Below are 144,179 nucleotides of genomic sequence, written 5' to 3' on the forward strand. Positions count from 1 at the left end.
CGGGGTTTATCCCAATATCCACCTTCCGTACCTACTGCCATACAAGCGTTACTCACTCAGCAGGGCCAGGGTTTATCCCAATATCCACCTTCCGTACCTACTGCCATATAAGCGTTACTCAGCAGGGCCAGGGTTTATCCCAATATCCACCTTCCGTACCTACTGCCATATAAGCGTTACTCAGCAGGGCCAGGGTTTATCCCAATATCCACCTTCCGTACCTACTGCCATATAAGCGTTACTCAGCAGGGCCGGGGTTTATCCCAATATCCACCTTCCGTACCTACTGCCATATAAGCGTTACTCAGCAGGGCCAGGGTTTATCCCAATATCCACCTTCCGTACCTACTGCCATATAAGCGTTACTCAGCAGGGCCCGGGTTTATCCCAATATCCACCTTCCGTACCTACTGCCATATAAGCGTTACTCAGCATTGCCAGGGTTTATCCCAATATCCACCTTCCGTACCTACTGCCATATAAGCGTTACTCAGCAGGGCCAGGGTTTATCCCAATAACCACCTTCCGTACCTACTGCCATATAAGCGTTACTCAGCGGGGCCAGGGTTTATCCCAGTATCCACCTTCCGTACCTACTGCCATATAAGCGTTACTCAGCAGGGCCAGGGTTTATCCCAATAACCACCTTCCGTACCTACTGCCATATAAGCGTTACTCAGCGGGGCCGGGGTTTATCCCAATATCCACCTTCCGTACCTACTGCCATATAAGCGTTACTCAGCAGGGCCAGGGTTTATCCCAATATCCACCTTCCGTACCTACTGCCATATAAGCGTTACTCAGCAGGGCCAGGGTTTATCCCAATATCCACCTTCCGTACCTACTGCCATACAAGCGTTACTCACTCAGCAGGGCCAGGGTTTATCCCAATATCCACCTTCCGTACCTACTGCCATATAAGCGTTACTCAGCAGGGCCAGGGTTTATCCCAATATCCACCTTCCGTACTGTACCTACTGCCATATAAGCGTTACTCAGCAGGGCCGGGGTTTATCCCAATATCCACCTTCCGTACCTACTGCCATATAAGCGTTACTCAGCAGGGCCGGGGTTTATCCCAATATCCACCTTCCGTACCTACTGCCATATAAGCGTTACTCAGCAGGGCCAGGGTTTATCCCAATATCCACCTTCCGTACCTACTGCCATATAAGCGTTACTCAGCAGGGCCGGGGTTTATCCCAATATCCACCTTCCGTACCTACTGCCATATAAGCGTTACTCAGCAGGGCCAGGGTTTATCCCAATATCCACCTTCCGTACCTACTGCCATATAAGCGTTACTCAGCAGGGCCAGGGTTTATCCCAATATCCACCTTCCGTACCTACTGCCATATAAGCGTTACTCAGCAGGGCCAGGGTTTATCCCAATATCCACCTTCCGTACCTACTGCCATATAAGCGTTACTCAGCAGGGCCGGGGTTTATCCCAATATCCACCTTCCGTACCTACTGCCATATAAGCGTTACTCAGCAGGGCCAGGGTTTATCCCAATATCCACCTTCCGTACTTACTGCCATATAAGCGTTACTCAGCATTGCCAGGGTTTATCCCAATAACCACCTTCCGTACCTACTGCCATATAAGCGTTACTCAGCGGGGCCAGGGTTTATCCCAGTATCCACCTTCCGTACCTACTGCCATATAAGCGTTACTCAGCAGGGCCAGGGTTTATCCCAATAACCACCTTCCGTACCTACTGCCATATAAGCGTTACTCAGCAGGGCCAGGGTTTATCCCAATATCCACCTTCCGTACCTACTGCCATATAAGCGTTACTCAGCAGGGCCAGGGTTTATCCCAATATCCACCTTCCGTACCTACTGCCATACAAGCGTTACTCACTCAGCAGGGCCAGGGTTTATCCCAATATCCACCTTCCGTACCTACTGCCATATAAGCGTTACTCAGCAGGGCCAGGGTTTATCCCAATATCCACCTTCCGTACCTACTGCCATATAAGCGTTACTCAGCAGGGCCAGGGTTTATCCCAATATCCACCTTCCGTACCTACTGCCATATAAGCGTTACTCAGCAGGGCCAGGGTTTATCCCAATATCCACCTTCCGTACCTACTGCCATATAAGCGTTACTCAGCAGGGCCAGGGTTTATCCCAATATCCACCTTCCGTACCTACTGCCATATAAGCGTTACTCAGCAGGGCCAGGGTTTATCCCAATAACCACCTTCCGTACCTACTGCCATATAAGCGTTACTCAGCAGGGCCGGGGTTTATCCCAATATCCACCTTCCGTACCTACTGCCATATAAGCGTTACTCAGCAGGGCCAGGGTTTATCCCAATATCCACCTTCCGTACCTACTGCCATATAAGCGTTACTCAGCAGGGCCAGGGTTTATCCCAATAACCACCTTCCGTACCTACTGCCATATAAGCGTTACTCAGCAGGGCCAGGGTTTATCCCAATATCCACCTTCCGTACCTACTGCCATATAAGCGTTACTCAGCAGGGCCCGGGTTTATCCCAATATCCACCTTCCGTACCTACTGCCATATAAGCGTTACTCAGCAGGGCCAGGGTTTATCCCAATATCCACCTTCCGTACCTACTGCCATACAAGCGTTACTCACTCAGCAGGGCCAGGGTTTATCCCAATATCCACCTTCCGTACCTACTGCCATATAAGCGTTACTCAGCAGGGCCAGGGTTTATCCCAATATCCACCTTCCGTACCTACTGCCATATAAGCGTTACTCAGCAGGGCCGGGGTTTATCCCAATATCCACCTTCCGTACCTACTGCCATATAAGCGTTACTCAGCAGGGCCAGGGTTTATCCCAATATCCACCTTCCGTACCTACTGCCATATAAGCGTTACTCAGCAGGGCCAGGGTTTATCCCAATATCCACCTTCCATACCTACTGCCATATAAGCGTTACTCAGCAGGGCCGGGGTTTATCCCAATATCCACCTTCCGTACCTACTGCCATATAAGCGTTACTCAGCAGGGCCAGGGTTTATCCCAATATCCACCTTCCGTACCTACTGCCATATAAGCGTTACTCAGCAGGGCCAGGGTTTATCCCAATATCCACCTTCCGTACCTACTGCCATATAAGCGTTACTCAGCAGGGCCAGGGTTTATCCCAATATCCACCTTCCGTACCTACTGCCATATAAGCGTTACTCAGCAGGGCCGGGGTTTATCCCAATATCCACCTTCCGTACCTACTGCCATATAAGCGTTACTCAGCAGGGCCAGGGTTTATCCCAATATCCACCTTCCGTACTTACTGCCATATAAGCGTTACTCAGCATTGCCAGGGTTTATCCCAATATCCACCTTCCGTACCTACTGCCATATAAGCGTTACTCAGCAGGGCCAGGGTTTATCCCAATAACCACCTTCCGTACCTACTGCCATATAAGCGTTACTCAGCGGGGCCAGGGTTTATCCCAGTATCCACCTTCCGTACCTACTGCCATATAAGCGTTACTCAGCAGGGCCAGGGTTTATCCCAATAACCACCTTCCGTACCTACTGCCATATAAGCGTTACTCAGCAGGGCCAGGGTTTATCCCAATATCCACCTTCCGTACCTACTGCCATATAAGCGTTACTCAGCAGGGCCAGGGTTTATCCCAATATCCACCTTCCGTACCTACTGCCATACAAGCGTTACTCACTCAGCAGGGCCAGGGTTTATCCCAATATCCACCTTCCGTACCTACTGCCATATAAGCGTTACTCAGCAGGGCCAGGGTTTATCCCAATATCCACCTTCCGTACCTACTGCCATATAAGCGTTACTCAGCAGGGCCAGGGTTTATCCCAATATCCACCTTCCGTACCTACTGCCATATAAGCGTTACTCAGCAGGGCCAGGGTTTATCCCAATATCCACCTTCCGTACCTACTGCCATATAAGCGTTACTCAGCAGGGCCAGGGTTTATCCCAATATCCACCTTCCGTACCTACTGCCATATAAGCGTTACTCAGCAGGGCCAGGGTTTATCCCAATAACCACCTTCCGTACCTACTGCCATATAAGCGTTACTCAGCAGGGCCGGGGTTTATCCCAATATCCACCTTCCGTACCTACTGCCATATAAGCGTTACTCAGCAGGGCCAGGGTTTATCCCAATATCCACCTTCCGTACCTACTGCCATATAAGCGTTACTCAGCAGGGCCAGGGTTTATCCCAATAACCACCTTCCGCACCTACTGCCATATAAGCGTTACTCAGCAGGGCCAGGGCTTATCCCAATATCCACCTTCTGTACCTACTGCCATATAAGCGTTACTCAGCAGGGCCAGGGTTTATCCCAGTATCCACCTTCCGTACCTACTGCCATATAAGCGTTACTCAGCAGGGCCAGGGTTTATCCCAATATCCACCTTCCGTACCTACTGCCATACAAGCGTTACTCACTCAGCAGGGCCAGGGTTTATCCCAATATCCACCTTCCGTACCTACTGCCATATAAGCGTTACTCAGCAGGGCCGGGGTTTATCCCAATATCCACCTTCCGTACCCACTGCCATATAAGCGTTACTCAGCAGGGCCAGGGTTTATCCCAGTATCCACCTTCCGTACCTACTGCCATATAAGCGTTACTCAGCAGGGCCGGGGTTTATCCCAATATCCACCTTCCGTACCTACTGCCATATAAGCGTTACTCAGCAGGGCCAGGGTTTATCCCAATATCCACCTTCCGTACCTACTGCCATATAAGCGTTACTCAGCAGGGCCAGGGTTTATCCCAATATCCACCTTCCGTACCTACTGCCATATAAGCGTTACTCAGCAGGGCTGGGGTTTATCCCAATAACCACCTTCCGTACCTACTGCCATATAAGCGTTACTCAGCAGGGCCAGGGTTTATCCCAATATCCACCTTCCGTACCTACTGCCATATAAGCGTTACTCAGCAGGGCCAGGGTTTATCCCAATATCCACCTTCCGTACCTACTGCCATATAAGCGTTACTCAGCAGGGCCAGGGTTTATCCCAATATCCACCTTCCGTACCTACTGCCATATAAGCGTTACTCACTCAGCAGGGCCAGGGTTTATCCCAATATCCACCTTCCGTACCTACTGCCATATAAGCGTTACTCAGCAGGGCCGGGGTTTATCCCAATATCCACCTTCCGTACCTACTGCCATATAAGCGTTACTCAGCAGGGCCGGGGTTTATCCCAATAACCACCTTCCGTACCTACTGCCATATAAGCGTTACTCAGCAGGGCCGGGGTTTATCCCAATATCCACCTTCCGTACCTACTGCCATATAAGCGTTACTCAGCAGGGCCAGGGTTTATCCCAATATCCACCTTCCGTACCTACTGCCATATAAGCGTTACTCAGCAGGGCCAGGGTTTATCCCAATATCCACCTTCCGTACTTACTGCCATATAAGCGTTACTCAGCAGGGCCAGGGTTTATCCCAATATCCACCTTCCGTACCTACTGCCATATAAGCGTTACTCAGCAGGGCCAGGGTTTATCCCAATATCCACCTTCCGTACCTACTGCCATATAAGCGTTACTCAGCAGGGCCGGGGTTTATCCCAATATCCACCTTCCGTACCTACTGCCATATAAGCGTTACTTCGCAGGGCCGGGGTTTATCCCAATATCCACCTTCTGTACCTACTGCCATATAAGCGTTACTCAGCAGGGCCAGGGTTTATCCCAATATCCACCTTCCGTACCTACTGCCATATAAGCGTTACTCAGCAGGGCCAGGGTTTATCCCAATATCCACCTTCCGTACCTACTGCCATATAAGCGTTACTCAGCAGGGCCGGGGTTTATCCCAATATCCACCTTCCGTACCTACTGCCATATAAGCGGTACTCAGCAGGGCCGGGGTTTATCCCAATATCCACCTTCCGTACCTACTGCCATATAAGCGTTACTCAGCGGGGCCAGGGTTTATCCCAATATCCACCTTCCGTACCTACTGCCATATAAGCGTTACTCAGCAGGGCCAGGGTTTATCCCAATATCCACCTTCCGTACCTACTGCCATATAAGCGTTACTCAGCAGGGCCAGGGTTTATCCCAATATCCACCTTCCGTACCTACTGCCATATAAGCGTTACTCAGCAGGGCCAGGGCTTATCCCAATATCCACCTTCCGTACCTACTGCCATATAAGCGTTACTCAGCAGGGCCAGGGTTTATCCCAATATCCACCTTCCGTACCTACTGCCATATAAGCGTTACTCAGCAGGGCCAGGGTTTATCCCAATATCCACCTTCCGTACCTACTGCCATATAAGCGTTACTCAGCGGGGCCAGGGTTTATCCCAATATCCACCTTCCGTACCTACTGCCATATAAGCGTTACTCAGCAGGGCCAGGGTTTATCCCAATATCCACCTTCCGTACTTACTGCCATATAAGCGTTACTCAGCAGGGCCAGGGTTTATCCCAATATCCACCTTCCGTACCTACTGCCATATAAGCGTTACTCAGCAGGGCCAGGGCTTATCCCAGTATCCACCTTCCGTACCTACTGCCATATAAGCGTTACTCAGTGGGGCCAGGGTTTATCCCAATATCCACCTTCCTTACCTACTGCCATATAAGCGTTACTCAGCAGGGCCAGGGTTTATCCCAATAACCACCTTCCGTACCAACTGCCATATAAGCGTTACTCAGCAGGGCCAGGGTTTATCCCAATAACCACCTTCTGTACCTACTGCCATATAAGCGTTACTCAGCGGGGCCGGGGTTTATCCCAATATCCACCTTCCGTACCTACTGCCATATAAGCGTTACTCAGCGGGGCCGGGGTTTATCCCAATATCCACCTTCCGTACCTACTGCCATATAAGCGTTACTCAGCAGGGCCAGGGTTTATCCCAATATCCACCTTCCGTACCTACTGCCATATAAGCGTTACTCAGCAGGGCCAGGGTTTATCCCAGTATCCACCTTCCGTACCTACTGCCATATAAGCATTACTCAGCAGGGCCAGGGTTTATCCCAATATCCACCTTCCGTACCTACTGCCATATAAGCGTTACTCAGCAGGGCCAGGGTTTATCCCAGTATCCACCTTCCGTACCTACTGCCATATAAGCGTTACTCAGCAGGGCCCGGGTTTATCCCAATATCCACCTTCCGTACCTACTACCATATAAGCGTTACTCAGCAGGGCCAGGGTTTATCCCAATATCCACCTTCCGTACCTACTGCCATACAAGCGTTACTCAGCAGGGCCAGGGTTTATCCCAGTATCCACCTTCCGTACCTACTGCCATATAAGCGTTACTCAGCAGGGCCAGGGTTTATCCCAATATCCACCTTCCGTACCTACTGCCATATAAGCGTTACTCAGCAGGGCCAGGGTTTATCCCAATATCCACCTTCCGTACCTACTGCCATATAAGCGTTACTCAGCAGGGCCAGGGTTTATCCCAATATCCACCTTCCGTACCTACTGCCATATAAGCGTTACTCAGCAGGGCCAGGGTTTATCCCAATAACCACCTTCCGTACCTACTGCCATATAAGCGTTACTCAGCAGGGCCAGGGTTTATCCCAGTATCCACCTTCCGTACCTACTGCCATATAAGCGTTACTCAGCAGGGCCAGGGTTTATCCCAATATCCACCTTCCGTACCTACTGCCATATAAGCGTTACTCAGCGGGGCCAGGGTTTATCCCAGTATCCACCTTCCGTACCTACTGCCATATAAGCGTTACTCAGCAGGGCCAGGGTTTATCCCAATAACCACCTTCCGTACCTACTGCCATATAAGCGTTACTCAGCAGGGCCAGGGTTTATCCCAATATCCACCTTCCGTACCTACTGCCATATAAGCGTTACTCAGCAGGGCCAGGGTTTATCCCAATATCCACCTTCCGTACCTACTGCCATATAAGCGTTACTCAGCAGGGCCGGGGTTTATCCCAATATCCACCTTCCGTACCTACTGCCATATAAGCGTTACTCAGCAGGGCCAGGGTTTATCCCAATATCCACCTTCCGTACCTACTGCCATATAAGCGTTACTCAGCAGGGCCAGGGTTTATCCCAATATCCACCTTCCGTACCTACTGCCATATAAGCGTTACTCAGCAGGGCCAGGGTTTATCCCAATATCCACCTTCCGTACCTACTGCCATATAAGCGTTACTCAGCAGGGCCAGGGTTTATCCCAATAACCACCTTCCGTACCTACTGCCATATAAGCGTTACTCAGCAGGGCCAGGGTTTATCCCAATATCCACCTTCCGTACCTACTGCCATATAAGCGTTACTCAGCAGGGCCGGGGTTTATCCCAATATCCACCTTCCGTAATTACTGCCATATAAGCGTTACTCAGCAGGGCCAGGGTTTATCCCAATGTCCACCTTCCGTACTTACTGCCATATAAGCGTTACTCAGCATTGCCAGGGTTTATCCCAATATCCACCTTCCGTACCTACTGCCATATAAGCGTTACTCAGCAGGGCCAGGGTTTATCCCAATAACCACCTTCCGTACCTACTGCCATATAAGCGTTACTCAGCGGGGCCAGGGTTTATCCCAGTATCCACCTTCCGTACCTACTGCCATATAAGCGTTACTCAGCAGGGCCAGGGTTTATCCCAATAACCACCTTCCGTACCTACTGCCATATAAGCGTTACTCAGCAGGGCCAGGGTTTATCCCAATATCCACCTTCCGTACCTACTGCCATATAAGCGTTACTCAGCAGGGCCAGGGTTTATCCCAATATCCACCTTCCGTACCTACTGCCATATAAGCGTTACTCAGCAGGGCCAGGGTTTATCCCAATATCCACCTTCCGTACCTACTGCCATATAAGCGTTACTCAGCAGGGCCAGGGTTTATCCCAATAACCACCTTCCGTACCTACTGCCATATAAGCGTTACTCAGCAGGGCCGGGGTTTATCCCAATATCCACCTTCCGTACCTACTGCCATATAAGCGTTACTCAGCAGGGCCAGGGTTTATCCCAATATCCACCTTCCGTACCTACTGCCATATAAGCGTTACTCAGCAGGGCCAGGGTTTATCCCAATAACCACCTTCCGCACCTACTGCCATATAAGCGTTACTCAGCAGGGCCAGGGCTTATCCCAATATCCACCTTCTGTACCTACTGCCATATAAGCGTTACTCAGCAGGGCCAGGGTTTATCCCAGTATCCACCTTCCGTACCTACTGCCATATAAGCGTTACTCAGCAGGGCCAGGGTTTATCCCAATATCCACCTTCCGTACCTACTGCCATACAAGCGTTACTCACTCAGCAGGGCCAGGGTTTATCCCAATATCCACCTTCCGTACCTACTGCCATATAAGCGTTACTCAGCGGGGCCAGGGTTTATCCCAGTATCCACCTTCCGTACCTACTGCCATATAAGCGTTACTCAGCAGGGCCAGGGTTTATCCCAGTATCCACCTTCCGTACCTACTGCCATATAAGCGTTACTCAGCAGGGCCGGGGTTTATCCCAATATCCACCTTCCGTACCTACTGCCATATAAGCGTTACTCAGCAGGGCCAGGGTTTATCCCAATATCCACCTTCCGTACCTACTGCCATATAAGCGTTACTCAGCAGGGCCAGGGTTTATCCCAATATCCACCTTCCGTACCTACTGCCATATAAGCGTTACTCAGCAGGGCTGGGGTTTATCCCAATAACCACCTTCCGTACCTACTGCCATATAAGCGTTACTCAGCAGGGCCAGGGTTTATCCCAATATCCACCTTCCGTACCTACTGCCATATAAGCGTTACTCAGCAGGGCCAGGGTTTATCCCAATATCCACCTTCCGTACCTACTGCCATATAAGCGTTACTCAGCAGGGCCAGGGTTTATCCCAATATCCACCTTCCGTACCTACTGCCATATAAGCGTTACTCAGCAGGGCCAGGGTTTATCCCAGTATCCACCTTCCGTACCTACTGCCATATAAGCGTTACTCAGCGGGGCCAGGGATTATCCCAATATCCACCTTCCGTACCCACTGCCATATAAGCGTTACTCAGCAGGGCCAGGGTTTATCCCAGTATCCACCTTCCGTACCTACTGCCATATAAGCGTTACTCAGCAGGGCCGGGGTTTATCCCAATATCCACCTTCCGTACCTACTGCCATATAAGCGTTACTCAGCAGGGCCAGGGTTTATCCCAATATCCACCTTCCGTACCTACTGCCATATAAGCGTTACTCAGCAGGGCCAGGGTTTATCCCAATATCCACCTTCCGTACCTACTGCCATATAAGCGTTACTCAGCAGGGCTGGGGTTTATCCCAATATCCACCTTCCGTACCTACTGCCATATAAGCGTTACTCAGCAGGGCCAGGGTTTATCCCAATATCCACCTTCCGTACCTACTGCCATATAAGCGTTACTCAGCAGGGCCAGGGTTTATCCCAATATCCACCTTCCGTACCTACTGCCATATAAGCGTTACTCACTCAGCAGGGCCAGGGTTTATCCCAATATCCACCTTCCGTACCTACTGCCATATAAGCGTTACTCAGCAGGGCCAGGGTTTATCCCAATATCCACCTTCCGTACCTACTGCCATATAAGCGTTACTCAGCGGGGCCAGGGTTTATCCCAATATCCACCTTCCGTACCTACTGCCATGTAAGCGTTACTCAGCAGGGCCAGGGTTTATCCCAATATCCACCTTCCGTACCTACTGCCATATAAGCGTTACTCAGCAGGGCCAGGGTTTATCCCAATAACCACCTTCCGTACCTACTGCCATATAAGCGTTACTCAGCAGGGCCAGGGTTTATCCCAATATCCACCTTCCGTACCTACTGCCATACAAGCGTTACTCACTCAGCAGGGCCAGGGTTTATCCCAATATCCACCTTCCGTACCTACTGCCATATAAGCGTTACTCAGCAGGGCCAGGGTTTATCCCAATAACCACCTTCCGTACCTACTGCCATATAAGCGTTACTCAGCAGGGCCAGGGTTTATCCCAATATCCACCTTCCGTACCTACTGCCATATAAGCGTTACTCAGCGGGGCCAGGGTTTATCCCAATATCCACCTTCCGTACCTACTGCCATGTAAGCGTTACTCAGCAGGGCCAGGGTTTATCCCAATATCCACCTTCCGTACCTACTGCCATATAAGCGTTACTCAGCAGGGCCAGGGTTTATCCCAATAACCACCTTCCGTACCTACTGCCATATAAGCGTTACTCAGCAGGGCCGGGGTTTATCCCAATAACCACCTTCCGTACCTACTGCCATATAAGCGTTACTCAGCAGGGCCAGGGTTTATCCCAATATCCACCTTCCGTACCTACTGCCATATAAGCGTTACTCAGCAGGGCCAGGGTTTATCCCAATATCCACCTTCTGTACCTACTGCCATATAAGCGTTACTCAGCAGGGCCAGGGTTTATCCCAATATCCACCTTCCGTACTTACTGCCATATAAGCGTTACTCAGCAGGGCCAGGGTTTATCCCAATATCCACCTTCCGTACCTACTGCCATATAAGCGTTACTCAGCAGGGCCAGGGTTTATCCCAATATCCACCTTCCGTACCTACTGCCATATAAGCGTTACTCAGCAGGGCCGGGGTTTATCCCAATATCCACCTTCCGTACCTACTGCCATATAAGCGTTACTTCGCAGGGCCGGGGTTTATCCCAATATCCACCTTCTGTACCTACTGCCATATAAGCGTTACTCAGCAGGGCCAGGGTTTATCCCAATATCCACCTTCCGTACCTACTGCCATATAAGCGTTACTCAGCAGGGCCAGGGTTTATCCCAATATCCACCTTCCGTACCTACTGCCATATAAGCGTTACTCAGCAGGGCCGGGGTTTATCCCAATATCCACCTTCCGTACCTACTGCCATATAAGCGTTACTCAGCAGGGCCGGGGTTTATCCCAATATCCACCTTCCGTACCTACTGCCATATAAGCGTTACTCAGCGGGGCCAGGGTTTATCCCAATATCCACCTTCCGTACCTACTGCCATATAAGCGTTACTCAGCAGGGCCAGGGTTTATCCCAATATCCACCTTCCGTACCTACTGCCATATAAGCGTTACTCAGCAGGGCCAGGGTTTATCCCAATATCCACCTTCCGTACCTACTGCCATATAAGCGTTACTCAGCAGGGCCAGGGCTTATCCCAATATCCACCTTCCGTACCTACTGCCATATAAGCGTTACTCAGCAGGGCCAGGGTTTATCCCAATATCCACCTTCCGTACCTACTGCCATATAAGCGTTACTCAGCAGGGCCAGGGTTTATCCCAATATCCACCTTCCGTACCTACTGCCATATAAGCGTTACTCAGCGGGGCCAGGGTTTATCCCAATATCCACCTTCCGTACCTACTGCCATATAAGCGTTACTCAGCAGGGCCAGGGTTTATCCCAATATCCACCTTCCGTACTTACTGCCATATAAGCGTTACTCAGCAGGGCCAGGGTTTATCCCAATATCCACCTTCCGTACCTACTGCCATATAAGCGTTACTCAGCAGGGCCAGGGCTTATCCCAGTATCCACCTTCCGTACCTACTGCCATATAAGCGTTACTCAGCGGGGCCAGGGTTTATCCCAATATCCACCTTCCTTACCTACTGCCATATAAGCGTTACTCAGCAGGGCCAGGGTTTATCCCAATATCCACCTTCCATACCTACTGCCATATAAGCGTTACTCAGCAGGGCCAGGGTTTATCCCAATAACCACCTTCCGTACCAACTGCCATATAAGCGTTACTCAGCAGGGCCAGGGTTTATCCCAATAACCACCTTCTGTACCTACTGCCATATAAGCGTTACTCAGCGGGGCCGGGGTTTATCCCAATATCCACCTTCCGTACCTACTGCCATATAAGCGTTACTCAGCGGGGCCGGGGTTTATCCCAATATCCACCTTCCGTACCTACTGCCATATAAGCGTTACTCAGCAGGGCCAGGGTTTATCCCAATATCCACCTTCCGTACCTACTGCCATATAAGCGTTACTCAGCAGGGCCAGGGTTTATCCCAGTATCCACCTTCCGTACCTACTGCCATATAAGCGTTACTCAGCAGGGCCAGGGTTTATCCCAATATCCACCTTCCGTACCTACTGCCATATAAGCGTTACTCAGCAGGGCCAGGGTTTATCCCAGTATCCACCTTCCGTACCTACTGCCATATAAGCGTTACTCAGCAGGGCCAGGGTTTATCCCAATATCCACCTTCCGTACCTACTACCATATAAGCGTTACTCAGCAGGGCCAGGGTTTATCCCAATATCCACCTTCCGTACCTACTGCCATACAAGCGTTACTCAGCAGGGCCAGGGTTTATCCCAGTATCCACCTTCCGTACCTACTGCCATATAAGCGTTACTCAGCAGGGCCAGGGTTTATCCCAATATCCACCTTCCGTACCTACTGCCATATAAGCGTTACTCAGCAGGGCCAGGGTTTATCCCAATATCCACCTTCCGTACCTACTGCCATATAAGCGTTACTCAGCAGGGCCAGGGTTTATCCCAATATCCACCTTCCGTACCTACTGCCATATAAGCGTTACTCAGCAGGGCCAGGGTTTATCCCAATAACCACCTTCCGTACCTACTGCCATATAAGCGTTACTCAGCAGGGCCAGGGTTTATCCCAGTATCCACCTTCCGTACCTACTGCCATATAAGCGTTACTCAGCAGGGCCAGGGTTTATCCCAATATCCACCTTCCGTACCTACTGCCATATAAGCGTTACTCAGCGGGGCCAGGGTTTATCCCAGTATCCACCTTCCGTACCTACTGCCATATAAGCGTTACTCAGCAGGGCCAGGGTTTATCCCAATAACCACCTTCCGTACCTACTGCCATATAAGCGTTACTCAGCAGGGCCAGGGTTTATCCCAATATCCACCTTCCGTACCTACTGCCATATAAGCGTTACTCAGCAGGGCCAGGGTTTATCCCAATATCCACCTTCCGTACCTACTGCCATATAAGCGTTACTCAGCAGGGCCGGGGTTTAACCCAATATCCACCTTCCGTACCTACTGCCATATAAGCGTTACTCAGCAGGGCCAGGGTTTATCCCAATATCCACCTTCCGTACCTACTGCCATATAAGCGTTACTCAGCAGGGCCAGGGTTTATCCCAATATCCACCTTCCGTACCTACTGCCATATAAGCGTTACTCAGCAGGGCCAGGGTTTATCCCAATATCCACCTTCCGTACCTACTGCCATATAAGCGTTACTCAGCAGGGCCAGGGTTTATCCCAATAACCACCTTCCGTACCTACTGCCATATAAGCGTTACTCAGCAGGGCCAGGGTTTATCCCAATATCCACCTTCCGTACCTACTGCCATATAAGCGTTACTCAGCAGGGCCGGGGTTTATCCCAATATCCACCTTCCGTACCTACTGCCATATAAGCGTTACTCAGCAGGGCCAGGGTTTATCCCAATATCCACCTTCCGTACTTACTGCCATATAAGCGTTACTCAGCATTGCCAGGGTTTATCCCAATATCCACCTTCCGTACCTACTGCCATATAAGCGTTACTCAGCAGGGCCAGGGTTTATCCCAATAACCACCTTCCGTACCTACTGCCATATAAGCGTTACTCAGCGGGGCCAGGGTTTATCCCAGTATCCACCTTCCGTACCTACTGCCATATAAGCGTTACTCAGCAGGGCCAGGGTTTATCCCAATAACCACCTTCCGTACCTACTGCCATATAAGCGTTACTCAGCAGGGCCAGGGTTTATCCCAATATCCACCTTCCGTACCTACTGCCATATAAGCGTTACTCAGCAGGGCCAGGGTTTATCCCAATATACACCTTCCGTACCTACTGCCATACAAGCGTTACTCACTCAGCAGGGCCAGGGTTTATCCCAATATCCACCTTCCGTACCTACTGCCATATAAGCGTTACTCAGCAGGGCCAGGGTTTATCCCAATATCCACCTTCCGTACCTACTGCCATATAAGCGTTACTCAGCAGGGCCAGGGTTTATCCCAATATCCACCTTCCGTACCTACTGCCATATAAGCGTTACTCAGCAGGGCCAGGGTTTATCCCAATATCCACCTTCCGTACCTACTGCCATATAAGCGTTACTCAGCAGGGCCAGGGTTTATCCCAATATCCACCTTCCGTACCTACTGCCATATAAGCGTTACTCAGCAGGGCCAGGGTTTATCCCAATAACCACCTTCCGTACCTACTGCCATATAAGCGTTACTCAGCAGGGCCGGGGTTTATCCCAATATCCACCTTCCGTACCTACTGCCATATAAGCGTTACTCAGCAGGGCCAGGGTTTATCCCAATATCCACCTTCCGTACCTACTGCCATATAAGCGTTACTCAGCAGGGCCAGGGCTTATCCCAATATCCACCTTCTGTACCTACTGCCATATAAGCGTTACTCAGCAGGGCCAGGGTTTATCCCAGTATCCACCTTCCGTACCTACTGCCATATAAGCGTTACTCAGCAGGGCCAGGGTTTATCCCAATATCCACCTTCCGTACCTACTGCCATACAAGCGTTACTCACTCAGCAGGGCCAGGGTTTATCCCAATATCCACCTTCCGTACCTACTGCCATATAAGCGTTACTCAGCAGGGCCGGGGTTTATCCCAATATCCACCTTCCGTACCCACTGCCATATAAGCGTTACTCAGCAGGGCCAGGGTTTATCCCAGTATCCACCTTCCGTACCTACTGCCATATAAGCGTTACTCAGCAGGGCCGGGGTTTATCCCAATATCCACCTTCCGTACTTACTGCCATATAAGCGTTACTCAGCAGGGCCAGGGTTTATCCCAATATCCACCTTCCGTACCTACTGCCATATAAGCGTTACTCAGCAGGGCCAGGGTTTATCCCAATATCCACCTTCCGTACCTACTGCCATATAAGCGTTACTCAGCAGGGCCGGGGTTTATCCCAATAACCACCTTCCGTACCTACTGCCATATAAGCGTTACTCAGCAGGGCCAGGGTTTATCCCAATATCCACCTTCCGTACCTACTGCCATATAAGCGTTACTCAGCAGGGCCAGGGTTTATCCCAATATCCACCTTCCGTACCTACTGCCATATAAGCGTTACTCAGCAGGGCCAGGGTTTATCCCAATATCCACCTTCCGTACCTACTGCCATATAAGCGTTACTCACTCAGCAGGGCCAGGGTTTATCCCAATATCCACCTTCCGTACCTACTGCCATATAAGCGTTACTCAGCAGGGCCAGGGTTTATCCCAATATCCACCTTCCGTACCTACTGCCATATAAGCGTTACTCAGCAGGGCCGGGGTTTATCCCAATAACCACCTTCCGTACCTACTGCCATATAAGCGTTACTCAGCAGGGCCGGGGTTTATCCCAATATCCACCTTCCGTACCTACTGCCATATAAGCGTTACTCAGCAGGGCCAGGGTTTATCCCAATATCCACCTTCCGTACCTACTGCCATATAAGCGTTACTCAGCAGGGCCAGGGTTTATCCCAATATCCACCTTCCGTACCTACTGCCATATAAGCGTTACTCAGCAGGGCCAGGGTTTATCCCAATATCCACCTCCGTACCTACTGCCATATAAGCGTTACTCAGCAGGGCCAGGGTTTATCCCAATATCCACCTTCCGTACTTACTGCCATATAAGCGTTACTCAGCAGGGCCAGGGTTTATCCCAATATCCACCTTCCGTACCTACTGCCATATAAGCGTTACTCAGCAGGGCCAGGGTTTATCCCAATATCCACCTTCCGTACCTACTGCCATATAAGCGTTACTCAGCAGGGCCGGGGTTTATCCCAATATCCACCTTCCGTACCTACTGCCATATAAGCGTTACTTCGCAGGGCCGGGGTTTATCCCAATATCCACCTTCCGTACCTACTGCCATATAAGCGTTACTCAGCAGGGCCAGGGTTTATCCCAATATCCACCTTCCGTACCTACTGCCATATAAGCGTTATTCAGCAGGGCCAGGGTTTATCCCAATATCCACCTTCCGTACCTACTGCCATATAAGCGTTACTCAGCAGGGCCGGGGTTTATCCCAATATCCACCTTCCGTACCTACTGCCATATAAGCGTTACTCAGCAGGGCCAGGGTTTATCCCAATATCCACCTTCCGTACCTACTGCCATATAAGCGTTACTCAGCGGGGCCAGGGTTTATCCCAATATCCACCTTCCGTACCTACTGCCATATAAGCGTTACTCAGCAGGGCCAGGGTTTATCCCAATATCCACCTTCCGTACCTACTGCCATATAAGCGTTACTCAGCAGGGCCAGGGTTTATCCCAATATCCACCTTCCGTACCTACTGCCATATAAGCGTTACTCAGCAGGGCCAGGGCTTATCCCAATATCCACCTTCCGTACCTACTGCCATATAAGCGTTACTCAGCAGGGCCAGGGTTTATCCCAATATCCACCTTCCGTACCTACTGCCATATAAGCGTTACTCAGCAGGGCCAGGGTTTATCCCAATATCCACCTTCCGTACCTACTGCCATATAAGCGTTACTCAGCGGGGCCAGGGTTTATCCCAATATCCACCTTCCGTACCTACTGCCATATAAGCGTTACTCAGCAGGGCCAGGGTTTATCCCAATATCCACCTTCCGTACCTACTGCCATATAAGCGTTACTCACTCAGCAGGGCCAGGGTTTATCCCAATATCCACCTTCCGTACCTACTGCCATATAAGCGTTACTCAGCAGGGCCAGGGTTTATCCCAATATCCACCTTCCGTACCTACTGCCATATAAGCGTTACTCAGCAGGGCCGGGGTTTATCCCAATAACCACCTTCCGTACCTACTGCCATATAAGCGTTACTCAGCAGGGCCGGGGTTTATCCCAATATCCACCTTCCGTACCTACTGCCATATAAGCGTTACTCAGCAGGGCCAGGGTTTATCCCAATATCCACCTTCCGTACCTACTGCCATATAAGCGTTACTCAGCAGGGCCGGGGTTTATCCCAATATCCACCTTCCGTACCTACTGCCATATAAGCGTTACTTCGCAGGGCCGGGGTTTATCCCAATATCCACCTTCCGTACCTACTGCCATATAAGCGTTACTCAGCAGGGCCAGGGTTTATCCCAATATCCACCTTCCGTACCTACTGCCATATAAGCGTTACTCAGCAGGGCCAGGGTTTATCCCAATATCCACCTTCCGTACCTACTGCCATATAAGCGTTACTCAGCAGGGCCGGGGTTTATCCCAATATCCACCTTCCGTACCTACTGCCATATAAGCGTTACTCAGCAGGGCCGGGGTTTATCCCAATATCCACCTTCCGTACCTACTGCCATATAAGCGTTACTCAGCGGGGCCAGGGTTTATCCCAATATCCACCTTCCGTACCTACTGCCATATAAGCGTTACTCAGCAGGGCCAGGGTTTATCCCAATATCCACCTTCCGTATCTACTGCCATATAAGCGTTACTCAGCAGGGCCAGGGTTTATCCCAATATCCACCTTCCGTACCTACTGCCATATAAGCGTTACTCAGCAGGGCCAGGGCTTATCCCAATATCCACCTTCCGTACCTACTGCCATATAAGCGTTACTCAGCAGGGCCAGGGTTTATCCCAATATCCACCTTCCGTACCTACTGCCATATAAGCGTTACTCAGCAGGGCCAGGGTTTATCCCAATATCCACCTTCCGTACCTACTGCCATATAAGCGTTACTCAGCGGGGCCAGGGTTTATCCCAATATCCACCTTCCGTACCTACTGCCATATAAGCGTTACTCAGCAGGGCCAGGGTTTATCCCAATATCCACCTTCCGTACTTACTGCCATATAAGCGTTACTCAGCAGGGCCAGGGTTTATCCCAATATCCACCTTCCGTACCTACTGCCATATAAGCGTTACTCAGCAGGGCCAGGGCTTATCCCAGTATCCACCTTCCGTACCTACTGCCATATAAGCGTTACTCAGCGGGGCCAGGGTTTATCCCAATATCCACCTTCCTTACCTACTGCCATATAAGCGTTACTCAGCAGGGCCAGGGTTTATCCCAATAACCACCTTCCGTACCAACTGCCATATAAGCGTTACTCAGCGGGGCCAGGGTTTATCCCAATAACCACCTTCTGTACCTACTGCCATATAAGCGTTACTCAGCGGGGCCGGGGTTTATCCCAATATCCACCTTCCGTACCTACTGCCATATAAGCGTTACTCAGCGGGTCCGGGGTTTATCCCAATATCCACCTTCCGTACCTACTGCCATATAAGCGTTACTCAGCAGGGCCAGGGTTTATCCCAATATCCACCTTCCGTACCTACTGCCATATAAGCGTTACTCAGCAGGGCCAGGGTTTATCCCAGTATCCACCTTCCGTACCTACTGCCATATAAGCGTTACTTAGCAGGGCCAGGGTTTATCCCAATATCCACCTTCCGTACCTACTGCCATATAAGCGTTACTCAGCAGGGCCAGGGTTTATCCCAGTATCCACCTTCCGTACCTACTGCCATATAAGCGTTACTCAGCAGGGCCAGGGTTTATCCCAATATCCACCTTCCGTACCTACTACCATATAAGCGTTACTCAGCAGGGCCAGGGTTTATCCCAATATCCACCTTCCGTACCTACTGCCATATAAGCGTTACTCAGCAGGGCCAGGGTTTATCCCAATATCCACCTTCCGTACCTACTGCCATATAAGCGTTACTCAGCAGGGCCAGGGTTTATCCCAATATCCACCTTCCGTACCTACTGCCATATAAGCGTTACTCAGCAGGGCCAGGGTTTATCCCAATAACCACCTTCCGTACCTACTGCCATATAAGCGTTACTCAGCAGGGCCAGGGTTTATCCCAGTATCCACCTTCCGTACCTACTGCCATATAAGCGTTACTCAGCAGGGCCAGGGTTTATCCCAATATCCACCTTCCGTACCTACTGCCATATAAGCGTTACTCAGCGGGGCCAGGGTTTATCCCAATATCCACCTTCCGTACCTACTGCCATATAAGCGTTACTCAGCGGGGCCAGGGTTTATCCCAATATCCACCTTCCGTACCTACTGCCATATAAGCGTTACTCAGCAGGGCCAGGGTTTATCCCAATATCCACCTTCCGTACCTACTGCCATATAAGCGTTACTCAGCAGGGCCAGGGTTTATCCCAATATCCACCTTCCGTACTGAAAATAAGTGCCCTTTGTATTCTCCAACGTCTTAGCGTGAAAATACACCGTCTGCCAACTCAAGGACGACTCCAACCTCCGGAGGATTTAACCCCACTCTTATAGCGCTGATGACCTGGGAAAACAAAATGGTGGACGAGCTCGGGAGAAAGCAGTAATTGAGTCAGACAACCACCAAGGAAGCTTTGTCAGAAAACTGTTCTCTCTCATTTATTGAAGGGTTACAGCCAGTTTATATAGCAAACTTGGGCATAGAAAAACACAGATATGAGAACATACTTCCCCTTTTACTTCACAATCTGTCTATCTCAGCAAAATGACAGTTAGACAGTTTATGGTCTGAGAAAGGGGCACATTTCCTAGTTAGGAGGCCGTTAAGGAAATGGCAGTATGTTGTGAAATGCATTGTTGTGTAACTTATGCCCAGTACGGCTGAAGACAAGTTCCTGTTTTCTACAGGGCAAAATAAGTCTGAATGAGTCTGAACAAACATAGTTCAGCTAAAGATAAGTAGGTGACAGGTCAAGTCACATTCTCAGACCTGCCTGCACAGCACAATTACATATGGCATATGGCATGTGATTAGTTCCTGAGACTTAAACGTTAGTACAGAATAGTTATAGAAAAATGGTTATCCAGCAATCAAAATGGAGTCCCCCCTTATATGCACATTTACAATCCCCCCTTTTGTCATCATAAAATGACAATTAACCTCTAGGATACGGGGGTCTCGTGTTGGATTTGAATGTTATCATAATCCATCAAAGGTATCTGGACTCTAGTGGCAGTAGGTCCAGAGTTACGTATCATATTTGAGAAGCTGTGAATGGGGGCATTAACGTCCAGTGATGCATATGTGTGATCAATGGACTTACCAAAAGGCATAATCATTTTACATAAAGATAAGCACATAAATTTGCAGCATGAAAAAATAATAACTAATACTACGATTATACTAGTGATTACTATCAGTCCCATAAATGGGTCATGCTCTAAGCCCTCAGATGGAGTATATCTGACGGGATTTGCAGTAGTTAGGTTACCAGACACAGTAATCTGTTCTGGAGCGTTACCGTTTGTTTCAGCTCAAGCAGCAGAATTAATAGCATTGACCGAAGCATGTAAAGCATCATCTCAGAATACGGTAACCATTTACACAGACTCTCGCTATGCATACGGCGTCGTACACGATTTTGGAGTAATTTGGAAAAATCGTGGTTTTGTAAGTGCTGATGGTAAGGGAATATCACATGCTACATTGGTAGAGCAGTTACTGGAAGCCATGTTGCTACCCAGTAAACTAGCAATTGTTAAATGTAAAGGACATGCTGGTGGAGAGACAGATGAGGCCAAAGGTAATGAGTTGGCCGATTTTCATGCAAAAGAGGCTGCACGATCACAAATTATGTTTCCTGCATACCACACCACTGTTGACACACAGCTCAATATGGTAATGACATGCCATCTCCCAGACTACGATCTTAAAATGTTACAAGAACTTGCAGAAGAAAAAGATGTAGAGCTATGGGAGGGAAAAGGTTTGAGCAAGGATGAGAATGGGATTTGGACTAAGGACACAGTGATAGGTTTTCCTAAAATAGCCAGCCCTATTCTAATCTCACATTTCCATGGAATTGGGCATAAAGGAAAGAAAGCTACAGGTGATCAGATTAAGGAATTGTTCCTAGTTAGAGACATTGATCAGGTAGTTGAGACACAACTAGCTAGATGTCTACCATGCATCAGAAATAACACACAAGGAACACGACCCGCAAAACATGAACATCTACCGCCACCTAGTGGCCCAATGGAGCAAATACAGATTGATTTCACACAGATGCCAACAGCTGCGGGAAAGCTGAAATACCTACTGGTAATGGTAGATCAATTCAGCAAATGGGTTGAGGCATTTCCTACATCGAACGAAAATGCAAAGACTGTTGTAAAAATACTTTGCAAGGAAATCATCCCCCGATGGGGATGTCCTCTTCAAATAAATAGTGATCGAGGAACACATTTCACATCCCAGGTGACTCAAGGAGTTGCTAAGACTCTCGCTATAGATTGGAAGTTTCACATACCTTACCACCCACAGTCTTCAGGTCAGGTAGAGAGGACCAATCGCACGATCAAGGATAAACTGCGTAAGGGAACAAATGGTACCTTTTCAAGATGGCCAGATGTCCTTCCCGCAGTCCTTGCAGAAATTAGGATGACCCCGAATAGTACTACCAAATTGTCACCTTTTGAAATTTTAATGGGGAGACCGTTTCCAACTCCCTGGGCTCATGGTACGTATTGCCCAAAGGAAGTTGGAGACCTAGAGCAAATTCAAGAGAATTATGTTCATCACTTGATACAGAAATTGAATGGCATCTATGGTGATGTTTCTTCTTCTCTTCCGCTCCCTTCAGATAAGCCGACACATCGTTTCCAGCCCGGAGACAAAGTCGTGGTCAAGCGCCTACCCGCCAAAGGAGGGACAACAGAACCGCCCTACGGTCTTCCAACCACGATCCTCGCAGTTACTCGTACAGCTGTGCTGACTGAAGATTCGTCTACATGGATTCACGCATCACGTATCAAGTCAACGAAGGAGTAGAGCCAGAAGTTGAGATTCGTCAAATACCAGAGACACGATTTCAGAAGAATCGGCGCAGATGCATACGCGTTTGTCTACTCTTGAACGTATTGACAATAATAATATGCGCTTTTTGCGCCCTCTACGGTAATAGACTTAGGGTAACGAGTACCACTATAACCTGCCCTAACCACAGTCCACCTGAAAGTTATGTTTTCTCTGGAGAAGGTGAACTCTCTTCTCTCATCTCCAAAGAACAAGATGAAAGCGAAACCCATGTACCACAGGTCCAGTTTAACTCTCACAATTTGCCAGGAAAACATTACACACGCTCCAAACGCATGGCTTCATTTCTAACGGAAGTCAAAACTAACATTTGGAAGCATTTGGCTGTTGAGGTACTGAATATGTCACATTTCTGTTTAACCGACATGACCAGCACAACTGACATACTCACAAGCTGTTTAATAGCAGTACCCACACCAGTAGAGATTTTGTTAAAAGTGTTTAGCATAAGCAATAACGATAGTTTAGCGGAACATCATGATGTGCGACAGCATTTTTCTGTTTATGAATATTGTCGTGACTGTCCCCAGTGTATTGGTGAGAAATGGCTTAACATGACACAAATTAAGACCCAGAATATAACACAGGGTGACATATGTTATCAAATGACATGTAATCCTGAAAAGATAGGTAAATGTAAGCAAGTAAAATTGACGCCCTCAGTTTCCACCAACATGACCAGAATATTGTGTAGTCGAACTGATGACAAATGCACTAGCGTCAATAACACTATGAGTTGCAATCACACAGTAAGCACACCAAGCCATCTTTATCCTGTTAAACTTCCCGTTGGATGGTTGTTCTCTTGTGGTAATACTACCTATACTTACATACCAGGAAACATCACAGGGGGGCCATGTGCTCTCACCAGGTTAGGGTTAATGATGTTTTCTGTAGAACCTGGCTTACATCAAACCAAAGTTAAGCGATCCACTATTTCACTTACTGAAAATTGCGATCCACATGTAAATTTATTATCAACCACTGAAATTGTAAGTCTAGCAGCTTCCCTTGTTGGAGTTCCTGGATTGGCTGTGTATACAGCAAGAACTCTCGCCAAACTGGCATGCACTGTAGCCAAGGGGTTAAATCACACTTCCCAGGCCCTAGAAGAACTAATGATAGATTTACAAGATACACGCAAAGCAATTTTGGAAAATCGCGCCGCAATAGATTATCTTTTGCTTAAACATGAGCACGGATGTCAAGATTTTCAGGGAATGTGTTGTTTCAATCTCTCTGATCACTCCAAATCATTGCAGAGTCATGTCGCTGACATCAAAACTCTTGTCACAGACATTACTGAGAGAATTGATCAGTTTGATTGGACTTTTGGGTTAGGTGCATGGATTGGAGAATTGGGAAGGAAACTTCTTATGGGACTGATAGTAATCACTAGTATAATCGTAGTATTAGTTATTATTTTTTCATGCTGCAAATTTATGTGCTTATCTTTATGTAAAATGATTATGCCTTTTGGTAAGTCCATTGATCACACATATGCATCACTGGACGTTAATGCCCCCATTCACAGCTTCTCAAATATGATACGTAACTCTGGACCTACTGCCACTAGAGTCCAGATACCTTTGATGGATTATGATAACATTCAAATCCAACACGAGACCCCCGTATCCTAGAGGTTAATTGTCATTTTATGATGACAAAAGGGGGGATTGTAAATGTGCATATAAGGGGGGACTCCATTTTGATTGCTGGATAACCATTTTTCTATAACTATTCTGTACTAACGTTTAAGTCTCAGGAACTAATCACATGCCATATGCCATATGTAATTGTGCTGTGCAGGCAGGTCTGAGAATGTGACTTGACCTGTCACCTACTTATCTTTAGCTGAACTATGTTTGTTCAGACTCATTCAGACTTATTTTGCCCTGTTTTCTACAGGGCAAAATAAGTCTGAATGAGTCTGAACAAACATAGTTCAGCTAAAGATAAGTAGGTGACAGGTCAAGTCACATTCTCAGACCTGCCTGCACAGCACAATTACATATGGCATATGGCATGTGATTAGTTCCTGAGACTTAAACGTTAGTACAGAATAGTTATAGAAAAATGGTTATCCAGCAATCAAAATGGAGTCCCCCCTTATATGCACATTTACAATCCCCCCTTTTGTCATCATAAAATGACAATTAACCTCTAGGATACGGGGGTCTCGTGTTGGATTTGAATGTTATCATAATCCATCAAAGGTATCTGGACTCTAGTGGCAGTAGGTCCAGAGTTACGTATCATATTTGAGAAGCTGTGAATGGGGGCATTAACGTCCAGTGATGCATATGTGTGATCAATGGACTTACCAAAAGGCATAATCATTTTACATAAAGATAAGCACATAAATTTGCAGCATGAAAAAATAATAACTAATACTACGATTATACTAGTGATTACTATCAGTCCCATAAGAAGTTTCCTTCCCAATTCTCCAATCCATGCACCTAACCCAAAAGTCCAATCAAACTGATCAATTCTCTCAGTAATGTCTGTGACAAGAGTTTTGATGTCAGCGACATGACTCTGCAATGATTTGGAGTGATCAGAGAGATTGAAACAACACATTCCCTGAAAATCTTGACATCCGTGCTCATGTTTAAGCAAAAGATAATCTATTGCGGCGCGATTTTCCAAAATTGCTTTGCGTGTATCTTGTAAATCTATCATTAGTTCTTCTAGGGCCTGGGAAGTGTGATTTAACCCCTTGGCTACAGTGCATGCCAGTTTGGCGAGAGTTCTTGCTGTATACACAGCCAATCCAGGAACTCCAACAAGGGAAGCTGCTAGACTTACAATTTCAGTGGTTGATAATAAATTTACATGTGGATCGCAATTTTCAGTAAGTGAAATAGTGGATCGCTTAACTTTGGTTTGATGTAAGCCAGGTTCTACAGAAAACATCATTAACCCTAACCTGGTGAGAGCACATGGCCCCCCTGTGATGTTTCCTGGTATGTAAGTATAGGTAGTATTACCACAAGAGAACAACCATCCAACGGGAAGTTTAACAGGATAAAGATGGCTTGGTGTGCTTACTGTGTGATTGCAACTCATAGTGTTATTGACGCTAGTGCATTTGTCATCAGTTCGACTACACAATATTCTGGTCATGTTGGTGGAAACTGAGGGCGTCAATTTTACTTGCTTACATTTACCTATCTTTTCAGGATTACATGTCATTTGATAACATATGTCACCCTGTGTTATATTCTGGGTCTTAATTTGTGTCATGTTAAGCCATTTCTCACCAATACACTGGGGACAGTCACGACAATATTCATAAACAGAAAAATGCTGTCGCACATCATGATGTTCCGCTAAACTATCGTTATTGCTTATGCTAAACACTTTTAACAAAATCTCTACTGGTGTGGGTACTGCTATTAAACAGCTTGTGAGTATGTCAGTTGTGCTGGTCATGTCGGTTAAACAGAAATGTGACATATTCAGTACCTCAACAGCCAAATGCTTCCAAATGTTAGTTTTGACTTCCGTTAGAAATGAAGCCATGCGTTTGGAGCGTGTGTAATGTTTTCCTGGCAAATTGTGAGAGTTAAACTGGACCTGTGGTACATGGGTTTCGCTTTCATCTTGTTCTTTGGAGATGAGAGAAGAGAGTTCACCTTCTCCAGAGAAAACATAACTTTCAGGTGGACTGTGGTTAGGGCAGGTTATAGTGGTACTCGTTACCCTAAGTCTATTACCGTAGAGGGCGCAAAAAGCGCATATTATTATTGTCAATACGTTCAAGAGTAGACAAACGCGTATGCATCTGCGCCGATTCTTCTGAAATCGTGTCTCTGGTATTTGACGAATCTCAACTTCTGGCTCTACTCCTTCGTTGACTTGATACGTGATGCGTGAATCCATGTAGACGAATCTTCAGTCAGCACAGCTGTACGAGTAACTGCGAGGATCGTGGTTGGAAGACCGTAGGGCGGTTCTGTTGTCCCTCCTTTGGCGGGTAGGCGCTTGACCACGACTTTGTCTCCGGGCTGGAAACGATGTGTCGGCTTATCTGAAGGGAGCGGAAGAGAAGAAGAAACATCACCATAGATGCCATTCAATTTCTGTATCAAGTGATGAACATAATTCTCTTGAATTTGCTCTAGGTCTCCAACTTCCTTTGGGCAATACGTACCATGAGCCCAGGGAGTTGGAAACGGTCTCCCCATTAAAATTTCAAAAGGTGACAATTTGGTAGTACTATTCGGGGTCATCCTAATTTCTGCAAGGACTGCGGGAAGGACATCTGGCCATCTTGAAAAGGTACCATTTGTTCCCTTACGCAGTTTATCCTTGATCGTGCGATTGGTCCTCTCTACCTGACCTGAAGACTGTGGGTGGTAAGGTATGTGAAACTTCCAATCTATAGCGAGAGTCTTAGCAACTCCTTGAGTCACCTGGGATGTGAAATGTGTTCCTCGATCACTATTTATTTGAAGAGGACATCCCCATCGGGGGATGATTTCCTTGCAAAGTATTTTTACAACAGTCTTTGCATTTTCGTTCGATGTAGGAAATGCCTCAACCCATTTGCTGAATTGATCTACCATTACCAGTAGGTATTTCAGCTTTCCCGCAGCTGTTGGCATCTGTGTGAAATCAATCTGTATTTGCTCCATTGGGCCACTAGGTGGCGGTAGATGTTCATGTTTTGCGGGTCGTGTTCCTTGTGTGTTATTTCTGATGCATGGTAGACATCTAGCTAGTTGTGTCTCAACTACCTGATCAATGTCTCTAACTAGGAACAATTCCTTAATCTGATCACCTGTAGCTTTCTTTCCTTTATGCCCAATTCCATGGAAATGTGAGATTAGAATAGGGCTGGCTATTTTAGGAAAACCTATCACTGTGTCCTTAGTCCAAATCCCATTCTCATCCTTGCTCAAACCTTTTCCCTCCCATAGCTCTACATCTTTTTCTTCTGCAAGTTCTTGTAACATTTTAAGATCGTAGTCTGGGAGATGGCATGTCATTACCATATTGAGCTGTGTGTCAACAGTGGTGTGGTATGCAGGAAACATAATTTGTGATCGTGCAGCCTCTTTTGCATGAAAATCGGCCAACTCATTACCTTTGGCCTCATCTGTCTCTCCACCAGCATGTCCTTTACATTTAACAATTGCTAGTTTACTGGGTAGCAACATGGCTTCCAGTAACTGCTCTACCAATGTAGCATGTGATATTCCCTTACCATCAGCACTTACAAAACCACGATTTTTCCAAATTACTCCAAAATCGTGTACGACGCCGTATGCATAGCGAGAGTCTGTGTAAATGGTTACCGTATTCTGAGATGATGCTTTACATGCTTCGGTCAATGCTATTAATTCTGCTGCTTGAGCTGAAACAAACGGTAACGCTCCAGAACAGATTACTGTGTCTGGTAACCTAACTACTGCAAATCCCGTCAGATATACTCCATCTGAGGGCTTAGAGCATGACCCATCTACAAACAATACATCTCCCTCCTTAAGGGGCGTACTTTCTAAGTCGCTCCTTACTGATGTCGTGTTGTGTATGTTTTGTAGGCAGTCATGATCTTCATTGCCTATGTCAGAGTTGTGTAGTAACAGTTTAGACAGAATTTGAGCAGGACCAGTGTGTGGTGGGTGATATTTGACAGTGAGGTTTGAGGTAGATGTGAGGATAGTTTCATACCCTGTTCTACGCTGTGCGGTCATGTGCTGCGTAGTGAGGTTCTTGAGAACATGTAGGACCTGGTGTGATGTATGCAAGGTTAGTTTGTGTGACAGCACAATAGTTTGTACTGCTTCTACCAAAATAGCGCATGCAGCTACTTGTCTTAAACACGCTGGGAACCCTTGCACAATCTCCTGCAGTTTCTTAGAATAGAATGCCACCGGTCTATAGCCTGAGCCATGTTCTTGTGCTAGTACGCCAACAACCGTGGTACCTGTCTCGCTGCAAAACAAATGGAAAGGCAGGTTATAGTTCGGCAAGCCCAGAGCGGGGCTAGAACACAATGCAGTCTTAAGTTCAGTGAATGCAGCGATATTCTCTGGCGTCCATTGCAGTGGGTCTGGCATATGCATCAATGTCAATTGTCTCAAGATGTTATCCCAATGGGAACAGTTCGGTATCCATTGGCGGCAATAGGTAATCATCCCCAGAAAAGACAACATAGCAGCTTTCGTCTTGGGTTTGGGGAGAGTGGCAATTACCTTGACTCGATCTGGCGAAAGGAGTCTCTGTCCTGGCTGTAGTATGAAGCCTAAATATTTGACAGTTTGTTGCACCAACTGTATCTTGTGTGGTGAGACCTTATGACCTGTAGCAGCGAGATGCTCCATCAGACTATGCGTATCCAGAGTGCACGCTTCCTCAGTCTGACTGCAGAGTAGTAAATCATCCACATACTGCAGCAAAACAGAGTCACCGGGCGGACACCAGTCAGCAAGAGTCATGCGCACTATCAGGCTGTAAGCCGTGGCGGAATCGCAATATCCCTGTGGTAAACGAGACCACCTAAATTGTTCACCTTTGTAGGTAAACGCAAACAAAGATCTTGTGTTAGGGTGTACCGGAATGGAAAAGTAAGCTGAGTTCAAGTCTATTACCGTGAAATAGATCGCTGTTGCTGGTATGGCTGTAATGATCGCTGTAACATCTGGTACTATAGGCGCTAATGGTTGCACTAATTGATTAACTGCGCGCAAATCTTGTGTAAAACGCCACTGCGAACTGTTAGGTTTCGGTACTGGGTTAACTGGTGTGTTGTATGGTGAGACAGTTGGTTCTATCACTCCCTTTGTGAGTAACTCCTTAATGATCGGTTCGATACCTGCTTCCTTCTCTGCAGATAATGGGTACTGTTTAATGTAAACCGGACTTACTCCTGGCTTTAGTGTGGCCTCATATGGTGTACATGAGATGAGACCTGGGTCAGTGTGAGAAGTAGCCCATACCCGTGGGTCAATGTCCTGTAATGATAAAGGTATGTCAGTAGAAAAAAGATTCCATTCTATATCCCATATCTCGTCAATAGGTAAATACTTGTCCTGTAATACAAGCTGCTGTCCTTGAGCCCATATGAAGGCTCCTTTGTCTGATGCAATGTAGACAGTCGTTGGTGTGATCCATACACCTTCAATGCGAGCAGACACATCTGAGTGTGCTTCAGGGTCATGCATCTCTGCTTCTGGATCATAGACAATACATGAAACAGGATTAGCAAATGTCATGCGTGTGTAAGGCATATCACCATGGATGGCAAAATCTGACAATTTGGTCAGTTGTTCAACTAATCTGTCTGGCATTGTTAACCCTCGAACTTTGAGTCTGCCAGTATCATGCTGAAAAAGAGAAAGATCATAATCATTGGGGGAGAGATGTGGAGAACTTACAATAATCCCCCCCTTGTCATCAATGCTTATGTCAATTTGCATTTTGGCCATGAGATCACGTCCTAATAAATTCACTGGACATTGTGGAATAACCCTGAAAGGGTGTTTCCAGTGTTTGTCAGACCTAGGATTTAATTGAACTGACAAAATGGGAGTGTTGTAACATTTAGTGAGAGTACCCTCAATACCCATAGAGGACTCGTCTGCTTGCTTCATTGGGCCCTTGTAAGAGTGTTTATTAAGACAAGAACGCGTTGCACCTGTGTCTACAAGAAAATCAGTTAATCTGCCATTGACATACAATGATAGTAATGGTATATCTAACCATCCATTAGACACAGAAGCTTGTGGGCAGACGAGGGTTTCCGTCCTCGGGCATCCCTATTGGCTATAAGGCATCTCTTGGTTCCATGCAACATTATATTGAGGGCTGGAAACATTTTGGCCCTGATAATTGTGACTTTGTTGGGGCCTCTGAGTGTTTTGCTGTATGTTTCTGCTGCTATTCTGCTGGTATTGTGGTTGGCCCTGCTGACCATAGCCTTGATGCTGCCTGTGATTTCCCTGACTTTGATAATCCTGCTGCTGATAATTTTGTTGTTGGTTGTTACCCTGAGAAGGGGCCCAACATTCCTGTCTCCAGTGTCCCTGTTTCCCACAGTTAAAACAAGTGCCTGGTCTGCGCTGATTATTCCCTTGGGCTCCCCTACCCTTTCCTCTATTGTGACCTCCCCTGCCCCTGTAATGATTTCCTCTAGCATTCTGCACTGAGCCATCGTGAGCATGCATAACAGTTTCAGGCGGGGGAGGGGGTGGGGGCAACGGTGTACGATCTGGGAAAGCTCCTGCACCATCCTTAATGGCCAGGTCACCCATTATCTTATCGGGCGTCATTGTCTGCCAACCAGTCACAGTCATGTAAACAATCTGTCTATGTGTGTCGCATAAACCATTAAGTAAAGATTGTACATACAAAATATTCATCTCGTCATCTGTTGCCTTAGGGTATTGCATACCTGCAGTATTAACCCATTCGTTCTTAAATCTGCGGCAAAAATCAGTAACTGACTCATCATCTTTCTGCTTAAGAGTCATAATCAGACCTACATTTTTCCTGGATCTGCCTTGCTCAAAAAAGTATTTCTCCAATAGTTCCCACATTTTGGCAATAACACCTGGATTATCCCAAACAAATTCACCTTCTGCTGGTGCACGGTCAGCAGAACTCAATAAACTGAAGCTACCCCTCTTACCGGGTGCATCAAACTTCTTACTCAAGTATATGTCAGCCTTAGACCAATCAATGTCAATGTGTCCTGTCAAACAATCTAGGCAAAATCTAATGTCACCTCCTGTAAATTGATACCCTTGACTTTTCTTTTTAAGGTATTTAATTGCACCACTTGGATTTTTAAAAGGATCCGGGCAGCCTTTAGCCCATGATTCCATTAATGTGGTGTCTACAGAGTGAATTAAGATATCATTTCCTAAAGTCATAAACGGCAATGCTAACTCAACCCCTGCTTCAGCACAATCCTGTTTGTCAGCTTGTTGTGTCGTTTGTAATGCCTGTCGTGTTCTATGTGATATGGGGGAATCCTGTCTCGGAGTATTATACCTTCTGATTTCATCAGCGAGTTTAATTGAATCAGCTAAAGTGTCAGCTAACAATGATTCGTATTCGCGCTTCTGAGCGGTGCGAATTAAATCTTTCCTAGAAACATTTCTCGGTGTGAAAACAGATGATTGCGGTGTAGCTAGGACAGGTTTGACATTACTATGTGCGGGAGTTAATTTTGCAGCACGTGAATCATTGAACACGTCTTTGAATTCCTTGAATTCCTCAGTCAGTACCCTTACAGAAGCACAGAATTCCTTAACTCTATCACTGCTGACCCCTGCAGCTGACTCAGACGTCACAGAAGCTGCTGAAACAGTGTTTTCTTTAAGTTTACTTAAAGGCAATCGGCTAGTGGGTGATGGTATGTCGGAATGAGATGAATCCGAACCAGAATCTTCCCCTTCACTCTCCCCGGAGACAGGGGGTGAACCATGAGAAGAAAGTCTTGTGGGGCTTACGACAGTGGCAAGCTGTCTTTTTGGGCTTTTTTTAGAGGACGACTTATGATGCTCATATTCAGAGCGGTGTACCACCTCTGATTCTGCATCGTTTCTCAACTCCACATAGGTGGATTGAGAGGGCTGTGGGCAAATGTCATTACTCTCCTCCCTTCGTACGGGTGTAGGAGGTTTGTGGTGGCTTGCAGCGTAGTGTGATAACACTGCCAACATGTTAGGATCAAAACTTGGAAATAGTGGCACAGGTGTGATAGGACTATACGGGGGTACTTGTAACATCACACAAGGCGGCGGTGGTGGGGGCAAAACATCAGGAGGTAATAACTCCTGTGGGGGTGCATTAGGGGCTTGGGAATACATTGTAGTGAGATTATCGGGCGGTGGTGGCCAAATTGGCTCATCACATTTTGGGGCTTTGTTTCGTCTCGCCTCATCAATGTGAGGTGCAACTTTTACCCAAATGCGGCCACATAATGCCATATAATGCATGTCCCACTCGGGATCAGGCTGAAACCATAGCCATTCAGGATCTCCACCCAAACATAATCCTTTTATCATTGTCATATGATATGCGGCAAAACTACCTTCCCTCGGGAAAGGGTTGGAAGACTGCATTCTTTCAGACCACCCAGCCATATTATCCACAAAAGGAACAGTGTAAAAATCTGACGTACATGCACTGACAAAATCTTTAGGAGTTTCTATGTCAGGGTTATATTCTCTGTTAATGATAAGTGTAACAGTCGGCTTCCTGCTGGGAGTTGTGCAAGCTATGTCAACAGATACATTGCTATTATTACAATCATTGTTTCCCCTAGGGCCACGTTTGGAGTTGGAAATTCCCATCATTCAGGCAATGCAAATCGTACTTGATTTACAAAACAAAAAATCAAGGTCGGTTTGCACTGTAAAAAGGTATGGGCAACACAGCGTAATATCATGCACTTATATACTTAGCACTTATACACTTAGCACTTATATACTTAGCACTTATACACTTAGTACTTATATACTTAGCACTTATACACTTAGCACTTTATATGTCTTATATATCTTATCTTATATATATAACGACATGCCCATGCACAATAATACAGAAAAAAGAAAAAATCCCTTAAAAATCCCTTACAATCCTCCTCCCCCCTTAAAAAAAAAATACACTTTTCCCACAGACACTATAAGAGTTTTTCAAGCAGATACCCAACTATATCGCTTGTTCCTATCTCTCAACAGGGACTATAACCCTGTGTATATACTTCTGTCAAGGATTCATATAATCCTGACTTCACTTCGAGCCTTTACTCAAGTGTTTCTATGGTTTTCCTTAACCTTGGATCATCCGGTGCAGCGGTAACTCTAAAAACTTCTAAACCTTAAAACCTTATGGGCTCTTTGGGCAAGAAGACACAGACGGATAATATACAGATAAAATATATATCTTGTACGCTTACCCCGAATGTGGCTTCTTTCCCAACTTCCGACACCATGAAAATAAGTGCCCTTTGTATTCTCCAACGTCTTAGCGTGAAAATACACCGTCTGCCAACTCAAGGACGACTCCAACCTCCGGAGGATTTAACCCCACTCTTATAGCGCTGATGACCTGGGAAAACAAAATGGTGGACGAGCTCGGGAGAAAGCAGTAATTGAGTCAGACAACCACCAAGGAAGCTTTGTCAGAAAACTGTTCTCTCTCATTTATTGAAGGGTTACAGCCAGTTTATATAGCAAACTTGGGCATAGAAAAACACAGATATGAGAACATACTTCCCCTTTTACTTCACAATCTGTCTATCTCAGCAAAATGACAGTTAGACAGTTTATGGTCTGAGAAAGGGGCACATTTCCTAGTTAGGAGGCCGTTAAGGAAATGGCAGTATGTTGTGAAATGCATTGTTGTGTAACTTATGCCCAGTACGGCTGAAGACAAGTTCCTGTTTTCTACAGGGCAAAATAAGTCTGAATGAGTCTGAACAAACATAGTTCAGCTAAAGATAAGTAGGTGACAGGTCAAGTCACATTCTCAGACCTGCCTGCACAGCACAATTACATATGGCATATGGCATGTGATTAGTTCCTGAGACTTAAACGTTAGTACAGAATAGTTATAGAAAAATGGTTATCCAGCAATCAAAATGGAGTCCCCCCTTATATGCACATTTACACGTACCTACTGCCATATAAGCGTTACTCAGCAGGGCCAGGGTTTATCCCAATATCCACCTTCCGTACCTACTGCCATATAAGCGTTACTCAGCAGGGCCAGGGTTTATCCCAATATCCACCTTCCGTACCTACTGCCATATAAGCGTTACTCAGCAGGGCCAGGGTTTATCCCAATAACCACCTTCCGTACCTACTGCCATATAAGCGTTACTCAGCAGGGCCAGGGTTTATCCCAGTATCCACCTTCCGTACCTACTGCCATATAAGCGTTACTCAGCAGGGCCAGGGTTTATCCCAATATCCACCTTCCGTACCTACTGCCATATAAGCGTTACTCAGCAGGGCCAGGGTTTATCCCAATATCCACCTTCCGTACCTACTGCCATATAAGCGTTACTCAGCAGGGCCAGGGTTTATCCCAGTATCCACCTTCCGTACCTACTGCCATATAAGCGTTACTTAGCAGGGCCAGGGTTTATCCCAATATCCACCTTCCGTACCTACTGCCATATAAGCGTTACTCAGCAGGGCCGGGGTTTATCCCAATATCCACCTTCCGTTGGCGTACCTGCTACCAACAGGTGGATTTGTGTGTTTGTTCAATACGCTAGTGTCCCATTTATTTTATCGTCTAAGCACCTATTAAATCTGCTATTTTCACTTTATTCACCTTACTTTCGTGTGTCAGGGACTTACCTACTAATTTTACTATTTTGAATCTTTTGCTTCTGTATCTTCACAGTTCATTAGATATAAATTGATTTACTTCTGTGGCAAGCGAGTGCATGATAAAGGGGCTTCTCCTCTTTACCTTTTCCCCTCCTCTAAGTGGAAAGGCTTAAATGATCTGTATCGTATATCATTTCCCTAGGGCACCCACCATGTTATATATACGGAGGCTGAGCGGGTTTCTCCCCCCTACACTACAAGTGGTGTGTATCTATGTGGGCTTCTTTTTGGGAGCCCTCTAGTCTTCTGTATGTTGTTTTGTGGAGCTCGTATAAGACAGAATCCAGTTGTGGCAGCACGCCTGTGTTTGTACATGTGCAGCCGTCACTTACCTTAGACAATCATATTATGCTGTAGTTGGTTCGCAGAGGATGTAAGTGGTTTGGTATGAAAAGGGATACCGCCGGTGAGTGGTGGTAGCGATCCCACAGATACTTTCTCTGGGTACTCATGTCTCCGTGACCCTGCTTGTATCTATCCTCGCACTCGGGTATAGCAATAGCTTCTGCTCTCTTTCGCCACCTCTTTTAAATGTCGTCCACTTGGGCCTTGGACAGCTGGAACCACGGCTGTCTTCTTCTCCAATCTGGGGAACAGGTCCCCTCTTCTCTCTCCTCGTGGGTCTGACTCACAGCTCGCCCCTCCCCTTGTATCTCCTGGGAACAGGTCCTCTCTGCCCTCTCCTCGTGGGTCTGACTCACGGCTCGCCCCTCCCTGCCTGTGTATCTCCTGGGAACAGGTCCTCTCTGCTCTCTCCTCGTGGGTCTGACTCTCAGCTCGCCCCTCCCTGCCTGTGTATCTCCTTGGAACAGGTCCTCTGCTCTCTCCTCGTGGGTCTGACTCACAGCTCGCCCCTCCCTGTGTATCTCCTGGGAACAGGTCCTCTCTGCTCTCTCCTCGTGGGTCTGACTCACAGCTCGCCCCTCCCCTTGTATCTCCTGGGAACAGGTCCTCTCTGCTCTCTCCTCGTGGGTCTGACTCACAGCTCGCCCCTCCCTGCCTGTGTATCTCCTGGGAACAGGTCCTCTCTGCTCTCTCCTCGTGGGTCTGACTCACGGCTCGCCCCTCCCTGCCTGTGTGTCTCCTGGGAACAGGTCCTTTCTGCTCTCTCCTCGTGGGTCTGACCTGCTGCTCGCCCCTTCCTATGTGTCTCCTGGGAGCTGGTCCTCTCTGCTCTCTCCCAATGGGTCTGAATCACAGCTCGCCCCTCCCTGCCTGTCAATCTGCCTGGGAACAGGTCCTCTCTGCCCTCTCCTCGTGGGTCTGACTCGCTGCTCGCCCCTCCCCGTGTATCTCCTGGGAACAGGTCCTCTCTGCTCTTTCCTCGTGTGTCTGACTCACGGCTCGCCCCTCCCTGCCTGTGTGTCTCCTGGGAACAGGACCTCTCTGCTCTCTCTCCCCCTGGGAACAGGTCCTCTCTGCTCTCTCCTCGTGGGTCTGACTCTCAGCTCGCCCCTCCCTGCCTGTGTATCTCCTTGGAACAGGTCCTCTGCTCTCTCCTCGTGGGTCTGACTCACAGCTCGCCCCTCCCCGTGTATCTCCTGGGAACAGGTCCTCTCTGCTCTCTCCTCGTGGGTCTGACTCTCAGCTCGCCCCTCCCTGCCTGTGTGTCTCCTGGGAACAGGACCTCTCTGCTCTCTCCCCCTGGGAACAGGTCCTCTCTGCTCTCTCCTCGTGGGTCTGACTCTCAGCTCGCCCCTCCCTGCCTGTGTATCTCCTTGGAACAGGTCCTCTGCTCTCTCCTCGTGGGTCAGACTCACAGCTCGCCCCTCCCCGTGTATCTCCTGGGGACAGGTCCTCTCTGCTCTCTCCTTGTGGGTCTGACTCACGGCTCGCCCCTCTCTGTGTATCTCCTGGGAACGGGTCCTCTCTGCTCTCTCCTCGTGGGTCTGACTCACGGCTCGCCCCTCCCTGCCTGTGTGTCTCCTGGGAACAGGTCCTCTCTGCTCTCTGTCCTCGTGGGTCTGACTCACAGCTCGCCCCTTCCTGTGTATCTCCTGGGAACAGGTCCTCTCTGCTCTCTCCTCGTGGGTCTGACTCACGGCTCGCCCCTCCCCGTGTGTCTCCTGGGAACAGGTCCTCTCTGCTCTCTCCTCGTGGGTCTGACTCACAGCTCGCCCCTCCCCTTGTATCTCCTGGGAACAGGTCCTCTCTGCTCTCTCCTCGTGGGTCTGACTCACAGCTCGCCCCTCCCTGCCTGTGTATCTCCTGGGAACAGGTCCTCTCTGCTCTCTCCTCGTGGGTCTGACTCACGGCTCGCCCCTCCCTGCCTGTGTGTCTCCTGGGAACAGGTCCTTTCTGCTCTCTCCTCGTGGGTCTGACCTGCTGCTCGCCCCTTCCTATGTGTCTCCTGGGAGCTGGTCCTCTCTGCTCTCTCCCAATGGGTCTGAATCACAGCTCGCCCCTCCCTGCCTGTCAATCTGCCTGGGAACAGGTCCTCTCTGCCCTCTCCTCGTGGGTCTGACTCGCTGCTCGCCCCTCCCCGTGTATCTCCTGGGAACAGGTCCTCTCTGCTCTTTCCTCGTGTGTCTGACTCACGGCTCGCCCCTCCCTGCCTGTGTGTCTCCTGGGAACAGGACCTCTCTGCTCTCTCTCCCCCTGGGAACAGGTCCTCTCTGCTCTCTCCTCGTGGGTCTGACTCTCAGCTCGCCCCTCCCTGCCTGTGTATCTCCTTGGAACAGGTCCTCTGCTCTCTCCTCGTGGGTCTGACTCACAGCTCGCCCCTCCCCGTGTATCTCCTGGGAACAGGTCCTCTCTGCTCTCTCCTCGTGGGTCTGACTCTCAGCTCGCCCCTCCCTGCCTGTGTGTCACCTGGGAACAGGACCTCTCTGCTCTCTCCCCCTGGGAACAGGTCCTCTCTGCTCTCTCCTCGTGGGTCTGACTCTCAGCTCGCCCCTCCCTGCCTGTGTATCTCCTTGGAACAGGTCCTCTGCTCTCTCCTCGTGGGTCAGACTCACAGCTCGCCCCTCCCCGTGTATCTCCTGGGGACAGGTCCTCTCTGCTCTCTCCTTGTGGGTCTGACTCACGGCTCGCCCCTCTCTGTGTATCTCCTGGGAACGGGTCCTCTCTGCTCTCTCCTCGTGGGTCTGACTCACGGCTCGCCCCTCCCTGCCTGTGTGTCTCCTGGGAACAGGTCCTCTCTGCTCTCTGTCCTCGTGGGTCTGACTCACAGCTCGCCCCTTCCTGTGTATCTCCTGGGAACAGGTCCTCTCTGCTCTCTCCTCGTGGGTCTGACTCACGGCTCGCCCCTCCCCGTGTGTCTCCTGGGAACAGGTCCTCTCTGCTCTCCCTCCTCGTGGGTCTGACCTGCAGCTCACCCCTCCCTGTGTGTCTCCTGGGAGCAGGTCCTCTCTGCTCTCTCTCCTCATGGGTCTGACTCATGGCTCGCCCCTCCCTGTGTATCTCCTGGGAACAGGTCCTTTCTGCTCTCTCCTCGTGGGTCTGACTCACGGCTCGCCCCTCCATGCCTGTGTGTCTCCTGGGAACAGGTCCTCTCTGCTCTCTCCTCATGGGTCTGACTCACGGCTCGCCCCTCCCTGCCTGTGTGTCTCCTGGGAACAGGTCCTCTCTGCTCTCTTCTCGTGGGTCTGACACAGCTCGCCCCTCCCTGTCTGTGTGTCTCCTGGTAACAGGTCCTCTCTGCTCTCTCCTCGTGGGTCTGACTCACGGCTCGCCCCTCCCTGTGTATCTCCTGGGAACAGGTCCTCTCTGCTCTCTCTCCTCATGGGTCTGACTCACATCTCGCCCCTCCCTGTGTATCTCCTGGTAACAGGTCCTCTGCTCTCTCCTCATGGGTCTGACTCACGGCTCGCCCCTCCCTGTCTGTGTATCTCCTGGGAACAGGTCCTCTCTGCTCTCTTCTCGTGGGTCTGACACAGCTCGCCCCTCCCTGTCTGTGTGTCTCCTGGGAACAGGTCCTCTCTGCTCTCCCTCCTCGTGGGTTTGACTCACAGGTCGCCCCTCCCTGCCTGTGTATCTCCTGGGAACAGGTCCTCTCTGCTCTCTCCTCGTGGGTCTGGCCTGCAGCTCGCCCCTCCCTGTGTATCTCCTGGGAACAGGTCCTCTCTGCCCTCTCCTCGTGGGTCTGGCCTGCAGCTCGCCTTTCCCCGTGTATCTCCTGGGAACAGGTCCTCACTGCTCTCTCCTCGTGGGTCTGGCCTGCAGCTCGCCTTTCCCCGTGTATCTCCTGGGAACAGGTCCTCTCTGCTCTCTCCTCGTGGGTCTGACTCCCAGCTCGCCCCTCCCTGCCTGTGTATCTCCTGGGAACAGGTCCTCTCTGCTCTCTCCTCGTGGGTCTGGCCTGCAGCTCGCCCCTCCCTGTGTATCTCCTGGGAACAGGTCCTCTCTGCTCTCTCCTCGTGGGTCTGGCCTGCAGCTCGCCCCTCCCTGTGTATCTCCTGGGAACAGGTCCTCTCTGCTCTCTCCTCGTGGGTCTGACTCACAGCTCACCTTTCCCCGTGTATATCCTGGGAACAGGTCCTCTCTGCTCTCTCTCCTCGTGGTTCTGGCCTGCAGCTCGCCCCTCCCAGTGTATCTCCTGGGAACAGGTCCTCTCTGCCCTCTCCTCGTTGGTCTGACTCACGGCTCTCCCCTCCCTGTGTATCTCCTGGAAACAGGTCCTCTCTGCCCTCTCCTCGTTGGTCTGACTCACGGCTCGCCCCTCCCTGTGTATCTCCTGGGAACAGGTCCTCTCTGCTCTCTCCTCGTGGGTCTGGCCTGCAGCTCGCCTCTCCCTGTGTATCTCCTGGGAACAGGTCCTCTCTGCTCTCTCCTCGTTGGTCTGACTCATGGCTCGCCCCTCCCCGTGTATCTCCTGGGAACAGGTCCTCTCTGCCCTCTCTTCGTTGGTCTGACTCCACGGCCCGCCCCTCCCTGCCTGTGTTCCCCCCATAGTGCCGTTGCAGTGACATCAAAGTTCCAAGGCCCTACTGCTTTCCTCTGTCTATGGGGGTTTGCAATAGGTACTGCAGACACGCATCTTCCATACTGTATATGTGGGGGTATTACACGTCTCTTACACAACTTCACATCTCTAACTGTCCAACCGCATTCTCTATAGGACCACCATGTGCTGTACATGCAGAACCACCATCCACCCTCACTTTCCCCTACTTCCTCCCCCTTTCCACAGGTGCTGGGCTCTGTGAAGAACAAGATCGAAGCCTTCGCCGCCTCCCAGGAGGATTTCCCCACCCTTCTCTTCAAAGCCAAGAAGTTTTTGATAGCTCGAGGGAAGCTGGACTGGTGTGAGAGCCAGAGCTCCGTGCCTGCCCTGCGGCGCTCAGACACCCTAGGTAAGGCTGTTTGGGGTAATATCTGGCCATGGGGTCGCCAACTCCATCCCTCAAGGGCCACCAACAGGCCAGGTATTAGGGATATCCCTGCTTCAGCTGCCAGGGACCCACGGTTCTCAGGGGTAACTAGATGGGCTTAACTTTTATTGTAGAGCCTGGTTACCCCCTTATCGTCACACTGACCTGTTGGTGGCCCCTGAGAACTGGAGTTAGCCACCCCTGATCTAACCCATCAACCTATTCACAGTCGTGCAGGGCAGGCCTAACTGCCGGGGGGGACAAGGTCTATGTGACCCTCTGGGTTTCTGATAAAAGAGACAAATTACATTCAGTTTGCAGATATTTTGTTTTCCCTGCAGGTAGCTCCACCTATCCAAGGCTCCTCCCTCTACCTGCAGGTAGCTCCACCTATCCAAGGCTCCCCCCTCTACCTGCAGGTAGCTCCACCTATCCAAGGCTCCTCCCTCTACCTGCAGGTAGCTCCACCTATCCAAGGCTCCTCCCTCTACCTGCAGTCAGTCTCCGGATGGCTCAAAGCTGACAAATAAATGAATGGACATCGGGAAAAACAATGTCAGCAAACCGAAGATACACCTTCTTTCCTTCTTTCTTTCTTATCATCGTGGTCAGTGGTCACGGACGAGACATAGCAACGTTTCCAAGGGAAGAGATCCTAAACCACACATCTCAAAATAGTTTAACACTTTATTTTACAAGAGCCTGAAGGAGCTCACGACCAAAGTTTGCACCACCTAAGACCATTAGATCTAACTTGCAGAACTTTCTGAAAGTATTTTTTGAGGACCTCATGGCTGCCTTGCACAGTTCGGAAGGCGAGACTTGGGGGCTTGTTGCCCATCTTGTTTAATAAAAACCAAAAATAATCCGGTGCCTGAAAACAAGTCCAAACAGATAATAAAATCTGACCATATAAAATGTCCAATCTGACATATATTTTTTTTTTGTTACTTGTATTGATCTGTATCGGTCATCTTTTCCTGGCAGCCTAACTTATAGATATAAGGCGTTGGTATTCACCAGTGTCACAGTTGCACTAATTATCATTGTACAGCTCTATATGCACATCACCCTTTTCCCATCTTGTTTAATACTCCTGGAATCATCAGGAGTGGTGGAAACATGTATTCCAGCTCCCATAGAGAACGTAGTGCATGTTTGTATGCTTCTGCATGGGCTGAAACGCATCGTGGAGACCGTACCGCTCAGCCTAATACTAATATCAGTAATGACATGTAGCAGGGGCTATGGGACAAATAATCGTCGCTTTAACAGAGTGGGTCCAAAAAGAACCCCAAAAAGATCCTATATCCAGCACTCGCTGTGGAGAGTAGAAGGAGATTACTCCATGAGATACAGAATATCTCTGCGGATGGTTTACTGACCAGAGGCTGACCGTCAGCTGGTATATATATATATATTGCTTGTGTAATACGAGCTTGAGACAAAAGGTGGCAGTGAGTGCTCATTTGCATGTCATTTCCCAGAATCCCTTGCTGCAGTGGAAGTGCTGTATGCTGGGTGACAATGGGGAAAGACAGGGTTGCAGACCTGTCTAAGACATGCAAATGAACATACAGTAATATTTACAGTGGCTATATATATATATATATATATATATATATATATATATATATACCATACGATACCGGTTGCAACACGACATCAAGGGACAGCACGCAGGTAAGTAAATCATGAATTTTCTATATTTGATAGAAGACACAAAAAACGACGTTTCGGCCCCCCAGTGGGACCTTTCTCAAGGTGGTGCGTATATATATAATTCATATATCCATATAGGACTAAAAGTGAAATAACAATAAAGTTTTAATAAACTTATTAAATAAGCACATATATTGTGTAGTGGACAAAAAATCCTCATAGGAGGCTGACCGTCAGCTGGCATATATATATAATTCATATATGTCCATATAGGACTAAAAGTGAAAAAACAATAAAGTTTTAATAAACTTATTAAATAAGCACATATAATGTGTGGTGTACAAAAAATCCTCATAGGAGGCAAGCGCCATATTAAATGTGGTTGATATATACCTCGTATTGTAAAGAGTATAATCCCCTATACAGAAAATGGGTGATAAGAGGTAAACCGTAAATATACCAACATCATATCAAGGAAAACGGTGCAGCAGCATACGTATGGTGTATATACCTCAAGGGAAACCTACCTGCACGTAGAGAAACAATAATCCATATGTCTCTACATAGGCGTAACTACAGAGATTATCTTGCGCTAGACTTATGAGTCAGTACACACCCCTTGCGAACGCTGGTATTTAATGGGGGCTTACCGGTCATACTGACTCCCCCTCCGCCTGATGAAGCGTGCCGTGTCACGCGAAATGCGCGTTGGGGATTGATGACGTCACGACGGTGATGTCCTGAAGCGAGGCGCCGCCATGTTAGTGCAGCAGCGACAGACTGATATACGGCTTGTATCGCGGCGATCCCTGGGCACAATGACCACACTCTGACACACTGCACACAAGTACACTCGCTACGATCAGCCATACTGGTTAGTGTATCTGACATGGTTGTGTTTTATTGTGTTAGGTCCCATAAGGCTGCTTATATTGTATATGAGAGAGAGATATATACCGTTAGCGTGGCACTGCAGGGTTCACCTGCTAGGGATTATTCACAGAGACGGGAACTGTTGTATTGATGCACTATTTGACATATACTTTACTCGCATACCTATATATTAGAATGAGTGAATATTAATAGCATTATTGCCTTATTCGTGTATACATGGGATTATCCCTCCATACAGCTCTGTGCTTTGTATACGGGAGATACACTCTGTAGTTACGCCTATGTAGAGACATATGGATTATTGTTTCTCTATGTGCAGGTAGGTTTCCCTTGAGGTATATACACCATACGTGTGTATGTTTGCTGCTGCACCGTTTTCCTTGATATGATGTTGGTATATTTACGGTTTACCTCTTATCACCCATTTTCTGTATAGGGGATTATACTCTTTACAATACGAGGTATATATCAACCACATTTAATATGGCGCTCGCCTCCTATGAGGATTTTTTGTACACCACACATTATATGTGCTTATTTAATAAGTTTATTAAAACTTTATTGTTTTTTCACTTTTAGTCCTATATGGACATATATGAATTATATATATATGCCAGCTGACGGTCAGCCTCTGGTCAATAGACCATCTGCAGAGATATTTTGTATCTCATGGAGTAATCACCCACCTTCTACTTTCCACAGTGAGGGCTTGATACAATTCTGGATGGGCTGCCCTGAAACGGGGGCAACTCACATTAGTGCTGTGGATCGCCATGAGGTCTACCCGAGGTTTCCCCCATCTTTTCACAATTTGGAGAAAAAGCTCTTGATCCAACTTCAGTTTTCCTGGTAGTTCCTGTAGTGTGTTTCTGCTTAGAGAATCTGCCGCCGCGTGTTGTTTGCCAGGTTTGCCTAAACAAGGATTGGAATTTGGAAGACAATCGTGTTTATTTCGCTGTAAGGCTAACTTACCTTCAGCCTGCTTTGGATCCCGGGATCTTACAAATGGGTTTCTCACGGCACATTGGTTGAACAGTAGCTGGCAGCCGTGCTGTATTATCAGTAGGATCCATTTGTCCTTTATTGACTTCATCCAAACTGTTGAATAATTCACTTGGCGTCCGACTCTGCAGTTGGGCCCCCAGGTCTCACGTGGGCCTGGGACCTCTTTATGTTCTGCTTCTTGATCATTGCCCGCGAACAAGGCTGTTCTGACCCCCTTTTGGAATAACCTTTCTTTCAGAACTTTCTAATTGTCCTACTGAATATCTTCTTCCTCTGCGTTCTTGTGGTAGGAGCAAACCACTCCCCTGGTCACCTCTGCTGTGATGGCTTCCGATTTCCAACCAAACAGAAGTTCTCCTTCAAAGGGTGGATTGAATAGATTATTTTTGGAGGCTGCGTCTGTTGACCAGGGGCAAAGACAAGCTCTCCTCACAGCCATCGATAACACCATTGATCTCGCAGAAAAACATACTGAATCGAATGAGGCCTCCGTTGCAAGCTTTATTTCTGACTGTGCCCTGACAATGGAGGATCTCGTTATGCCCTTCTCTAGAGCCTCTTTAATGTTGGCCATCTGTACTTCATGGCTTTTGACACTGAGGCGATTGCTACAGCTGGTTTTCCCGCTTGCCTGGGTGGAATTACTTTCTTAGAACAGGTTCCATTTTCCTTTCCATGGGGTGTTTGAACGAGATCAAATCTTAAAGGAGGCATGGTGGTTCACTTTGCAATTCTCGTGACAGTCACATCCACTCTCCATGTGCTCTCCATCCACTCTCCACTCTCCATCCACTCTCCACTCTCCATGTGCTCTCCATCCACTCTCCACTCTTCATGTGCTCTCCCACATCTTGGTCTCTTCTGCAAAGCGATACAACTTAGAGAATGTCTTTGCTATGTTGATCTTATCACGCTGGATCATATCCTTTATTACTCTGCGTACTCAGAAAGCCTTCCCCTTCTTCCTGGATCAAAGACGTAGTCCTGTGTGCGGATCTCCTCATGATGCTGAATCTGTAACGCCTCTCTCATTGCTCTGACTAGAAGCTCCATTAATTAAGCGTTGAAGCCAGAACCCACTTCCTCCTGATCCTGAAATTGTGAGGAACCTCGATAATTTCTTCCCAAAGCATAGTAGGGGTGCTCCTAAATCATCTGATGATGGTTCTTTTCTCCTGTCTAGGCTAGTTTTGAGACCTGAATTTCTTATGTGGTCATCTATTCGCCTGTAGATCAGCTTTCTCCTCCGACTGGGAGACTGGACTGCATCCAGGATAGAAAATGTGTCTCTCTATTTGGTAGGGTCGGCTCTGGCTGCTTTAAGACTCTCCTCACACTGCTTTCTTTTCCTCCATCGCTCGCTTCTCATATATATTGGTATTCTTTACACACTGCAGAGTTGTCACTGCTGATTTGAACATTAATTTCTCTGCTGGATGTGCCGAGATAAACCGTAATATATACTCCATCCGTGTGCTGTGCCGTAGCACGCACACGCTAATAGTTTGTGCTGATCCCCTCCCCGTGCTGGCTTCCATGATAGCAGCAAACTTAGGGGCCGCAGAAGGCCCCACCAGATTGAAATACTTCCTGGTTGCCTCTGATAGGCTGTCTACTGGAAACGCCACCTCCTGGAGGTTGCATGCAGCCCCTGTTATTAGGAAACCCCGAGGGTTCGTTTTCGGGGAGCAGAGACACAGACCCCCTCTGGACGCGACAACCTCCTTGTGGGAGATCAGATGAGCCCCTGAAAAAAAATAAAAAAGCTACACTGCAGCTGGTGGGATAGAAAAACTAACCCCAGGGGCCGTCCATCGGCGGAGCTGCGTGCAGGAAGAGCCTGTTCTGCGTCTCAGCAGTGGGTGGGATAGAAAAACTAACCCCAGGGACCGTCCATCGGCAGAGCTGCGTGCAGGAAGAGCCTGTTCTGCGTCTCAGCAGTGGGTGGGATAGCAAAACTAACCCCAGGGACCGTCCATCGGCGGAGCTGCGTGCAGGAAGAGCCTGTTCTGCGTCTCAGCAGTGGGTGCGAGTAACTCTCCCGTGACCACTGAGCAGCAAATAAGATTAAAACCCACTTTACCATTATTTACCCTTTTTGCTCTTTGAGGAGCCTGCGACATTTGCAAATAAACATTGTACAGCAAATAAAAATATCCGCACATATCAACACGGCTGTCGGCACATTCACGTCTCGGGCAGGTCTACAACCCTGTCTCTTAGAATACAGTGCATCCACTGCAGCCCGGCATTCTGGGTAATGGCATGCAAATGAGCACACACCGTGAGTCACTCTTTACTTTAAAATGCTTCCAGCAATGAAGGGTCGTACAGAGACAAATACCTGTGAAAATGGGGGTGTTCTTTAGGCCTTGGAAGACCAGGAGGTAATTATGTTCTTGTGATTCAGTGATTGGGGGCGGGGGGAGAGAAAGCGAAGTTGCAAGCAGTGGGAATTTCGGTGTCTCTATATATGTGTCTCTATATGCAGAAAAGCCATTGGCAGGGGCCATTTTTTGGTGCGGAATCTTAAAAAACAATAAAGATAAAAAAGGAATGATTGTTAGTGTTTTACTTTCTATCTGTTTCCACATACCGTAGAAGAACCCCTGTGTCTCACTGCCGATCCTTACAGCTCCTTCTCTGTCTGTCTCCTCCACAGTGAAGAGCCGCAAGCCGTCCATAGGGGAGCTGATCCTGCGTCACACCAACAGCCCCACACGGGCGCGGCAAGCGGCACAGATGGCGTTCCAGCACGTGCGAGACGGGCAGGTCCTCCACGCCCTGTCCGGGACCTCTATCTTTAAGAGCTCGACGGAGAAGCAGAACGAGGCCCTGCGGGTGAAGAACGCTGTGTATTGCGCGGTCATATTCACAGAGTTTATGAAGGAGCTGGCGGCCATCACACAAGAGCACGCGGTCACCTCACCGTATCTGCTGGGGGACACCGAAGAGTGACGAGGACCTTCTCTGTGTTTGTCTTTAGGGGACACAGTACAGGCCTCCTGTGTGTTCATCTCTGGCTGTCCTGAGCAGTGACAGCGACCCTCCTGATGTTATATGGTGTCCTCTGGGTTATGTACTTATTGACACACACTTGAGGTTCACATCCCCTGCACTATAGGGTGTCAGTCCTTCTGTCCGTTGATGGGGCTCTGAGGAACGTGTAGGGACAGACATTGAGAAACACCCCCTCACTCTCATGTTTGTTTCGGAAGATAGACAATGACCCCTTCATGGGAGGTCCTAAGAAGTGACTTTCCAAGCTTGTGGTTTTCGGAAGAGTGACAGAGCTCCTGTTCTCCCTGGGGGTCATGATGAGTGGCCGTCCCTTTCATGCTTTATGGAGTGGGCTGAGGAATGACCCAAGGCCACCTCTCGTCACCTGCTGATTCTGAGTAGTGATGGCGACTCCTGAGGAGTGACTGACGTCCTTTTATCTGGATCTTTGAGGAAAATAGCAAGAGTAACGCACACCTCGGTGGACGCCCCAGGAGTGATAGAGACATCTCTCGAGAAACATTGAGATTCTTCTGCAGTGACCATCACCTCTTTCTTGCACGGAGGACGACCACTTCCCCGTGTTCCTGTAAAATATGGAGGGGGAGGCGCCAACCCAGCCCGACGACTATTAATTTATAACTGGAACTGGCTCCCCCTGCCGCCCTCTGAAATCTGGGCTCGCGCCCTCGTCCCTGAACAAGTCATCTTTTGTAACGAGCAGGAGGAAGCTCGGAGGGGGGTTATTTTTAATTTATTCAAACCTGGAATGTTTTTTTCCCTCCTGGACGGAGCTGTCCTTGTGTATGTATATACTGTATCTGTATGTACATGTGTATATATATATATATATTTATATATACACGCTCGCACATACTGCACCTGTAAATGTAAAACAGTCATTGTGTATATGGGTATACAGTGCAATACAGGAGATCGGGGGGCTCCTTTCTAACCGCTCACAAGGGGGTTAACCCTTTGTTGCCAAGGAAGGCAGTGCAGAGGCCTCTGGCAGGACAGGGGTTACAAACGATGAGCGTTTGTGCCCACCCTTACCCACCCAGGACAGGCAGCAACAGGACAGGGATTTGTGTTCCTTTTTAGACGTAGTGACCGTGAGCGACCCCCCCCGGTGTCCTGTGCTAGGTATAACCCAATCCCAGACATCCCCCTCCCCGGTGTCCTGTGCTAGGTGTAACCCAATCCCAGACACCCCCCCCACCCCCGGTGTCCTGTGCTAGGTGTAACCCAATCCCAGACATCCCCCCCGGTGTCCTGTGCTAGGTGTAACCCAATCCCAGACATCCCCCCCGGTGTCCTGTGCTAGGTGTAACCCAATCCCAGACATCCCCCCCCCGGTGTCCTGTGCTAGGTGTAACCCAATCCCAGACAGATCCCCCCCGGTGTCCTGTGCTAGGTGTAACCCCATCCCAGACAGATCCCCCCCGGTGTCCTGTGCTAGGTGTAACCCAATCCCAGACAGATCCCCCCGGTGTCCTGTGCTAGGTGTAACCCAATCCCAGACAGATCCCCCCCCGGTGTCCTGTGCTAGGTGTAACCCAATCCCAGACAGATCCCCCGGTGTCCTGTGCTAGGTGTAACCCAATCCCAGACAGATCCCCCCCGGTGTCCTGTGCTAGGTGTAACCCAATCCCAGACAGATCCCCCCCGGTGTCCTGTGCTAGGTGTAACCCAATCCCAGACAGATCCCCCCCGGTGTCCTGTGCTAGGTGTAACCCAATCCCAGACAGATCCCCCCGGTGTCCTGTGCTAGGTGTAACCCAATCCCAGACAGATCCCCCGGTGTCCTGTGCTAGGGGTAACCCAATCCCAGACAGATCCCCCCGGTGTCCTGTGCTAGGTGTAACCCAATCCCAGACAGATCCCCCCGGTGTCCTGTGCTAGGTGTAACCCAATCCCAGACATCCCCCCGGTGTCCTGTGCTAGGTGTAACCCAATCCCAGACAGACCCCCCCGGTGTCCTGTGCTAGGTGTAACCCAATCCCAGACAGATCCCCCCCGGTGTCCTGTGCTAGGTGTAACCCGGTCCCAGACAGATCCCCCCCGGTGTCCTGTGCTAGGTGTAAACCAATCCCAGACAGATCCCCCCCCCCCCCGGTGTCCTGTGCTAGGTGTAACCCAATCCCAGACAGATCCCCCCCCGGTGTCCTGTGCTAGGTGTAACCCAATCCCAGACAGATCCCCCCTGTGTCCTGTGCTAGGTGTAACCCAATCCCAGACAGATCCCCCCTGTGTCCTGTGCTAGGTGTAACCCAATCCCAGACAGATCCCCCCCCCCCGGTGTCCTGTGCTAGGTGTAACCCAATCCCAGACAGATCCCCCCCCGGTGTCCTGTGCTAGGTGTAACCCAATCCCAGACAGATCCCCCCGGTGTCCTGTGCTAGGTGTAACCCAATCCCAGACAGATCCCCCCGGTGTCCTGTGCTAGGTGTAACCCGGTCCCAGACAGATCCCCCCCGGTGTCCTGTGCTAGGTGTAACCCAATCCCAGACAGATCCCCCCCGGTGTCCTGTGCTAGGTGTAACCCGGTCCCAGACAGATCCCCCCCCGGTGTCCTGTGCTAGGTGTAACCCAATCCCAGACAGATCCCCCCCGGTGTCCTGTGCTAGGTGTAACCCAATCCCAGACAGATCCCCCCCGGTGTCCTGTGCTAGGTGTAACCCAATCCCAGACAGATCCCCCCCGGTGTCCTGTGCTAGGTGTAACCCAATCCCAGACAGATCCCCCCCGGTGTCCTGTGCTAGGTGTAACCCAATGCCAGACTGATCCCCCCCCGGTGTCCTGTGCTAGGTGTAACCCGGTCCCAGACAGATCCCCCCGGTGTCCTGTGCTAGGTGTAACCCAATCCCAGACAGATCCCCCCCGGTGTCCTGTGCTAGGTGTAACCCAATGCCAGACTGATCCCCCCCCGGTGTCCTGTGCTAGGTGTAACCCGGTCCCAGACAGATCCCCCCGGTGTCCTGTGCTAGGTGTAACCCGGTCCCAGACATCCCCCCGGTGTCCTGTGCTAGGTGTAACCCGGTCCCAGACAGATCCCCCGGTGTCCTGTGCTAGGTGTAACCCAATCCCAGACAGATCCCCCCGGTGTCCTGTGCTAGGTGTAACCCAATCCCAGACAGATCCCCCCCGGTGTCCTGTGCTAGGTGTAACCCAATGCCAGACTGATCCCCCCCCGGTGTCCTGTGCTAGGTGTAACCCAATCCCAGACAGATCCCCCCTGGTGTCCTGTGCTAGGTGTAACCCGGTCCCAGACAGATCCCCCCGGTGTCCTGTGCTAGGTGTAACCCAATCCCAGACAGATCCCCCCCGGTGTCCTGTGCTATGTGTAACCCAATCCCAGACACCCCCCCCCCCCGGTGTCCTGTGCTAGGTGTAACCCAATCCCAGACAGATCCCCCCGGTGTCCTGTGCTAGGTGTAACCCAATCCCAGACATCCCCCCTGGTGTCCTGTGCTAGGTGTAACCCAATCCCAGACAGATCCCCCCCGGTGTCCTGTGCTAGGTGTAACCCAATCCCAGACAGATCCCCCCCGGTGTCCTGTGCTAGGTGTAACCCAATCCCAGACAGACCCCCCCGGTGTCCTGTGCTAGGTGTAACCCAATCCCAGACAGATCCCCCCCGGTGTCCTGTGCTAGGTGTAACCCAATGCCAGACAGATCCCCCCCGGTGTCCTGTGCTAGGTGTAACCCAATCCCAGACAGATCCCCCCGGTGTCCTGTGCTAGGTGTAACCCAATCCCAGACAGATCCCCCCTGTGTCCTGTGCTAGGTGTAACCCAATCCCAGACAGATCCCCCCCGGTGTCCTGTGCTAGGTGTAACCCGGTCCCAGACAGATCCCCCCCGGTGTCCTGTGCTAGGTGTAACCCAATCCCAGACATCCCCCCCAGTGTCCTGTGCTAGGTGTAACCCGGTCCCAGACAGATCCCCCCGGTGTCCTGTGCTAGGTGTAACCCAATCCCAGACAGATCCCCCGGTGTCCTGTGCTAGGTGTAACCCAATCCCAGACAGATCCCCCCGGTGTCCTGTGCTAGGTGTAACCCAATCCCAGACAGATCCCCCCGGTGTCCTGTGCTAGGTGTAACCCAATCCCAGACAGATCCCCCCCGGTGTCCTGTGCTAGGTGTAACCCAATCCCAGACAGATCCCCCCCCCCCCCGGTGTCCTGTGCTAGGTGTAACCCAATCCCAGACATCCCCCCCCGGTGTCCTGTGCTAGGTGTAACCCAATCCCAGACAGATCCCCCCGGTGTCCTGTGCTAGGTGTAACCCAATCCCAGACACCCCCCCCCCCCCCCGGTGTCCTGTGCTAGGTGTAACCCAATCCCAGACAGATCCCCCCTGTGTCCTGTGCTAGGTGTAACCCAATCCCAGACAGATCCCCCCCGGTGTCCTGTGCTAGGTGTAACCCAATCCCAGACAGATCCCCCCCCCCCCCGGTGTCCTGTGCTAGGTGTAACCCAATCCCAGACAGATCCCCCCCGGTGTCCTGTGCTAGGTGTAACCCAATCCCAGACAGATCCCCCGGTGTCCTGTGCTAGGTGTAACCCAATCCCAGACATCCCCCCCCCCCGGTGTCCTGTGCTAGGTGTAACCCAATCCCAGACAGATCCCCCCGGTGTCCTGTGCTAGGTGTAACCCAATCCCAGACAGATCCCCCCTGTGTCCTGTGCTAGGTGTAACCCAATCCCAAACAGATCCCCCCGGTGTCCTGTGCTAGGTGTAACCCAATCCCAGACAGATCCCCCCGGTGTCCTGTGCTAGGTGTAACCCGGTCCCAGACAGATCCCCCCCGGTGTCCTGTGCTAGGTGTAACCCAATGCCAGACACCCCCCCCCCCCCCCCGGTGTCCTGTGCTAGGTGTAACCCAATCCCAGACAGATCCCCCCCGGTGTCCTGTGCTAGGTGTAACCCAATCCCAGACAGATCCCCCCCGGTGTCCTGTGCTAGGTGTAACCCAATCCCAGACAGATCCCCCCCGGTGTCCTGTGCTAGGTGTAACCCAATCCCAGACATCCCCCCCCCCCCCGGTGTCCTGTGCTAGGTGTAACCCAATCCCAGACAGATCCCCCCCGGTGTCCTGTGCTAGGTGTAACCCGGTCCCAGACAGATCCCCCCGGTGTCCTGTGCTAGGTGTAACCCAATCCCAGACAGATCCCCCCCGGTGTCCTGTGCTAGGTGTAACCCAATCCCAGACATCCCCCCGGTGTCCTGTGCTAGGTGTAACCCAATCCCAGACACATCCCCCCCGGTGTCCTGTGCTAGGTGTAACCCAATCCCAGACAGATCCCCCCGGTGTCCTGTGCTAGGTGTAACCCGGTCCCAGACAGATCCCCCCCGGTGTCCTGTGCTAGGTGTAACCCAATCCCAGACAGATCCCCCCGGTGTCCTGTGCTAGGTATAACCCAAACCCAGACAGATCCCCCCCGGTGTCCTGTGCTAGGTGTAACCCAATCCCAGACAGATCCCCCCCGGTGTCCTGTGCTAGGTGTAACCCGGTCCCAGACAGATCCCCCCCGGTGTCCTGTGCTATGTGTAACCCAATCCCAGACAGATCCCCCCGGTGTCCTGTGCTAGGTGTAACCCAATCCCAGACAGATCCCCCCCGGTGTCCTGTGCTAGGTGTAACCCAATCCCAGACATCCCCCCGGTGTCCTGTGCTAGGTGTAACCCAATCCCAGACACATCCCCCCCGGTGTCCTGTGCTAGGTGTAACCCAATCCCAGACAGATCCCCCCGGTGTCCTGTGCTAGGTGTAACCCGGTCCCAGACAGATCCCCCCCGGTGTCCTGTGCTATGTGTAACCCAATCCCAGACAGATCCCCCCCGGTGTCCTGTGCTAGGTGTAACCCAATCCCAGACAGATCCCCCGGTGTCCTGTGCTAGGTGTAACCCAATCCCAGACAGATCCCCCCCGGTGTCCTGTGCTAGGGGTAACCCAATCCCAGACAGATCCCCCCGGTGTCCTGTGCTAGGTGTAACCCAATCCCAGACAGATCCCCCCGGTGTCCTGTGCTAGGTGTAACCCAATCCCAGACAGATCCCCCCGGTGTCCTGTGCTAGGTGTAACCCAATCCCAGACAGATCCCCCGGTGTCCTGTGCTAGGGGTAACCCAATCCCAGACATCCCCCCGGTGTCCTGTGCTAGGTGTAACCCAATCCCAGACAGATCCCCCCGGTGTCCTGTGCTAGGTGTAACCCAATCCCAGACAGATCCCCCCGGTGTCCTGTGCTAGGTGTAACCCAATCCCAGACATCCCCCCGGTGTCCTGTGCTAGGTGTAACCCAATCCCAGACAGACCCCCCCGGTGTCCTGTGCTAGGTGTAACCCAATCCCAGACAGATCCCCCCGGTGTCCTGTGCTAGGTGTAACCCGGTCCCAGACAGATCCCCCCCGGTGTCCTGTGCTATGTGTAACCCAATCCCAGACAGATCCCCTGGTGTCCTGTGCTAGGTGTAACCCAATCCCAGACAGATCCCCCCCGGTGTCCTGTGCTAGGTGTAACCCAATCCCAGACAGATCCCCCCCGGTGTCCTGTGCTAGGTGTAACCCAATCCCAGACATCCCCCCGGTGTCCTGTGCTAGGTGTAACCCGGTCCCAGACAGATCCCCCCCGGTGTCCTGTGCTAGGTGTAACCCAATCCCAGACTGATCCCCCCCCCCCCCGGTGTCCTGTGCTAGGTGTAACCCGGTCCCAGACAGATCCCCCCCGGTGTCCTGTGCTAGGTGTAACCCAATCCCAGACATCCCCCCCGGTGTCCTGTGCTAGGTGTAACCCAATCCCAGACAGATCCCCCCCGGTGTCCTGTGCTAGGTGTAACCCAATCCCAGACAGATCCCCCTGGTGTCCTGTGCTAGGTGTAACCCGGTCCCAGACAGATCCCCCCCGGTGTCCTGTGCTAGGTGTAACCCAATCCCAGACATCCCCCCGGTGTCCTGTGCTAGGTGTAACCCGGTCCCAGACAGATCCCCCCCGGTGTCCTGTGCTAGGTGTAACCCAATCCCAGACAGATCCCCCCCGGTGTCCTGTGCTAGGTGTAACCCAATCCCAGATAGATCCCCCCCGGTGTCCTGTGCTAGGTGTAACCCGGTCCCAGACAGATCCCCCCCGGTGTCCTGTGCTAGGTGTAAACCAATCCCAGACATCCCCCCGGTGTCCTGTGCTAGGTGTAACCCAATCCCAGACATCCCCCCCGGTGTCCTGTGCTAGGTGTAACCCAATCCCAGACAGATCCCCCCCGGTGTCCTGTGCTAGGTGTAACCCAATCCCAGACAGATCCCCCCGGTGTCCTGTGCTAGGTGTAACCCGGTCCCAGACAGATCCCCCCCGGTGTCCTGTGCTAGGTGTAACCCAATCCCAGACAGATCCCCCCCCGGTGTCCTGTGCTAGGTGTAACCCAATCCCAGACATCCCCCTGGTGTCCTGTGCTAGGTGTAACCCAATCCCAGACATCCCCCCGGTGTCCTGTGCTAGGTGTAACCCAATCCCAGATAGATCCCCCCCGGTGTCCTGTGCTAGGTGTAACCCAATCCCAGACAGATCCCCCCCCCCCGGTGTCCTGTGCTAGGTGTAACCCGGTCCCAGATAGATCCCCCCCGGTGTCCTGTGCTAGGTGTAACCCGGTCCCAGACACATCCCCCCCGGTGTCCTCTGCTAGGTGTAACCCAATCCCAGACAGATCCCCCCCGGTGTCCTGTGCTAGGTGTAACCCAATCCCAGACAGATCCCCCCCGGTGTCCTGTGCTAGGTGTAACCCAATCCCAGACAGATCCCCCCCGGTGTCCTGTGCTAGGTGTAACCCAATCCCAGACTGATCCCCCCCCGGTGTCCCGTTGGTGTCACCGGTCTCGGGCACACACCATGCAATAATGCCTTGTTCTGAATCAGCCCGTATCCCGCCCATTCACCCGCACAGCTGGGGGCATTTTTAGTGTTTCCAGTGTATTTTATCTGCTTAACCATGTCATGGCCTCCGGTAGCGTGAATCCAGCCTAGTCATTTCAGCCCATTAAAGGGGTGTGGGGTATGTGCCGGGGGGAACGCAATGCTCCAGCAGCGCTGATTCTCAGAACAATGCGGGACCGGCCCAGACATGTCCACAGATTGATCCGTGTTGGAAGGAAAAGATGCACTGGCAAATTATTATTATAAGGCTTTGTAACACGTGGCTGGCCAGCGTGGCAGCGGAGGACTTCATCTGGCAGTAGTGTCACAGATGTCACGTGGCTGGCCAGCGGGTTAGTAGTGTCATAGATCCCACGGGTGGTTTCCTGCCTTTTCTTCCCCCGTGTCACTGGCCTCTGATCAGCAGTGCGGACATGGCGTGAATGAGGCGTGTGAGCGGGCGATCTCTGGCCGGTAATAACCCCGGTAATGCTGCTGTTTTACCCTGGATAAGGACAGCGAGGGGTGTTGGTGAATAAGATATTAAGCCCGTGCATGGAGACGTATTACAGAAAGGGGGACAGGATTCTGTAATGTGCCAAAAAGCCCCAGAGGTTCCTCATCCCATAAAAGGAGGAGCGGCTCAGTGAGTAACAACACTGACTGGCACTGAGTGTGAAGCAGGGGAGCCTGGGAGAAGGAGCGGCTCATTGAGTAACAACACTGACTGGCACTGAGTGTGAGGCAGGGGAACCTGGGAGAAGCAGCGGCTCAGTGAGTAAAGACACTGACTGGCACTGAGTGTGAGGCAGGGGAACCTGGGAGAAGGAGCGGCTCAGTGAGTAAAGACACTGACTGGCACTGAGTGTGAGGCAGGGGAACCTGGGAGAAGGAGCGGCTCAGTGAGTAACGACACTGACTGGCACTGAGTGTGAAGCAGGGGAACCTGGGAGAAGGAGCGGCTCAGTGAGTAACGACACTGACTGGCACTGAGTGTGAGGCAGGGGAACCTGGGAGAAGGAGTGGCTCAGTGAGTAACGACACTGACTGGCACTGAGTGTGAAGCAGGGGAGCCTGGGAGAAGGAGCGGCTCAGTGAGTAAAGACACTGACTGGCACTGAGCGTGAAGCAGGGGAACCTGGGAGAAGGAGCGTCTCAGTGAGTAAAGACACTGACTGGCACTGAGTGTGAAGCAGGGGAACCTGGGAGAAGGAGCGGCTCAGTGAATAAAGACACTGACTGGCACTGAGTGTGAAGCAGGGGAACCTGGGAGAAGGAGCGGCTCAGTGAGTACAGACACTGACTGGCACCGAGTGTGAAGCAGGGGAGCCTGGGAGAAGGAGCGGCTCAGTGAGTAAAGACACTGACTGGCACTGAGTGTGAAGCAGGGGAACCTGGGATGAGCGGCTCAGTGAGTACAGACACTGACTGGCACCGAGTGTGAAGCAGGGGAACCTGGGAGAAGGAGCGGCTCAGTGAGTAAAGACACTGACTGGCACTGAGAGTGAAGCAGGGGACCTGGGAGAAGGAGCGGCTCAGTGAGTACAGACACTGACTGGTACTGAGTGTGAAGCAGGGGAACCTGGGAGAAGGAGCGGCTCAGTGAGTAACGACACTGACTGGCACTGAGTGTGAAGCAGGGGAACCTGGGAGAAGGAGCGGCTCAGTGAGTAAAGACACTGACTGGCACTGAGTGTGAAGCAGGGGAACCTGGGATGAGCGGCTCAGTGAGTACAGACACTGACTGGCACTGAGTGTGAAGCAGGGGAACCTGGGAGAAGGAGCGGCTCAGTGAGTACAGACACTGACTGGCACTGAGTGTGAAGCAGGGGAACCTGGGAGAAGGAGCGGCTCAGTGAGTAAAGACACTGACTGGCACTGAGTGTGAAGCAGGGGAACCTGGGAGAAGGAGCGGCTCAGTGAGTACAGACACTGACTGGCACTGAGTGTGATGCAGGGGAGCCTGGGAGAAGGAGCGGCTCAGTGAGTAAAGACACTGACTGGCACCGAGTGTGAAGCAGGGAACCTGGGAGAAGCAGCGGCTCAGTGAGTACAGACACTGACTGGCACTGAGTGTGAAGCAGGGGAGCCTGGGAGAAGGAGCGGCTCAGTGAGTAACGACACTGACTGGCACTGAGTGTGAAGCAGGGGAACCTGGGAGAAGGAGCGGCTCAGTGAGTAAAGACACTGACTGGCACTGAGTGTGAAGCAGGGGAGCCTGGGAGAAGGAGCGGCTCAGTGAGTAAAGACACTGACTGGCACTGAGTGTGAAGCAGGGGAGCCTGGGAGAAGGGGCGGCTCAGTGAGTAAAGACACTGACTGGCACTGAGTGTGATGCAGGGGAACCTGGGATGAGCGGCTCAGTGAGTACAGACACTGACTGGCACCGAGTGTGAAGCAGGGGAACCTGGGAGAAGCAGCGGCTCAGTGAGTACAGACACTGACTGGCACCGAGTGTGAAGCAGGGAACCTGGGAGAAGCAGCGGCTCAGTGAGTAAAGACACTGACTGGCACCGAGTGTGAAGCAGGGGAACCTAGTTCAATTCCCGGCGTCGGCTCCTTGTGACACTGGGCAAGTCACCAAAAACATAGATTGTAAGCTCCACGGGGCAGGGACCTGTGCCTGCAAAATGTCTCTGTAAAGCGCTACGTAAAACTTGCAGCGCTATACAAGAACATGCTGTTATTATTATTAATATAAGGAGAGCGGGCAGGTGTGAGGCCTCTGACTGGACATAGTGTGAGCAGCGTTTGGCAGTTCCACATCCTGAAGGTCAGTGCTGTCCAGATACAGTGCAGCGGCTGTGTTCAGTATATGTGGGTACTATGTATCTCTAGTGCCCCCCAGGTACATAGCACTGTGCCATTCGTACAGTACAGGGAATATAATATAAAGGTAACCTGCCAGAAAGGAGTTCCTGCCCGCAAGAGCTTACAATCTAACAGAAATAGTAGGGGTAAATACTGGTGCTTTGGTTTGCACTGGGGCGGCCAACTCCAGTTCTCAAGGGCCACCAACAGGCCAGGCATTAGGGATATCCCTGCTTCAGCACAGGTGGCTCTCATTCTGACTGAGCCATCTGTGCTGAAGCAGGGATATCCTGAAAACATGACCTGTTGGCAGCCATTGAGGACTGGAGTTGGCCACTCCTGGGTTAGTGTCCAACAGCATTCTGTAGTGTAATGAGCAATGGGGGGGGGGTGTTTTCAATAGATAATATCACCTGTGAGCACATTCACATGTCTAAGGCCTTGGACACGCTTACCGCTGGCGTGCTGAGGCGCAGCTTACCGCAAGCGCTCTCAGCAGCCGTCAGGGGGCGGGCCAGTGACGTCACGGAGCTGGTTCGCCCTCATTGGGCGAACCGCTCACGTGACCGGCCTGTCTCGCCGGCAAGCGGGGGAATTTTAAATTCCCCTAAGACCTGCGCTTCCGCAAGCGCGCGGAAGCGTAGGTGAGCCCCTACTAAAGCCGCTCTAATTGCGGCTGTAGGGGCTCAGTGCTGAGCGGGAGCTCGCCTCAGCACGCTTCCGCCAGCAAGCAAGGAACATGGCCGAGGCCTTAGACAGGTCTGCACCCTGCCTTTCACAATTATCACCTAGCATACAGTGCTTCCACTGCAGAAAGGGATTCTGGGAAATGACATGCAAATGAGCACACGTGCCACCTTTTGCCTGCAAAAGTATTTTACTGTGTATTTTTGTCATATTGGATGTAGCATTGGGCTTCTCTGTCGTCTGTGATAATGGTGAAAGGCGGGGTGCAGACCTGTCTAATGTGACTGTGCTCACAAGTGATATTCTTTATTGGCTTCAGTATATGCTAACGGTGGAGGTTTTCTGTCGCCTTTTTCACCCACCATAAATATATATATAAATAGTGTGTGTGTGTGTGTGTGTGTGTGTGTGTGTGTGTGTGTGTGTGTGTGTGTGTGTGTGTGTGTGTGTGTGTGTGTGTGTGTGTGTGTGTGTGTGTATATAGTCATTGGTATGGAGGTTTGCACTCACGTTTGTTAGAAGGCAGATGCTTGTCCCATATGAAGCATATAGACGTGTGGTAACCAGGGGGATCCTGATGACATATGACAGCACACCGCAGTGATAATCCAAAAAGTGTGTATTCTGAACACAGGGCCGCCAACGTTTCGGTCCTCGTAGAGGGACCTTCCTCAGGGCACTGCCCGGGCACCGGGGTTACTGAATCACATGGGGCCGCTGCGTTAGTATCCGGGTGTGAGAGCCCGGGCGCGGGGTTACTGAATCATAGCCAATCAGACGATCTGTTGTTTTTCGGTGGGTGGCGACTTTCAGCCATTTTGAATCGCAGCTTCTTATTTGCACGTCAATTGAAATGTTATTTTCATTGTGATTATTAAAAGGGAATTTAATAACATCTGTCCACTTGCTGCTGTATTTTATTTTTGTCTTTGTAACGGATCCCCGGATATACAATTGCCCCTCGGGAAAGCCTCAGTTACCCCATGCTGGGGCAGGTGGGTCTTGTAAGGGACTCAAATTGTTAACCCTTTTGCTGCAAGTGGACTTGTAGCGGAAGTTCTGAAAGCGTTAAATAGGCAATCCCTGTGAGGAACGAACGGCACTACTGCCAGTGATGTGACATGGTTACGGGGTCACGCCTGGGGGATTCATGCATTTTGTACCCAAATCTGACACCTATAGATATATTTAAATAATGTTTTAAAGTGATTGTGTAAACTTGCTGAGCGGAGACTTGGGAGGGTTTTATCCCCTCCGTCCTTTTGTCACTGTGCACTAAACAAGAGTTTGCGCAGGCAACACCCCCTCATCTTTATAACCGCGACAGGGTGGGCTAGAGGATGCCTGACAAGCGACCCCATTCAGAGGCTCAGAGGAAGGGAGCATTCTTCCGAATTAAGAAGCCAGAACAGGCTAATGTGCAGTAAGAGCTTGCACAGGCAGAGCCCCCTCCTCTTATCTTTAGTGGCTCTCTGATAAGTGGTAATAAAAGGCAGCGATGAGCTGCACTTCCCCATTCAGGGACTCCCAAAGAAATTGGCATTCATTTCCCAACACACAGAAGCCGCCGAACCCGGCCTGTTACTGGCCTGTTACCGGCCTTGGCCTGTTCGCATTGCTAGAATGGTTTCGGGAAGGCCGTTACATTGTTACATACTTTAAATGTGCGTGGGAGTGCACCTTCAAATATCGATTGTCCGTGCGGAGAGTGCGCCTGGAGAGTACGCCGGGAGAGTACGCCGGGAGAGCGCGCCGGGAGAGCGCGCCGGGAGAGCGCGCCGGCCCATTGGGCAGCAAAGGGGTCCAAGCAGAAGTCCTGCTGAGTTTAGTTTTCTGATCATATTGAAGTTAGGGGGGTCTTTTGTTACACGATCACAGGGGTTCCTCACCATTGATATATTACATAAAAATGAAAATAAAAAGTTGCTCAACAATCATGGCTGCCAGCAACTTCCTGCTGCTGTCTGTAACTGTGACAGGCGCCGCTTCCTATCGGCTGTTCGGCAGGAAGTTTCCCAGTAGTAAATGTTGCTCGTTCCATGAACCTTGCAGGGATAGGTGACATTTGGGACACAACATCCTCGGGCGGAGGAGGGGGGGTACTTAGTAATTGACCGGAGTAGAAAATATAATCAAGTGTGGGGCACTTGCTGCTTGCAATGTCCGTGGGCTCCGTTTGTAATGTTCCCGTGGGCAGGGCTCATTGGGACCTGTGAATGTTTGTTCCCCAGTGTCTGTCTGCCAAATCATTGTGAGGCCATGGGGCACAGACAGGCAATGCCAACACCCAATAAAAACAAACAAGGAATTGTGTGCGTGTGACGCTGTGTCCTGTATTGTGTGTGACTGTCCTGTATTGTGTGTGACTGTCCTGTATTGTGTGTGACTGTCCTGTATTGTGTGTGTGTCCTGTATTGTGTGTCCTGATCTGTGTCCTGTATTGTGACTGTGTGTGTGTTCTGGAGCCAAAGGGTTCACGCTGGGTAATGTATGGCCAGACAGCTTAACTAGTTCCTTTCACAGGCACCACAAGTTATTTGTCTTTTCTACACTTTATTGAAAAGCAGCAGGTTTACAAAGTTACTTGTAGATGTGGTGTAATGAGAGAGAGCTTCTCTACAGTAAGATGCTTATAGTGGGGGGGAAAGTAAAAACGGTACTCTTACCAAGAGCTGTAAGGCATGAGTAGTGCTTGCTCTGCAGTGGTATGAAGAAAGAAAATAGAGGGGGTCTCACAGGAACAGAGCCTGGGCTGAGGAAACTATGAAAACAGGCAGGGGGTAATGGAACAGTCCACTATGCCAGGGGAATAACAGGGGTTGTCATAGCAACCACTTCCAGGAGGTTAGGAGATAGAGAAAATAACTAAAGTATCCATTTCACCTGCACTGGGAATAATAACTGCAGGGAAAATACTACTACATAAAGGGCCAGCAGGCAGAGCTGCAAAAAGGGGGGGAAAACAACAGAACTATGATTCTTGTTCCAGGACACTCCCCGTCTGGTATCTGGAGATACCACTATATAATAGAATATGTGGAACATATGTGCAATGCAAACATAACATAACAATGCAAAAGTCCATGTCCACATAGCGAGGCGATACCGGCCGGTACCACTGGCGTCAAAGTCCTTTGGCCAAAATCTTCTGGTAAGGGAGGCCAGGATGCACTGTTCCAGTCCAGGTTTGATGGTTGCACCAAAATGTCTTTGTGCAAAAGTCTCCGGCACTGTTTAGTGCCTGTTTGTAATCCTTCACGTGCCCCAATGAAATTGGTTCCGCAGTCGGAGCATATTTGTCTGGCTGGTCCTCTGATGGCAAAGAATCTTCTGAGGGTGTTTCTGGGCCGTATATTCGTGAGTAACATGGATTTCTTGAAGCCTTGTCTCCATGCCCTCCTCTGGATCCACAAGTTCAAAGTCGTCAACTGGGGTTGATGGCGTTTCCGCGTGCTGCGTTAGAAACGTTGGTCCTGTGATCCACGATGTGTTCTGTAGTTGCACTGGGGGGCACTGATCTGGTGGCATGGTCTGCAGGATTTTAGTCTGTGGGTACATGGTACCATTGTTCTGGTTGGCTTGACTTCCTGATTCTTTCTGCACGGTTGGCCACGTATATGTGGAATCTTCTTTTCTCGTTGCTTATGCAACCCAGTACCACCTTGTTATCTGTGTAGAGCCTGACAGCATCTGGTTTGCAGTCAATTTCATTTTTGATGAGTTCTGCCAGTTCTACCACTGATACTGCGCCACATGGCTCAAGTCTGGGTATAGTGTGGTCGCGTTGTGGCACCACTTTAGCCTTGCTGAGGATGAACCTGACATGGTCGCCTCCATACGCATCCGTGGTTTTTTAAGTAGGCTACCGCTGCTATGGCCTTTGTAGAGGCGCCTTGGAACAAGCAAAGCTCTTTGCTGTGTACAGCGGTGAGAGATGTGGGTGAGTAGGGGCGTGGGATCTGAAGCTGCTCTAGGATCTTCAAAGAGTCCTTCCATGTTTCCCACTCTTTCCGTCTTTCTGGAGGTAGTGGGGTGTCCCAGTCCTGCTTCTCGAAGGCATTTCTCGGAGAAGAGACTTCCCTTGTATGGTGACTGGAGCCACGAACACCAGCGGGTCGTAAAGACTATTGACCATGGACAGGACCCCGCGTCGGGTGTAGGGTTTCCCTCGATGGACACCTGGAATGTGAATGCGTCTGTTTTAAGATTCCAGCTTATCCCAAGACTCCGCTGTATGGGAGGCGTGTCGGTCCCCGGATCCAAGTTCCTAAGGTCGCTTGCGTGGTCGTCTCTTGATGTCTGGAACGCTGTGCATCCTAAGCCCTCAGAATGTTTCTCTTGCACGAGAACGTCTCCACGTATTTTGGTGCTGTATCTTCGTATCTCTTTGTTAGTTCCTTTCAGGAGGTTGTTTTCTCCCTGTACATGACGAAGAACAGCCTCTTATGTCCGTGTAAATCCTTTCGTAAAATGTCTCTGCGACTGTCTCTTTTTAGACGTGTGAGAGGACAGTCTTTTTGCCCCTGCAGTTTCACCTGCAGGGCGCAATCTTTTGTGGCTATGCCAGCCGTGGCAGCTGGCTGCTTTGCCACTTGGTATTCTGCGGAGAGGAATGACTGTATGTCTTAGCTGTGCCATTGCTCGCAGGAGGACCGTCCGATTGTTTCTTTTCCTTTGGACGATCCTTTTGTCGGTCACCTTCAGGAGGATACTTTCTTCCTTGAGTGGAGTCGACTCAACGTCCTTAGTGGTCTGGACTACTGAGCATCCTAGGCCATTGTCACATTCCCCTGATGCGAAGATGGTTTTGTTGATCTCAAGGGTATGACCTTGTCTCTTCTCCTCACTTGGCCTTCCTGTCACTTGGAGATGGCCAACACATGGTTCGGAGAGGGATGTGTGTCCGCATTCTGTTATCACCGTTCTGCGGGCGTCAACATAGTCTGGTTCGTGTCCTTTATCAGTACACACGTTGCCCACTATCACCCATCCCAGGTCAAGTCTTTGGGCGTATGGTGCGTTGTGGGGTCCGTTATGTTTACGGACTTTATGTACCCTCAGGAGGTCCCTACCGAGCAGCAGCAAGATCTTTGCGCCTTGTTCTACCGGCGGAATGTAGTTGGCTATTCCTCTGAGGTGTGGGTGATGGCGTGCTACGTCTTGTGTGGGAATCTCATCCCTGTTTGCAGCCATGTAGTTGCACTCGAGTGTGGGGAGAGCTATCTTCACTCTGTTGTCCACTGAACGTATAACATAGCCCTTTGCTCTTCTCCCTGTTGTCTCAGTTAACCCTGCACAGGTTCTGAGGGTGTAGGATGAGGCATTGTCTTGTGCGTTGAATAAGTTGAAGAATTCCGTATTCGCCAATGATCTGTTACTTTGATCATCGAGGATTGCATATATCCAGATTGCCCTCTCAGGTTGTCCCTGGGGGTGCACTGCGACAAGGCATATTTTGGAGCAGGACCCTTTATCACATACTTTTCCGCAAACCTCGGTGCACTGAGACGTGACAGATGTTGGCTCTCCTTCTCCTTCCTCCCCGCCATGCTCCGCTATGGAGGATGGGTTGTTGAGTTGGTGGAGTGTCAGCGCCTCTGGATGTAGAGATGTTACGTGCTTGTCACTTTTACACACTGCACATTTGATGGCCTCTTTACAGTCTTTGGCTAGGTGACTCGTGGAATTGCAGCACCTGAAGCAGACTCCGAATTCTCTGAGTAACTTCTTGCGTTCCTCTATGGACTTCATCCTGAACCCGAAGCACCTGTTAAGTGGGTGTGGCTTCTTGTGTATGGGACATTCCGTTTGGGTCCCTTGGTTTCTTGTCTCCGGCGACTGACTGGTCGGGAGTTGTTTGGGTCATGGGGGACACGTCCGTCCTGTGGACCGAGATAGGTGTTCTAGCATTACCATATCTCGCCGCTGGTCTCTCATTCCTCAGGTTCCTTGCACTGTGTGTGGTCTGTGCACCTAAGATGAAACTGGGAGCGTTCCTTGTCTTTGCCGCTTCGCGGATGAAACTCAAGAAGGAGAAGGGAGGGAAGGCGACTTGCTTCTCCCTTTTGTATTTGGAGCCTTGTGACGTCCATCTTTCTTGGAGGTTGTAGGGTAGCTTCTCCAAGATGGGTCTCACTCCACGAGCTGAGTCTAGGACGTTGAGACCTGTCAGGGATTGGTCTGTTCTTGCAAGCTCCAGCTCCTGCAGCAGATCCCCGAGCTCTCGTAACTTCGAGCAGTCTTTGGCTGTGATCCTGGGAAAGCTGTTGACTCTTTTGAAGAGCGAATCCTCGACTGCTTCGGGGCTACCATAGCACTCTTCTAGCCTTTCCCATACTAGGTCAAGACCTACTTGGAAGTGGTTCACGTTCGCTGCCCTGAGTCTCTTCGCATGCTCTATGGATTCCTTCCCCAGCCATTTGGTTAGCAGGCTGAGTTCTTCCCTTGCGGAGAAGTCCAGGCTCTTGATTGCGTCCTTGAACGTGAACTTCCCTATTCAGTAGTTCTCTGGACGGTCGTCGAAGTTGGTAAGTCCTATTTGCACCAGGTCACGCCGGATCATGTACTTGCCCATGTATGTCAGGCCTGAGGCATCGGCTTGTTGGTCGCGTTCTGAGGTAGTTGCCGGGAGGGTCCTTGCGGTCGCCTCTTCCTTGGCGTGGACGTGTGATGACTGCTGGTCAGTGTGAGGGGCTGTGTTTTCCCGTGTAGGTGTGCTTGGATTGCGAGCCTGTTGTAATGTGTCCGTGTGTGCGCTGGCGTGTGGATCACTGTTGCGACTGTAAGCGTGTACCCTTAAAGGAACAGCGTCTTCTCCACGTGGACCTAGCAAGTCTTCGGTGTCTGTGGAGTCACTCCCGTCGTATTGAGATGGTGCGCTGGTGTTTACGCTGAAGAGGCTCCTTACATAGTCCTCAGTGCGTTGGACTGAGTCCTCTGAGATAATCCGTCTGTATGGTTGCTCCCCGCCATCCTGTTGCGCGGCTGTTTCTAAGACTTCAGCTTGGGCTATGGCGGCGGCGGCTTCCCTCTCTTGACTTGGGGCCTCTAGGATAACGTCCACCTCTGTCTTTTTACACGCAGCGGTGGCAGTGGCTGCAGCGGCGGTGGCAGTAGCTGTCTGCTCCTCCTCTTCTATGCGGGCCCTTTCTAGTTTCATGTCCGCTTCTTTCTGAGCGTATGCGGCCCTGGTACGTGCGGCCTATGCGTTGGCTCGCGCCTGGGTGGCCTTTGAGCTCGCGCTAGACACGTGAGATTGCGCTGATCTTGCTGACTTTGATAAGCGCCTGGATGTGCTGGAGCTCTTTTCTCTCACTCTGGGCGTCCGTGATGGCGGTCTGCACGATGCCGTCACGTTCTAGGTCAATCGCCTTTTGCAGGTCGCGTTCCCGCGTTAGTGTTAGTTTGTGTTAGTCCTTGTCAGATAGGTGAAATATGCCTGTGACAGCGCTATGTAACGTCTGTGGCATGGCTTAACCTGAGTAATAGCTTGATCTGCCTTTCCTGATCGCTAACGTCCGCCACATTACTCATTTCAAGTTCAGTGTTCTCCCAAGCCCTTTGTAAATTGGCGTGGTGCGCGTCAATGTCAGCTTCATATTTTTCGCGGGCCTTTTGTGTGTGTGTGACTATTCGTTTAGGCCTTGCGTCTGCCTGCGCCTGTTGCGTTTGTGCGGCGGTCTCTGTGTCTGAGTGGTCACTCTCCTGCGTGGTGTCTGGTGAGGCTCTGAGTTCCGCCATGCTGCAGGTGTGTGTAGGCCTTTAGCCAGTGCGTGTGGCATGCGCTCTGTTGCCTGCGTTAGCGATAGGCGACTGTCTCAAGTGATGCCGATCAGCGTCCTGACGCATTCAGTGTAGTGGTAGCTGTACTCACAGGTGTCCGGTGGCTCTGACCCGTGTCCTGGTGGGTGTCCGCAGGGGTAGGTGAGATGGTAGCTCCTCACTGTGAAGCTGTGCAGAGGGTGGACTCAAAACAGAATGGGGCTGCTGCCTTGTGTGTGAGGCTGCAGGCTCTGTGTGCAGTGTAAGGCTGAGTCCATGGTGACTCCAGCCGTGCAGAGGCGCGCTGAGGCTGAGGGAAGCGGGTGCTTTCCTGGCCTTAGTTCGCGCGCCGTCCGTGGGCGTGTCGGGGGGACGGGCTGTGACGTCACGCAGCTGGTTCGCCCTCATTGGGCGAACCGCTCACGTGACAGGCCCTGCGCTCCTGTGAGCATCGAAACGGGGAAAAAAAATTACGAGCTACACCTCCGCACACCTGCGCGAGCCCCTGCTAAAGCCGCTCTCATTGCGGCTGCAGGGGCTCACTGATGAGCATCAGCACGGGTCAGTGGATAAGTACTGACCATGGACTCAGCCTTAGGCCTCGGCCATGTTACCTGCTGGCGTGCTGAGGCGCACTGAGGCTCAGGGAAAGCGGGTGCCTTCTCTGGCCTTAGTCAGCGCGCCGTCAGGGGGCGTGTCGGGGGCGGGCCAGTGACATCTTGGAGCTGGTTCGCCCTCATTGGGCGAACCGCTCACGTGACCGGCCCTGTGCGCCGGCAAGCGGAGAAATCTAAAATTCTGGTAAGACCTGCGCTTCCGCGCGCTTGCTAGCGTAGACGAGCCCCTACTAAAGCCGCTCTAATTGCGGCTGTAGGGGCTCAGTGCTGAGTGGGAGCGCGCGTCAGCGCGCCTCTGCCAGCAAGCAGCAACCATGGACTCGGCCTAAGGCTGCTTGCTTATACTGCTGCAGAAGCTGTGTACGTTGTTGCTGTTTAAAGCTGCTGCAAGTTTCTGTTTAAAGGCTGCGTAAGCTGTGGCTTCTATGCTGTCCTCAAGGTATATAGGAGGCATTGTTACTGTTCTGGAGCCAAAGGGTTCACGCTGGGTAATGTTTGGCCAGACAGCGCAACTAGTTCCTTTTACAGGCACCACAAGTGATTAGTCTTTTCTACACTTTATTGGAAGGCAGCAGATTACAAAGTTACTTGCAGATGTGCTGTAATGAGAGGGAGAGAGAGGGAGGGAGAGGGAGAGGGAGAGGGAGAGAGAGAGAGAGAGAGAGAGAGAGAGAGGGAGAGGGAGAGGGAGAGGGAGAGGGAGAGGGAGAGGGAGAGGGAGAGGGAGAGGGAGAGGGAGAGGGAGAGGGAGAGAGAGAGAGAGAGAGAGAGAAAGAGAAAACTGTGAGTACAGGCAGGGGGCAATGGGACAGTCCACTATGCCAGGGGAATAACAGGAGGCCAGGAGATAGAGAAAGTAACTAATGTAACTAATGTAACTAATGTATCCATACCGCCTGCACTGGGAATAATAACTGCAGGGAAAGTGCTACTACATAAAGGGCCAGCAGGGGGAGCTGCAAAGGGGGGAAAGGGAACAGAACTATGATTCTAGTTCCAGGACAGTGTGCGTGTGTGACTCTGTGTCCTGTATTGTGTGTGCGTGTGTGACTGTGTCCTGTATTGTGTGTGCGTGTGTGACTCTGTGTCCTGTATTGTGTGTGCGACTGTGTCCTGTATTGTGTGTGACTCTGTGTCCTGTATTGTGTGTGCGTGTGTGACTCTGTGTCCTGTATTGTGTGTGCGACTGTGTCCTGTATTGTGTGTGACTCTGTGTCCTGTATTGTGTGTGCGTGTGTGACTCTGTGTCCTGTATTGTGTGTCCTGTATTGTGTGTGCATGTGTGACTCTGTGTCCAGTATTGTGTGTGGCTGTGTGTCCTGTATTGTGTGTGCGTGTGTGACTCTGTGTCCTGTATTGTGTGTCCTGTATTGTGTGTGCATGTGTGACTCTGTGTCCTGTATTGTGTGTCCTGTATTGTGTGTGCGTGTGTGACTCTGTGTCCTGTATTGTGTGTCCTGTATTGTGTGTGCATGTGTGACTCTGTGTCCTGTATTGTGTGTGACTGTGTGTCCTGTATTGTGACTCTGTGTCCTGTATTGTGTGTGCGTGTGTGACTCTGTATCCTGTATTGTGTATGCGAGTGTAACACAGTGTCCTGTATTGTGACTCTGTGTCCTGTATTGTGACTCTGTGTCCTGTATTGTGACTCTGTATCCTGTATTGTGTATGCGAGTGTAACACAGTGTCCTGTATTGTGACTCTGTGTCCTGTATTGTGACTCTGTGTCCTGTATTGTGTATGCGAGTGTAACACAGTGTCCTGTATTGTGACTCTGTATCCTGTATTGTGTATGCGAGTGTAACACAGTGTCCTGTATTGTGACTCTGTGTCCTGTATTGTGACTCTGTGTCTTGTATTGTGACTCTGTGTCCTGTATTGTGACTGTGTCCTGTATTGTGACTTTGTGTCCTGTATTGTGACTGTGTGCTGTATTGTGACTTTGTGTCCTGTATTGTGACTGTGTGCTGTATTGTGACTGTGTCCTGTATTGTGACTTTGTGTCCTGTATTGTGACTGTGTGCTGTATTGTGACTTTGTGTCCTGTATTGTGACTGTGTGCTGTATTGTGACTGTGTGCTGTATTGTGACTTTGTGTCCTGTATTGTGACTGTGTGCTGTATTGTGACTTTGTGTCCTGTATTGTGACTGTGTGCTGTATTGTGACTGTGTCCTGTATTGTGACTGTGTGCTGTATTGTGACTTTGTGTCCTGTATTGTGACTGTGTGCTGTATTGTGACTTTGTGTCCTGTATTGTGACTGTGTGCTGTATTGTGACTGTGTGCTGTATTGTGACTTTGTGTCCTGTATTGTGACTGTGTGCTGTATTGTGACTTTGTGTCCTGTATTGTGACTGTGTGCTGTATTGTGACTGTGTCCTGTATTGTGACTGTGTGCTGTATTGTGACTTTGTGTCCTGTATTGTGACTGTGTGCTGTATTGTGACTTTGTGTCCTGTATTGTGACTGTGTGCTGTATTGTGACTGTGTCCTGTATTGTGACTGTGTGCTGTATTGTGACTTTGTGTCCTGTATTGTGACTGTGTGCTGTATTGTGACTTTGTGTCCTGTATTGTGACTGTGTGCTGTATTGTGACTTTGTGTCCTGTATTGTGACTGTGTGCTGTATTGTGACTGTGTGCTGTATTGTGACTGTGTGCTGTATTGTGACTGTGTGCTGTATTGTGACTTTGTGTCCTGTATTGTGACTGTGTGCTGTATTGTGACTTTGTGTCCTGTATTGTGACTGTGTGCTGTATTGTGACTGTGTCCTGTATTGTGACTGTGTGCTGTATTGTGACTTTGTGTCCTGTATTGTGACTGTGTGCTGTATTGTGACTTTGTGTCCTGTATTGTGACTGTGTGCTGTATTGTGACTTTGTGTCCTGTATTGTGACTGTGTGCTGTATTGTGACTTTGTGTCCTGTATTGTGACTGTGTGCTGTATTGTGACTTTGTGTCCTGTATTGTGACTGTGTCCTGTATTGTGACTTTGTGTCCTGTATTGTGACTGTGTGCTGTATTGTGACTCTTCATCACCAACACATTCAAAGCGTCCGTGTTACCATTAGAATGAGTGCCATTTTATTTTCCAGCATGTATTGTCCCTGGCCCCTGGCCCCTGGCCCCTGGCCCCTGGCTTATGGAGGTACCAGGGACCCCACGGATTCAGGGGTAACCAGCGGGCTTAACCTTTATTACATAGCCTGGTTACACCCACCCGGCACACGGGGGCTGGCCTGTGACGCGCTGGTCTGTGATGTGGGGGGGCTGGCCTGTGACGCGCTGGTCTGTGATGTGGGGGGGCTGGCCTGTGACGCGCTGGTCTGTGATGTGGGGGGGCTGGCCTGTGACGCGCTGGTCTGTGATGTGGGGGGGCTGGCCTGTGACGCGCTGGTCTGTGATGTGGGGGGGCTGGCCTGTGACGCGGTGGTCTGTGATGTGGGGGGGCTGGCCTGTGACGCGGTGGTCTGTGATGTGGGGGGGCTGGCCTGTGACGCGCTGGTCTGTGATGTGGGGGGGCTGGCCTGTGACGCGCTGGTCTGTGATGTGGGGGGGCTGGCCTGTGACGCGCTGGTCTGTGATGTGGGGGGGCTGGCCTGTGACGCGGTGGTCTGTGATGTGGGGGGGCTGGTCTGTGACACGCTGGTCTGTGATGTGGGGGGGCTGGCCTGTGACGCGCTGGTCTGTGATGTGGGGGGGCTGGCCTGTGACACGCTGGTCTGTGATGTGGGGGGGCTGGCCTGTGACGCGCTGGTCTGTGATGTGGGGGGGCTGGCCTGTGACGCGGTGGTCTGTGATGTGGGGGGGCTGGCCTGTGACGCGGTGGTCTGTGATGTGGGGGGGCTGGCCTGTGACGCGCTGGTCTGTGATGTGGGGGGGCTGGCCTGTGACGCGGTGGTCTGTGATGTGGGGGGGCTGGCCTGTGACGCGGTGGTCTGTGATGTGGGGGGGCTGGCCTGTGACGCGGTGGTCTGTGATGTGGGGGGGCTGGCCTGTGACGCGGTGGTCTGTGATGTGGGGGGGCTGGTCTGTGATGTGGGGGGCTGGCCTGTGACGCGCTGGTCTGTGATGTGGGGGGGCTGGCCTGTGACGCGCTGGTCTGTGATGTGGGGGGCTGGCCTGTGACGGGGGAGGGGTCTGTGATGTGGGGGGGCTGGCCTGTGACGCGGTGGTCTGTGATGTGGGGGGCTGGCCTGTGACGCGGTGGTCTGTGATGTGGGGGGGCTGGCCTGTGACGCGGTGGTCTGTGATGTGGGGGGGCTGGCCTGTGACGCGCTGGTCTGTGATGTGGGGGGGCTGGCCTGTGATGTGGGGGGCTGTCCTGTGACGCGCTGGTCTGTGACGCGGTGGTCTGTGATGTGGGGGGCTGGCCTGTGACGCGCTGGTCTGTGATGTGGGGGGCTGGCCTGTGACGCGGTGGTCTGTGATGTGGGGGGGCTGGCCTGTGACGCGCTGGTCTGTGATGTGGGGGGGCTGGCCTGTGACGCGGTGGTCTGTGATGTGGGGGGGCTGGCCTGTGACGCGCTGGTCTGTGATGTGGGGGGGCTGGCCTGTGACGCGGTGGTCTGTGATGTGGGGGGCTGGCCTGTGACGCGCTGGTCTGTGATGTGGGGGGCTGGTCTGTGATGTGGGGGGCTGGTCTGTGATGTGGGGGGGCTGGCCTGTGACGCGCTGGTCTGTGATGTGGGGGGCTGGCCTGTGACGCGCTGGTCTGTGATGTGGGGGGGCTGGCCTGTGACGCGCTGGTCTGTGATGTGGGGGGGCTGGCCTGTGACGCGCTGGTCTGTGATGTGGGGGGGCTGGCCTGTGACGCGCTGGTCTGTGATGTGGGGGGCTGGCCTGTGACGCGCTGGTCTGTGATGTGGGGGGGCTGGCCTGTGACGCGGTGGTCTGTGATGTGGGGGGGCTGGCCTGTGACGCGCTGGTCTGTGATGTGGGGGGGCTGGCCTGTGACGCGCTGGTCTGTGATGTGGGGGGGCTGGCCTGTGACACGCTGGTCTGTGATGTGGGGGGGCTGGCCTGTGACGCGCTGGTCTGTGATGTGGGGGGGCTGGCCTGTGACGCGGTGGTCTGTGATGTGGGGGGGCTGGCCTGTGACGCGGTGGTCTGTGATGTGGGGGGGCTGGCCTGTGACGCGGTGGTCTGTGATGTGGGGGGGCTGGCCTGTGACGCGCTGGTCTGTGATGTGGGGGGCTGGCCTGTGACGCGCTGGTCTGTGATGTGGGGGGGCTGGCCTGTGACGGGGGAGGGGTCTGTGATGTGGGGGGGCTGGCCTGTGACGCGGTGGTCTGTGATGTGGGGGGGCTGGCCTGTGACGCGCTGGTCTGTGATGTGGGGGGGCTGGCCTGTGACGCGCTGGTCTGTGATGTGGGGGGGCTGGCCTGTGACGCGCTGGTCTGTGATGTGGGGGGGCTGGCCTGTGACGCGCTGGTCTGTGATGTGGGGGGGCTGGCCTGTGACGCGCTGGTCTGTGATGTGGGGGGGCTGGCCTGTGACACGCTGGTCTGTGATGTGGGGGGGCTGGCCTGTGACGCGCTGGTCTGTGATGTGGGGGGGCTGGCCTGTGACGCGGTGGTCTGTGATGTGGGGGGGCTGGCCTGTGATGTGGGGGGCTGTCCTGTGACGCGCTGGTCTGTGACGCGGTGGTCTGTGATGTGGGGGGCTGGCCTGTGACGCGCTGGTCTGTGATGTGGGGGGGCTGGCCTGTGACGCGGTGGTCTGTGATGTGGGGGGCTGGCCTGTGACGCGCTGGTCTGTGATGTGGGGGGCTGGTCTGTGATGTGGGGGGCTGGTCTGTGATGTGGGGGGGCTGGCCTGTGACGCGCTGGTCTGTGATGTGGGGGGGCTGGCCTGTGACGCGGTGGTCTGTGATGTGGGGGGGCTGGCCTGTGACGCGCTGGTCTGTGATGTGGGGGGGCTGGCCTGTGACGCGCTGGTCTGTGATGTGGGGGGGCTGGCCTGTGACGCGCTGGTCTGTGATGTGGGGGGGCTGGCCTGTGACGCGGTGGTCTGTGATGTGGGGGGGCTGGCCTGTGACGCGCTGGTCTGTGATGTGGGGGGGCTGGCCTGTGACGCGGTGGTCTGTGATGTGGGGGGCTGGCCTGTGACGCGGTGGTCTGTGATGTGGGGGGGCTGGCCTGTGACGCGCTGGTCTGTGATGTGGGGGGGCTGGCCTGTGACGCGGTGGTCTGTGATGTGGGGGGCTGGCCTGTGACGCGGTGGTCTGTGATGTGGGGGGCTGGCCTGTGACGCGCTGGTCTGTGATGTGGGGGGCTGGCCTGTGACGCGCTGGTCTGTGATGTGGGGGGGCTGGCCTGTGACGCGCTGGTCTGTGATGTGGGGGGGCTGGCCTGTGACGCGGTGGTCTGTGATGTGGGGGGGCTGGCCTGTGACGCGCTGGTCTGTGATGTGGGGGGGCTGGCCTGTGACGCGGTGGTCTGTGATGTGGGGGGGCTGGCCTGTGACGCGCTGGTCTGTGATGTGGGGGGGCTGGCCTGTGACGCGCTGGTCTGTGATGTGGGGGGCTGGCCTGTGACGCGCTGGTCTGTGATGTGGGGGGGCTGGCCTGTGACACGCTGGTCTGTGATGTGGGGGGCTGGCCTGTGACGCGCTGGTCTGTGATGTGGGGGGGCTGGCCTGTGACGCGCTGGTCTGTGATGTGGGGGGGCTGGCCTGTGACGCGCTGGTCTGTGATGTGGGGGGGCTGGCCTGTGACGGGCTGGTCTGTGATGTTGGGGGGCTGGCCTGTGACGCGGTGGTCTGTGATGTGGGGGGGCTGGCCTGTGACGCGCTGGTCTGTGATGTGGGGGGGCTGGCCTGTGACGCGCTGGTCTGTGATGTGGGGGGGCTGGCCTGTGACGCGCTGGTCTGTGATGTGGGGGGGCTGGCCTGTGACGCGCTGGTCTGTGATGTGGGGAGGGGTCTGATGTGGGCTGGGTTATGGCGGGGGAGGGGTCTGATGTGGGCTGGCCTGTGACGGGGGAGGGGGCTGGGTTATGGCGGGCGCAAGTTAGCGTCTCAGTTTCTCTTAGCATGAAGTACTATGCGAGACACAGCCCTGCTGTGTGACATGAACCAGCCTCCCCGGCTTCATAGTCAGTGTCACTGTTTGCAGAGTCAGTGCCTTTACTCACTGAGCCTCTCCTTCAGCCTTTACTCGCTGAGCCTCTCCTTCAGCCTTTACTCACTGAGCCTCTCCTTCAGCCTTTACTCGCTGAGCCTCTCCTTCAGCCTTTACTCACTGAGCCTCTCCTGCAGCCTTTACTCACTGAGCCTCTCCTTCAGCCTTTACTCGCTGAGCCTCTCCTTCAGCCTTTACTCGCTGAGCCTCTCCTTCAGCCTTTACTCACTGAGCCTCTCCTTCAGCCTTTACTCACTGAGCCTCTCCTTCAGCCTTTACTCGCTGAGCCTCCTTCAGCCTTTACTCACCGAGCCTCTCCTTCAGCCTTTACTCACTGAGCCTCTCCTTCAGCCTTTACTCACTGAGCCTCTCCTTCAGCCTTTACTCACTGAGCCTCTCCTTCAGCCTTTACTCGCTGAGCCTCTCCTTCAGCCTTTACTCACTGAGCCTCTCCTTCAGCCTTTACTCGCTGAGCCCCTCCTTCAGCCTTTACTCACTGAGCCTCTCCTTCAGCCTTTACTCACTGAGCCTCTCCTGCAGCCTTTACTCACTGAGCCTCTCCTTCAGCCTTTACTCGCTGAGCCTCTCCTTCAGCCTTTACTCGCTGAGCCTCTCCTTCAGCCTTTACTCACTGAGCCTCTCCTTCAGCCTTTACTCACTGAGCCTCTCCTTCAGCCTTTACTCGCTGAGCCTCCTTCAGCCTTTACTCACCGAGCCTCTCCTTCAGCCTTTACTCACTGAGCCTCTCCTTCAGCCTTTACTCACTGAGCCTCTCCTTCAGCCTTTACTCACTGAGCCTCTCCTTCAGCCTTTACTCGCTGAGCCTCTCCTTCAGCCTTTACTCACTGAGCCTCTCCTTCAGCCTTTACTCGCTGAGCCCCTCCTTCAGCCTTTACTCACTGAGCCTCTCCTTCAGCCTTTACTCATTGAGCCTCTCCTTCAGCCTTTACTCGCTGAGCCCCTCCTTCAGCCTTTACTCACTGAGCCTCCTTCAGCCTTTACTCACTGAGCCTCTCCTTCAGCCTTTACTCACTGAGCCTCTCCTTCAGCCTTTACTCGCTGAGCCCCTCCTTCAGCCTTTACTCACTGAGCCTCCTTCAGCCTTTACTCACTGAGCCTCTCCTTCAGCCTTTACTCGCTGAGCCTCTCCTTCAGCCTTTACTCGCTGAGCCTCTCCTTCAGCCTTTACTCACTGAGCCTCCTTCAGCCTTTACTCACTGAGCCTCTCTTTCAGTCTTTACTCACAAAGCCTCTCCTTCAGCCTTTACTCACTGAGCCTCTCCTTCTGCCTTTACTCACTGAGCCTCTCCTTCAGTCTTTACTCACAGAGCCGCTCCTTCAGCCTTTACTCACTGAGCCTCTCCTTCAGTCTTTACTCACAGAGCCGCTCCTTCAGCCTTTACTCACTGAGCCTCTCCTTCAGCCTTTACTCACTGAGCCTCTCCTTCTGCCTTTACTCACTGAGCCTCTCCTTCTGCCTTTACTGACTGAGCCTCTCCTTCAGCCTTTACTCACTGAGCCTCTCGTTCAGCCTTTACTCACTGAGACTCTCCTTCTGCCTTTACTCACTGAGCCTCTCCTTCAACCTATACTCACGGAGCCGCTCCTTCAGCCTATACTCACTGAGCCTCTCCTTCAGCCTTTACTCACTGAGCCTCTCTTTCAGCCTTTACTCACTGAGCCGCTCCTTCAGCCTTTACTCACTGAGCCTCTCCTTCTGCCTTTACTCACTGAGCCTCTCCTTCAACCTATACTCACTGAGCCGCTCCTTCAGCCTATACTCACTGAGCCTCTCCTTCAGCCTTTACTCACTGAGCCTCTCTTTCAGCCTTTACTTACTGAGCCTCTCCTTCTGCCTTTACTCACTGAGCCTCTCCTTCAGCCTTTACTCACTGAGCCGCTCATTCAGCCTTTACTCACTGTGCCGCTCCTTCAACCTATACTCACTGAGCCTCTCCTTCAGCCTTTACTCACTGAGCCTCTCCTTCAGCCCTTACTCACTGAGACTCTCCTTCAGCCTTTACTCACTGAGCCTCTCCTTCAGCCCTTACTCACTGAGCCTCTCCTTCAGCCTTTACTCTCTGAGCCTCTCCTTCAACCTTTACTCGCTGAGCCTCTCCTTCAGCCTTTACTCGCTGAGCCTCTCCTTCAGCCTTTACTCACTGAGCCTCCTTCAGCCTTTACTCGCTGAGCCTCTCCTTCAGCCTTTACTCGCTGAGCCTCTCCTTCAGCCTTTACTCACTGAGCCTCCTTCAGCCTTTACTCACTGAGCCTCTCTTTCAGTCTTTACTCACAGAGCCTCTCCTTCAGCCTTTACTCACTGAGCCTCTCCTTCTGCCTTTACTCACTGAGCCTCTCCTTCAGTCTTTACTCACAGAGCCGCTCCTTCAGCCTTTACTCACTGAGCCTCTCCTTCAGTCTTTACTCACAGAGCCGCTCCTTCAGCCTTTACTCACTGAGCCTCTCCTTCAGCCTTTACTCACTGAGCCTCTCCTTCAGCCTTTACTCACTGAGCCTCTCCTTCTGCCTTTACTCACTGAGCCTCTCCTTCTGCCTTTACTGACTGAGCCTCTCCTTCAGCCTTTACTCACTGAGCCTCTCGTTCAGCCTTTACTCACTGAGCCTCTCCTTCTGCCTTTACTCACTGAGCCTCTCCTTCAACCTATACTCACGGAGCCGCTCCTTCAGCCTATACTCACTGAGCCTCTCCTTCAGCCTTTACTCACTGAGCCTCTCTTTCAGCCTTTACTCACTGAGCCGCTCCTTCAGCCTTTACTCACTGAGCCTCTCCTTCTGCCTTTACTCACTGAGCCTCTCCTTCAACCTATACTCACTGAGCCGCTCCTTCAGCCTATACTCACTGAGCCTCTCCTTCAGCCTTTACTCACTGAGCCTCTCTTTCAGCCTTTACTCACTGCGCCGCTCCTTCAGCCTTTACTCACTGAGCCTCTCCTTCAGCCTTTACTCACTGAGCCGCTCATTCAGCCTTTACTCACTGTGCCGCTCCTTCAACCTATACTCACTGAGCCTCTCCTTCAGCCTTTACTCACTGAGCCTCTCCTTCAGCCCTTACTCACGGAGACTCTCCTTCAGCCCTTACTCACTGAGACTCTCCTTCAGCCTTTACTCACTGAGCCTCTCCTTCATCCTTTACTCACTGAGCCTCTCCTTCAGCCTTTACTCACTGAGCCTCTGCTTCAGCCTTTACTCACTGAGCCTCTGCTTCAGCCCATACTCACTGAGCCTCTGCTTCAGCCTTTACTCACTGAGCCTCTCCTTCAGCCCATACTCACTGAGCCTCTCCTCCAGCCTTTACTCACTGAGCCGCTCCAGCCTGTACTCACTGAGCCGCTCCAGCCCTTACTCACTGAGCCTCTCCAGCCCTTACTCACTGAGCCGCTCATTCAGCCTTTACTCACTGTGCCGCTCCTTCAACCTATACTCACTGAGCCTCTCCTTCAGCCTTTACTCACTGAGCCTCTCCTTCAGCCCTTACTCACTGAGACTCTCCTTCAGCCCTTACTCACTGAGACTCTCCTTCAGCCTTTACTCACTGAGCCTCTCCTTCATCCTTTACTCACTGAGCCTCTCCTTCAGCCTTTACTCACTGAGCCTCTCTTTCAGCCTTTACTCACTGAGCCTCTGCTTCAGCCCATACTCACTGAGCCTCTGCTTCAGCCTTTACTCACTGAGCCTCTCCTTCAGCCCATACTCACTGAGCCTCTCCTCCAGCCTTTACTCACTGAGCCGCTCCAGCCTGTACTCACTGAGCCGCTCCAGCCCTTACTCACTGAGCCTCTCCAGCCCTTACTCACTGAGCCTCTCCAGCCCTTACTCACTGAGCCGCTCCAGCCCTTACTCACTGAGCCGCTCCAGCCCTTACTCACTGAGCCGCTCCAGCCCTTACTCACTGAGCCTCTCCTCCAGCCCTTACTCACTGAGCCGCTCCAGCCCTTACTCACTGAGTCTCTCCTCCAGCCCTTACTCACTGAGTCTCTCCTCCAGCCCTTACTCACTGAGCCGCTCCAGCCCTTACTCACTGAGTCTCTCCTCCTCACTGCACATTCTGTGGGGTTTGTCCTGATCAGCACATGTCCACAAACAGGAAGACCCAACATCTCGTCAAACACAGAAATAACGCTACTTTACGCCCCCGCGTACCGTCACATCGAACACTGCGCTCAGGCCAATGTTGTGCTTCGTTTAGGGGGTCTCGGCATTTATCCCCGGGGTTCTGCGGGAGGGTGGGAGGTGTCGCATGAACGCTAGGTATCTTCCTCTGGGTCATGTGTTTGCGGGATTTGTTAATGTATTACCGCAGCGGTTATTCTGCGTGTCTTACAATATTACAATGTAATTGGACGGATGCTTCAATACGCGGCTATAGAAAGACAGGTGGGTACAAGCGTCAGGGGTACAAGCGTCAGGGGTACAAGCGTCAGGGGTACAAGCGTCAGGGATACAAGCGTTAGGGATACAAGCGTCAGGGGTACAAGCGTCAGGGATACAAGCGTCAGGGGTACAAGCGTCAGGGGTACAAGCGTCAGGGGTACAAGCGTCAGGGGTACAAGCGTCAGGGGTACAAGCGTTAGGGGTACAAGCGTCAGGGGTACAAGCGTCAGGGGTACAAGCGTCAGTGGTACAAGCGTCAGGGGTACAAGCGTTAGGGATACAAGCGTTAGGGATACAAGCGTTAGGGATACAAGCGTTAGGGGTACAAGCGTCAGGGGTACAAGCGTCAGGGGTACAAGCGTTAGGGATACAAGCGTCAGGGGTACAAGCATTAGGGGTACAAGCTTCAGGGGTACAAGCTTCAGGGGTACAAGCGTTAGGGATACAAGCGTTAGGGATACAAGCGTCAGGGGTACAAGCGTTAGTGGTACAAGCGTCAGGGGTACAAGCGTCAGGGGTACAAGCGTTAAGGATACAAGCGTCAGGGGTACAAGCGTCAGGGGTACAAGCGTCAGGGGTACAAGCGTCAGTTACATGGTATAGAAGTGCAGAGTTGCTCAATCATTGTTGCCCCCGTCTCATCCATAAGTGGGACGCTCACAGCGCCGAAGCCTTGAAGAGATGAAGATGCTGGCCATGGCACACTCAGGCTGAAGGCACATCCTATGTCACAATGCTTCAGGGCTACCTGGCACCCAGCAGGCCGGGAGGTGGCAGGGAGGTGGCAGAGAGAATGGGTCCCAGCGGGAGACTGTGTTAGAGGCCATCTCTCCAGCTTCAGGTGGCCAGAAGATGGGAAGCCCTTGGGAAAGAGGAGACACCCAGCGCAAACATTAACCATGTGGCTATATCAGCAGTGAGAACTTCTCCGAGACACTTGGGTAGGTGAAATGAAGCCCATCTGAGCTGCACCTAGTGATCGAAGTGCAATAATCGTTGTGATATGTATAACTTTCCCTTTTGTGTTTCTGGCCTCGTGTTGAAACTTGGGGGAAAAAACATGTATTTTTAGGTCTAAACAATTTGTCACTTTCCGTGTTTTTGTTGTGAATGAAAGCAGTGGCCATGTTGGGTTGGGTTGGTTTGTTCCAGCCTAGTGACGCGCAGATGAGATGCATCCACAGACGCTCGCTCCGTGGCTGAAAGTCAGACGCACAGGCAACCATGTTGGAGAGACCATGGACCGTAAATCCCAAGACCAGGAGTGGCCAACTCCAGTGTACAAGGACCACCAACAGGTCAGGTTTTAAGGATATCCCTGCTTCAGCACACTGGTCTGAATCAGTGGCTCAATCTTCGACTGCCCCACCTGTGTTGAAGCAGGGATATCCTTAAAACCTGACCTTTTGGTTGCCCTTGAGGACTGGGGTTGGCCGCCCCTGCCCTAAGCCCTTCTCACCCATGTCACATTGTTCTTACACAGGCCGGGGTTTGTGGGGACACGGGAGGGACCCGAGTTCTGAGTCCGGTTTATTGAACAAGGCAGTGAGTGTCGCGGTTAGAAAGTGATGAGGAGTGGGGCTGGAGTACAAACTGGGAGGGGAGACATGGTCTTTATTCTTGGGGTTCTGTCCCTGTTCCCTACAAACAGCTGATTAATTAAACATGTCACCGTCACCTGATTCGCGTGGCCCAATGTGAGTGGACTTACCATGCATCTTATCAGCGCTAGTAAGTACCATTGCGCTTTACGGGACAGTCCCCCCGAAGCTGGCAGGAAAGCGCTGTTACTTTAACAGCGCTTCAATGCGGACGCCTTCCGTAGAAATACTGTATTCCCCCTATAGTAAGGATTACTTGTGAACACATTCACATCTGTGACAATTCCCCAACCTCGCACAGCATACCCTGCTTCCACTGCAGCCGGGGGTTCTGGGTAATGACATGCAAATGAGCACACACTGTCATCTTTTACTTCATATCCATTTTAACATGGGGCCCCTCTAAGCTTCTGCTCGCTGGATTACACACAGGTTACAGAAGTGCGGGGCCAGTAACCTACTCACGGACATCTGTTTCAAGCTGTCGGGGCTCCCCAGTGTGAGGATGGGTTGTGGCAAATAAATGAGTACATGGATCCCCCTGGGATAACGTTTGTGTTTTCTCCTGCGTGTAGAACAGTCTTACCACAAAAGAGTGCGCTGTGTGTTTGTATTGTGTTCTTACCACGAGAGAGAGTGTGCGCTCATGTGGGTGCTGCGGGGCGTGTAGAACACGCCGCCGCTGCTGTTAGTTCACTTTCGGAGTCCGAGGACCCCTTTATAAGACTCAGCCTGCCTATTATACTCATCTAGGGAGTAGCGACATAAACAGTGCTAAATAAAGTGCTGTTCTGAACCCCAAATATGAGACCCGGGAGGCGTCCTGAAGCAGAGGAAGTCGCTCTGCTTCTCCGTGCCGCCAGTGATTGGCTCTCTCGCCTCTCCAGGTTTTAAGGACTAAGCCATTTGCACACGCATTATTCCACCTCATTTGCATGTCAATGGATATTGGTGACCTTCCTTAAAACCCGGCCTGATCATGGCACAGAGGAGAAAGGTAAGAACCACAGGACACATCAATGGCCAATGAGGATCCATTGTCCAAAAAAGTCATCAAGTTTCATGACCTGCTCCAAAAATCCGGGGAATGTTACATGTTTCCTGTAGGGGAGTTTTGACGAGCGTAAAGATGTCAGACTGGAGGAGTAGGCGGCAGGGGGAGAAGGTTAATTAAGGGAGTATGAGGTGTGGGGAAGGTAGGGAAGACCTGTATTTTCCCCATGTTACAAACTCATGCTGCATACAGTAAGCCGCAGAATACTTTAGGTACTGTACTGCATACCCTGTTTTTTGTTAGCTCCAGTATTCACCGGGCGTGGGTGAGAAGATCCCAGAGGCATCGTGGACAGACTGAGGGAGAGGAGGAAGAAGAAGACATGTTTTTGGACACCATCCTCCGTAGGACCCCTTGTGACTGTTTCTCCAGCCTTTGCCCCCCTCTCGGAAACCTGAGCAGGACCAGGCTGGAGAGAAGCCAACCCCAGCAAGGGAGACCCGTGGTCAACTGGCGGAGGCAGGCATCACGAACCCTTCACAACAGCATCAGGTTCACATACAAGAGGTACGTCAATCGGTCAGCTACTGTATACCATCCCAAGTTATATTCTATAGGGGTTCTCAAACTGTTGCCCATGGATTTTGGTTGATCTCCACCGACTTTCAAATTACTACTGCTCTCCTGTAGGCTGTGTATTTGCTATCACTACTTAAGTCTGATTTATAGATACAGGTGTACCCCCCTTTCCCCATGCCTAAAGGAAACTATGCGGCGACTACGCGTGCTGCTGTACCTGTTGCTCACAGGAGGCTTAAGCCTCCACCACTGGGAGCCTGGGGTGAGCGCTTTCTCCTTTAGTGCAGTGCCTCCACCTGTGAGGGATCCCAGTGTTGATGGGATAACCCTTCACAGGAACCATTACAGTGATGAATAATACACACAGGTATATAACGGATATTTACTGTACACACACAGGTATATAACGGATCTTTACTGTACACACACAGGTATATAATGGATCTTTACTGTACACACACAGGTATATAATGGATCTTTACTGTACACACACAGGTATATAATGGATCTTTACTGTACACACACAGGTATATAATGGATCTTTACTGTACACACACAATAACATATACTAAATATATGCAACAATAGTACCCCTCTACCCACAGTGTACACCCAATGTCCCAACACTTGGTGAGTCCCCCAAAGTACTGAGGATGCGGTGGCACCAATAACCCAGATATTCTTCCCAAAGTCAGTCCCACCAAGTGTGCGGTAGCGCTACCTCTGTGAACCGCTGGTGCACTTATACCTTCCCCGGTACCCCGGTTCCCCCACTCTTGTACCCAGGTGCAACTTGATGAAACAAAGGGATCAGTCAGGTCCCACGACGTGGGGCCTCCAACAATCCCCTCTCTCCTTATGAGTCCCGATCCGCTGTGTGAGGTGCGAGCTCCAGCTGGAGGGTCTCACACAATGTCTATGATGTGGCCTGTGGTCTGGTCCCAGACCACAGTGCACCGCGTGGCCGTCTAATCAAAGGTACAACAGCACCTCTATGTACTAATTGGGAAGCCTTCCTATCTGGGGCCTTCCCTACAATACTTCACTCAGATGATGACTCAGGGCCTAGCTTGGGCCTAGGCAAGTCTTTTTCGATTGAGGAGGCCATTGTCGATTAGAAACTTGTCCCACTCCCTTATGAGGATAGCGACCGTATCTGCGGGAGCATGCTTCACTAAGGAGGGATTCTTTCCTTGGATGGCCCGACGTAGGGCTCCAGCCACAGGATCTCGTTTCTGAGCCATAACTAGCTTTCTCCACCTCATTATGGAGTCTTGAGTTATGGACATGGCTTCCGGACAGCAGTATGCCACAGGGAGTGCCTCTGACTGGCATCCCAAAGAGTCCACCAGGTGGAGTTTGGAGAAGGCTACCTTGTCCTCCACTATAGCCATTATGGAGCACATTACATGAATCCGGGACCAGGAATCTCTTCCCATTCTCCATCGTCAGGTGCTGAGCTCAATCCGGGTCTTCGGGACAGAGCATCAGCTCTGACATTCAGGGGGCCCGGCTTGTATTTTAGGATGAACTGGTAGGTGTATAGGGCGGCCAACTACCTGTGTCCAATGGCATCCAATTTGGCAGAGGTCAGGATGTAGGTCAATGGTCAATGTCGGTCCGTACCTCGAAGGAGACCCCGTAGAGATAATGATGTAGCTTCTCTACAACAGCCCACTTGAGCACTAGGAAATCAGGTTTATGGACTGGATAGTTCTGCTCGCTCGGCATCAGACTGCAACTCACATAGGCTACTGGCCGGAGGCCCGCATGGTATTTTTGATGTAATACCGCTCCCAGCCCGTTGAAGCAAGAAAGCCCTTAGTTTGCGGTAGTGCTGGGCTTGTGATGGCTGCGCGAGTTTGTCAGTCAGTAGCTGCATTGCCTCTGTGAACGCAGGTTCTCCCTCAGAGCCAGAGCCGCTGCGGCTACATCGTCTTCTTCGCCGGAACGTTAGGCTAGCCTCACTTTTGTAGGGGCTCCCTGGGGAAGGGGGAAAGTCAGTTCCTATGTCCAGGTTAGGGACCGGCCCTTGGCTAGGGTCCTCCATTTTAACTATCAGCTCGGGGTAGATAATAGGATACCCACTGGATAGGCTTCCTGGCAGGAGTAGCTTGAGATCCACCCTCCTCGCTTAAATCACAACATGCGTTAAGTAGGACCATGCTCCAGGTAGAGGTGGGGTCCCACGTTCGGCCCAGGGGCTGAGCTGTGGCTAACCGTGGCAGCCCCCCTGGGGCTAGGCACACGTATGAATGAATATTGGCCGAGACATGACCGACGGCCACCACGTGTCGGGGAGGTACTTGGAACTCCACGGCCCACTGGTGGACCTCCTGTCTTGATGGTACAAACATGGTAATACTTTGGTTTCATTTGGTTCAGGGCACCCCAGGTTTGAATCTCAGCAGCGCCTCCAAATGTTACCCCCTTTCCCCTACGCCTAAGGGAAACCGCAGTCAATTACGCGTGCTGCTGTTACCTTTGAGGCCAAAGCCTCTGCTTCTGGGGGCCTGAGGGGCTATATCTCGTGGTGCAGCGCCTCCACCAATGAGGATCCCAGAACAATCCCACTCAAGTGTGAGGTAGGTAGCCTGGAGCATAAGGTGTGAGGGGATTTATGTTGGAGGCCCCCACTACGTGGGACCTGATCCAACTCTGCTCCACATGTGTTCCCTGGTCAGGACCGTTGACCAGGAAGGTACCACCGTGCATTTACACTTCACAGGGGGTAGCGCTGCCTCACACTTGGGTGGGATTGTTCTGCAGACACCGGGGTTCTTGGTGCTCACGGCACCCTCAGTACTTTGGGGGACCACCACTGATGTTAGTGCATTGCCTTGTATTGTATTGATGTGCTATATTGTTCTCTGTTATACTGTAATACAGTAAAGCAGTTATATTATACCAGGTTGTATAGTAGTTACTGGTTCCTATGAGGAGTCATCTCGCTCATGCTGGGATCCTCATTGGTGGAGGTGCTGCACCGCGAGATATAGCATCTCAGGCTCCCCAGAAGCAGAGGCTTTGGCCTCAAAGGAAACAGCAGCAAGCGTAATCGCCTGCGGTTTCCCTTAGGCACAGGGGAAATGGGGTTACATTTGGAGGCATGTGTGGGATGACTCTTGTGGACACCAGGGTGGTTGGGTGCCCAGGGGCACCTCAGAATTTTGGGGGGATATGCCATCAGTGTGTGGACATTGTGTTGAAGGGCACTGTGGGATTATGGCCTAGTTGGTGTGGGTGTTACCTTGTTATTCCTATTATTATCTGCATGTAGTAAACTGTTATCTATACCATTGTGTGTATTCTTGTATTGGGTCCAGTGACGGGGTTATACAACATGGTAGGATCCCGCACGGGTGGAGGCGCTGTCAACAGATGGATCAGGCACACCACAGGCTCCCAGCAGCAGAGGTTCAGGCCTCCTGTGAGCCACAGGTAACGCACCACACACACGTAGTAGCCGCCACATCTCCCATAGGGTGGGGGAAACAGTGCTACATTTGGAGGTGCTGCTGAGATCTCAGACCTTGGGTGCCCAATCTAAGGTCAAAAAACAGTCAGACCAAATTAGATACCATATCTCTCCCATCCCGCTGGAGTGTCCATGAGTGGGCCCTGCGGCACCACGCACCACCTCGCCACGTGGTCGCCATTAGTCAGGTCCCAGTATCCCATCCCTTGCCCATCTTGAAAACCGCAGACAGTTATCAGGGTTCACAAAAGCCAGTAGTGTGGATGCTCGATGGGACACCGATGTCCAGTGGAGTACGCTCCTGATTGATTGTCATGGTGATGTTCCAATGTCCATGTGAAAGACATACAGTGTGCATGTAAAAGACATACACTGTCCATGTGAAAGACATACAGTGTCCGTGTGATAGACATACAGTGTCCATGTGAAAGACATACAGTGTCCGTGTGATAGACATACAGTGTCCATGTGAAAGACATACAGTGTCCATGAAAAAGACATACACTGTCCATGTGAAAGACATTCAGTGTCCATATGAAAGACATACAGTGCCCGTGTGAAAGACATACAGTGCCCATGTGAAGGATACAGTATCCATGTGAAAGACATACACTGTCCATGTGAAGGATACAGAATCCATGTGAAAGACATACAGTACCCATGTGAAAGACATAGATTATCCATGTGAAGACATACACTGTCCATGTGAAAGACATACAGTGTCCATGTGAAAGACATACAGTGTCCGTGTGAAAGACATACAGTGTCCGTGTGAAAGACATACAGTGTCCGTGTGAAAGACATACAGTGTCCATGTGAAAGACATACAGTGTCCATGTGAAAGACATACAGTGTCCATGTGAAAGACATACACTGTCCATGTGAAAGACATACACTGCCCATGTGAAAGACTTACAGTGTCCATGTGATAGACACACAGTGTCCATGTGAAAGACACACAGTGTCCATGTGAAAGACACACAGTGTCCATGTGAAAGACACACAGTGTCCATGTGAAATACACGCAGTGTCCATGGGAAAGACATACAGTGTCCATGGGAAAGACACACAGTGTCCATGTGAAAGACATACAGTGTCCATGTGAAAGACAGTGTCCATGTGAAAGACAGTGTCCATGTGAAAGACATTCACTGTCCATGTGAAAGACATACAGTGTCCATGTGAAAGACGTACACTGTCCATGTGAAAGACATACAGTGTCCATGTGAAAGACATACACTGTCCATGTGAAAGACATACACTGTCCATGTGAAAGACACACAGTGTCCATGTGAAAGACACACAGTGCCCATGTGAAAGACATACAGTGTCCGTGTGAAAGACATAGTGTCCCTGTAAAAGACACACAGTGCCCATGTGAAATACATACATTGTCCATGTGAAAGACATACATTGTCCATGTGAAAGACATACAGTGCCCATGTGAAAGACATACAGTGCCCGTGTGAAAGATATACAGTGTCCGTGTGAAAGACATACATTGTCCATGTGAAAGACATACAGGGCCCATGTGAAAGACATACATTGTCCATGTAAAAGACATACAGTGCCCATGTGAAAGACATACAGTGCCCGTGTGAAAGACATACATTGTCCGTGTGAAAGACATACAGTGTCCGTGTGAAAGACATACATTGTCTATGTGAAAGACATACAGTGCCCATGTGAAAGACATACAGTGCCCATGTGAAAGACATGCATTGTCCATGTAAAAGACATACAGTGCCCATGTGAAAGACATACAGTGTCCATGTAAAAGACATTCACTGTCCGTGTGAAAGACATACAGTATCCATGTGAAAGACATACAGTGTCCATGTGATAGACATACAGTGTCCGTGTAAAAGACATACAGTGTCCGTGTGAAAGACATACATTGTCCATGTAAAAGACATACATTGTCCATGTGAAAGACATACAGTGCCCATGTGAAAGACATACAGTGTCCATGGGAAAGACATACATTGTCCATGTGAAAGACACACAGTGTCCATGTGATAGACATACAGTGTCCGTGTAAAAGACATACAGTGTCCGTGTGAAAGACATACATTGTCCATGTAAAAGACATACATTGTCCATGTGAAAGACATACAGTGCCCATGTGAAAGACATACAGTGTCCATGTGATAGACATACAGTGTCCATGTGATAGACATACAGTGTCCGTGTGAAAGACATACATTGTCCATGTAAAAGACATACATTGTCCATGTGAAAGACATACATTGTCCATGTGAAAGACATACATTGTCCATGTGAAAGACATACAGTGCCCGTGTGAAAGACATACAGTGTCCATGTTACTTGATCTTGAATACTGTCACGGGGGACCAGGTACTTACACATTTATACCGGGATCATGTCACTGAGCAAAGCAAATAAGGAAAATAAAGTGTGATTTATTCCGTACAAACCGGAAAACACACATTGAATTACAATAGTCAGAATAAAATACTCTTACTGGGGGTCTGGGGTTGAAACACTGCCGTTCCTGATTGAAATAAAGTCTTTAGTCCGTTGGTTGACCGGGTCTTAGCCCAAAAAGTTCTGGAGCTCAAATCGCTCTGAGCCTCCAGCCGCTCCCGCGCTTTCCATTCCAAATGGTGCTGAAAGTCGGACTTAGAACCTTTCTGCTTAAAGTCCTGTAGCTGTCCCCTTGCTGTCTCCGTAAGGCTTCTTTGGGTCAGTCCGACCCCTCCGTGAAGGTTACACACTTTGGCACACGCCTGTATCCTTTGCACACGCCTGTATCCCTTTACACATGCCTGTATCCCCTTACACTCGCAGGTATCCTTTGCACACGCCTGTATCCCTTTGCACACGCCTGTATCCCTTTGCACACGCCTGTATCCCTTTGCACACGCCTGTATCCCTTTGCACACACCTGTATCCCTTTGCACACGCCTGTATCCCTTTGCACACGCCTGTATCCTTTGCACACGCCTGTATCCCTTTGCACACGCCTGTATCCTTTGCACACGCCTGTATCCCTTTGCACACGCCTGTATCCTTTGCACACGCCTGTATCCTTTGCACACACCTGTATCCCTTTGCACACGCCTGTATCCTTTGCACACGCCTGTATCCTTTGCACACGCCTGTATCCCTTTGCACACGCCTGTATCCCTTTGCACACGCCTGTATCCTTTGCACACGCCTGTATCCCTTTGCACACGCCTGTATCCTTTGCACACGCCTGTATCCTTTGCACACGCCTGTATCCCTTTGCACACGCCTGTATCCCTTTGCACACGCCTGTATCCCTTTGCACACGCCTGTATCCTTTGCACATGCCTGTATCCTTTGCACACGCCTGTATCCCTTTGCACACGCCTGTATCCTTTTGCACACGCCTGTATCCTTTGCACACACCTGTATCCTTTGCACACGCCTGTATCCCTTTGCACACGCCTGTATCCTTTGCACACGCCTGTATCCCTTTGCACACGCCTGTATCCCTTTACACACGCCTGTATCCTTTGCACACGCCTGTATCCCTTTGCACACGCCTGTATCCTTTGCACACGCCTGTATCTCTTTGCACAGAGCAAACTAGACTTTTAAACATTTTAACTTTACTTTTAAAACTCTCACAGCCTTATCCCTGGCTGGAGTAATCTCCAAACCTTTATATACTAGGTTTAGGGGGTCTGGGCAAACACTGGGCATCCCCTCATTACACTGGGGGACCCCGGGAGACAGGTCTAGGGGTACCTTACCCCCTCGGTGCCCCGTTTTACCCTCTGGTCTGTGCTGAAGCAGGCAGACTAGCGCTGAGCCGCAACATCGCTTTCATGGTAGGGATTTGACCGGAGCACTGCGCTTCAATGTAGCCGGGATTCTAACCTGATCCCTTGGTACGGTTTTGGGGTCTTCTTTAACTTTGGAACCCCGCTAAATAGACGCAGTCTGAAAGGAGTTTCTCCGCAAACCCGCCCTGACTCTCACAGCCTGGCCGTCTCCACTGGCTTGCACGCCTGGAAAGGGTTAAACATAAAAAAAATGCAATTGTCGCGTATTTTATTACATGGTGCAGTAATGCATGCACAATACACGGGTCCAAGAGCTGACACTCTAGGACCCCCAAAACACTGTTCAGGGGCAACCAAGTGGGCTTAACCTTTATTATAAAGCCTGATTACCCCCTCACCGTCACAAATACTTAAATCTAACGGACCTTCCCCATGTTTAAACTCCAGCTCAGTGCGGTAACATGTGATAAAGTTCTGTACGCCACAAACAGAGGTCCGAATATAAAGTACATTCCACCGGAAACTTCCAGACCAGGCGTGGCCAACTCTGGCCCTAAAGGGCCACCGATATGGGAGGGTGGCGGGGACAGAGGTTGGGAAGGCCCTGTTAAGAGATAGGTGGTACTCAGCAGCATGTCTTTAGATGTAGAGGTATATAGCCTAACTGACCAATTCAGTATATCCTCCAGCAGATGGATCCTCAGGCAGGACACGGCAGCCCAATGCATGCTGATATATAACACTGACAACAGGTTGCACTAATCTCAGCTTGTGTGATTTCATAGCGAATATACCCCTTTGTGTCACAGATCTCTGTGGCAATTAACCCTGGTAAAACGACCCTAGCAGGGGGCTATACTTTGTCTGCGCGGTTACAAATCACCAGCATTTCCAATTTATCTGCTGGGTGTAACGCTTGCGCTCACCACGAACAAGGCGAGACCCCGGTACTGACGTGGGGAAGTATAGAACTGCGCACCCCCCTCAGCGGAGGCGCGCCTGGAGGGGGGATAGTCAAGATTGCCGGGTCTGGGTTGGAGAGAGGGGGTTAGCCTTGATACTTGCCGAGACCGTAGGTCGGTGCCAGGAGGATAGCCAGCGTCCGAAGTGCCGAGGTCTGGGGTTGGAGCCAGCAGAGAAGTAGATAGTCCGTTTGCCGTGGTCAGGGATGGAGAAGAGCGGATAGGTCAGAGGCAAGCCGGGGTCGGTAATCCAGAGAATGGTCCAAAGTCTAGCCGGGTCGGCACCCAGGGAGGCAAGTCGGGGTCGGTAATCCAGGGAATGGTCCAAAGTCTAGCCGGGTCGGTACCCAGGGAGGCAAGCCAGGGTCGGTAATCCAGGGAATGGTCCAAAGTCTAGCCGGGTCGGTACCCAGGGAGGCAAGCCAGGGTCGGTAATCCAGGGAATGGTCCAAAGTCTAGCCGGGTCGGTACCCAGGGAGGCAAGCAGCAACAAGATGAGTACACAGACAGGAACGAGGCAGGAATAGAGATGTGGAAACGATCAGAACCGGGGCCGTATGAGTCCATACATATGAGCTTACAGAGCCCGATATGTGCAAGAGTCCCAGAGAATCCGTTGTTCCTGTACTTCCGAGGCTTGCGGATTTGATGGACCCGCAGCCGTACGTCCCGGAATATGTGGGGTCAAGCGCAAAGACAAATCGTAGTGTATACTGTATACTGACAATAACAAACAGGCCATACACTCACAACACAACACTCACAAAACACAGACACTCACACAACACAGACACACACACAACACACACAACACACATTTAATTCAATGACATAAAAACAATAAAAATTGCTAAAATATGGAAATCAGTGATGAAGCTGGTTCCGGTCGGGTAAAACCAGAAACCTGCGTACAAAATAAAGTAAGTATGCAGGGAATGTGCGTCATACGCAGTGCGGCGCTGCTCGTCCTCCGATAGCAGAGGAGTGTCTGTGACTGCACTCCAGTGCAGCCCCGCGCATCTGGAACGAATCCTCTGACGCTGAAGGCGGACCTCGGGGAGAAAAGCCTCTTCCTGTGTGTCGATACCGATGCCCGCCTGCCACGCTATTCACATGAGCTCCTTCTGGATAGCTCTTAACTCTGACCCTACGCGTTTCGTGCGCCTGCGCGTCACTTCTGCAGGGGATAAGAAGTGACGCACAGGCGCACGAAACGCGTAGGGTTAGAGTTCAGAGCTCACTCCTCTGCTATCGGAGGACAAGCAGCACCTCCCTGCGTATGATGCACATTGCTTGCATACTAATTTATTTTGCGGTTTATCCAGGTGTTTCTGCGCTGGCGCTGCAGTGTGTCCAGGCGTTTCTGCGCTGGCGCTGCAGTGTACAGGCGTTTCTGCGCTGGTGCTGCAGTGTCCAGGCGTTTCTGTGCTGGCGCTGCAGTGTGTCCAGGCGTTTCTGCGCTGGCGCTGCAGTGTGTCCAGGCGTTTCTGCGCTGGCGCTGCATTGTGTCCAGGCGTTTCTGCGCGGGCGCTGCAGTGTCCAGGCGTTTCTGTGCTGGCGCTGCAGTGTGTCTAGGCGTTTCTGCGCTGGCGCTGCAGTGTGTACATGCGTTTCTGCGCTGGTGCTGCAGTGTCCAGGCATTTCTGCGCTGGTGCTGCAGTGTCCAGGCATTTTGCGCTGGCGCTGCAGTGTCCAGGCGTTTCTGCACTGGCGCTGCAGTGTGTCCAGGCATTTCTGCGCGGGCTTTAGGCTGCGGTCCCAGTAACTGTTACAATAGGCACCGCCCCTCACTGGGGCTGGGCCCAGTACTCCCCTTCCCGCTGAAGTTGTGGCCGCGCCATGCGTGTAAGCTCCGCCCCTCACTGGGGCTGGGCCTTCCCGCTGAAGGTGCAGCCGCGCCGTACTCGCAGTATTTTTTAAACTCAATGACATTGAATTTAGAACTTGCGACGGAGGCGTGGCCACTCCCCCGCCCGTGGTTCACCCAATGAAGGCGAACCAGCCGCGTGACATCATGGCAAGGCCCCCCCAAAAAAACCCAACCACGCCCCCTCCCGTCGCAATCTCCCTTTCTCCCTAAAGACCGCAGATCGCGGTTAGCGCTGTGCACGCGCCGCCCCCTCCCCCCGCTGGGCGCGCGTGTCACAGTGATGACTGGGACCGCAGCCTTAGGCACCCTCGTCCTTCCTTTATCTCCCGCAGGCCGTGAACGCGGCTTTATAACGGAAAACAGAAGCAAAACCTGCAAGTGAACGAGGGTAATGGACACAATGCTGGCAGGCCCTGCGCGGTGAGCAGCGGACGGTCCCACACAGGCGGGGTGCACTTCCGGGGGCGCAGGTTTCATTATCCGGCCGCTGTAACAGTGCGGAAGGATAAACCCCACACACTGAGCTTGTCCTGTGCTCTGAAAGTCTGGGCATGGATAGCACACACGTTATGGGGTAAAACCCTCCTCCGTGCTGCACACAGCATATAATAACCCCACTCGTGAGCACACTCACATAACCGGCCTCACACTGAGGAGACTCAAATGGTGGAAATGGCTGTCTGTGAGTAGGTTACTGGCTCTACACTTCTGTAACCCAGGCAGAGCCGGAAAGCTGTGTGATACGGGATGCGTGCGCTTATAGGGGCCCGTGTTAAAATGGACATGAAGCAAAAGGTGACTGTAGACAGACGCTCACAGAGGTACACAATTGGAGACTTTTGTAAGGTGAAATTATAACAAGGCTTTATTGTGCCTTTTCCTTAATATCAGGAAACTATCCAAACAAGGGGGAAACACAGCTTCTATTCACTTGGGAGTGGTTCTAGTGAAATACCATGCAATCCACAACTCCCTTAGTTAAGCATGTCACCCAGCCCCAAACACATAGCATGAAATAAGCAGATATACGAAGTCTCTTAAGAATGAAAGTCTTATCTGTTCCTTGGAGGGAAAATCTCCTCTGTTCCTGGTTCAGCTCCCTTCCCTCAGGGTGTGTCAGCATTCAGGTTTAGAAGTTTTCCCTGTGTCTTGTAAGCAGCTCTGCTGTTTCTTCTGGCAGAGCTCAAGACTGTTGTGAGAGTCAAAGACAATCTCTGCTCTCTCTCCCAAGTTCAGCTCAGGTATGAGCTAAAGAGACACTTCGTGTCTCAACAGACAGGCTTTTGTAAGCAATCTAAATCAGGCAGGTGGTGTTTATTAATTGACTACCAGCAGTTAACCACCACACTGCTAGATTAAAGGCACATTACTTGCACATTACTTGTAACTCCCCTGTTACATACCTCCCCTGTTTGTGGGAAGCTTGGGCTTGCCACGGCCAAAGCCCATCCTTCCACTCTCATTCTAGATATCTCTGTGACTTGAATGAGAGTGGATGGAAGAAGAGAACCCTCAGTCCTGCTGGGATTGGAGCCCTTTCTCCAGTTTATTCGTGTCTCCTCCTGAAGGTGCTTGAGATCAGCACCCCTCAGTCGCTCGAGGAGGAGTTTCTCCAAGTATAGCCTTTTTTTTTTTTCTTTTTTTTTTTTTTTATATTAAAACAAAACTATATATATTTATTATTGTATTTATTATTTTTTTATTTTTTTTAAGTGCCGCTTGGTTTGCCTCTTTTTGTTTCAAATTTTTTATTGGTTTTTTTTGAGAGAATACCATCAAATAGTAGGTTTCAACATACATCTGTTACAATTTCACAATGTATAGAAAGAATAAATATTAAACATTGTATTACAACCCAAATAATACTCTTGTTGTCTTCTTTATCTTATAATCTACTTTACAACCGTTGAATTCTACAGAACATTGTATATATATTTATTTATTTTTAAATTTTAGCAACCTATTTAGGAAGCAGCCGCTTCCGGGCATTTCTCTCTGAGAAAATCAAGGATAGAGGAGAAAAAAGCAAGAGAGAAGACGTAGGGGGAGTGGGTAGAGGAGGGGGAATGAGAGGAGGGGGAGGGGGGTGTCCTATTAACTCCGATCTTGTATGGTCCCTATATTTTATTTTTAATTGTCTGGCCAAACTGACCAAACCTTATGGAACTTATCCACCTTTTGACTCAGCTGTGCCGAGAGGAGTTCCATTAGCCTTATTTCCTTGATACGTCTCAATACTGTCTGCTTGGATGGGGGGTTTATCTTTTTCCATGCCGCGGCTACCGAGCATCGAGCTGCAGTGAGGACATGGCTTATTATTTTATTCTCTTGGGGTTGTAGGTCCTCTATTGGTTTAGCCAGCACCATGATCAGTGGGTCCACCTCTATCTCTAGTCCCAGGAGCTCTCGTATCATTGTTTGCATCATGATCCAGAACCCCTGAATTTTTGGGCAATTCCACCAGATATGAGCCATATCTCCTTTTTGCCCGCATCCTCTCCAACACAAATCTGAGGACCCGGGGAGAATCTGGCTCAATCTATTTGGGGTTAGGTACCAATGGAACATAATTTTGTATATATTTTCTTTTATAGTTGTGCAGATTGATGTTTTAGAGGCCGCTTCCCAGATATCCTCATAGTCCTCTCTATCTATTTCTAGGTTTAAGTCCTCTGCCCATTTTAGCATGTAGCTATGATTAGTTTGTGCCGCAACCGACGCCAGACCCAGATATACCTCAGAAATCAGACCTTTGCAATAATAGCCTCTTCTGCATAATCTCTCAAATTTTGTCATAGCAGCAAACGCTGTATTTTTTTAAACTGTTTGTAGGTAATGTCGAATTTGCAAATAACCAAACACCGGTAAATTTGTAATTTTATGCTTTTTCTCCAACTCTGGGAGTGCAAGAATCTTATTTTTGGATACATAGTCATCCGCCATTATCAACCGCAGCTCTTTATATTTACTGAGTCCCTTTGGGAGGCAGCCTGGGATAAACTCGGGATTGCTAAATATGGGGGTCATTAGAGTGGGGTACGATGCCAAGTGATATTTCTCCTTATTTCTTGACCATATTCTCCATGTACACCTCATTGCTCCCAGTTTTAATTTATCTGCTAGGCTCTCCCTCCCTCCCCCGGGCCAAAGGGTTGCCGGGAGAGAAAGGGATCCTGCATAGGTAGACTCAATCCCCAGCCAACAACTTGTAGTTGGATCATTGTTCCACATTATTACTTGTTTTAGTTGGGCCGCCGGATAGTATTTAGTGATATCCGGGACTCCCAGACCTCCGCAGTCTTTTGGGGCTAGCAAAATTGCTCTAGCAACCCTTGGTCTTTTATTTTTCCAGATGAATTGAAAAATTCTATTCTGGATATTTTTAAGTTCTGCTAATGGAATGTCTATTGGTAGCGTCTGGAAATAATATAGGAGTCTTGGCAGGATATTCATTTTAACTGTGGCTATTCTTCCTAGCCAAGAGATCTGATATTCGTTCCAGCTCTGAAGATCTTTTCTAATCTTTTCAAAGAGAGGGGGATAATTGTGTTGGTATAGGGTCTTAAAAGAGCTCGTTATCTGTATTCCCAGATACTTTATTTTTATTGAGCTCCATTTATAATTAAAGTTTGCCTGTAACAACTTAACTTCTGATGCTGTTAATGAAAGATTCAGAGCCTCCGACTTGTCCGTGTTAATTTTATATCCCGAAATTTTACTAAATTGGTCTAATTGGTATTGTAAATTTGGTAGGGACGTTAGTGGGTTGGACAGGGTTAGGATAATGTCGTCGGCAAATAGGGATATTTTGTAGTTTGTCTCTCCAATATCTATACCTTTGATATTCTTTTCGTCCCTAATTGTCACTGCCAGGGGTTCTATGGAGAGGGCGAATAAAAGCGGAGATAAGGGGCATCCTTGTCGGGTACCATTAGTAATTTTTATGGGGCTTGAGTCTCCTCCTGGGAGTTTCACGACTGCTGTGGGAGTTTTGTATAGGGCTCTGATCCCCTCTAAGTATTGGCCCCTAAATCCGAATTTAATCAAAGTTTGATCCAAGAAATCCCACCGTATCCTGTCAAATGCTTTTTCTGCGTCTAGATTCAACAGGATAGCCTTCGTATTTAAAAGGTGCACATGGTCAATAAGGTTGATAATTTTTCTGGTATTATCAGAGGCCTGTCTCCCCGAGACAAACCCGACTTGATCTATATGAATTAGGCTGGGCAATATTGGGGTGAGTCGGTTTGCCAAGATTTTGCTAAAGAGTTTTAGATCCGAATTAAGGAGGGCTATGGGGCGATAGTTACCGCATTGTAATGGGTCTCTCCCTTCCTTATGTATAATTGCTAGATTTGCTTTGGACATTGTTGTCGTAATATCTGCTCCCCCTAGGAACGAATTAAACATATCCAGCATATATGGGGCTAGTACCTTCTTAAATTTTTTTGTAGTACTGGTTTGAGTATAGTCTTTTTTCTACGTGCGCGGTCATGAGATTTCCCTCGCGTCGGGTGCTCATCTTATTGTAGGCATATTGTATGGCAGCAGTTGCAGAGCGTTTAAAAACAGCCCTTTGAGTTTTCCGCTCTTGAAGCTGTCTCTCTGCCCTTTTCCCACTCAATGGGGTTGCTAGTTCAGCTCTTTGAGATTAAGTTGCAATTCCACACCCACTTCCAGAGAATATCCCATCTTTTCAGCTTCATCAGCTAAGGATTCTTCTGGTTTTAATTCAGCACGTGTACCTTCTTTTGTTGCCTGCTGGGTGGCTGAAGGTTTTGCTAGTGCTTGTTTAGGTGGTTCAAATTTTGCAACCTTGTCTTTCAGATGAGCGGTATTCCCAGCTCTCACTGTACCCTTGTCTTCATGGGTTTTTGAGGCTGTGGGATACTGACGCTTAGTCAGGGTCAATACTTGTCCTTGTAGGACTGTAATCTCATCCGCGAGAGATCCCTGTTTTTTGAGTGCGTCTTGCAAGTCTCTTAGGGAATTTATCTGCATGCTTTGCTTTCTCTGAGCTTGCTTCCACATTTTTATTGCATTGTGAAGCACTATGAACTTCTTTGCTTGGGCCACAGTTACTTGTTTCAGTTTCTGGACCTTCTTGTGCTCCCTTTTGTGCCGCGTCACCTGGGTTCTAAGCTTGGCCTTTAGCGTTGCTTTGGTGATGCTCAGTGTAGCCTTCAGTTTCTCATGCTGCTTTGCGGGGACATACTGGGTCATCAGACATTCCTGCAACACTTGAATTTCTTTAACAGCCTGCAGATTGTCATCCTGCAGAGTTCGCTGCTTCTCCTCTGCCTTCTCGAGGTGCTTACGCAGACCTTGCAGTTGGTTCTGCAGTCGGTGCTCTGCTTCAAACTTCTCACCTTCCAAAAGTCTATTTATTTCTTTAAGCTCGTGCAGCTTTTCATTTTTTTCCTTGAATCGTTTGTCAAATTAAAAAAAATTTCTTTGAGTTTTACGTTTTTTCTTTGTAATCTTAAATGTTCTCCTTTTTCAGTCTCTGTACTATTCAGGGCCTCTTTGCAGTCCTCCTTCCATTTACGCACATCTGCTTTGAGACTGACAGTCTCCTGGCGTGAGACATCCTTCTCTAGGTTGAGGGTCTGAAGCTCCTTCTGAGAGACTTTGAGATCTGTATCAAGATTACCAATAGTTTCTTTAGCAATGTCCAGCTCCTCAGTGAGACTGTGTAGTTCCTTTCTGGAAACTTCCAGGTCTGTGCGGCAGCTGTTGGTCTCATGATGTGAGGCATCAAGTGCTCTGCGGAGTGTCTGAACCTCTTTCTGAGATACGTCCACCTCTATCCGGACACTGTTGACCTCCTGTTGTGAGGCATTCAGCTCTATGCGAAGAGTGTGAACCTCTTGCTGGAAGACTGTCATCTGCTTCAGTGCCTCCTCATACTTCCGCTTTAGCGTAGCCACCATTTTAGCAGATTGGCTCTGCTTTTCATCCATGGCGGAAATAGTAGCATTTGCAGTATCTAGCTCAGTCTTGAGATCGTCAGATTCAGAGTACATTGCGAGCACCGTCATCTGTAACTCAGCATTATCTGCTCTCTCAAGTTTCAATTGTTCTCGAAGTAGATCACAGTCATGCCTGGCAAGTTTCAGTACTTCCGGGCTGGTCAAGGGATCGTCACTCACTGGTTCCGGCTCCGCTTCCCTGGGATGACTGGTTGAGGGTTCCTCACTGTTGGCACCGGACAGACACTTCTTTGGGGTACACGACTTCTGCCTTGGGCCCTCTGGATATTCGGTTACCCGCGGGACGAATTCTCCATTTTCTCTAGGCCGCAGGGCAACTCGGTCCCCCTTTTCCTCCACAGGATCTGTGGACGTGTCTGTTCCTTCCACGGTAAGTGAAGAACCGCTTTTCTTTTTCTGCCTTCTTGTTTTAGATGACACCGTCCCCTCAGGGATACTGGGGTCTCCTTTATTTGAAATTTTAGCAGCGTCACTTGATCCACCCTGCTTTTCTTGCAACTGTAATAGCTGACGGAAATATTCTGTGATCTGCTGCTCCCGCTCTGTCTCCTGCTGATCATATTCGTCATCAAAGGGAGCGGTCTTTTCTGTTCGTGCCGAGTTCAGGCACCCCCACCATTCTTGGGGTGTTTTGTGGGTGTGACTCGGTTCGGGTTTCCCGTAAGAGATGTCTTCCTCTTTATTGGACTGGAAGGGCCACTCTTCCGTGGGATAGGGTTCATTACATCTGCATCATTAGGCTGCATCTTGTCCTCCATTTTTAGGCTATCAGGTGTAATTTTCTTCCTGACCTCAGGAGGCGCTATTGCAGCTGTTGCCACTGTATTTGCTAGAAACCCCAATTGTGGTACTCCTACAGGTGGGCATATTTTGCGTGCAGAGGTCGTAGTTCTCACAGGCATCTCTGTAGAATTTTTCTTTCTTGGATAAGTTTTACAATATCAGCAGTACTGTGCATGCATTTTCTCTCATCAGATATACAAGATGTGCAGTTGCTAGGTAAAAAAGTCTATTTGCTTTACACCATTTACTTGCTAGGTTTAATCTCTCATTAGGTATGCTGAATGTGTAGTTGCTAGGAAAAAACTTCTGTTTGCTTTACACCATTTACTTGCTAGGTGCAATCCCTCCGCTTCAGCAACAGAATTTGGGTTTCTTTCTGAGTTCAGTAATTTTCAGTCTCATCTTTGGGTATTATGGCATTCACACTTCACCCTTTGGGTGTCTGTTTTGCTCCCAAGATATATATAGGCAGACTTTTTTACTTGCAGAAAAAAAAGCATTCTTTGCAGTGGACTATTTTTTTCATTCCCGGCAGGGTGACTCAACACTCAGCAATTGGCTTTGAAATACCTTTTACACAGTTCAGCAATCCCTTTTTCCCCTATAGGGCAATTTTACACTCAGCATTTGTTTGCTAAAAATTCCCCTGCTTCAGCACAGTCTTGTATCAATTTTCACACTTTTCTGCATATACTCCATTCACAGCTGGTAGCCCTATGTGGTGTGGCAACCTTTATTTGCAAAATCAGTACCACTCGTGGGTCACCATCTGTATTCACTGCTTCAGCGAAACTTTTGTAAACAACAAACACCTATCCCTTTTTAAGGGCTGACACTTCTTGAACCCTGACTATGGCTGGAAGGCAAAACCCCTATTTCAATGACAATATTACACTTTGTGATAGGCAAATAAGGTTTAGCTGCTTCAGCAGTCTCTCTCCTCTTGGGATTGGGGGAAAGAGTCCATTGGTGGTTTTGTAAGTTTCAGTGCAGTGTAAGTTTCAGTGGTGTGTATCACTTTAACTCTGGTCTCTGCTGCATGAGGGTTTTTTATTTTTTTTTCTAAGTTGCTCAGACTGTTTGTAGGCAAAAAGCATAAAAAAAAATTTCACATAAAAAATCTCCTGTCCTTTTTAACTTCAAAGACACCTCTCGTCCCACTTCGGACACCATATGTAGACGAACGCTCACAAAGGTACACAATTGGAGACTTTTGTAAGGTGAAATTATAACAAGGCTTTTTTGTGCCTTTTCCTTAATATCAGGAAACTATCCAAACAAGGGGGAAACAAAGCTTCTATTCACTTGGGAGTGGTTCTAGTGAAATACCATGCAATCCACAACTCCCTTAGTTAAGCATGTCTCCCAGCCCCAAACACATAGCATGAAATAAGCAGATATACGAAGTCTCTTAAGAATGAAAGTCTTATCTGTTCCTTGGAGGGTAAATCTTCTCTGTTCCTGGTTCAGCTCCCTTCCCTCAGGGTGTGTCAGCATTCAGGTTTAGAAGTTTTCCCTATGTCTTGTAAGCAGCTCTGCTGTTTCTTCTGGCAGAGCTCAAGACTGTTGTGAGAGTCAAAGACAATCTCTGCTCTCTCTCCCAAGTTCAGCTCAGGTATGAGCTAAGGAGACACTTCCTGTCTCAACAGACAGGCTTTTGTAAGCAATCTAAATCAGGCAGGTGGTGTTTATTAATTGACTACCAGCAGTTAACCACCACACTGCTAGATTAAAGGCACATTACTTGAACAGGGATTACTCCCCTGTTACAGTGACACACGAAGTGCTCATTTGCATGTCATTACCCAGAATCCCTGGCTGCAGTGGAAGCACTGTATGCCAAGAGATAATGGGGAAGGGCAGGTTTGCCGATCCGTCTGAGGCCTGCGTGTGCTCACACGGGGGGGGGGGGGGGGGGGGTTATATTCGCTGTTCGGTGGAGGGTTTTGTCACTTTTTTTACCCAAGATAACTTATTTAATGTGTGGTCGAAGCCTGTCCCAGCTTCCCTGTAAAGCCGGTATACCCAACCTCGCATTGATGAGACCCATAAGGTGACACACGAAGTGCTCATTTGCGTGTCATTACCCAGAATCCCTGGCTGCAGCGGAAGCACTGTCTGTTAAGAGATAATGGGGAATGGCAGGTTGCAGACCCGGCTGAGACGTGACACTGTGCTCACACGTGGTATATTGTTATTTGCTGAATGAGGACTGCTACTAAACAGGAGATGGAGGCGCTGATATGTTACCGGCAGCTGCAGTATTCATTTCTTCTGTGTCCTCTCCCTGCCGCTCATTCGGTGGCCCTGCCTCTCCCTGCCGCTCATTCCGTGGCCCTGACTCTCCCTGCCGCTCATTCCGTGGCCCAGCCTCTCCCTGCTGCTCATTCCGTGGCCCTGTCCTCTCCCTGTTTCTCATTCTGTGACCCTGCCTCTCCCTGCTTCTCATTCCGTGGCCCTGTCCTCTCCGTGGCTCTCATCTGTGGCACTGTCCTCTCCCTGACACTCATTCCGTGGCCCTACATCTCCCTGCTTCTCATTCCGTGGCCCAGTCCTCTCCCTACCTCACCTGTGGCCATGGCCTCTCACAATCTGTGTCCCTGTCCTCTCCCTGCTTCTCTTTCTGTGGCCCTTTCCTCTCCCAGCTTCTCCTTATGTGGCCCTTTCCTCTCCCTGCGTCTCATTCCGTGTCCCTGTCCTCTCTGTGGCCCTCATCTGTGGCCCTGTCCTCTCCCTGACACTCATTCTGTGGCCCTACATCTCCCTGCTTCTCATTCCGTGGCTCAGTCCTCTCCCTACCTCACCTGTGGCCATGGCCTCTCACAATCTGTGGCCCTGTCCTCTCCCGGCTTCTCATTCCGTGGCACTGTTCTCTCCCTGCTTCTCATTCCATGGCCCTGTCCTCTCCCTGCCTCTCACCTGTGGCCCAGTCCTCTCCCTGCCTCACCTGTGGCCCAGTCCTCTCCCTGCCTCACCTGTGGCCCTGTCCTCTCCCTGCTTCTCATTCCATAGCCCAGTCCTCTCCCTGATTCTCATTCGTGGCCCTGTCCTCTCCCTACCTCACCTGTGGCAATGGCATCTCACAATCTGTGGCCCTGTCCTCTCCCTGCTTCTCTTTCCGTGGCTCTTTCCTCTTCCTGCTTCTCATTCCGTGGCCCTGTCCTCTCCATGCTTCTCATTCGTGGCCCTGTCCTCTCCCTACCTCACCTGTGGCAATGGCATCTCACAATCTGTGGCCCTGTCCTCTCCCTGCTTCTCTTTCCGTGGCTCTTTCCTCTCCCTGCTTCTCATTCTGTGGCCCTGTCCTCTCCCTGCTTCTCATTCGTGGCCCTGTCCTCTCCCTACCTCACCTGTGGCAATGGCATCTCACAATCTGTGGCCCTGTCGTCTCCCTGCTTCTCTTTCCATGGCCCTGTCCTCTCCCTGCTTTTCTTTCCGTGGCTCTTTCCTCTCCCTGCTTCTCATTATGTGGCCCTGTCTCTCCATGCTTCTCATTCCATTGCCCTGTCCTCTCTTTGCTTCTCATTATGTGGCCCTGTCCTCTCCCTGCTTCTCTTTCCGTGGCCCTGTCCCCTCCCTGCTTCTCATTCCATTGCCCTGTCCTCTCCCTGCTTCTCATTCCATGGCCCTGTCCTCTCCCTGCTTCTCATTCCATGGCCCTGTCCCCTCCCTGCCTCTGACCCGTGGCCCAGTCCTCTCCCTACCTCACATGTGGCCGTGGCCTCTCCCTGCCTCTCACAATCATGGTCCCTTGCTTGTTCCCCGCAGGAAAGTGGCTGAGACAGTATTAGTGCTGAAGTGCTGCTTCCTGGAGCCACGTTCCTCGTGTGAAACCTGTTCCCAGTGCTCCATACTGCAGTGCCACGCCTGTGACACCTTGCACGTGGACCCAGACTACATCTCGCACTGCATCCTGGGACACTACGATGAGTCCCGCCAGCTCAAGGACGGTCTGCGTGAGACAGTGGAGCTGGGAACAGGTGAACTATGGCTAAGGGTCATCCCTCCCTTCCCAAATTACCTCCCTTCCCATCTCTCCGCCCCATCTCCCCTCCCCATCTCTCCTCCCCATCTCTCCTCCCCATCTCTCCTCCCTTCCCATATCCCCTCCCCCCCAATCTCCCTTCCCATCTCTCTCCCCCATCTCCCCTCCCCATCTCTCCTCCCTTCCCATATCCCCTCCCTTCCCATATCCCCTCCCCCATCTCCCCTCCCTTCCCATATCCCCTCCCCCATCTCCCCTCCCTTCCCATATCCCCTCCCCCATCTCCCCTCCCTTCCCATATCCCCCCCAATCTCTCCTCCCTTTCCTCCCCCCAATCTCCCCCCCATCTCCACTCCCTTACCTCCCCCATCTCTCCCCTCCCATCTCCTCCTTCTCATCTCCACTCCCTTCCCTCCCCCATCTCCCCTCCCTTCCCATCTACCCTCCCTTCCCATCTCCCCTCCCTTCCCATATCCCCTCCCCATCTCTCCTCCTTTCCCTCCCCCCAATCTCCCTCCAATCTCTCCCCTGCCATCTCCCCCTCCCATATCCACTCCCTTCCCTTCCCATATCCCCTCCCCCCATCTCTCCTCCTTCCCTCACCCCAATCTCCCTCCCATCTCTCCCATGCCATCTTCCCCTCCCATATCCCCTCCCCCCATCTCTCCTCTCCCCATCTCTCCTCCCTTCCCTCCCTCCCTCCCCCCATCTCTCCTCCCTCCCACAATCTCCTCTCCCATCTCCCCCTTCCCATCTCCACTCCATTCCCTCCCCCAATTTCCCCTCCCATCTCCTCCCTTCCCATCTCCTCTCCCTTTCCTCCTTTCCCATCTCCCCTCTTTTCCCATCTCCCCTCCCTTCCCATCTCCCCTCCCTTCCCATCTCACTTCCCATCTCCCCTCTACCATCTCCTCTCCCTTTCCTCCCTTTCCATCTCCCCTCCCTTCCCATCTCCCCTCCCTTCCCATCTCCCCTCCCTTCCCATCTCCCCTCCCTTCCCATCTCACTTCCCATCTCCCCCTACCATCTCCACTCCCCTCCCTCCCCCATCTCCTCTCCCTCCCCCATCTCCCCTCCCTCCCCCATCTCCTCTCCCTCCCCCATCTCCCCTCCCTCCCCCATCTCCCCTCCCTCCCTCATCTCCACTCCCTCCCTCATCTCCACTCCCTACCCATCTCCCCTCCCTACCCATCTCCCCTCCCTCCCCATCTCCCCTCCCTACCCATCGCCCCTCCCTTCCCTCTCCCCATCTCCCTTCCCACCTCCCCTCCCCCTAATCTCCTCTCCCTTCCCTCCCTTCCCATCTCCTCTCCCTTCCCTCCCTTCCCATATCCCCTCCCTTCCCATCTCCCCTCCCTTCCCATCTCACTTTCTATCTCCCCCCTACCATCTCCTCTCCCTTTTCTCCCTTCCCATCTCCCCTCCCTTCCCATCTCCCCTCCCTTCCCATCTCCCCTCCCTTCCCATCTCACTTCCCATCTCCCCCCTACCATCTCTACTCCCCTCCCTCGCCATCTCTCTTCCCTCCCCCATCTCCCCTCCCTCCCCCATCTCCCCTCCTTCCCTCATCTCCACTCCCTCCCTCATCTCCACTCCCTCCCTCATCTCCCCTCCCTACCCATCTCCCCTCCCTACCCATCTCCCCTCCCTACCCATCTCCACTCCCTCCCCATCTCCCCTCCCTACCCATCGCCCCTCCCTTCCCTCTCCCCATCTCCCTTCCAATCTCCCCTCCCATCTCCCCCTTCCATCTCCACTCCCTTCCCTCCCCCCAATCTCCCCTCCCATCTCCTCCCTTCCCATCTCCTCTCCCTTCCCTCCCTTCCCATCTCCCCTCCCTTCCCATCTCCCCTCCCTTCCCATCTCCCCCCTCCCTCCCCCATCTCCCCTCCTTCCCCCATCTCCCCTCCCTCCCCCATCTCCCCTCCCTCCTTCATCTCCCCTCCCTCCCCCATCTCCCCTCCCTCCCCCATCTCCCCTCCCTCCCCCATCTCCCCTCCCTACCCATCTCCCCTCCCTGCCCATCTCCCCTCCCTCCCCCATCTCCCCTTTCGCCCCCATCTCCCCTCCCTCATCTCCCCTCCCTACCCATCTCCCCTCCCTGCCCATCTCCCCTCCCTCCCCCATCTCCCCTTTCACCCCCATCTCCCCTCCCTCATCTCCCCTCCCTACCCATCGCCCCTCCCTTCCCTCTCCCCATCTCCCTTCCCATCTCCCCTCCCCACAATCTCCCCTCCCATCTCCCCCTTCCATCTCCACTCCCTTTCCTCTCTTCCCATCTCCCTTCCCTTCCCATCTCCACTCCCTACCCATCGCCCCTCCCTTCCCTCTCCCCATCTCCCTTCCCATCTCCCCTCCCCACAATCTCCCCTCCCATCTCCCCCTACCCATCTCCACTCCCTTGCCTCCCCCAATCTCCCCTCCCATCTTGCCCCTCCCATCTCCACTCTCTTTCCTTCCACCAATCTCCCCTCCCATCTATTTCCCCCATCTCCCCTCCCTTCCCTCCCCCCCCCACTTCCCCTCCCTCCCCCCCCACTTCCCCTCCCTTCCCCCCCACTTCCCCTCCCTTCCCCCCCACTTCCCCTCCCTTCCCTCATCCCATCTCGCAACAGAAAATGCAAAATAATGTACAACGCAGCGCACTGCCCAGGGAGACAGGTGCGAAAAAATTGAAAAATGTTTATTGTCTAAGCAACATTACAAATGTAACGGTGCCCCCCCCCCCCCCACATCCCCCCATCGCAGATAGGGGCCATTACAGGGTGTCTGGTGCACACCTTTTGGTAACAGGAGGGCTGAGTCGTCCGCGATGACGGGGACACAGGAACAGGCTTTTGGGGTCCATACCCCAGGTAATACTTAGAAGTGCAGCGCCTCCACCTGCCGTAGGCTCCAGGGAAATGGAGATGATCTCCCACGGAAGAACTTGTACTCTCCCCTTCCCCCCCCCCCCAGCCCAGTTAGATCACACACCAGGCCGGAGGTATAATGCAAACAGGAACGGTTTATTACTACAGTCTATGCAGTAACACACAGCTACTTGGCAGTCTTCTGCCGGATACAGTCTCTTGGCTCACAGCTATCACTGAAGATGGTCCTTGGACCATCACTACAGGCCAAGGGCACCCGCAGCCGTCCTAACTCTTCCCCACCTCCCTAGCAGAGGCAGAGGTATAATCACACTCGCTCCTCCCCGCAGGGAAGAGCACATGGGTAGGCCCCAATCTCAGGCTCCCCGACGTGTGACCTGCCTTCCTCATGGGGAAGGAACAACCTCCAAATTTAGGGCGGTCCTGCTCTTAAGTACAGCCAGGAGGCGGGCACCCCGTTGTCCCAGCTACAACAGGATTTGCCACCCCCTGCTGTCACTCAAGTGCAGTACCAAAGGTGATGGGGAAAACTGCATACCAACTACTGGCAAGCCTGTAAATGCCAGGGTTTACTGCCAGCCCATTGGGCAGAATAGTAGCCAGGGGGTACCCCGCTACACAGAGAAGGAGGTGTGAACACGCCTCCAAAGAATTTAGTTGGCTCTAGGAGTGGGTAATATATTCTGAAGAATTATTTCACCTAAAATGGACTACAAGAATTACTACACGTTTTGGTGAGTTTTTGGACTTCTATTATACAATTGAGGTGCAGCGAAGTGAGAGCATCATTTCCCTGTTACCTTCAGGAGGCTTAAGAAGTATTGGATTCTAGTCACTCACCTAGTAGTACTTTTCTCCCACTCCATAGAAAAGCCACATCTCTATGTCACGGGAGACCAAGACTTATACCCACATTAATACCGGGATTCTAGACTGAGCACAAGAAGACGGGCTAAATAAATTGTAATTTATTTCTTTTCAGACAAACACACAAATCTTGCACAATATACACTTAATAAAACACTTACTGGGTACAGGGAACAAAATCAAATGTCCTTGGAATGGAACAAAGTCTCTGGGCACCCCTGCACCCCTGCAAGTGGGTGCGCAAATTGATCCGTGTAACAGTTCCTGGCTAGGGGCACAAGCTGCCACCCCTATATCTCCGCCAAAAGGAAAAAGTTCGCTCAGTCCTTACAGCGTTCGTTCGGGAACCCTTAGCTCTAACGAATTCCAGAAGAGGGGCACGATCCTTGGTTACGATATAATTAACCCCTCACACTCCGGAACCTCTGATGCTGGAACTTGGTGAATCCGATGAAATTTTCAGATGGAACTGATTTTCTGACAGACGGCATGACCTTTTAAAAACTCCCAAAAGTCCATCCTGTCAGCCTGCAGCGAATCACTGCGTGGAAATTTTATCCCTGGCCACTCACACAGTTTGCCAGTTTCATAACTCCTGGCAACCCCGGCTTCAGAATAGTGAGAGAGCATGTGCAACAAAAATGTCATCTTCCCCCCACTTGGCCACTTGCTACTTAGCATATGCCACCCTGCTTCCTTAATGAATGCCACTCAGTCCACCTCACTCCTGCCTGTGAACAAAAGGTTTAACACTATTATTTCTTTGAAGCTCAGAGGTTTTCTGCTAAGCATTTCAAAGTCCAGGATCTCCCACCCTAAGTGTCATCTCCTGTCTGTAATGTTAATTTCCTTACTCTTATAACTTTAAAATACCAAAATTATAGGCGACATTCATTTAATACTGGGGGTGAACGTTAATGCCCAAAAACATAACCCCTTTATGTGTTCGTACCTCAGTAATGCCCACACCAAATATCATCTTTCTAGGATGCTCCTAACTAAAGTTAGCTACACTTTAATAAAACCTAACTTACACAGCTTTATTCTAACATGAATTAAACATTTTCCTTACCCCCCAATAAACTCTACGCTTTATCCAGAGTGGGAGCTACAATAATTCATAGCTTTAACACATGATATGATTTCCCCCCTGAACCCGTATCCTGGATTCAGAGTGTGGGGATTCATTAACCTCTTGTGTCCCCATGTTAATAAAACAAACTTCCTCTATACCAGGAAACTCTGTGCCCCATTTTTACCTTTTCCTGCTCTGTGCTGAAGCAGGATGTCCTAGTGATGAGTCGCAAATACAGTTAGCACAATTCTCAGTCATTCATGTAACTGCCGCTAGCTGCTACGCTGCAAAACAGGGACAATAAAGGTAGTGTAGGGTAAAACATGGTGTTATGGGGACAATACATTTTAACCCCTTCACTCCCAACAGGGCTCAGGGTTAACCAGCCGGGCACAATACCTTTATTATTGGCCTGGTTAACCCTCTCCCGCCACACTCTAGGATTCATTTATAGGAAAGAATTAAATAATTCCAGGACTGTTGGAGCACCGACTAATTTCATATGTTGAACTGCCTCCCCCCATCTCCCCTCCCTTCCCTCCCATCTCCCCTCCCTTCCCTCCCATCCCCCTCCATTCCCTCACCCCATCTCCCCTCCCTTCGCCCCATCTCCCCTCCCTTCGCCCCATCTCCCCTCCCTTCCCTCCCATCTCCCCTCCATTCCCTCACCCCATCTCCCCTCCCTTCCCTCCCATCTCCCCTCCCTTTGCCCCATCTCCCCTCCCTTCCCTCCCATCTTCCCCATCTCCCCTCCATTCCCTCACCCCATCTCCCCTCCATCTCCCCTCCCTTCCCTCACCCCCCTCATCCCATCTACCCTCCCTCACCCGCAGTGTGTATATACAGTGTGTGTGTATGTAGCCCTTGGTCCCCCTCCCCCCCACCTAAGTGAGATTGGGGTGGGTATGCTTCTTCTGCTACTTCACTAGTTGTTGGGCTGTACCTGTTGGTAAACAGGAGGGCTGAGTGCTCCGCGATGTTGTGGGGAGAAACAGGACAGGATCACAGGTTACCTTCGTTCTTGCTTGGTGCAGCACCTCCAGTCAGCATGGATCCTCTGTGATGGCAGGATGGCCCATACTGACACCTCTTCCTCTCTTAGCAGACAGTGAATCACACTCCTTTATATTTTCTTGGTCTTTATTGCATGCAGATCTCATAACAGAACCATTACATCCTTCCCTTCTAGCTGTGCCCTGACTCGGGCATTAGGCCCAGGTCAGGCCTGTTGGACCTCTCCTCACATCTCCTTATGAGAAGGAGGGCAGATGTTGCTCACTCCACAGAGGGAGGAGAGAGAATCTGGATACTGATAGGCCCTCACATCCAGTGTGTGGTCCAATCAGTACCCACCCCTAAGGTTGGCACTCTCTGGCTGTTGCTAAGGCCCGCCCTTGGATACTGCTGTTACAATCCAAGGATGCAAAAGCACACAGGCCTAAGGCAGGAATTATCTCATCCACTGCCTGCACCTAACAGGTCTTACATTGGTAGGGCCCAGGAAAAGACATAGCGGCCGGAGGCTATACTATATGTATATATAGTGTGTGTGTATATATACAGTGTGTGTGGCTCCCCCGTAGCCGCAGCAGGTGTCCCACCAACGCGTTTCGGGCCGTATGCCCTTTATCAAGGTGTACCCTACTTCACAAACAGCCGGTATATAAATACACGCGCCAATTGCGCTAACGAGTGACGTCACAATCCCGCATCCAATCGGCTGTCATCTCCTACGTGCACATATTCCTATTGGCTAGAGGAGTAGTGTCATATTCAAGAAAACTTTATTGAGACCAGCAAGTCCCTGCATCTAAACAATGGTGTGTAAGCTGTTTGAGGGGAGCTCTCTGATTGGCTGGTGATCACATCAATGAGCAGAACTTTATTGAGAGTTCACACAGCTTACAATAAATCTGGGGGTGGTGACGTCATTCGCTCGGCTTATTCACCCCGTGCAAAAGAAAAACATACTGTATATAAAACAAAAACAAAATATTATAAGACAAGAAAAATAAATCTAATATTTAAAATTTAGAAAAGGAGATTATTCCTAAGGAAAGGAATTAAGATTTAAAAACAATATTTGCACAAGAAAGAATCAGAAAAACACACATATCAAGAAACAGATTTCTTTAGCATATCCCCAGATCCAGCAGATACATCAGCAGCAGAAGAAAACAACATTATTAACCATGGCACCAGTAGCCCAATATACACCGATGTAAACATTAGACCCAGGGGGGTGTAAAAGGCAGATTACTGGGCATAATTAGGAAAAATATTCAATTCATTGCAATTAATTGCATCAAATCCAATTTAGTTTAAATATAAATATATATACATAAACCAAAAGGTTTTTTTAATTGGTAGAAAAGTACATATATATGCAATAGGATATAGAGACAAGAATATCTACATGAGAACAGCTTTTTTGAAGAAATCTGAATATATATTAAAGAAAACATATTCTAAAAAATATTCAGAAAAATAGGATGTTCATACATGAGTAATCCAAAATACCAGACATAAAGTTTAATATATATCTATAATGTCTAGAATATTTGATTTGACTAGAGGGGTAAGGTCAGCGAAGTGTTAACCGAAGCTGGGGAAATCAAATAGGGGAGGGGAGGGGGGGAGGGAAAGGGGGGAAGGGAGGAGGGAAACAGGGGAGGATATCAGAGGCCCTTGTATATAAATCATAAATATGTTTATAAGTTACATCTGTAAAATATTAATGATTAATATTTACACAAGGGGAAGGACATAAAGGGGAGGGGAGGGGGGGAGGAGGAGAGAAGGGGGGGGGAAGGGGAGACGTGGAGGAGAGGGAAGAAGGGAGGGTAAGGGAGGGGGAGGGAAAGGGGGGAAGGTAGGAGGGAAACAGGGGAGGGTTGGTAAAGGGAACCTCTGAGGAAGGTCAATGAGGTGGGAACAGGATCAGAGGAAATGACCAAGGTCCCAATCTGTATTGGGCCCGAGGGGGACCTGGGTCTTGAGCGTAAATATCCAATAAGCTTCCCTCTGATCAAGCCTTCTGATCCGATTCCCACCCCTCACATGACAAGGAACAGACTCGATTCCGCACACCTTAAGTAATCTACCACCCCCTGGGGCAGTGGTACAGTGTAGCGGCACCGGATGATTGAGATCTTTATTTTTAATAAGTCTGACATGCTCCATGATGCGTGTCTTAAGATTCCTCGTTGTCCGGCCCCCATACTGCTTCCCACAGCCACAGGTGAGGAGGTAGATCACAAAAGTGGTTTTACAATTTATAAAGCTTCGTCTATCAAATACAGTCTTAGTTACTGTGCTCTCAAAGGATTTTGTTGGAGATAATAAACCACAAATTTTACATGAACCACATCTGTATGAGCCCTTAGTAAGGGATCTACGTCTATCCACATCTGTATGAGCCCTTAGTAAGGGATCTACGTCTATCCACATCTGTATGAGCCCTTAGTAAGGGATCTACGTCTATCCACATCAGATGAGAATAAACTAGGTGACAAAGAGTTTGATACGGTCTTAGCCTTTCTGAACACCATTTTGGGTTTTTGGGGTAAGTCTTGTCCCAAAACTGGGTCAAGACGTAAAATACTCCAATGTTTTTCCAAGATGAGTCTAACCTCTTGGGCCTGTTGTCTAAATTGGGTGATGAATAATGGGCTCTCTTGTTTGGAGGTCTTTCTTGGTTTCCTTTTTAACAGCTGACTCCTTTCCATATTCTCCACTTCTCCCCGAGCCTTATTTAGGTCAAGGGGTCCATAACCCCTAGCGAGAAATCTATTATGTAAATCATCTGATTGTCTATGGACGTCCTCATCTTTGGAGCAGTTTCTTTTAATTCTCATGAACTGCCCTTCGGTATCCCTTTAACCAGGGCCCTGGGGTGGCAGCTATCAGCTCTAAGATAAGTATTGCGTGATTTGTCTTTTCTAAAGATATCTGTGTGTATATTTAATGAAAGATCCACATAAAGTAATAAATCTAAATATTTAAGGTGATGGTGATCAAAAGCCAATGTAAATTTAAAACCATAATTATTATTATTATGTAAATCTATAAACAATAACATAGTGGTAGTGTCACCCTCCCAAATAAAAATAAGATCGTCTTTAAATCGACGATAAAAAATAATGTGATCCCTAAACGGGTTCCTATCTCCAAACACGTGGAACGACTCCCACCATCCCATGAACAAATTCGCGTAGGATGGGGCAAAGCTGGTACCCATGGCCGTTCCACGCGCTTGGAGATAGTGAACACCACCAAACAAAAAATAATTGTGCGTTAACAAAAAGTGAATAGAATCCAAAATCAAACTCCCTTGTGCAGGTGATAAATCAGAAGAACCCAAAAAATAGCTAGATGCTGCCAGCCCCAGGGTCACGTTCTATAATTGTATATAATGCTGTAACGTCCATAGACAACCAGATGAAATTTGGTCTCCAAGAGACACCTTGAAGTTGGTTAATCAAATCAGCACTGTCTAAAACATTAGAAGGCAAGGCTAACGCCAGGGGTTGGAGATAGTGGTCCACGTACCGTGACAGACCATCTCCCAAAGATCCAATACTAGAGACAATAGGTCTCTCTGGTCAACCAACCCCCTCTGCTACTCACAGCTGCCAGCCCCACGAGCCCACCGCACCCCGTCTCTGTGTGTCTCTGTGTGTGTCTCTGTCACTCTGTGTGTGTCTGTGTGTCTCTGTCACTCTGTGTGTGTCTCTGTGTGTGTGTGTCTGTCACTCTGTGTGTGTCTCTGTCACTCTTTGTGTCTCCCTCCCCCCTGCCCTTCATTCTCTCCCTCCCCCCGCCCTCCATTCTCTCCCCACCACCCTCTATTCTCTCCCTCCCCCTGCCCTCCATTCTCTCCCTCCCCCTGCCCTCCATTCTCTCCCTCCCCCTGCCCTCCATTCCCTTGCCTCCTCCCCTCCCTCCCCCTTCTCCCCCATCCTTCCCCCCCCACCCTTCCCTCCTTCCCCGCACCCCCCTCTCCCTCCTCCCCCCTCCTCCTTCCCCCCCTTCCCACCCATCCATCCTTCCCCCATACCCATCCTCCCCCCCCCACCCATTCTCTTTCTGCTCATCCGATACTGTCTCTCTCTCTCTCTCTCTCTCTCTCTCTCTCTCTCTCTCTCTCTCTCTCTCTCTCTCTCTCTCTCTCTCTCTCTCTCTCTCTCTCTCTCTCTCTCTCTCTCTCTCTCTCTCGTGCAGATAAATGTATTCTACTGTCTGCTAGTTTAAATAAAAAATTCTGCATATTTAATATAATGGTTTCTTTTCACCAATTTTTATTAAATCAAGGGTGCGTCTTAGAATCAATGGCATCTTAGAATCGAGGAAATAGGGTATATATATATATAAATATATATATATATACCCTGTGTACTGGCAGTGTTTGCAGGGCTGTACATAGAATGTTGCAGGCACAATGAATCTCTCTCCCAAGAAGCTGACAATCAAATGCTGAGAAAAAAGGGTGATGTAGAATAGCGCTAATGATGTAGTAATGATTAATAAACTCTAATTAAGAGCAGCCCCTATGGGGTCTGAGGCAGCCTGGTGGAACACTGATAGTACAATCAGAGATAAAAGAGACAAAAAGAAAGAGATACCGGCGCCTAATAAGTCCAATTAGGTGTTAGTCCTGGATGTCCAGATGGAAAAGTTCAAGTCCCAATGATGACAGCTTAAGCAATCTTTTAATCAAGGGGTGACCAGATGTAACTTCCTCCGTATAGTGTGGAACATGGAATGAAAAGAACACAAAATTTAGTGCAACACAGCTAACAAAAAATCACAGACAAGACTCACAGACCAGCACAGACAAGACTCACAGACCAGCACAGACAAGACTCACAGACCAGCACAGACAAGACTCACAGACCAGCACAGACCAGCACAGACCAGCACAGACAAGACTCACAGACCAGCACAGACAAGACTCACAGACCAGCACAGACAAGACTCACAGACCAGCACAGACAAGACTCACAGACCAGCACAGACAAGACTCACAGACCAGCACAGACAAGACTCACAGACCAGCACAGACAAGACTCACAGACCAGCACAGACAAGACTCACAGACCAGCACAGACAAGACTCACAGACCAGCACAGACAAGACACACAGACCAGCACAGACAAGACTCACAGACCAGCACAGACAAGACTCACAGACCAGCACAGACAAGACTCACAGACCAGCACAGACAAGACTCACAGACCAGCACAGACAAGACTCACAGACCAGCACAGACAAGACTCACAGACCAGCACAGACAAGACTCACAGACCAGCACAGACAAGACTCACAGACCAGCACAGACAAGACTCACAAACGCAAAGCTGAAAATAAAAATTGTTTAATACAACTATAAAATAATAAAATGTGGGACGATGCAACACTGATTGAGCCAATCCGGTGGAGTAAAACTGAAAAGCTACTCACAGGACGGCTCTAGAACACAAGCAATGAGCGCCGAAAAGGCGGATGTAATCTGTCCTCTCTGGGCTGAGAAGTTGAAGTGACCGCAACGTTCCTCCATACACCGTGCTCCTCGAGACCGGAAGTGACGTCACCGGATACCGGATACTCTGTCACAGGTAGGCGGGACTCTCGGCGGGATGTTCGAGCGGAAATCCTTCTTAATTCTGCTTCAGGGGTTCAGCACTCAGTTCTGTTCACGTCAAATCGTCCAACAATAATGAAAAAAAACCTACGCGTTTCGTGAGCTTGCGCACACTTCCTCAGGGGAATGGCTCAATCAGTGTCTCATCGTCCCACATTTTATTATTTTTATAGTTGTATTAAACAATTTTTACTTTCAGCTTTGCGTTTGTGAGTCTTGTCTGTGCTGGTCTGTGAGTCTTGTCTGTGCTGGTCTGTGAGTCTTGTCTGTGATTTTTTGTTAGCTGTGTTGCACTAAATGTTGTGTTCTTTTCATTGCATGTTCCACACTATACGGAGGAAGTTACATCTGGTCACCCCTTGATTACAAGATTGCTTAAGCTGTCATCATTGGGACTTGAACTTTTCCATCTGGACATCCAGGACTAACACCTAATTGGACTTATTAGGCGCCGGTATCTCTTTCTTTTTGACAATCTAATGCTGGTACCTCAGGGAGAGGTCCCGATGAGCTGATACTGAGTTTGGAAGCAGGCTGTCTCCCCTCAGATAGGAACATTTCTCCTTCATGGCGTCTCCATCGCTGGTGGCCACGCCTTGGTCTGGTCCCGAGACGTTTTCCTGTATTTATATGATGTGCCCTAATCTCCGTGACTTTCTCTCCCTTGCAGGACACGACCCCCTCCTGTCCTCCTCCTTCCTGTTTTATACTCCCAGTGACATGAGTCTTCTCAAGGCCGACCCCGGGGTGCAGCTCCCGAAGACCCCATCCACAACGGGCTCCTCCTCTGCATACTGACCCCAAGCCTATCACTCCAGCAGGGAAGGGGTTAATAACACGCGCGTTTGATCCTTCCAGCAGCCAAAGGCTTACACAGAATTAAACAGCAGTGACTTCTCTGATCTATGAATTCAACACATTCTGTACTCACACTCACACTCCAGCCAGCACCTTACTATGTGTCTCACACTCACTCCAGCCAGCACCTTACTGTGTCTCACACTCCAGCCAGCACCTTACTATGTGTCTCACACTCACTCCAGCCAGCACCTTACTATGTGTCTCACACTCACTCCAGCCAGCACCTTACTATGTGTCTCACACTCCAGCCAGCACCTTACTATGTGTCTCACACTCACTCCAGCCAGCACCTTACTATGTGCCTCACACTCACACTCCAGCCAGCACCTTACTATGTGCCTCACACTCACACTCCAGTCAGCACCTTACTATGTTCCTCACACTCCAGCCAGCACCTTACTATGTTCCTCACACTCACACTCCAGCCAGCACCTTACTGTGTCTCACACTCCAGCCAGCGCCTTACTATATCCCTCAAACTCACACTCCAGCCAGCACACTCCAGCCAGCACCTTATTATCTTCATGCCACACCAGTGTCACGCATGGCACCCTGCGAGCATGCGACAGGAAAAGGGTTAATACACTCGCAAGCGCTCCCACTTTTAAATTCCAAAAAGGGCTATCTGTCGCCCATATAAACATCCGGAGCCTGCTGCCCAAACTGGACGAACTAAGGGCATGGTGCCTTATGCATAAACCCAAAGCCATCGTTCTTACAGAAACATGGCTATCCCCTAAAACCCCTGATGCACATATCGCCATTCAGGGATAATCCATTTTTAGGAGAGATAGGTCAAAGAGAGGAGGAGGGGTGTTATTTTATATTGCAGACACCTTAAATTTACACTGCTAAATTGCCCCCCAAACCCACCCTCTTTTGAAATTATAGTTGGCAGAATCTGCTTCCCCTTTTCTAAGCCTGTCTTGCTCGCTGGCATCTACCGCCCCCCTAATGCCCCTCTACAATCCCTGACTGATATCACCCAGTTTCTTGGCTCCATTTCCTCTCTGAATGAGAAGAGTGAGCTGCTAGTTCTTGGGGATTTCAACTTCAATTGGCTTGACCCTAAAAACCACAAAATCCAGATACAAATCAAGTCGCTTAACTTATCGCACTTCATTTCCCAACCCACACGGACAAACCTGAAATCGCATAACCATTCCTTGCTTGACTGGATTCTCGCCTCAAACCCCAGCAGAATCCAATCCTCTGACATCCTTCCTGATATTTTCAGTGACCATGCAATAGTGTACTGTGTAAGGAAAATTAAACCGCCCCATTCAAGCCCTAAAGTTCTCCTCACTAGAACATTTAAAAACTTTAACCCACAACAGTTTCTGGCTGACCTTACCAACTGCCCTTGGCACAGAATCGATTTAATTCCCGACCCTGATTCTGCGCTCGACTATTTCCAATCAGAGTTCTTAAAACTCTGCGATACCCATGCTCCACTACGCAGAATAAGGGTACGGGGTGCCCACCTTCCATGGGTTACACCTGACCTTATAGCACTCTACCAGTTCAGGGATACCTTGTGGAAAAGCTACAAAGTAACTGGCACTACCAAGGATCTCAATCACTACAGATGCATGTGGAACATGTGCACAAGGCAAACAAGGTATGCAAAAGCACAATATTACTCTGACAATCTCCACCAAAATACATCAAACCCAGCTAACTTCTGGAAGGTTATCAACAACATATTCCAGCCTTCTAACCATCAAAAACCAAGTAATATCAGGAAGGGGGATATTACTCTGACAAACCCCACTGACATTGCAAATGCATTCAATGATTACTTTGTGGGGTGTGCCACTAACTTATTAGCGAAACGCAGCACAAACCACAAACCTGAATCTCATCCTGGGAGTACCCGTACAGTCCCACCCCCTCCCAACACTGCCCACAATTTTCAATTTGGCCCAGTATCTGAAGAGGAGATTACAAAAGCGCTCCTCAAACTAAAACTAAGCAGCCAATGTGGACCCGACTTACTACAATCTAGGTTCCTAAGACTTGGTGCCCCAGCCATTGCCAAACCAACTGCTTCCTTAGTCAACTCTATTCTGTCTGCAGGCCATATCCCTAAGACCTGGAAAACTGCCAGAGTTGTCCCAATCTTCAAAAGTGGGGACAAAAACACTGTCTCAAACTACAGACCAATCTCACTTCTCCCAATTCTATCCAAAGTAATGGAAAAATGTGTCCACTCCCAATTAAGCGATTACTATAACAAGACAAATTTCCCTAGTCAATGCCAATCTAGCTTTCGTCCCAAACACTCCACCGTAACTACCCTGCTAAAAGTTTGTAATGAAATCCAGTGTGGAATGGAACGGGGACAACTCACTGGTGCAATATTCCTAGATTTTGCAAAGGCTTTTGAAACTGTTGATCATGCTATCCTGCTTAACAAACTCCAGAGCTCTGGAATAGGGAAGCATGCTTTAAACTGGTTTCAGTCCTACCTATCAGGAAGATCCCAACATGTGTCCATCTCAGGCTCTAACTCCAACCCACTGGATATCACCTGTGGTGTCCCGCAAGGCTCTGTTCTGGGTCCCCTACTCTTCTCAGTGTTCATTAATGATCTTCCCACAGCTTGTAAGGAAGCCTCAATACACATGTATGCAGATGACGCAATCCTGTATGCACACAGCCATAGCCTCTCTGACCTTCAACACATACTTCAGTCTGACTTTTTGAGACTCGAAAACTGGATTTCCCAAAACAAACGGTTTTTAAACACTGACAAGACTGTTACAATGGTATTTGGGACCAAGACTAAATTTTTAAAGCTTCCAGCGACTGAGCTCCTGATTAGAACCAACGCTAACACCACTCTAACCCCTGTTACTAGTTTTAAATACCTGGGCTTATGGTTTGACTCCCACTTAACATTCGGAATGCACATTGATACCCTGACAACCAAGACCTATGCCAAACTAGGGGTACTTTACAGGAACAAATACTCCCTAAGTCTCCTGGTCAGAAAGCGTATCGCACAGCAGATGCTAATGCCAATTATTGACTATGGAGACATAGTATATGGCTCGGCACCTCAAACCCACCTTAGCAAACTTGACACCCTCTACAATTCCATTTGTCGTTTTGTTCTCCAATGCAACTACAACACACATCACTGCGAAATGCTCAAAGAACTAGATTGGCCATCACTAGAGTCTAGGCGCAAAGTTCGCCTTTCCTGTCTTGCCTTTAAATTCTTTATGGGCAAGCTACCCAGCTATCTGAACAAGCTCCTCACCCCTACCACATGCAGCACTTATCATCTGAGATCAGACTCCAAAAGACTGTTCATGGTCCCAAGGCTCAACAAAGTATCCGGCCGTTCCTCCTTCTCTTACTTGACTTACTACAATCTAGGTTCCTAAGACTTGGTGCCCCAGCAATTGCCAAACCAATTGCTTCCATAGTCAACTCTATTCTTTCTGCAGGCCGTTCCTCCTTCTCCTACCGTGCACCCCAAAACTGGAACAACCTACCAGAGACTCTCACATCCACCACCAGTTTAAGTTCTTTCAAATCTAAGGCTGTCTCACATTTTAATCTGGTCTGTAACTGTTAGATACGCCCATAATATATATTATCTTTAACTGTGCATGCAATGTCATGTATATAATGTATACCTTGTTCATTTATGTAACTGTATTTGTAACAATATATTATTTGTCTTAACTCTGTGCCCAGGACATACTTGAAAACGAGAGGTAACTTTCAATGTATTACTTCCTGGTAAAATATTTTATAAATAAATAAATAAATCCTGTCTGCAGGCCATATCCCTAAAACCTGCAAAACTGTCCCAATCTTCAAAAGTGGGGACAAAAACACTGTCTCAAAGTAAACAGACCAATCTCCATTCTCCGAATCCTATCCAAAGTCATGGAAAAATGTGTCCACTCCCAATTAAGCGATTACTACACCAAGACAAATTTCCCTAGCCAATTCCAATCTGGCTTTCACCTCAAACACTCCACCGTAACTACCCTGCTAAATGTTTGCAATGAAATCCAGTGTGGAATGGAACGGGGACATCTCACTGGTGCAATATTCCTAGATTTTGCAAAGGCTTTTGATACTGTTGATCATGCGATCCTGCTTAACATACTTCAGAGCTCTGGAATAGGGAAGCATGCTTTAAACTGGTGTACCGGGTATTCCATGTGAATACAGACGCTACTACCTGCTGTGTAACCTGTGTGGCTCTCAGGAGCCTAAGCCTCCGCTCGGGGAGCCTGGGGTACATACATATAACACAATCTCGTGGTGCAACGCCTCCACCTGCGATTCCTCCCACCAGAGGGGGAGTGGTTCCTCGCAGGACAAATATATATATATATCACTCCACACACAGCATGTAAAATAACCAATGACTTTACTGGCGCAAACGTACTTATTCATATATCAACAGGTGTAGAGGAGACACTAACTACTGCGTCTCGCAGGACGCTCCCACCTCCACCGGGTGATCCCACCCGTGTCCAGTAACCCCACACAATATGTCCCCCACCCTTCAAGTGAGATGATATGTGTGACTGCGCAGCCACTGGTCCCGTGTGAATATAATATAGGATCGTTGGTGCACTTGGTGATGGTTACCTGCCGAGCACTCCAGTGCCCGGGCCTGCCAAGGAGCTTCACAAAGGATCCAAAGACTGCCGAATACAGGAACTTCCGTCCGGGGCGATCCCACCCGGATGGCTGCTGCAGCGGCAGCGGGGGTCTGAGCCCAAACCTCTGGATGGACGCGCAGCGTCCACTGTGTCCCTAACTGACTCTGGATAGTAAGGGGCAGGGTCCCTAAACTGGGGCTGCTGGCCTAGTGCAGAGAGTCACTGACTCTTGCACCCTACCTCCTTCCCCTAGCTGCTCCTGACGCCCCGCGAAAAGTATCTATTCTCCTCTGCAGGGAGATGCTGTAGCCCTATTGGCTCCCTGGGGTCATGTGGGGTGCTCCTGAGGCTCATGGGATATGTAGTCCTGCTGTGAACCCTCTGCTGATTGGCTGCATCTCGCGCACTTGTTCTGCACATGCGCAAGCTGTCTCTGTGCCTCCGTCGCCTCTGGCCTACTGCGCATGCGTGCGCGATCCAAGATGGCAGCCTCCTCGGCAGGGACCGCCGGGCATCCCCGGCAACTGGCCGCACGCGTCCCCGGCAACCGGCCGCATCTAAGAAGAGCGTGCTGAGCGTGCACACGCCCCCACACCTCCCCGCGAATGGCCGCTCTACTCCTGACCACCGCACAGTGAGTACCTGCAGGGGGGGGGGTCCGCAAGCAGAAGGGGGACCTGGCTACATCCTCCCCCTGGTGAAAATACCAGCGTCCCTGCTTGGAAGACACAACTAACTATATACAGCAGTTATATAATGAAAATAGCACAACATCGTTATATAATGAAAATGCAACACTCAAATGCGATCTTACACTTCAGCTCTATATTAGTTTGTACATTTCATTGAACATCACAATGACGGACTGCACTCTGCTGCGAGCCCACTGCTGAGCCTCATAATGGGGTGCCCCAATTTGATCATAGGTTACCCGGTTTGGAGGGTACCTTACTCTTTGGCTCCTACGGAGCTGTTCTTCAGCAACTCCCGCTGGGGAGTAATAGGTACAGTCCTGAGGCTCAGCCTCTTCCCTTGAGGGGAGAAATGTCTCTGAACAGTCTCTGTTTGGCACAAAGCATAGGCTCTGTGGATCCAAAGGCTGGCCTGTTGGTGCCACCTTAGTAGGCGTTGGCCTACAGGGCCCTTTACCCGTAGCTCCTCCGTGAGATGTCCCTTCTCCCATCCCTTTAGGAGTTTCAGAGTTGGGGTAATTGGTTACAGTCTCTTGACCCAACTCTGATAAGTCGGACTCACCGTTGAGCGGTGTGGCCAGTATTTCTGCTTCTTTGTCTCCCACTTGTGGGATGGGGAGAAGGTGATTATGATGCCAAACCTTTACCCGGCCATCAGTGTCTTTGATGCGATAGACCGGGAGGCCGGGCATCTGTGACTCTACCTCATATACGCCGTCTCTCCATCGGTCCGCCAGTTTATGTTTTCCGGGGACTCCCAGATTACGAAGCAACACAGCGTCCCCAGGACGTAGCTCCCGATACTTGACTTTATTGTCATATCGTCTCTTATTGCCAGCATTCAGTTTATCTATAGACTTCTCAACCTGTGGTAAGCTTGCTGCAAACTGTCCTTTAGTCTTTGCACATACTTGAAATGGGTAGAATTGTGTATCCCATCCGTTGATACTCGAAGACGCACTTCTACTGGGAGTCTTGCCTCCCGCCCAAACATGAGGAAGTATGGGGAGAATCCAGTGGACACATGGCGGGTACAGTTGTACGCATGTACCCAAGCCTCTACGTGTCGACTCCATTCCATTTTCTGCGCACCCTTCACGGTTCCGAGCATGTCCAACAAGGTCCTGTTGAATCGTTCTGGCAAAGCGTCTCCTTCGGGGTGGTACGGAGTCGTCCGTGATTTGGCAATGTTCAGCATTTTGAGTAATTCTCGGATCAGAGTGCTCTCAAAATCTCGCCCTTGGTCGGAGTGAAGTCGGTTAAGAAGACCATAGTGAACAAAGTACTTCTCCCATAGTATTTTTGCGATTGTGATGGCTATCTGGTCTTTCGTGTGGAAGGCCTGAGCATACCGGGTGTAATGGTCCGTGATGACCAGCACGTTACAGATTCCTTGGGTATCGGGTTCAATACAAAAAAAGTCCATACACACCAGGTCCATTGGACCAGAACTCTTGAGATGGGCCATGGGTGCTGCTCTGGTAGGCAGTCTTGCATTGGATACACCGGGAACAACGGCAGCAGTGTTGTTCCACCGCTTCCCGCATCTTGGGCCAGAGGAAACGGTCTCGGACTAACCCAAAAGTCTTCTCTACACCGAGGTGCCCATGCTCATCATGTAGAGACTTCAACACCATATATCTCAAGTTTTGGGGTAGAACCAGTTGTCGCCTATCAGGGTGGTTGTGATATTGTACTACCCTATAGAGCAAGCAATTGTCTATCTCGAACTTGTCCACCTCACGCATTAGCAACGCGATCAGGTCTCGGGGAGCACTTTTCAGTAGAGCTGGATTCTTTCTTTGAACAGCTTGCCGAATGATGCTGATTACTGGATCTCTCATTTGATAGTCCACTAAGTCTTTCCATCTTATGACTTTGTCATGGGTTATGTTCATTCCCTTGGGATCGTAGTAGGTGGCTGGAATAGCCTGCGATTGGCATCCTAACGAATCTGCAACTCGTAGTTCGGAGATCATTGATGACGGCCGCTATGCTACACATTGCTCGCATCCCTGGACCGGGGATCTCTTCCCATTCATCATCATCGGGAGTAGCACTTAGTCCTGGTCGTCGTGATAGAGCATCAGCTCCAATGTTCAAAGGCCCTGGCTTGTACTTCAGAGAGAATCTGTAGTTGCAAAGGGTTGCCAACCATCGGTGCCCTGCTGCATCCAACTTGGCTGAAGTATTGATGTACGTGAGGGGATTGTTATCTGTCCTTACCTCAAACGTAACACCATAGAGGTAATCGTGGAGTTTCTCTGTGATCGCCCATTTGAGAGCCAGGAACTCTAGCTTGTGTACAGGATATTTCTGCTCACTGGGTGTCAGACTGCGGCTGATGTAGGCTACAGGCCGAAGACCCTCTGGGTGCTTCTGATGTAAGACAGCACCCAGTCCATTGAGACTGGCATCCACATGCAGAACGTAGGGTTGTTCTGGATCGGCATACGCAAGCACTGGTGCTTCATTCAGGCTTTTCTTCAAGTTCAGGAAGGCCCGCTCACACTCGGACATCCACTTATCGCCAAACGGTTGACGGGCCGACGTGGCCTTCCTTCCGGTATCTTCGGGGTATATCTTCAGCAGATTGTTCAGGGGTTTAGCTCGACTAGAGTACCCTTCCACGAAGCGACGGTAATACCCACAGAAACCCAGGAATGATCGCAGTTCCTTTACATTCTCGGGACGCGGCCAGTTCACTACCGCTTCTACTTTGGCCGGATCGGTAGCAATTCCTTGAGCTGACACGATGTGTCCCACGTAGGTCACCGAGGTCGACACTTGTCGAGGGATAATTTCAATCCTTCCTTTCCAAGACGGTCTATCACTTTAAGCAGCCTCTCTTCGTGCTCTTCAGGGGTCTTTCCGAAGACAATGATGTCGTCCAGGTAGACAAGACACTCCTGAGGGTTCATGTCCCCAATTGTTTTCTCCATCAGTCGCTGGAAGGTAGCAGGAGCTCCACATATACCTTGGGGCATACGCGTAAATTGGTAGAAGCCCAGGGGGCAGACGAAGGCTGTCTTTTCCAGGTCCTCTTCACTCATAGGTACCTGGTAGTACCCAGATCGTAAGTCGAGCACACTAAACCATTGACTCCCGGTTAGAGCATTCAGGATTTCTTCAATGCGAGGAAGGTTGTATTGATCGGGTACCGTACGATAATCGACAAACAATCTTACAGATCCATTCTTCTTCCTTACCACCAATATGGGTGATGCATAAGGACTCCGAGACTCCATCAATATCCCAGCGGTCTCCATTTCCTTCAGGACGTTCCTTACATCGTCCACATCCATTGGGGCGACGAGAGCGTTCACGGAACGGAGTGGCGTCACTCAACCTAAAGGTGTGTTGGGTGCTGCGACTGTGGCCCACATCCATCTCGCTGGTGGAAAATACCATCGTTCTTTCATTCAGCTTGGCCGTCAGTCGATCCTTCCACTCAGTTGGCAGCGTCGAGTCTCTGAAGTTGAAATCCAGATCGACTAACTGCTCACCCACTGCAGCGGAGTTCACCTGGGGCACTGTTTCCACCGGGCTGACGGGAAATATGCTGCCCAAACTTTGCCCTGCATCAATGTCCATCGGGAATGGAGAGATATTTTGAACATACACGTAGGTTCGTAGAGGAATTTTGGTCGTCCACTCTCTCACTTCGGGTATTACCCTATACCCTCTTTGAATCTCTTCCTCAGGGGTACTCTCCAGAGAGAACAGATGATCGGTCTCATCTCGATCGGGATAACAGCACCAGACGGCCATGCGTTGCACTCCCCCTGATAAAATGGTCGTCAGTCCGCATTGACGATTGTAGAGGTCCCCGTGACGCTCTAAGGCATATACTCTGTTGCACTCCTCTCTCAGTACAGGGTCAAGGAGTGGATTGGCCATTGGCAATTCATTGGTCTCTTTCAGGTAGGCTCTGATTACAGCTCGCACTATATCCGTATTTGTTCCCAAGATGACCAGGTACTGACACTGTTCTTGAGACTTCGGGCATACCATTGCCTCCACACGCATGGGATGTTTCCTACTGGTATTCAATTGAAGTATCTCCAGTTGAACTCTCACAATCCCATCGATGGGGTAATCTTCATTGCTCAACCCCCTCACCTTCATATGTTCTATCGACCGCAGGGGACAATGCTTAAGGTGTTGGTCATAGAATTGTCGGTATATTATGGTCACTTGGGGCCCGGTGTCCAGTACAGCAGAGGCATAGACTCCTTCTACTACCACATGCACGATGGCAGAGGGGCCTACCTGACAGTAACCATCCCCAGCCGGAGTTCCATCGTCTGGGCTTAGGTCAGTAGGAGCTTCGGGAGGCACAGGGGTGGCCTTGGATGTCTTGGCTTCTGTGGTCTGTATCCGAAAGATCATGGACCTAGCCGAGCTTCCTTTACTGGGCGTTTTCTTTTCTTGGGTGACTCCATCAGGGCACTCTCTGGAGAAATGGCCTTTCTGTCCACAACCATAGCAGACGATATCTTTAGGTTCCAGTCGTCTTGGGTAAGTGGGGGAAGATCTCCCCGAAGTCCGGCCTTTCGTTGAGGGCGACTTGGGTGGCTCCCCTTTGACAGGTTTCTTGATCCGGCGAGCGGAGGCTCCTGGGATGTCACTCGCAGGGGGATCTTTGACCTTGGTGCCTGTATGCAGCTTGGCATAGGCTTCATGCCACTTGACGATCCCCAAATTGTCCATGAAGGTAGGGGGAGGCCCCTCCATTAGTGAGCACCTGATCATGATCACTATGTGATGCGTGGGAATGGCCCCTCGGAGGAACTGCTTGCGCCATCTCTGAGGCTAGAATGAGGCCGCAAGTTCGCAATTTCCACACGACCAGCTGAATTCGTTGAAGGAAATCTGACAGGTCTTCCTTCTCCTTCTGTCTGAGACCGTAATATTTGAACCACAGCTCCCTCTCCTCTTCACCTTTGCCATAGATCTGGACTAACAAGTCTACCATCTGATGAGCAGAGAGATCAGGGTCTTGGTCGCGCTGTGCACTGACCATGGTGGCTGCCGGGGGTCGGAGGCTTTCCAGGATTCTCTGACGTCTTACCGCTTCAGAGCAGGGCCATTCATCGATCCCCTTGAGGGTGTGTTCCTTCCAAGACTCGATGCTTTCTTCGCCTGCGGGGACAGGAACCATTCCTGAAAACGCCTTCAACTTCCTGTAATTTTGAGCTTGGGCGGACGTAGTTATAGCTTCCACAAGCTGCAGGAATGTTAGTCCTAGCATGGAGCCGCCACTGTCTGAGGAACTTGCGATCCCCACTACCTGACTGTTAGGGTTTGGGGTGAAGCTGTTCATTAACCGGTTAGGGACCGGTGATGTTGGCGGGCTACCGGCCCAGCTGGTGGCCCCTTGCCTAGCATCAGAAGAGAAAGTCACTCGGGGTGTCTGAACTGATGGGTGTACTGGCGGCCATATCTTTGCCTTCCCAACCCGCATGTCTGGTAAGGGAAGTTACGTGACTGGAAACAGTTCCATGGTAAATGAGAGGGCACCCTTGCGGTAAAGTCTCTGTTAGATACACTACACGTGGGCCTCTATCAGGGGGTATAGCTTGTTCGGTGGCCAGCAGTAGGGTGTTCTCTTGCTGGTCAATGTTGTAGTGCTTGCTGATGAGGCGGGCTCCCGCCAGCCCAGGTAATGTCCTTACTGCACTGCAGACAGTAAACATGGATACATCAGCAGGTACCCTGTCTATGGCGACTACGTGTCGCAAGTGCTCTCCTAGCTTCTCGGCCCAGTCGGCCACTTGTTGGGGCGTGAGCGCAGACATGCTGACTGATAGGATACTACGAAAACTACTGAGTAGGGCACCCCAGGGCTGACTCTCAGCAGCGCCTCCAAATGTAACGGGTATTCCCTGTGAATACAGACGCTACTACCTGCTGTGTATACCTGTATGGCTCTCAGGAGCCTAAGCCTCCGCTCGGGGAGCCTGGGGTACATGCATATAACACAATCTCGTGGTGCAACGCCTCCACCTGTGATGGCTCCCACCACGGGGGGAGTGGTTCCTCGCAGGACAAATATATATATATCACTACACACACAGCATGTAAAATAACCAATGACTTTACTGGCGCAAACGTACTTATTCATATATCAACAGGTGTCCCTCTCTAGAGGAGACACTAACTACTGCGTCTCGCAGGACGCTCCCACCTCCACCGGGTGATTCCACCCCGTGTCCAGTAACCCCACACAATATGTCCCCCACCCTTCAAGTGAGATGATATGTGTGACTGCGCAGCCACTGGTCCCGTGTGAATATAATATAGGATCGTTGGTGCACTTGGTGATGGTTACCTGCCGAGCACTCCAGTGCCCGGCCTGCCATTTATCACAGAGTTTAACTCCTGGGAGGAAGTGAACGCTTCGAGACAGAAGTCAACACCTTACCTGCAGACCGCAACTACCCCGCATTGACTGATATTACAACGTGTGAGAGGAAAAGATCTACTCCCTCGATCGATCGGGTTGTCGGGTGCTGAGGCGGTAGCAGATTGGTAACATGTCCATAACATGCCATGCTTTCTTACAATCGAATTGATGTACGTGAGATACTTACCTGCTGTTCACTAATATATAATATTTTAATACTACACTATGAGGTTTTGCGCTGTTTTTTCTTTTTGTGCGTATGTGTGTGTATATGTGTGTGTATATACACTGGCGACACACTTTATTCGAGCTCGGCTAGTCCCACGAATTCGGGTATACCCGGGTGTATTGAGGTTTGTGACTGTTTTCTGCCCGAGTGCATTGCGTTATTTTTCAGGCAGGGATTGAAGCATTTTATTCCCGCTGGCTGCAATACTGCACAGTATATATATATATACTGCATTACAATTCATGAATTTATGCCATCTGGTAGACACGCGAAGCATTGCAGCCTATTAAATCCTAATCATTATCATTTACCAGATCAGCCGCCCATCAGCCAGGCATGAACCCAGGCTGGGAAGGCAAACGCAACGGGGCTTGTCAGAGGTGAGGAGCGGCGCATTCCAGGTATCTGCCAGGTACATACTGGGTATTTGCTCGAATAAAGTGTGTCGGTGCAGTATATGTGTGTGTATATATGTGTGTGTGCGTATATATGTGTATATGTATATGTGTGTACAACAAGAAAATATAGTAGCGCCACTTATGAAACAAAGTAATTGAAACAATATATAATAATAAATAAAGAAAAAAATGTGTATATAAACAGAAGGAATAACCAATTCCAGCAGAAATCTATAGAAAGAGAAGAACAGAGAGCGCACGTCCCATAGTGTAAAAAAGTACATTTAATATTAAAAAGAGGACAAGGGGATTAAGGACACTCACAAAAGTACAAGAATTAAAAGCAGTTTGTGATATAATCACCACCAACACAGCAACAGCGTCCTGGAACACGTCCGAGGATTGATATCCCATCCGGTTCACCTCCAGCAGTTTAGATGAATGAAAACGCTGTGTCTCTGCTTGTAATGCGATTTCAAGTTGTCAGCCTCAGATCAGCTCCATGCGCTCTCCGGCCGTAAAGCGCACTGCGTGATGACGTAGTGTCGTCGTGACGTACCCTGACGCGTTTCGTCACTGAAGTGACTTTTTCAAAGGGAATACTAACATAGTGGAGGGCTCGATATTTATAGGCACACTTACGTGGAGGGGAGTGGTCAGAGGAGCAACCAGCGGCCAATCGTCAGTGCCTATACAGAAAAGCTAAAACACCGGCGATTAGCCAATGGAAACGCCCGTACCCTCCCTGTACATAAATAAACCAATACTGCACAAAATACAATATATTATAAACATATAAACCGCAAGTAATTGATATTAAAAAATCATATTACATATAAACAAAACTAAATCACAAATAAAAACAGAAATGTCAGATGATAAATAATGAATAATAAATTATAATGAATTATAATTATGCAAGACACAATAATAAAATACTTAACATATGTGTGTACTCATGCATGCAGATGGACACATGAAATCATGTCCCACATACATGCATAACACACAAACAATGAAGGACCCTCAATAATAATATTTACAATCAAAAAATCACATTACAAATTTGAATAATAGATAATAAATATAAACAAAAACATGTCCATATGTATTTATAAACTAGCTGAGAGACCCGGCGTTGCCCGGGATGTAATGTTCCCGCTCTTCTCTCTCTCCTCTCCCCTTCCCCCTCTCTCTGTTCGTCCCCCATTCACATTAATCCAGTTCCCCCCCCTCCCTCCTTTACAGCTCTGTTTGTCCCCCTTTACAGCTTCATGCAGTGTGTGTGCGTCAAAGAAATGATACCATAGTGCAGACCAGTACAATATAAAACTCGACTTTATAGGGTTAAAAAATGAACACTTACAATAAAAACAAGTAATTTAAGCATGTATCACAATCATTGTGATCAAGGAGAGAAGAGTTTGTTAGCTTCAGGCTCACCCGCCTCCTCCGATGTGACTTAGTGTAGTTCACCTCTCTCTGGGACTGTGTGTCTCCGGCGGTGGACGGCGTCTTTCCGGGCTGTCTCCCCTCGTGGGCTCCCTCTTCTGTGGGTTGTTAGACTCCCATTTAGCAGATGTTCGCAGGTACTGCACTTGGAGCTGCCTCTCGGGTGGATGATTCTGCCTCTCTCTCCGCCGGTGCGTCACTTCCGCTCCGTCCCGATACGTCACTTCCGGGCGCGGCTAGGTGAGTATCTGTATGGCAATCTCTCCTCTCTCCTCTCTCCTCTCAGGACGGCTACCACTCGAGTGGTAGCCGTCCTGAGAGGAGAGAGGAGAGAGGAGAGATTGCCATACAGATACTCACCTAGCCGCGCCCGGAAGTGACGTATCGGGACGGAGCGGAAGTGACGCACCGGCGGAGAGAGAGGCAGAATCATCCACCCGAGAGGCAGCTCCAAGTGCAGTACCTGCGAACATCTGCTAAATGGGAGTCTAACAACCCACAGAAGAGGGAGCCCACGAGGGGAGACAGCCCGGAAAGACGCCGTCCACCGCCGGAGACACACAGTCCCAGAGAGAGGTGAACTACACTAAGTCACATCGGAGGAGGCGGGTGAGCCTGAAGCTAACAAACTCTTCTCTCCTTGATCACAATGATTGTGATACATGCTTAAATTACTTGTTTTTATTGTAAGTGTTCATTTTTTAACCCTATAAAGTCGAGTTTTATATTGTACTGGTCTGCACTATGGTATCATTTCTTTTACATATACATGGTTGCTGAGCTGAGAATTGGAGACCCCATCACTGAGTGGAGAACAACATTCCTAGCAGAGACCTTTATGTGTCAAAACCGCTTGATTTTAACTTACATCTTGTAAGTAGGCATCACATACGAGCCAAGACAAGACATAGAATTTTACACTAATTTAAAAACTGTCTACACTTAGATTGTTTTTTGTCTTTTTGTTCTATTTCCCTCCATGCTCCCCCTGGATTACAACGAGAGTGACGATTTGTGGGACTAGTGGAACCAGTCCCCACCAGCCGGGTTTGAACTTTTTAATATTATTTGCACGTTATTTGAGCACATTAATATTGTTGACTAATCAATTGATTTTGTTAAAAATTCACTACATAGCTTAAGTGAACACTAATAGAGTTAGCGCCGTTTCTTTCACCTTCACATAGCACGTGTGTGTGCGTCAGTCATTGTGTGTGCGTCAGTCAGTCACTGTGTGTGTGTGTGTGCGCGCGCATCAGTGAGTCTGACGCTGAAACACAAACACACACACACAGACTGACTGACGCACACACACACACACTGTCAGTGTGTGCGTGTGTGTGTGCCTCAGTCAGTCAGTGTGTGCGTGCGTCAGTCAGGATGTGTGCGTGCGTCAGTCAGGGTGTGTGCGTGCGTCAGTCAGGGTGTGTGCGTGCGTCAGTCAGGGTGTGTGCGTGCGTCAGTCAGGGTGTGTGCGTGCGTCAGTCAGGGTGCGTGCGTCAGTCAGGGTGTGTGCGTGCGTCAGTCAGGGTGTGTGCGTGCGTCAGTCAGGGTGTGTGCGTGCGTCAGTCAGGGTGTGTGCGTGCGTCAGTCAGGGTGTGTGCGTGCGTCAGTCAGGGTTTGTGTGCGTGTGTGGGGTGAAGGGCAGGGGTAGGGGGGGTGAAGGGCAGGGGTAGGGGGGGTGAAGAGCAGGGGTGGTGGGGGGTGAAGGGCAGGGGTAGGTGAAGGGCAGGGGGGTGAAGGGCAGGGGCAGGGGTAGGTGAAGGGCAGGGGGGGTGAAGGGCAGGGGTAGGGGGGGGTGAAGGGCAGGGGTCCACACAGACACACAGACACACACACGACGGGAGTGAGAGGTGGTGTAGAGTGGGACTGCCGCAGATCCGAGGAGGCTGCTTGGCCCCCCAGCGGCCGGGGAGTTAGCGGCCGGGGAGTTAGCGGCGAGGGGGTAAGGGAGCGCCGGGGAGGTAAGGGAGCAGCAGGGGGGTAAGGGAGCGCCGGGGTGGTAAGGGAGCGTTGGCGGCTGGGGTAGGAGGGCAGCGCTTACCCTCCGTCCGGGAGCCGGTGCAGGGTGGCGGCGCACGTGGTGGGGATGTTGCAGAGAGGTAAGGGTGCCGTCCGGGAGCCGGTGCAGGGTGGCGGCGCACGTGGTGGGGATGTTGCGGAGAGGTAAGGGTGCCGTCCGGGAGCCGGTGAAGGGTGGCGGCGCACGTGGTGGGGATGTTGCGGAGAGGTAAGGGTGCGGCAGGGAGGTAGCGGCGGTGAGGTAGCGGCTCGCTTCCCCTCTGTCTTTCCGGGAGGCGGTTGAGAGCGAGGGGGGAGGAGCCTGAAGTTGGCGGCAGGGGCAGGAGGGCCGCGCTTCCCCTCCGTCCAGGAGCCGGTGCAGGGCGGCGCATGTGATGGGGGGACTTTGTGTGTGTGTGTGTGTGTGTCCCCTTTAGCCCGTCACTCCGCCTCAGGCCAATGAGAGGTGTGCGGGGGCAGGCGGGCCAAGGGACCAATCTCATTGGCCTGGCCCAAGGTCCAATCTGATTGCCACTAGGGACACAGGGAGGGACACAGGGAGGGACACAGGGAGACACATACAGACACAGACACATATGACTGTTTGAGAAATATATAGTAGATTCACTTAACCCAGGTCATCCATCATTCCATAAAAATAAATTTACAGTTCAACTCCATTTGATATACAGTGGAATATATACATGTATAATCATGTATATAGAGGAGAAATGACCAACTCAATACACCCACATGAGGAAGCATATAAAATACTTATTCAATAATATAAATTCTTATACCCCAACTAAAATAAAAAGGGGAGTATTTTATACCCACATGATTTCAGTGTGATTGACTTAATCATTATTATAGGCTAAAGCAGTAAAATTCAGGGCATTATTGAAAACCCTGCTCTCTGATTGGTTAAAATTCAGGGCATTATCCACAGTAATGCCCTGAATTTCAGCAGTTTGCAAAATGCAGTTTTCAATCTGTTTATTTCCAGCCAATCAGCTTTCAGAACAGCTGAGACAGGGCAGGGGATTGGTTTGAATTAAATAAAAGCTCTGAGACATGGCAGGGGATTGGTCAAAAAGTGTCAGCCACGGTTTGACTCCTCCCCCTCCCGAGCTGACTGAGATTTTCTGAGCAGATTCAGTTGAATTGGGGGGGGGGGGGGGGGGGGGGTGGGGGGGGGGGAGAGAGAGACTGCAAAGAAGTAAGTGTGTTGTGTATAGAGGTGCAGTGTTGTGAGTGTGTGTGTGTGTGTGTCTGTGTAGGGGGGGTGTAGAGGTGCTGTGTTGTGTTTAGAGCTGGGGGGAGTCTGCAAAGTTTAGTAAGTGGCTGCAGTGTGTGTGTGTTGTGCTGTTGTATGTATAGCAGCAGTTTGTGTAAGTGTAGAGCTGATGTGTGTGTGTGTGTGTGTGTGTGTGTGTGTGTGTGTGTGTGTATAGAGCTACTGTGTGTGTGTGTGTGTGTGTGTGTGTATATAGAGCTACTGTGTGTGTGTGTGTGTGTGTGTGTGTGTGCGTGTGTGTGTGTGTGTGTGTGTGTATAGAGCTCCAGTGTGTGTGTGTGTGTGTGTCAGTAGCAGTGTTTATGGGTGTAGCATGTGTGTGTAGCAGCAGAGTTTGTGTGTATGTAGAGCTGCTGTGTGTGTAAAGCTGCTGCTGGGTGTGTAGAGCTGCTGCTGGGTGTGTAGAGCTGCTGCTGGGTGTGTAGAGCTGCTGCTGGGTGTGTAGAGCTGCTGCTGGGTGTGTAGAGCTGCTGCTGGGTGTGTAGAGCTGCTGCTGGGTGTGTAGAGCTGCTGCTGGGTGTGTAAAGCTGCTGCTGGGTGTGTAAAGCTGCTGCTGGGTGTGTAGAGCTGCTGCTGGGTGTGTAGAGCTGCTGCTCGGTGTGTAAAGCTGCTGCTGGGTGTGTAAAGCTGCTGCTGGGTGTGTAGAGCTGCTGCTGGGTGTGTAAAGCTGCTGCTGGGTGTGTAGAGGTGCTGCTGGGTGTGTAGAGCTGCTGCTGGGTGTGTAGAGCTGCTGCTGTGTGTGTAGAGGTGCTGTGTAGTGAGTGTAGAGGAGGTGCTGTGTTGTGTGTCTTGTGCTCCAGTGTGTGTGTGTAGAGGCTGTGTGTGTGTGTGTGTGTGTGTGTGTGTGTGTGTGTGTGTGTGTGTGTGTGTGTGTGTGTGTGTGTGTGTGTGTGTGTGTGTGTGTGTGTGTGTGTGTGTGTAGCAGCAATTTGTGTGTGAGCTGCTGTGTGTGTGTGTGTGTGTGTGTACAGAGGAGGCAGCAGTGTGTGGATATAGATTGCTGCAGTGTAAGAGTATATAGAGCTGGTTTCATGTATTTACCATTTTATTTGAATAAAAAAATCTATTTAACTATACAAAAGTGTCTATTATTTATGAAATAAGTCTACATTTAGCCTATAATAGTTATGTAATGGGTGGACCCCCTTGTCTGACCCACCCAATCTCACATTGGCCCGTGTGGTCTAACCGGTCCCCATTACGTGATCGTGTATGGTGGTGCACCTGCAAGTAACAGGACTCCTGAGTCTCCCGCTTGATGGTATTAGGGGATGTCATCAGGACAGGTAGCTGAGGTAGTGGGTGCGAGTCCAACTTACTTCATGTGCAGCACCTCCACCTCATCAGGATCTGTGCTTCCGCAGGGAGATGGTCCTGGTGAGGAACTCCTTCTTGGTGGTGCCATCCACTGCTGAGTAACTTCACACTCACACAGTGGATGTATACACTGGCGACACACTTTATTCGAGCTCGGCTAGTCCCACGAATTCGGGTATGCCCGGGTGTATTGAGGTTTGTGACTGTTTTCTGCCCGAGTGCATTGAGGTATTTTCCAGGCAGGGATTGAAGCATTTTATTCCCACTGGCTGCAATACTGCCCAGTATATATATATATACTGCATTACAATTCATGAATTTATGCCATCTGGTAGACACGCGAAGCATTGCAGCCTATTAAATCCTAATCATTATCATTTAACAGATCAGCCGCCCGTCAGCCAGGCATGAACCCAGGCTGGGAAGGCAAACACAATGGGGCTTGTCAGAGGTGAGGAGCGGCGCATTCCAGGTATCTGCCAGGTACATACTGGGTATTTGCTCGAATAAAGTGTGTCGGTGCAGTATGCGAACAAGACATCTTTATTTGCATGGTATGGGCCAGCTGCCCCTCACAGATAGCAACTCAGCCGCTCATCTCTGTGCAGCACTCCATTAGGAAGGTCCCTTCTCCCTAATAGAGCTGCTTTCCACCTTTACTCTCAAAGAGATTCCCCAGCTTCTCTGGCTGCTGTAATCTCCTCTCCTGAGCTGCTTTGTCTCTCTCAGCTCTCTCACTGAACAGAGGCAGCACAACAACAGGAAACTGAACTTCTAACTTTAGGCAGTGCTGTGTCTTATATCACCCCCAGAGAACAAACCTGCTCTGTACCACTAAGTGTGGGCACATTGCATGTTGTCACTTCCTTTGGGGATATATGACACCTCACCAGGGTTTGAGGGCAAACCTCCATTGATTGTTGCTGGCAATCCTGCATACTTACCAGGTTTACTGCCAGCATGAGACAGAGATATGTACACCAATCTTATACAGGGCTACATTCTCCCCCTGGTGGAACCCCAACCTCCCGACTGGGATCTAAATTTGCGGAACCTTCTTTCAGGTAGCACTGCAAAACATAACACATTATTACAATACATATCTTTTCATAACACAATAACAGATACATCCTAACATAGATGTGTAAGAACTAGGATTACCCCATGCTGGAGTAGCCATTCTGGTACTACCATACCCTCTCAAGGTGGCTTACGCACAGCATGGTCCACTGGGTTTAGAGCAGCAATGCTGTAACACTCTAGGGGACATACTAGACACCCACAATCAGCCCACAACTCTGGCTTGGATGCTAGTGGACTGAGAAGATCATGCCCATATATTTCCCCAAGGCATCTCCTGGAGATGTAGACTATCCCCTCTTGACTACACCACTTCTCATCTAACCCGCCAGGATCCCAATTTTCTTTCCCTGATCCTTCCTCTTCATCAATGCCATATTCCCTATCTTCATCAGGGGTACCCATTTCGAACTTACTTTATCCCTCCCATGGATGGTGAAAATAAAGTAACCACTTTTGACGATCCCTAATAACTCTTGCCGACACTGGACACACATAGGGGGTTCCCCGAGCAATAGGCACAATATGAGCAACATTACCCAATTCCCAGACGAAACTCCCAATGTCCCTGGAGACCCAAAATTTGACCCAAGGCTCTTAGGATCACACCCGACCATAACAGTACGATTGTCATCATTAGTGCAGTATAACATTCGTTGCATAGACATTTCCCTCCCCGATCCCTCATCGGAGACAAAACAGTCACCCCAGTCCAGATTTTCCCCAGTCCATTCTTCAAAAGTGGCTCTGGACTCCCCAGACAACCCTTGGCTAGACTGGGACCCATAGGAAAAAGTGACAGGGGCAGGGGTTTTAACTATGGCCTGGGGTTGGGCATAGGGAAACACTGCCGGCATACGCGGGGCTACGACCCGCAACTTCTCGCTACCTTGCCCGGTACCATCGGACTGGCACTCCGGTTCACCCGTGTCCGTGTTCCCAGGCTTCCGCAGGGCCTGCCGGCTCTTCCGACCCCAGGTGACCGGGTACAGCTGCTTGGCCGCGAGGACACGGCCATCTCGCTGGACTCGCCGCCATCTTGCGTTGGGTTCCCAACCGGAACCTCTTCCTCTAGAATGACATCCGCCACCGGAAGTGATGGTTCTGCTCTCTGCTCCGTCCGGGCCTGAGCTAGGCCTTTCTCCGCCATTCCCACCACTGGCGCCTGTGGGGGGTTAGGAGGTTCCTCACCACTCCACTGGCTTGCGATGGGTTCCTCTGTGGTAAGCCGGACTGGCTGTTGTAAGGCACACGGGCCTACATCAGGGTCCGCAGCAGATGGGATAAATGTCTCTATCTTCAGCTTCACTTGTGTGGTCCGCCGGCTGGCGCATCACCACAGCTGGTTGACTACTGTCTTCAGTAGTACAGGATGGGGGTAGGGACATCTCCGCAGGGGAACAGCGTCGGGGCGCTTCGCATTTGCTGGTGTCCATCGGCCTGAAGCGGTCCTGCTCCGGCGGTACCAGTGGTAGCGATCCCCCTTCTCCCTGGGCAGTCACCTTACCCTTCGTTGATTCCGTCAGGAATGGTTCCATCATCTGGGGTTCCGGTTTTGGAACCGGATCTGGAGCCGTCTCTGTCATCGGGGCTTGGAACTCCTCACGCTTAGGCAGATAAGGGCTAGACACAAGACGGTTTGCTCCTTTTGCAAAGAAAGTAGCTCCCCAAACAAGTTCTTTTCCCAGAGATACACAATCAGAGTCCTCACACCTCAAGCTGGTGATCCCGTCATTGGATACTTCCCGGAATCCTTTAAGCAATGAATAACAGGCAAAGATCATATCACCCTTCCTCACTTTATGTATACACGGGCACAAAAGAAAGGGGTAAGTCACTCTTTTGGCCCGCCATGCCCCTGGTAGCTGAGGTTGTGCTTTGCTGCATTCTGTTTCTTTCTTAGGGGGGACAGAAGTTGCTACTGGCAGTTCAATGTGCGCACTCCCCCTGGTGGACTCTAGAGGAGGGTCTCGTAGACTTGTAGGCTGACCCAGTACAGGGACGGAGTGAGTCATAGTCCATGAGGGTGCGGCTCCAGCTTTCGCGCCAAACTCCCCAACAGGGTGGGGTTTTCCCTTTGGCGCCAATCCTGGCCAACAATCAACAAACTGCAAAGTTGCAAGACTTTCTGCAGCTGGCCCACGCGGTGTCCCGAGAACGCGGGAACCGCCATTTTGGTTAGTACTTTCTTTCTGCATCACATTTGAGGTAGCGTTTGGCTGTTTGTATATTGAATAATAACAAAGTCCATTTCGTTCCTCCCATCCAGCAACACTATCGTTCTCACTAGCCTCGAGGTTACTTTCCCGAGAGCATAGACAGGACAAACCCGGCGCAGCCACGGCTGTCACGCCAGTCTCCAAAAGTCTCTTCTGTAGCTTGTTCTTCTTCCACGCACAGGTCATATGCGTGTTCCTCGGTTGCCCGCCATCCTGGACCTTCTGCGCTCTGCAGATCCTCCATTCTGACGGTTCTCTCTAGAGGAGGGGCACTTTCTACTAAGGAGTGGTTCTGACTCTGTGCTGAACTACTCACAGTGCAGGGACGGGGCTCTGCTTTTCGCACCAGACCCGGACAAAATTCTGCAACAATTTCTTGCACAGTCCTGGTGCTCGCCCGACTTGGCGGGAGCCGCCATCTTAGGTGTGACTCACTGCTTGAGGGAGCCTCCATTTTTGCGGTCGCCATTCTTTTCTCTGTTATAATTTCTGTTATCGCACATGGAGCTCCTCTCTGCGGGGCAGCTGCCACACCGATGAAATAAAATGCCTTGTGCACCACCTTGTGTACCTAACGTAGATCTGACTCGTGTGTGCACTACCTCAGGCTAGGCTCACTCTTTCTGTGTCTACTGTAACGCTTTCCTCCTGTCTGTGCTCCTTGGTAAGTGGTCTGGAATGGAGACTAGAGTACTCTGGCTCTTCCATGCAGTACTTTGGGCGTCTATCTACTGTTGGCTAGCCTAGTGCGGACCCTTCCAGAATTCCTGCCCTAAGTTACCAGTTTATCCCTTCAGGCGTCCCCCGCTAGCGCTACCTCAAGGTGACTAGAACAGCAATAGCCTCCTGCTCCAGACCCACTAACCCCTAGCAGGATCCCAAGGCGTCTGTGCGGCCTGCAGCTCCAGCAGCTCCCCGACTACCCCTGGTTCCGTCCCACACAGCACAAAGTGGCAGCAGACACTCTCCCTGTTTCCTTGCGTGTGCCTAGCAAAAGCCTGTCCTGTTGACAGGTATCTCAGCAGCGCCTCCAATTGTAACGGGTGGACCCCCTTGTCTGACCCACCCAATCTCACATTGGCCCGTGTGGTCTAACCGGTCCCCATTACGTGATCGTGTATGGTGGTGCACCTGCAAGTAACAGGACTCCTGAGTCTCCCGCTTGATGGTATTAGGGGATGTCATCAGGACAGGTAGCTGAGGTAGTGGGTGCGAGTCCAACTTACTTCATGTGCAGTGCCTCCACCTCATCAGGATCTGTGCTTCCGCAGGGAGATGGTCATGGCGAGGAACTCCTTCTTGGTGGTGCCATCCACTGCTGAGTAACTTCACACTCACACAGTGGATGTATATGCGAACAAGACATCTTTATTTGCATGGTATGGGCCAGCTGCCCCTCACAGGTAGCAACTCAGCCGCTCATCTCTGTGCAGCACTCCATTAGGAAGGTCCCTTCTCCGTAATAGAGCTGCTTTCCACCTTTACTCTCAAAGAGATTCCCCAGCTTCTCTGGCTGCTGTAAGCTCCTCTCTTGAGCTGCTCTGTCTGTCAGCTCCTCTAACTCTGCTGGGTCTGCTCACTGACTCACAGCTAGCATGAGACACTGCAACACTGTTGCAGACCTTCACTTGCCTCTCACTGAACAGAGGCAGCACAACAACAGGAAACCGAACTTCTAACTTTAGGCAGTGCTGTGTCTTATATCACCCCCCAGAGAACAAACCTGCTCTGTACCACTAAGTGTGGGCACATTGCATGTTGTCACTTCCTTTGGGGATATATGACACCTCACCAGGGTGTGAGGGCAAACCTCCATTGATTGTTGCTGGCAATCCTGCATACTTACCAGGTTTACTGCCAGCATGAGAAAGAGATATGTACACCAATCTTACACATGGCTACAGTTATAATCCCCTCAGAACAGGGGATTATTGGCCAGTAATGCCCTATTCTTCAGGGATTATTACTTAAGTATAGACTTCAAGGCTAAAACTCTATAAAAAATATCTAGATGTTATTGGACTGAAAAGGAGTGGGAATAGGGAATAATAGCAGATAAAAGGGGAAGAAATAGGAACAAAGGGGAATGGGAAAGAGGGAATAAGAAATGGGAAAGAAAGGGGAGGTGAGAAGGGGAAAAAAAGGGGGGGAGAGATGGGAAAAGAAAAGAGAGGGGGGAGAAGGGGAAGGGGGGGGGGGAAGGGGAGTGGGGAAAGAGGAATGGAAAGGAAGATGGAAGAAATAGAGTGGGAATGGGAAAAAGAAGAATAAGAAAGGAAAGAGAAGTGGGAAAAGAAAAGAAAGAACTCAGACGGGGGGAGAGGGAAGGCTAACTGATTAGACAGAGGAAAGGGGAAAGCAGAGTCAATGATGCCAAAGCTGGGGATTACACCAAAGTACTAGTGTCCAAACATTCATTGAGTCCACCAGGGGTTAGGGTACCCAACCGGTGGATCCAATAAGTCTCCCTACGACACAACGTTTTGTATCTATCCCCCCCTCCAGCAGAGGCAGGAATGTGCTCAATACCCATAACACAATAACCAATAACACATTCCTCCTATGCTCGAGGAAGCGGGTACTGAGGGATCGAGTGGTGCGACCAACATATTGCTGGCCGCAACCAAATTGTAAAAGGTAGACAATATAAGTGCTAAGTCAATTAATACTGCCCCTAACCTCATATTTCCCACCTTTTCGAAGGGAGACAAACTCCGAAGTGGAAGTTAGATGTTTACATGTGATGCAGCGGCCTCTACCGTACCTGTGGTTGCCAGACTGGCCCACAGGTGAGGCATTGGCAGCTGCATCAAGCAATCTTAATTTACTCGGAGGAGATAGAATGGTTTTGATGTTTTTGGCCTTCCTATATACGATTGGTGGTCTATCAGGAAGAATATTTCCCAAATGAGGGTCACATTTCAAGATGCTCCAGTGGGTATTTAATATACCTCTGATGGATCTAAATGATTGATTGAAAGTGGTGATGAACCTAGGATTTCCATCGGTATTACCCGATCTTCTCCCAGGTTCACCATAACCCACATGTACCTTTGTGGAGTCTTTCGATTTCTTGAGTAGTGTGGATCTGTCAGAGGCCCGTGCCTTACTGAAGGAGTCACTGACAAGACCGGGATCATAACCCTTCATTGCAAATTTATTGCTCAGGTCTTTGGATTGAATCAGAAAATCGCTCTCTTTGGTGCAGTTCCTTGTAAACGATAGAACTGCCCCAAAGGAATGTTTTTGAGCCACTGTGCATAATGATTACTGGATGAATGAACATAATTATTAACAGAAACTGGCTTGAAGTGAGTGGTAGTAATAATGTTACCTTCTGGATCCGAGGTCAAAACTAGATCCAGAAATACCATAGAAATAGAGCTAATTTCGAATGTAAACTTCAAGCCCAATTCATTCTGATCAAAAGAACTCAGGGCATCGGACAGAACTGTGACGTCACCCTCCCAAATAATAATAATATCATCAATGAAACGACCATAGTATACAAGGCTGGCCCTCAGCCCGGCATTCTGCCAAATAGATGTTTCTTCCCAATATCCCATAAAGAGATAGGCATAGCTGGGGGCAAACCTCGTACCCATGGCCGTTCCACAGATTTGCAAATAAAATAAATCCTCAAAAGAAAAAAAATTGTGCGTCAAAATAAAAGTGATACTATCCAATAAGAATTTCTTATGTGAAGTGGGAATAGAAAGATCCGTGTTGAGCCAAAAGTCAATTGCCCTGATCCCCTTGGAATGATCTATTCACGTGTACAGAGAAGACACGTCACATGTGGCCCAACGGTAATCGGGCTTCCATTTAATCTCAGAGACGGAGTCGATGACATGCAGCGTGTCCCTAATATGTGACCTGAGCTTAGCTACAAAGGGTTGGAGATAATAATCCACATACTGGGACAGTCTGGAGGTTATTTGGACTGGGGCGCTCCCTAAATTTTGTGGCTTAAAAAGTTGTTGTAACGCCTTACTCTGTTAAAAATGTAAAATATATAAAATATGGTTTTGTGTTTGTGGTGCAAAAGGGTGTGTATAAAACCGTATACTGGCCCTTTTAGTTGATTTTGTGGTTGCTGCTTGACTTTGGAGAAGGGAATCCCGTGTCCTTCTCAGCGTGGCAGTAGTGGTGTGAAGATGGTCAGCGCGAACCTCGTGGACCTCACGAATATAGTGGATCCGGATGAAGTATCAAGACAAGAATGGAAGAATAAAAGAATAAAACATGATATTAGTGTATCATGTCCACATAGGGGGAAAGGGGAGGGGGGGAGTGGGAAAGGGGAGTTGGGGGGTGGGGTAGGAGTGAACGGTGGTGGGATGGATGGTGGGTTCCCACTAACTAATCACAGAATACATAGAATATATGGATCCAGTGACTCACACGGGCTTGTGTGGTGTCTCTCCCTCAACGCTGACTGGAGTGGGTAAATACAGACTCATATACTGGAGTCTCAAATATACATTAAACTCACACGGCCTGATGTGAGTCCTTGCCCTCAGAGGGTAATGTCCTGTATGGATGGTGTCCTGTTGTTTCAGCAGAGTTGTCCCCCGATGGGTGTGGTGTGTGAGTGTCTCCTCTCCCCGTATCCCAAATGACCAAAAAAGAAGTGTGCAAACCAAAATGAATTAAAGGTCTTTTAATGGGTTAACAGTGAAGACATGTGCATACACTATGCATACATGTTGTGGTGCTTAAAAAGTATATATGACACAATAACACAATGAACTAGACAGTAGGTGATGCACTGAAGCAAACACAAGAAAGGACTCTCACACTAAACAAATATACAAATTCACTTGCCCAGCATCATCCGCTCAGAGCACTCCTGCACGATCTCCTCCTCCGTTTTTTGCTCCAACTGGCGCGTCCGGCAGCGGAACCGGAAAGGGGGATCTGTACCGGATGTCCTGCAGTGTGCTGGGTCCCTCTGTCAATGAGCTCCGGCAGGGAACTACGCGTTTCGCCAGTTGGAGCAAAAAACGGAGGAGGAGATCGTGCAGGAGTGCTCTGAGCGGATGATGCTGGGCAAGTGAATTTGTATATTTGTTTAGTGTGAGAGTCCTTTCTTGTGTTTGCTTCAGTGCATCACCTACTGTCTAGTTCATTGTGTTATTGTGTCATATATACTTTTTAAGCACCACAACATGTATGCATAGTGTATGCACATGTCTTCACTGTTAACCCATTAAAAGACCTTTAATTCATTTTGGTTTGCACACTTCTTTTTTGGTCATTTGGGATACGGGGAGAGGAGACACTCACACACCACACCCATCGGGGGACAACTCTGCTGAAACAACAGGACACCATCCATACAGGACATTACCCTCTGAGGGCAAGGACTCACATCAGGCCGTGTGAGTTTAATGTATATTTGAGACTCCAGTATATGAGTCTGTATTTACCCACTCCAGTCAACGTTGAGGGAGAGACACCACACAAGCCCGTGTGAGTCACTGGATCCATATATTCTATGTATTCTGTGATTAGTTAGTGGGAACCCACCATCCATCCCACCACCGTTCACTCCTACCCCACCCCCCAACTCCCCTTTCCCACTCCCCCCCTCCCCTTTCCCCCCTATCCCCCTATGTGGACATGATACACTAATATCGTGTTTTATTCTTTTATTCTTCCATTCTTGTCTTGATACTTCATCCGGATCCACTATATTCGTGAGGTCCACGAGGTTCGCGCTGACCATCTTCACACCACTACATACTGGTACAGGCCAGACGTCATCGACTCCACCCCCGAAACAATGGGTCTTCCAGGGGGATCAACAAGTGACTTATGGACCTTGGGTAAATGATAAAAAATGGGGATACGTGGGTGATCAGAATACAAAAATTTAAATTCTAATTTAGTGAGTATACCATTATCCAAGGCTTGTGTTAAATGTGATTTCAATTCAAAAAGAAATAATGTAGTGGGATCGGCCGACAAGGGAGAATAGGAGGCAGAGTCACCCAGCAGTCGAAAGGCCTCTCTCAGATAAGCCGATCTGTCCTGGATCACTGTGCCCCCACCCTTGTCGGCTTGTCTGATAATGATGTCCCTATTGTTCTTAAGATCATTGAGTGCATCCAGTTCACCTTTAGACAGATTAGAATTAAATATGTAAGGTTTAGGACACAGTGACTCAAAGTCTCGTAATACCAAGTTGTAAAATGCATCAATAAATCCTCCCTTTGATTGATAAGGGAAGAAGAGCGATTTTGGTCTGAAAGGGGAATGCATGACCGATAATTCCCCCTCTTGACCAACATCTGACAATTGTGTAGAATGTAAATCAAAATAGTCAATAGAATTGTTAAATGATCCCGGCAATGCCTCCGACTCCGTCAGCAAGTCCCCGAGGGCCTCCGTACTGACATCTTCCTGTGTACTAGTCATACAAGGGGACCTCGCTTCTACTTTATTCTTCTCCTGAATATTAAAATAACGTTTTAGAGTGATCTTGCTAATAAAGCTATTTAGGTCCACAAATAGTTGGAAGGCACTGGGCCCTGTGTTGGGTGCAAAGGAAAGTCCCCTCTCCAGAAGCAGTGATTGATATATAGATAACTGAAAATTAGACATGTAGCGGTCATGTAAAATGCCTACAGTCATCTCTCCTGTTGGCAGTAAGGCCTGGTAAGTGTGGGCATGCCAGCAGTAATTATGGAGGTTTCCCCTCACACCCTGGTGGGGTGCTCTGTGTATGGCTGGGACTGGTCACATGCTCTGACTCCATGGTTAGTGATGTCAGAGATGTGTCAGCCTCAGAAGCTTACATAAGGCACAGCACTGTGTTCTAAAGTTAGTTGCTGGAAAGTTGCTGGGAAGTTAGTAGTTGTTCTGCTGAGGAAGGAGTTCCAGCTCTTGTCAGAGCTGAGGAAGGAGTTAAAGTTCTATTAGAGTGTCAGTTATGTTATAGTAACTCCATGGGAGGCTGTGTCCAGGGACCTGGCACAGGACAGTGATTCCTGCGGGAATAAGTGAATCCCTGATCTAGGTGATATACCTAACTAAAGGGAGCACTGGCGAGATGAGCGGCTGAAGATACTCCTTGTGGAGGGCAGTTGCCCTGCCGTGTCAATAAAGATGAGTTCAGCCAGAAACCCTCTCGTGTATCTATCTGGAATGAGTGTACAGAGAGGAGCACCACGGAGGAGTTCCTCGCCAGGATCATCCCCTTGCGGACGCAGGAACCCTGGTGAGGTGGAGGCGCTGCACTGGAACTAGGTGAGACTCAGCACACTACCTCAGCTGCCTGTCTGACGGGTCCTCCCCACACACCATCATGCGGGAGACTCAGGAGTCCTTTAGCCAGCAGGTGCACCGTCAGGCATATTCACACTGTAATGGGGTCCGGTTAGACCACAGGGGCCAATGTGAGATTGGGTGGGTCAGGCCGGGCCAGAAATACCGTTACATTTGGAGGCGAGCTGCTGAGATCAGATCCGTCAACAGGACAGGCTTTTAGCTAGGTCACTGGGAAACAGGGAGAGTGTCTGCTGCCACTTTGTGCTGCGTAGGGACGGACCTAGGGGTAGTCAGGGGGCTGACGGGATATTGTCAGTTCGCAGGGACAACCTAGGGGCCTGAAGGGAGTGAGGGGTCTGGAGCGGGCTATAGCTGACCGAGTCACCTTGAGGCAGTGCTAGTTGGTAGGATGCCAGAAGGGACAGCCTGTTAACTTGGTCAGGAGTCCTGGAGAGGGTCTGCGCTAGGCTGACC

The 144,179-nt window shown here is 50.3% G+C and overlaps 2 protein-coding genes and 1 long non-coding RNA gene across 6 annotated transcripts; 2 read left to right on the forward strand and 1 right to left on the reverse strand.

The window, feature by feature from the left end:
• Positions 1 to 40,114: 40,114 nt before the first annotated feature.
• LOC142486382 (FHF complex subunit HOOK-interacting protein 1B-like) lies at positions 40,115 to 115,148 on the forward strand. 4 transcript variants are annotated; one of them, XM_075584977.1, is made up of 5 exons: positions 40,115 to 40,484; positions 46,726 to 47,867; positions 79,009 to 79,300; positions 81,258 to 81,521; positions 114,509 to 115,148. In XM_075584977.1, exons 1-2 carry the CDS (start codon positions 40,268 to 40,270, stop codon positions 47,019 to 47,021), a joined length of 513 nt encoding a protein of 170 aa, XP_075441092.1. In that variant the 5' UTR covers positions 40,115 to 40,267; the 3' UTR covers positions 47,022 to 47,867; positions 79,009 to 79,300; positions 81,258 to 81,521; positions 114,509 to 115,148. The 4 variants fall into 4 exon arrangements, with proteins under 4 accessions (XP_075441092.1, XP_075441091.1, XP_075441093.1 ...); XM_075584976.1 differs by lacking the exon at positions 81,258 to 81,521 and adding an exon at positions 102,164 to 102,375 and having other exon boundaries at positions 114,509 to 115,146; XM_075584978.1 differs by lacking the exon at positions 114,509 to 115,148 and adding an exon at positions 84,860 to 84,984.
• LOC142486384 (uncharacterized) lies at positions 47,289 to 51,369 on the forward strand. Its single transcript, XM_075584979.1, has 5 exons — positions 47,289 to 47,347; positions 48,391 to 48,615; positions 48,969 to 49,144; positions 49,513 to 49,783; positions 50,139 to 51,369. The coding sequence occupies exons 1-5, from the start codon at positions 47,289 to 47,291 to the stop codon at positions 50,452 to 50,454; spliced, it is 1,047 nt and encodes a 348-aa protein (XP_075441094.1). The 3' UTR covers positions 50,455 to 51,369.
• On the reverse strand, positions 106,337 to 108,456 carry LOC142486381 (uncharacterized). Its single transcript, XR_012798946.1, has 3 exons — positions 108,139 to 108,456; positions 107,380 to 107,479; positions 106,337 to 106,851 (listed from the first exon to the last, which is right to left on the reverse strand). It is a non-coding gene; the product is annotated as an uncharacterized LOC142486381 (long non-coding RNA).
• Positions 115,149 to 144,179: the final 29,031 nt, after the last annotated feature.

The sequence above is a fragment of the Ascaphus truei genome, unplaced genomic scaffold, assembly GCF_040206685.1.
Source record: "Ascaphus truei isolate aAscTru1 unplaced genomic scaffold, aAscTru1.hap1 HAP1_SCAFFOLD_831, whole genome shotgun sequence".
Taxonomy (NCBI): Eukaryota; Metazoa; Chordata; class Amphibia; order Anura; family Ascaphidae; genus Ascaphus; species Ascaphus truei.

What these genes read in the sequence shown, in the direction of transcription:
- LOC142486382 (XM_075584977.1), top strand. Translation starts at nt 40,268, where the DNA reads ATGCAGAACCACCATCCACCCTCACTTTCCCCTACTTCCTCCCCCTTT. An exon ending in GCGGCGCTCAGACACCCTAG is followed by an intron (nt 40,485 to 46,725) that starts GTAAGGCTGTTT and finishes TCTCCTCCACAG; the next exon opens with TGAAGAGCCGCAAGCCGTCC.
- LOC142486384 (XM_075584979.1), top strand. Translation starts at nt 47,289, where the DNA reads ATGACCCCTTCATGGGAGGTCCTAAGAAGTGACTTTCCAAGCTTGTGG. An exon ending in CCCCCGGTGTCCTGTGCTAG is followed by an intron (nt 49,145 to 49,512) that starts GTGTAAACCAAT and finishes GTCCTGTGCTAG; the next exon opens with GTGTAACCCGGTCCCAGACA. An exon ending in CCCCCGGTGTCCTGTGCTAG is followed by an intron (nt 49,784 to 50,138) that starts GTGTAACCCAAT and finishes GTCCTGTGCTAG; the next exon opens with GTGTAACCCAATCCCAGACA.